This window comes from Lactuca saligna, chromosome 3 (genome assembly GCF_052625555.1).
Source record: "Lactuca saligna cultivar CGN05327 chromosome 3, ASM5262555v1, whole genome shotgun sequence".
In the NCBI taxonomy this organism is placed as follows: Eukaryota; Viridiplantae; Streptophyta; class Magnoliopsida; order Asterales; family Asteraceae; genus Lactuca; species Lactuca saligna.
Genome location: NC_136419.1, coordinates 222,529,888 through 222,674,066, shown reverse-complemented (window position 1 = coordinate 222,674,066; position 144,179 = coordinate 222,529,888).

Genomic DNA, 144,179 nt, shown 5'->3' with positions numbered 1-144,179 from the left:
CCCGCCTCAACCCAACTCCAGTCCAAACTACCATGTGCACATAATATACAATCATATAACAGTTCATAGTCAACAAGCCAATCAAGCAGATCACATAACATATCGTTACCCTAACCAGGATACCGACCTAACCGGTCACTAGCATAGCATCACCTTACATATCAGGAAACTGACCTTCACCAGGTCTCTAACATATACCATCCTAGCTACGAGGATGCAGACATATCAAAGTAATAACATAACAACAAATATCCGAATCTCAATCCGATAAAGGGTAGGCCTTGGTGCCTTAGACCCTGTCGATATAGTGAGGATAACTCACCTCGCGAATGCCGATACTCTGAACAGAAGAAGCGGAATCTCGAATCACCAACTCACCGCAAATCCCGAACTAGTCATCATAACAAAATAATCATTAGGCCAAGCATACATCCACTTATCGGGCCAAGACCAAAGTCCAAATCTCATACAAAGTCCAATATTGGCCCAATATACCAAATTAGGCCCACCTCACCAAATGGGCCTAGATCCAATGTCCATAACAATAATTGGGCCCAAAATACTCTATCCATAAATTCCCAAACTTGGCCCAATAACCAACTACCCACAAATAGCCCAAACTCAAAGGCCCAAAATTAAGATCCAATCAGGGGGAGTACGTTGGGCGTACCCTGCTTGGTACGCGGGGCGTACAACAATGTTCACAAAAAGGAATCGGGGCACTGGCCCACTACCCTGGGTGTAATCAAGGGTTACGCGGGGCGTAACTACGCTACTCATTAAGTCATGATAACTCCTTAATGGCTTACGCTATTAAGCCAAAACTTCAGATCCCTACGCCAAATATGATTAGAATTCATAAAGTCTCAAACTTTATCACTTGGGACGTCCATAAAGATCTTAATCCATTAAGACCTATGTTTCTCACACATGGAACAACTACGACCCTTGGGACTTCATTTTTCTCACTCAAGACCTCTCCAAAGGTCTAAAAGGACAGATAATCTCGGCCAACACAAATCATGAATCAAGGTGAGAACTTTGGGACAAGAAAGATGCTAAAAACTCCACAACACTTAGATCTATGAAAAATAGATGGCAAGCAAGAAGCTTTATACCTCAAACAAGCTCCAAAGGATGGTATCTCTTCAGATCTACAAGCTCCAATCGTTCCTCTTCTTCCTTGACAACTTCTCCTTTCTCCTTCTAACCTTTCTTTTGTCGAAATGAGCTTTCCAAGGTCAAACACACCCAACAATGGAGGATTACGAGTTTTCTAGGGTTTCTGAGGTTGAGGATGAGCTTATGGAGGCTAGGGTATGAACCAACATGTTCCTTATATAGTGGCGTACCTCTAGTACGTTGGGCGTACTCACCCGGCCAACCCGCATCTTTTCTCTCCATTACGATGGGCATACATCCAGCTTACGCTGGGCGTACCCAGCCAGACTTCAAAATACATGCATGCCATGCATGCATGGGACCCTTTTCCACTTATTCCACAAAGAGCTATATACAATAATCATCTTCTAAACACCGCAACTCCTCTACTCTAAACCTGCTCCCAAATAACTTTACGTTCATACGAGGGTGACAAGAAGCCCAATGCTTCTAACAACATACACCAACACGAAAACTTCGCGGATAGAACCCATTTCCCGAAAAAGGACCAGAATTAGCCTTCCTCTTAAATCTCAAAGACTCATAATTAAACACTTTAAGAACCGGGTGTTACAACATGACACTTAATATTGTTGAAGTTTAGCCATGGACACTAACATTAAGAGACCAATCCAAAAATTCCAAAATAACATTAGACTTACCAATGATCAAGCGAATAAAAAGTAAAATAGAGTTCACTCGAATAATCAATTTACAGTTATACTCTCAACCCTTACGTAAACACTTTTATTTAAGTAATACAAATTTACAGTTACTGGTATATATTTCCTTAATCTTCAATGAACTGGGTGTATTTTCAGATAAAATTATAGACTTTTACCTTCATGTCGGTATAATCACAAACACTTGTTGTACAAAACAACTAAAACAAATTATCGAACACTTGGTGTGTAGAAACTGAAGCACTTCATCGTAGACATATTTGAAACAAAACACGTGGTGAAAAGATGAGATTTTCACATACCTATTTATTTCGAGAGCAGAAGAATGGCTTTAGTTAGTACATGAATGTTTCGCTTTGAATTTCTAGACGAATCCACAGAAAAACACTGAAAAGTGGAGAAAGAGAATATGAACAATCGAGTTTAAAAAGATTGAGACCCATAGCTTTCTCCATAATCTTAGTATTTGAAATTTGTTGCGAGATTCCAGTGTTTCCAAAACCAAGTTTGCAAAATTGGAGAAAAAGATGTGTCATTTTGGAATAAGCGCCTTGAATGCATAAATGAGAATTGAAGGGTATAATAGTAAAACCATATTTGACTAAAAACGATTATGGTTGAGACATATGCAAAAGAATGATTCTTTGATTAGGATAGAATATATATATATATATATATATATATATATATATATATATATATATATATATATATATATATATATATATATATATATATATATATGAAAAGAATACACTTGTGTTTTCCAACAAAACATGTTTCCTTAAACTATGCTAATCATTACCTTAATATATACAAAAACATACATTTTTTCGTTTTTATTTTAATTTTTAAAAAGCTATTTTTATCAATAAAAGATTTTAAATATACATAAATTCATGATTTTTTTATTCTCTATAAATAAACATCCATATTTATATAGTTTTAAGATAAAATAAAAAAAAATATATTTTTTCAGCTATAGTTATTAATAAGTGAATAAATATATATTAGATTTTTAGTACAGTATATTCGTTATTCACTTATGAATAAAAAATATGATTAATTCTTTCTACAAATTAAGTATCATTTTTATATAAATATAACATTTAATAAACTCTTTAATGTTTACATCAACTCTCGTCACATATTATATTCACATATGAATAAAACGTGTATTGACTTTCCTCAAAAGTTATATTAATATACAAAGAACACATTTATCATAATTTTGTTACGGTTCAGTTGTTATTCTTATATGAATAAGTAGTTCAAAATTTCAAGACACTTCATCTTTTTTTAACATATTACCTATTTATATATCAATAACAAATGAACTGTAACTAAAATCTTATAAATGTTTTATTAATATATGAATATAATATATGACGATAATTAATATACGTTTTATTCCTATATAAATATAATATGTGACGAAAGATGATGTAAAAAAATATTTTAGGTAAGAAACTTTATAGCATGTTATATTTATGAGTAAATTACACGAATGGTCCCTATGGTTTGGGGTAATTTACGCGTTTGGTCCCTAACTTATTTTTTTAACTCGGAAGGTCCCTATTGTTTGTTTTGTCATGCGCTTGGTCCCTACTATTTGTTTTTGTTACGCGTTTGGTCCCTGCCTTACTTAAAAAGACTATTATTTAAATAGAAAAAATGATGGGGTATGTAAGGTAAGGTGAGATGGATGAGGTTGAGGGTGTGTTTATTTAAATAAATTAAAAAATCAAGGGCAAAATAGTCTTTTTAGGTAAGATATGGACCAAACGCGTAACAAAAACAAACAGTAGGGACCTTCCGAGTTAAAAAAATAAGTTAGGGACCAAACACGTAATTTACCCTAAACCATAGGGACCATTAGTGTAATTTACTCTAGACATTTATGTTTATATAATTTTGAGATAAAATTAAAAAATTATTTTTTTAGAGTTTCACTTATCGTTACTCATAAGTGAATAAAAATGCATCAGTTTTTTATTACAGTACATTCGTTATTCACTTATGAATAAAACATATGTTTAACTTTTTTAATTTTATCTCAAAATTATATCAACATAAATGTCTATTTATGAAGTATAAAAAATTATGAATTTTAGTATAATTAAAATAAATTTTCGAAAAAAATAACATTCTAAAAATAAAGAAAACAAAAAAAACATGTTTTTGAGTATTTTAAGGTGATGCTTAGCATATTTTAAGGAAATATGTTTGGTTGAAAAATACATGTATATCTGTTACCTATTCCGTCAGTTAGGGGTGTCAATTTATGATATGACACGACAAAAATATACGAAATCGGGGCGAAATCAAAATTCAAATTTGTGTTCATGTCAAGATTAAAAAACACGATGTCGTATCATATCGTGTGTGTGTGTGTTCATAAATCAACACGAAATTGACACGATTAAGCATTTGGTTGTCGGGTTTTTCGTATTTGTTGTTTTTATCGTGTTATATATCTTTAAGTATAAATGAAATATGTAACACCCATGTTTCTGGGCTAAAAGCATTAATAAAGTTGTAATAATCTAGGTCAACCTTTGTAACTCATTTTGAAGTAATAAAGACGAATTATGTGAATATTATGTGAATTATATGCTTATTTGCTTAATTATTATGATTTAATTAATTAATAATAAAAATAAGCATTTAAAATAAATATTAGAAAAAGCCGATATCTTTTAAGAAAGTTGTAGTGCCCGAAACAAGGATTCCGAAGATATAAATAACGTCGAAATCAGAGTTATAACGAAGAAGCTATGACCTGTCGAAGTTTCGCGATAAAACCGGCACGGCACCGGGAAACGTAAAAAGTGAATATTGCGATAAAGTGCTTTTTAGCCTTAACAATCTAAACTAAAGTCGTAGTATTCGTTAAACCGAGAAGTTCGATAAAAAGAACGCCAAAATCTGACTTCGTATGAGGAAATTATGATATTTTTAAGTTTTAGCTTAGCAGTAGATAGCTAAATACTCGAATTTAAGATCGAGTGAAATTTAGCTGGCACAACCTAAAAGAGAATAGAAGGTCTCATCAATAGTAGTACAACGGTAAAAAGACTGACGAAAACGGACGTCAGATGAAGAAATTATGAATTTTTAACGGATTTTCCTTTCCCGGCCTGTTAAAAATAATAATATTAAAATTAAAATCAAAATTAGCTGACGAAGTCTAAACGAAAGATGTAGATTATGATTTTAGCTACGCGTGCATATAAAGAACGTCAAAAACGGAGCTCGTATGAGAATGTTATGGATTTTAGAAGTTCGGGGCTCAAAATTCGAAAAATTTCGTATGACCAGTAACCGGACACATTATCAAGGCCGAAGCTGCTGCGTCACCGAAGATGTGGCCGAATCCAGACCAGACGCGTGTCACAATACCCTCGGACTGAAGCCTCGGCCAATCAAAAGCCGCCTCGTGTCCGAATCTCGCAGAGCCACGTCCGAGCTTCGTAGCCCGCCTTCGTGTCTCGCCTCGCTGCTGCCACGCGCCTCGTTCCCTCGCTGCCACCTCCTCCCTTCGTGACCGAGGCTCGCAAGCAGCTACGTGGAAGCTTCTCAATCACGAAGACCTCGGCCTCGCACCCTATAAATAGGAGGGCTGCGAGATCTCCCGACTACTTTGAAAATTTGACATTTTTCACCCCTAAACTTATATATTGACTATTTTGATTTCCCCCGCAGCCCCGATATCATTTTTAAAGCTCGCAATACGTCCCGAAGTGCCCGGAAACCTGGAAAATTTTATGTTTTTGGTTTTGAAGCTCAACCCTCGCAGAGCCGAGTTTCTCAATAAAACTCCCGGTTTTATCATATACGATCATTTGAAGGAATGAATTGTTGTCCGATTATCATCAAATCATGTGAGTGTATAGTCACTTTCATCTTACACATAGATATGAAGTATTTTCTATAAAATACATGTTATGTGTAATTATATTGATTGTTTATTTGAGATGATTGTTGAATACAATGTTTTATACAAGTTATAAACTGTATATGTATTTTACCTACAAATATGTTGGGTAGAACATGGGTAGACAAAATAGTTGATGTGTGTTAAAATGATGAGAGGCCTCGATGTTGTTGTTGTTCCAGTCATCTAGCGGAGTATGGATGACGACCATGGACTCTTCTAGACAGTCCAGTGGAATGCTGGCAGGCTCGGAACCTGTAGGTGTTGTGAACGATGTGATCACTGGTGTACTCCATCCCCCTCATGGTTGCCTTTAGGACATTTATTGTTGAGCAACCCCCTTAGCAGTAGTGTCCATCCCGATGATAAAATCCTTAGACTAGGTCCCTTGTATAGGTGTTTAGGGACGTAAAGTGGGGAGAACGGGAATGGGTAATCAGGGTTACTGTTGGTTGATGAAATTAATAAATTTAATGTTGATCGATGAAATTAATAAATTTATTATTATTTGTGGGTTGAAAACCCTATATGCTCACCAGACTCCCAAGCCTGACCGACTCAGCTTTCTGATTTACAGCTAGTGGACTCAGAGCATAATTATGATGATGATGAGGGAATTTTGGATTATAGGCCATTAGTTGTAAATAACTGTTGTAAGGCTTATAATGTACTGTTTATACTTATGTACTGTATCGAACATGACATCCTGAGTCTTTTAATGAAATACATTTCTAAGGAAATGCTTTTGATAAATCTTTATCATATTATTGTTTTGGGACAAATTCCGCATTTCTTTTATTAAAAGGTTACTCTGATTTTGAAATAAAGTATAAACAAAACCGGTTTTTTCTGGCCGTGAAATTGTGGATGTCACAAAATACACTAATAGTTATGTAATATTATATTTGTCGTGTTGTGTTGTGTTGTCGTGTATCAATTGGTTCGTTTTTGTGTTAATAAAAAAAACACGACATCTTGTCGTGTTGTGTCGTGTTATACAAAACCTTGTCGTGTCGTGCCGTGTCAGATAAAAACACGACACGACTACCTGATTTGACAGCCCTACCGTCGGTAAGTCTAAGTTTTTTGCAGCAAAATAAATGGGTGGCTGAATGTAACGCCTGTGTTTCTGGGCTTGCCATTTTTAGCAACGTAATAGTCTAGGTTAACCTTTGTAACCCGTTTTGAAATAATATAAGTGTATTATTTGAGTATTATGTGTTTTGTGCTTAATTGCTTAATTATGTGGTTTGATTAATTAAGAATAAAAATAACTGTCAAAATTTAAGTTTAAAACAAACTAGATATCTTTAGATAATGTTGTAGTAGTTGAAACAAGGTTTCCGAAGATATAAAGAATGCCGAAATCCGAGTTATAACGAAGAAGTTATGACATGTCGAAGTTTCGCGACAAAACCGGCACCGCTGAATAACGTAAAAAGTGAAATTTACGTTAGAGTGATATTTAGTGTTAGTGATCTAAACGAGAATCGAAGATCTCGTTGTTAGTATCAAAGCGATAAAAAATTAGGCGAGAACGGACGTCAAACGAAGAAGTTATGAATTTATAACGAAATTTTTGTGTCCCGGCCTATTAAAGAATGTCGAAAACAGAGTTCGTATGAAGGAGATATGAATTTTCGAAGTTTATTAAATAATTAATAATTAAATTTAATTATAAAATCTGGCCTTATCCGAAGACGAGTCGTCGGACTCATCCGGAGTACGCCCCACGTACAACAAGAAATGTCGACACTTCGGATGACGCATGTAGTGAAGACTTCGGAGCCATGTACGCCCCGCGTACAGGCGTACGCCCCGCTTACGAGGAGGTTCCTGCCTCCTATAAATAGGATGCGAGGGGTCCGGGCATAGTTGCTCATTTCTCCTCCGTTTCGTGCCGAAGCTCTGCGTTTTTACCCCCGAAGCCCCGGTAATATTCCCGAGTCCCAAAGCAAGTCCCGAGATCCCGAAGATCCTGAGAAGTGCGGTTTCCGAGCCGAAGCTCTGCCCGCGAGAAGTTCGATTTTTTGTAGAGATCTTCCAGATTTGCTGAGGATTACTACTTCTGCAAACCGTAGTGCTGTCCGATCATCTTCTGATCAAGTGAGTGTGTATTTACTTTTTCTAACGCATAATTATAAAGTATTTTATATGAAATACGTGTTATGTGTATAGTTTTGTTGTTATGTACGTGAATGTATATTCACTCTCTTCAATCTCATAGATCTGATTTGTTTTCTATGAAATACGTGTTATGTGGGTATGCCTCATCTGTTATGTGAAATATGTATTGGATGAAAATGTTATACATGTTTTAAACTATGTATAAAAATATATATTTTTATCTACTAATATGTTGGGTAGAACATGGGTAGATAGTTGGTGTGTAATAAATAGATGAGAGGCCTCGATGTTGTTGTTGTCGACCTAGTTATTCAGCCGAGTATGGATAACGACTACAGACTCCTTCTAGACAGTCTCGTGGAACGCTAGCAGGTTCATAACCTGTAGGTGTTGTGAACAATGTGTTCACCGATGTACTCTATCCCCCTTATGGTTGCCTTTAGGATATCTATTGTTGAGGAAACCCCTTAGCAGTAACGTCCGTCTCGATGAAAATCCTAGATTAGGTCCCTTGAGATAGATGTTGTTTTAGGGACGTAAAGTGAGGATAACAGGAATGAGTAATCGGGATAGTGATTGGTTGGTGAAATTAAATATAATTTATTTATTGTGGGTTGAAAAACCTATATGCTCACCAGGCTCCCAAGCCTGACCCACTCAGTTTTATTTGTATTACAGGAAGTGGCGCAAGGGTGTAAGATGGATGAACCATAAAGATTGTTTTGTTTACAAGTCTGTATATGTATATATTTGTTGAATGACCTTTAATGTTATCGTTTATGCTTATTGGTCTGTATCGGAACATGACACCCCGAGTTTTGATTATATAATGAAAAATACATTTCTTTTATGAAATGATTTGGTAAACATTGTTTTATCCTGTTTTGTTTTTGGGAACAAATTCCGCAACTCTTTCAAATCAAAAGGATTTACTCTGAAATTATTTTAGAAGCATAAATGAAAATCGGTGTTTTCTGGCCGTGATTTTGGGGATGTCACAGTTGGTATCAGAGCATTAGTTTAAGCGAACTAGGAATTTGTAGGATTTCTAAACTTAAACTTAGAATGCTAAGTGGAAATTAAGATGTGTGTCTGTTGGATTTTAGATACAAGCACTAGTTTATTTTAGGAAAGTTGCCTAAAATGCTTTTATGTGCTAAATGTTATATGTTGCCATATATGATATTATTTGTTCGGATCTACGGTTTGTTGCCAACCAGATCTGAAGGTTTATGTGTTTAGGATTTTAAGCATATGTATACGATATTAGAACTAGCATGTAATGGTGAGGACAATGAAGATCTAAATTTCACCTTATTCGGTGTATAGATCAAAAATGGTGAGGACAAGAAGCGGCATTGGAAACGCGGATGAAAATAGGAATCAACCGCCAGTGATTGAGCAAATACCTGTTGTAGCAGCAGCACCAGAACAGATCATCATGGCTGGAGTGCAAGCCATGATTCGGGCTATGTTAGCTGAACAAAGGGAGGAGATGCGACAAATGTTGCATAATAATAGGGACGAACCTATCATACCTATTGAGGAACCTGAATTGATTCCTGAGCAATCGAAGGAAGGGAACAATAGTCGCATTATGAGTCAAGTTGGGACTCAAGAAGAATGAAGAAACGATCCGGAAAGGAGAAACAACAAGGATGGGAGAATGTACAAGAACTTCTTGGGCGCCAAGTCTTTCTGGGAGCCCAAAGCCTGTGAGATAATGGATTGGATCCCCAAAATGGAGATGGTATTTGAAAGTTGCGACTGTAGCAACAAACAGAACACCGTCTTTGCAATCAGAAAACTGAAGAATGGAGTATTAAGTTGGTGGAAGTTGTTGGCAGATACTATGCCACAAGGGAAAGCCCTGAAAATGTCATGGGAAGAGTTCTTGGAACAACTAAGGGTGCAATATTGTTCAGAGATAGATCTGATTGATCTGAACAATGAGTTCCAAAACTTGAAGAAGGGGAGGATGAGCGTAGACGACTATGTTATGACATTCACTGTGAAAATGAAATTATTTCCGTACCTAGTGCCAACGGAACTCTCCAAGATTGAGAGGTTTGTTAATGGACTGCCTGCCGACTTTGGTCCGACAGTCAAGATGGCAACTACTCTGAAAACGGTTGTTCGTGCAGCTAAGAATGTGGAGGCCCAGCAGAAGGAAAAGGATCTGGAAAGGATAGAAGTAGGTGAAAAGAGGAAGTTCGATGGAACTTCAGGGTCCAATAAGAAAAACAAGTTCTCAAAGTCTGGTTCGAGGGGAAGTGGAGGCGAAGCGAAATGGTGCGACAAATGTAAAAAGAAGCATCATGGAAAGTTTGAGGTAGTGACCACATGCTACAAGTGTGGAAAGCCAGGTCACTATGCCAATGAATGTACCCTCACTAAGAAAGTTTGTTATGGTTGTGGTGAGGAGGGACACATGTCGAGGGACTGCCCGAAGAAGAAGGAGGCAGCTAGACCCAACATTCTGCCAAAGCCAAAGGCGAGAGCATTCCAGATGACACTGGAAGCTGCTAAAGATGAAGCTGATGTCGCTTCAGGTACCTTTCTCGTTAACAATTTGCCTGCCCAAATTTTATTTGATTCTGGAGCCAACTACTCCTTTATATCGCATGAATTTGGTAGAAAACTAGCATTGCCTGTTGATAGACTAGATAATGCATTATTGGTCGAAGTTGCTAGTGGCAAGTTTGTACCTATTAGCCATCGTATGAAAAACATCTTAATCGACCTTAATGGGAATAAGTTTCACGAAGAATTATTACCTATCGAACTTAATGGTTTCGGTATCGTGTTGGGAATGGATTGGCTTAGTGCCAATGATGCCGATATATTGTGCAAGAAGAAGATAGTTAAAGTGAACCCGCCTGGGAAAGATTCGTTTATGGTGTATGGGGACAAACGCAGAGTGAATTCTGGAATCATTTCCCTAATGAAAGCCAGAAAGTGTTTGACCAAGGGATGTACATCATATTTAGCATTCGTGATTGATGCTAAGAAGGAGAAGAAGGTGATGCAAGGTATTCCTGTGGTGTGTGATTATCCGGAAGTATTTCCCGAAGATCTTCCTGGATTACCACCTGATAGACAAGTAGAGTTCAGAATAGACTTGTTACCAGGAACCACGCCAATAGCAAAAACACCTTAACGATTAGCACGGATGGAGATGAAGGAGCTGATGATGCAACTTCAGGAGTTATTGGACAAAGGTTTCATTAGACCTAGTTTATCACCATGGGGAGCTCCGGTGTTATTCGTGAAGAAGAAAGATGGAAGTATGAGAATGTGCATTGATTGTCGAGAGTTGAATAAGGCAACAATAAAGAATAGATATCCGTTGCCGAGAATTGATGACCTATTCGATCAACTACAAGGTTCGATCTATTTCTCGAAGATCGACCTAAGGTCAGGATATCATCAGCTGAAAGTGAGAGAGCAGGATATAGAGAAGACTGCGTTCAGAACTAGATATGGACACTACGAGTTCTTGGTTATGTCGTTTGGACTAACCAATGCTCCGGCAGCATTCATGGATTTAATGAATAGGGTTTGTAATCTGTTCCTTGATAAATCTGTGATAGTGTTCATAGACGACATTCTTATTTACTCAAAAAGCCAGGAGGAGCATGGCAGACACTTGCGAGAAGTGTTAGAAGTCTTGATGAAGGAGAAGTTGTATGCTAAGTTCTCCAAATGTGATTTTTGGATTCGTGAAGTCCAATTCTGGGGTCACGTGGTCAACCAAGAAGGGATAATGGTTGATCTAGTGAAGATCGAAGCTGTGATGAAGTGGGAACAACCGAAAAGTCCCACGGAGATCCGAAGCTTTTTAGGATTAGCCGGATATTACCGAAGGTTTATCCAAGGCTTTTCTTCGATTGCTACTCCATTGACAGTTTTGACCCACAAAGGAGCTACTTATGCTTGGAGTGATAAGCATAAAGAAGCATTCGAGAAGCTAAAGAAGAAGCTATGTGAGGCACCGATACTTTCTCTACCTGATGGAGTCGAATACTTTGTTGTTTATAGCGATGCGTCTGGGGTTGGATTGGGTTGTGTTTTGACCCAAAGAGAAAAGGTGATAGCATATGCGTCTCGACAACTGAAAGAGCATGAAAAGAACTACCCGACTCATGATTTGGAGTTGGCAGTGGTAGTTTTCGCTCTGAAGATATGGAGGAATTACCTCTATGGCACGAAGTGCAAACTTTTCACTGATCATAAGAATCTCCAATATCTCTTCAATTAGAAAGAGTTAAATATAAGGCAACGACGCTGGCTAGAGTTACTCAAGGACTATGACTGTGAGATACTTTACCATCCCGGTAAAGCTAATGTTGTTGCTGATGCTCTCAGTCGGAAAGTCAATCTTGAAAGGAAAAGGCCAAGAGCGTTGAGAATTGAAGTTGTCTCGACTATTTTAGAAACTATAAAGAAAGCTCAAAGCGAAGCTTCTGAGAAGAATGACCGGAAGGAGGAACGTTTGGGCAAAACGTTAGTGTTTGGAACAAACGGTCATGGACTGAAGGTATTCCAAGATCATATTTGGGTACCTAAGTCAGGGAGAATTAGGGATCTTCTGATGGAAGAAGCTCACGAAACCATGTACTCGGTTCATCCCGGTAGCACTAAAATGTATAAGGATCTGAAACCCTACTACTGGTGGCTGACGATGAAGCTTGACATTGCGAAGTATGTGGCTGAGTGTGTGACTTGTGCAAGAGTCAAGACACAACATTAGAAACCGTACGGGAGTTTAGAACCATTGTCTGTGCCTATGGGTAAGTGGGAAGACATTGATATGGATTTTGTCACTAAACTACCCAGAACAAAGAATGGTCACGACATGATTTGGGTGGTTGTCGATCGATTCACTAAGAGTGCGCATTTCATAGCAGCCAGGGAGAAATGGTCTATGGAAAAGCTTGCGAATTCTTATGTGAAGGAAATTGTGAGACTTCACGGTGTTCCGCTAACGATTGTATCGGATCGTGATAGCCGTTTCACCTCAAGGTTTTGGAAAAGTCTACAAGAGGAAATGGGTAACAAGTTATGTTTATGTACAGCTTACCATCCGCAGACTGATGGTCAGAGTGAAAGAACGATACAAACACTTGAATATATGCTGAGAGCATGTACCTTGGAATTCCTAGGTAATTGGGATGAACATTTACCATTGGTAGAATTTTCCTATAACAATAGTTTTCACTCGAGCATTAAGATGGCACCTTACCAAGCTTTGTATGGACAAAAGTTTCGTACGCTGTCTTGTTGGCTTGAGGCTGGGGAAAAGTAGTTTATGGGACCGGAGTTGGTTCATCAAACTGCTGAAAAGTTGAAAATAATTAGGGAAAGAATGTTAGTGGCTCAGGATCGTCAAAAGAGCTATGCTGACAAAAACCGAAGACCGATGACTTTTGAAGTTGGGGATTCGGTTTTGCTTAAAGTCTCGCCGTGGAAGGGACTTATAAGATTTGGAAAAAGAGGAAAACTAAGTCCAAGGTTTATTGGACCGTTTAGAGGATTGGAAACCAAGGTTACAAGCTCGAACTACCAGAAGAACTGAATGGAATTCATAACACTTTTCATGTGTGTTATTTACGAAAGTTCACGGGGGAAGTTCCCGACATGATTCCACTTTCGGAGTTGAGAATCGATGAGAACAAAAGGTTGATTCAAGAACCAGAGGCAATTGTTGACCGAAAGACTAAGAAGTTGCGACGCAAGATGGTCGAGTTAGTGCTTGTCCGATGGAAACACACGAATGGGCCGAATCTCACCTGGGAGACGGAGAGTGACATGATGGGTCGCTATCCGCATTTGTTTGTTGATGTGTGATTCCGGGGACGGAATCATTCTAAGGTGGAGAGAATTGTAACGCCTGTGTTTCTGGGCTTGCCATTTTTAACAATGTAGTAGTCTAGGTTAACCTTTGTAACCTGTTTTGAAATAATATAAGTGTATTATTTGAGTATTACGTGTTTTGTGCTTAATTGCTTAATTATGTGGTTTGATTAATTAAGAATAAAAATAAGCGTCAAAATTTAAGTTTACAATAAACTTGATATCTTTAGATAATGTTGTCGTAGTTGAAACAAGGTTTCCGAAGATATAAAGATTGCCGAAATCCGAGTTATAACGAAGAAGTTATGACCTGTCGAAGTTTCGCGACAAAACCGACACCGCTGAATAACGTAAAAAGTGAAATTTACGTTAGAGCGATATTTAACGTTAGTGATCTAAACGAGAATCGAAGATCTCGTTGTTAGTATCAAAGCGATAAAAAGTTAGGCGAGAACGGACGTCAAACGAAGAAGTTATGAATTTATAACGACATTTTCTGTCCTGGCCTATTAAAAATAAATAATAAAAATAAAATCAAAATTAGCCGACGGAGTCTAAACGAAAGTTGTAGAGCGTAGTCTCTCCTTCGCGTGGATATAAAGAACGTCAAAAACGGAGTTCGTATGAAGGAGATATGAATTTTCGAAGCTTATTAAATAATTAATAATTAAATTTAATTATAAAATCTTGCTTTATCCGAAGACGAGTCGCCAGACTCATCCGGAGTACGCCCCGCCTACAGCAAGAAATGTTGACACTTCGGATGACGCATGCAATGACGACTTCGGAGCCATGTACGCCCCACGTACAGGCGTACGCCCCGCGTACGAGGAGGTTCCTGCCTCCTATAAATAGGATGTGAGGGGTCCGGGCATAGTTGCTCATTTCTCCTCCGTTTCGTGCCGAAGCTCTGCGTTTTTACCCCCGAAGCCACCCGAAGCCCCGGTAATATTCCCGAGTCCCGAAGCAAGTCCCGAGATCCCGAAGATCCCGAGAAGTGCGGTTTCCGAGCCGAAGCTCTGCCCGCGAGAAGTTCAATTTTTTGTATAGATCTTCCAGATCTGCTGAGGATTACTACTTCTGCAAGCCGTAGTGCTGTCCGATCATCTTCTGATCAAGTGAGTGTGTATTTACTTTTTCTAACGCATAATTATAAAGTATTTTATACGAAATACGTGTTATGTGTATAGTTTTGTTGTTATGTATGTGAATGTATATTCACTCTCTTCAATCTCATAGATCTGATTTGTTTTCTATGAAATACGTGTTATGTGGGTATGCCTCATCTGTTATGTGAAATATGTATTGGATGAAAATGCTATACATGTTTTAAACTATGTATAAAAATATATATTTTATCTACTAATATGTTGGGTAGAACATGGGTAGATAGTTGGTGTGTAATAAACAGATGAGAGGCCTCGATGTTGTTGTTGTCGACCTAGTTATTCAGCGGAGTATGGATAACGACTACAGACTCCTTCTAGACAGTCTCGTGGAACGCTAGCAGGTTCATAACCTGTAGGTGTTGTGAACGATGTGTTCACTGATGTACTCTATCCCCCTTATGGTTGCCTTTAGGATATCTATTGTTGAGGAAACCCCTTAGCAGTAACGTCCGTCTCGATGAAAATCCTAGATTAGGTCCCTTGAGATAGATGTTGTTTTAGGGACGTAAAGTGAGGATAACAGGAATGAGTAATCGGGATAGTGATTGGTTGGTGAAATTAAATATAATTTATTTGTTGTGGGTTGAAAAACCTATATGCTCACCAGGCTCCCAAGCGTGACCCACTCAGTTTTATTTGTATTATAGGAAGTGGCGCAAGGGTGTAAGATGGATGAACCATCAAGATTGTTTCGTTTACAAGTCTGTATATGTATATATTTGTTGAATAACTTGTAATGTTATCGTTTATGCTTATTGGTCTGTATCGGAACATGACACCCCGAGTTTTGATTATATAATGAAAAATACATTTCTTTTATGAAATGTTTTGGTAAACGTTGTTTTATCCAGTTTTGTTTTTGGGAACAAATTCCGCAACTCTTTCAAATCAAAAGGATTTACTCTGAAATTATTTTAGAAGCATAAATGAAAATCGGTCTTTTCTGGTCGTGATTTTGGGGATGTCACACTGAAAATGATTATCTCATTCTTATTATTTTTTTTTCTCAATTGAACTCTCATCTCTCTCTCTCTTTATATATATATATATATATATATATATATATATATATATATATATATATATATATATATATATATAGGGTTACGTTTATGTGAGATAACCTAATTTTGTTAGATAGTGAAACACAATCATAGCCACTCATTTAATAGATAAAAATATATATATATATATTTAAAATACAAAATAATTGAAAATTTTTGAAATTTTTTTTTTCAAATATTATTTTCGAAATTTATATTTTCCAAAAAAAATTAAAAAAAAAACCAAAAAAATAAAAAAAAAAGTTTTTTACATATTCTAGTAGAATTATATATATATCTGACAAACTTAATAGAATATTCTACCATTCTAAAAATCACATTAGAATATTTAGAGTATAACATTGTATTACAATATTTCACTTATTTAAAAAAAAAACGGTAATTTTTTTATTTAGTTTTTTATTTTTTTAGGTAATTAATGTTTCGAAAATAATAATTAAAAAAAAAGAATTATTGGATTTTTCTTTTTAATTCAAAATTTAAAATTATTTTTAAATTTGGTTTCACGGTGTCATATATATATATATATATATATATATATATATATATATATATATATATATATATATATATATATATATATATATATATATATATATATACACTAAAGACAAACATATATGACATGTAATAGCAACTATATACTATTCAATAAACCTAATATTAAGCCTACATAACCTCTTATCTAAAGTCATTGGCTCTAAAAAAGAAAATCCATACATGTCTAACTTGAATTGATCATTCCATTTCCTGCTTGGATGACCTCTTATAAATAAATATTCATTTCCTTAATGTTAAAAAAGGTTTGTCAATCAAATAAACCTTCCTCGCAAAGGCAATGCCATGAAATAATCCGTATTTGATTTTTCCTCACTACTAATAATCCCACATAAAATTGCCATTGTAGCTTAGACAACTCCCTATGCACAATCATATTGATCATGGTCAATGTCCCCTTATTATTTTAAAAATCAATATGCTACCCACTATCTCTTAATCTCCTCACCATCCACTACATTGTTATCCTTATTCTAACTAACTTTACTTATCTTTGTTGATCTTATGCGAACGATTGTAAAGTGTGGAATATGAACAGTTATGATATTTAAGAGTAATATGGTGAATCAAATGATAATATATAGATAAAAAAAATATATAGATAAAAAGAGAGTTAAGATATTACATGTAGCAAAAGTAGTGTCGGAGTGAATCCTCATTCATACTACCTTTCTATACCATGATTAAATAATTAAGGAGGTGCATTGATTTATAGCCTAGCTTCCTTCACTATGGAGTTGCGGAGCTAGAAATTTTGATAAAAGAACATAGACTATGTTGGGTACTACATCACCCTAAACAATTTTTTAGAGTGTTGTAGTACGTGCATCGCCCCATATAGCTTCGTCACTGTTTTTATATGAGAGAAAGCAATATACATCTCATAGTTATATAGCATTTCATGCTCTAATAATTTCTTCCTAATCCATGAACTTGGTTATACACACCTTTCTTGCTTCATGTTTGGCCTTTTTGTATCTATCTTGTAGCATGTCTCTCTCATCGTTCTCAATACACTCTATAAACTATTTAAAGTAAGTTGGTTTAACCTTACTCTTTATATATTTTCATATTATTCTTGCTCCTAAATTATGTAAAACTAGGTTAATATCTTCGTAGAATATATATATATATATATATATATATATATATATATATATATATATATATATATATATATATATATATATATATATATATATATATATATATATATATATAAAGGTTCAGGTTCATTTGAGACCATTCTAATTTTGTGAGACCGTGAGACCAAATCTAAAAATAATTTTAAAATGCAGAATAAATGGAAAAATCCAAAAATTCTTTTTTTAAATATTATTTTTGGAACTTGAATTAACTAAAAAAAATATAAAAATAAATAAAAATAAATAAAAAAAATTCCGTTTTTTTTTTTTGAAAAATACGTGAAATATTCTAAATAGAATATTACACTGACATATTCTAAAAAATAATTTTAAAATGCAAACTAAATGGAAAAATCTAAAAATTCTTCTTTTAAATATTATTTTCGGAACTTGAATTAACTAAAAAAAATTAAAAAAAAAATCTATTTTTTTTTGAAAAATACGTGAAATATTCTAAAAATAATTTTAAAATGCAAAATAAATGAAATAAATCAAAAATTCTTTTTTTAATTATTATTTTCGGAACATGAATTAACTAAAAAAAAATAAAAAAATTTAAAAAAAAATTAAAAAAAAATAAAAAAATGCGTCTCACGGTCTCACAAAATATAGGTGGTCTCAAATAAACTTAACTCTCTCTCTCTCTCTCTATATATATATATATATATATATATATATATATATATATATATATATATATATATATATATATATATATATATATATATATATATATATATATTCTACGAAGATATTAACCTAGTTTTACATAATTTAGGAGCGAGAATAATATGGAAATATATAAAAAGTAAAGTTAAACCAACTTACTTTAACTAGTTTATAGTATATATATAGTAAATTATTTCGGTGTCATGAATTACGAAATACTACTTTTCTTTTATTAGTTTTATATATAATATTTTTAATATACACTAACTACATCATATTAATTGTGTTTATGGGGATACGCATGAAAAAAAATTAATTTAAAAATTCATTTGTTATTAGTTTTTAATTATTATTAAAACTCATTAGTTTAGATAACACTATCATCTCAACATACAACAAAAAACCTTGCTTTTAGCATCGACAAAAGTCGTATTGATTCTAGCTTTCGTCGTTTTTACTTTTAGCGACGACATGTAGTCCCCAAAACGCCATAGCAATTAACTCGTAGCTAATAGTCGTTCGTCGTCGCAAATGTCGTTGTCTCTAATACATATCGTCTCTAATACTCCTGTGTCGTCTCTAATGCCATCATCTCTATTTATATTCCGATGACCGGACAAAGTTTTTCCGACAAAGCTTGTCGGAGTTATGTGTCGTCGCAATTAGTCAACGTCGTCTCTAAAGGTGTCGTTGCTATTATTTTTTTTTTTGAGAAAAAACTTATTTTTAATGATATTATAGTTTATATCATAAAACACAGATTTGATAAAAATAAATAGATAATACATAAAACATCAAACATACAAAATTACATATCTAATAAATCCTACATAAATATCTAATATATAATCCATAAACTATCTAATAAATCCAAAATAACATCGTTCATAACATAAAACAAAAAATACTATGTTTCTTCGTCTTCGTCTTCGTCTTCCCCATCATTGTTTTCCTCGTTGCTGACTTGGTTTTTAAAGGAGCAGATAATGTCTCCAATGGCCGTCACAAATATCGGGTTTTGAAGAAAAGTATTCACATCAACATCCTACAATTAAGTCACAAACACATTAAGTCATTAACAATTCAAAACAGTATCATACCATCAAAGCACCAAATGAATTAATTCGTTAACAATTTAAGTCACAAGTACCTGTGTTGGTTGCGGTGTTTGTGACTGTGACTGCCATTAGGATGAATCATTTATACCCGCAGTTGAAGAAGCTTTAGGCCCAATGCCTCTCACATGCCCCCTTCGTGTACCCAACACCTTCTCAAGTATTGCGATTCAATCAATAGTGTCTAGATCGCCACCAGAGTTGGCTATATAATAAGTCTGTAAAGCAAACTCAGCAACTAAGGCATTCTGTAATTCACAAAGATTGTTAATATACTTTAAAACTAACACAAAAAAAAAAACAACAATCAACTACGAGAATTTGAAGTAATAATAACTTACATATTGGTCTTCAACCAAATGATCAACAAATTCCCCTTTTTTATTCACATGCGTACGATGAAATACTTCAAGTCTATTCAAATTTCGTTTAACATTACAAAATATGTTATATTTGAATAAACACTAAAAAAATGGTCTAACTGAATAAGCATTATTGTAACTTACTTTCTTGAAACAAGCACTACCATAGCTGCACATCCCTCCACGATTCTTCACTACTTGCTTCTTCTGGCATTCTTTGTTTCCAGCGGATTGTTTTTGATGTTTGTCTGTTAAGAAATGGTTAATAGTAGCATTTCAACGCTACCGATCCATACCTGTAGGGGCTACAGCCCTTGCTGCCTCCACATCCCCTGCAAAATCAATCAAACGGTTTTTTGCAATATTTTTGCGGCCTCTATACCGCGCACATATCCGATTGTTCAGTAACACCCAATAAGTTGGAGCCATGGGATGATTTGTAATCGCTCCAAAATCAAACCATGTCTACAAAAAAGAAATAGAGAAGTTAAAAATAAATCAAATTAAACAATATTAAATATATAACTTTATAAATAATTTACCGAAAGATATTGGAACATGCCAACCCTCTCGGCTTCAGAAACATCAGTCCATGTGTCCTTATCAAAACCGATGTCCCGCCACATATAGGTCCCAACTTCTCGAACGAAACATTCATACACATCCCCAATCGGCATGTTAATATTTATGTCGGATATTAGCTTCAAAGGTCGTTCACCATTAGCTTTAAATAGTTTGTGCATTTTTTTTATTTACCACCATGGCTCTTCGTCTCGGAGGCATCACTGCAAAAAAAAAATATTAGTCAATAATTTTTTATATACAAATAATATAAAATACAATGAATTAGAATAAATTTTAATTACCATCGTTCTGGTGATCACCAAAACCTCCACCGAACGGATGTGGTGGCTCGTCACCATCGTCGCCTCCATTGCTCATCACAACAGCATGAGATGGAGCAATGCAATAAAAAAATGACATCCTTAAAAATTATAACACAATATGAATATATATATATATATATATATATATATATATATATATATATATATATATATATATATATATATAAATATGATATGATTACAATAAATACAAACCTTATTTTACTAGTCAAATGTAAAGATTTTTTTAATCATTATCGCCCCTAGACACTTCGGTGTCTGCTGACACATCACTATTATAATCAGAATCTTCCTCATCATGATCAGTCTCGCAATCAGACACATTATTGATGATACTCGTTGGTGTGTCAACGTTAATATCATCTTCAATCGATTGAAAATTTTGAAAGTACTAGCTAAATTCGATTGAGAGAGTGAAATTAGAAGAAACATTACTAAGAACAAGATTGGTTGAATTAGTGTCGACATTTTCAATGAGATCATGGTCGACATCGTTCATCGGTAGATCCCAAATTCTTCCATGATTAACATTTTCAACAACCCACCATTGATTGTATTTTTCGTCACTTCGAGAAGGTTCTTAGATGTAAAATAGTTACTTGGTGTGACAATCGTCAATCTTGAGTCAAGTCAAATCATCAAGTCAAGACCGGTCAACTCGATTAAACCTTGTGTATTAGGGTTTGTGTTATGTTTATACTGTATAACTTGCTATATTAATGGGAAAACATCACTTGAGAAAAGTCTTGTGTTAAAAATTTCCTAAACCCTAATTCTAATCAATGAACTAGAACGATAAAACAATGTTGTATACTCATCGGGAGTGTGTAAGATCCTTAAACAAGGCTTAACAGGGTTCACGAACCATACATTTCGATGCCGGACGCTCACAACTATCCCACATGAAACCTCTCTCAATCGTTTCCACACTATCTCTCTCTCTATATGTCAAACCTCTCCCAAATCTCTCCAAGTATGCGAAATCTCTCTCAAATATCTCTCTGTATTAGAAATCTCTCCAAGAATGTCAAATCTTTCCCAAATCCCTCTAAGTATGTGAAAACTCTCGCAAATATCTCTTTGTATGAGAAATCTCTCCAAGAATGTCAAATCTCTCCCAAATCTCTCCAAGTATGCGAAATCTCTCTCAAATATCTCTCTGTATTAGAAATCTCTCCAAGAATGTCAAATCTCTCCCAAATCCCTCTAAGTATGTGAAAACTCTCGCAAATATCTCTTTGTATGAGAAATCTCTCCAAGAATGTCAAATCTCTCCCAAATCTCTCCAAGTATGCGAAATCTCTCCCGAATCTCTCTCAAATAGTTCCCGTAACTTTTTAGAATCATTCGGGTCATTCCGACGCTTAACCGTGTCAAAAACAGCTTAAAACGGGGTAAAGACGAGAAAAATAGACATTAGGAACCGAAACCAAGAGAGAAGCTTCTTAGGACCCGAAGGTCCTCTTAGGGACTGAGAGCAAGAGGAGCCGAACCGAACCCTCCTGATGCCGAACCGAACCCTCCTGAGCTGAACCGAACCCTCTTGAGCCGAACCCGAAAGTACTGTTCACCACTAACCGAAACCGAACCCTGCTCAAGAGGAACCGAACCGAAGGTACTGTTCACCAACCGAACCGAAGGTACTGTTCACTACTGTTCACTACAGTACGTTCGGTTCTTACATTCTCGCCTCTTATTCCCGAACCGAACCCCACCCTTGCTACTGACCCTTCGGACCGAACCCTCGCCCATCGCTTCTCGCGTCTGACTCGCCCCCTTTCGTTTCCCTCTGTTCGTTTCCGGCTACAGTCCTCAGCGTGGACCGGGTCTCGGCCTAAGGACCGAACCTCGGCCTAGGACCGAGAGGTCTCGCTGGGAACTCATTTTCTCCCGGTTTTCGCGTAGTTTTGCGTTTAAGGCCCGTTTTTAATTATTTTAACGTGGGAATTTCACCCAAAATCATATTTTAACATAATAAACCCTAAATATTCACAATTTAATCATATTTTCATAAAAATCTTTATTTAAATAATGAAAGCAAGTGGGTAAAGTACAAAGAGGTGGAGTGTTGACTTTGCTTTACCTTATAACACAAGCAACCACTCCCACACCCACTCTATGACCAGCCACACCTCCCCACCTTACCTAGGTCACATCAATGTCTTTTCCACTCAATTATCCCTCTTTCCCATGTTTTTGAGTGCTGAATATTCATCCTCTCTCCTCACTTCTCTCATTTGCTCTCATTTCACAAGAAGATCAAACTCTTTCCTCTCTCACTTTCTCTCTCTAGAAATTCGAGATTCAAGGGCTGATCTTGAGTTTTTCCTCCACATTTGGTAAGCATAATCCATTCCCTTTATGATTATCTCAATTATTTCCACTCAAATCATGGATATCTTAGACAAACTCTCTCATAATTGTGTTAGATCTTCGAATCTTCAAGTGATTCTTCAAGTGTTCTTGGGTTGAACACTTATCTTCTTCAACACTTACCTACTGAAATCACTTAAGGTGAGTTCATACCCCTACATTTTCATGTTTTCTCAAGTTTCCAGGGGGGGAATACAAGTTAAAACACTAAGAACATAATTAAATTTTTCTAACAGCCTTCATCAGAAAAGTTCAACTCCATTCACGGACTGTTTTGGGCATCTTAAACATTTTTGTTTTCAAAACTGTACAAGGTGCAAATAGTTCAAGTTTGTATCTTTAAAATGACTACTTGCACATCTCCATACGATGTTTCTACAATTTATGGTGATTTTTACAAAACTGCCTATCATTTCAAACAACAATCCGGACCAGTATGTGATTATGGACATTTTCATCCAAGTTGGAGGTCATTAAAAATCGTGATAAAAATTATGAGTAAACTAGACACATCTTGCGAACTCTCAGAATTTACGGATCTAGTTTTCGACTTCGTATGATTTTTCTATGATTTTTACAAAACTGGGCAGAATTGCTAAAGTTAGCCAACAGCATGTAAATATCATAACACTTTGTAATATGTTGAGCAAAGTGTATAATCATAAGTTCTAATATTTGAATGTGTTTCCTTGTTGGTTTATCATTGTGAACTGAAACTAAGTTATTCATATTAAATATTATTCATTCATTTAGAACACGTATTATGTAACTATAAAAAGTATAGTTGGATAAATTCACAACACTAATACATTTCCATAAAAAGAATTCATACATATTATATACATTTTAGATAAACTATAATATGTATAGTTTATGATACATCAATCAACATACTCGTACAAAAAGGGTACATTCATACAAGAAAAATTTATATCCACACACATTTCACGTAAACTTGTTAACCTATGTTGTGAGACTCTCTCTCCCCGTACGTCCGAGTGCGGGATATAATTCCTGGTAGTTATAATCAAAATCTCCTTGAGGGAGAACGTGATACTTGTATATAGATCTATATTGGGTTTGACACCCCACACCTTGTTGCTAGCTACAGGGGGACCTGCAGGTCTACGGGTGACAAATGTCATTTCATTTTCGCGACGCCTGAGAAGCGTTGTGGCAGGTTCACATAGTCACAGTATGATTATAGCGACTCACCTAGGGAGATAACAATTTATAAAGTTTACGGGGTTTCATAAAACCGAAGTAGGTTTTAGGTTGATAAAGAAATTTACTTCCCATATCATTTTAAACTCACGACATTTCTACTAAGAAATGATGATTTCTTATACATTTTAGTCTTTAGTTATAAGGCTACATTTTTTTCGGAGTCCAAGGAAAATATCGGATTTTTCTGATACAAACGCGACATTTACACGTGATAGACTTCTACTAAGTTTATTAATAAAAGCTTATGAACTCACCAACCTTTGTGTTGACACTTTTCAAACAACTCGTATTCTCAGGAAAACACTAAACAGGTAATCAAGTGCTTTTGAGGATGGGACGTTAAGACGTCAAACTTTTCATATTTTGTCAACATATTGTAATTGATTTTGAAACATGTAATTCATACAAGTGATGTAACTTTTTCAATTATATATATGTTGGTTGTGTTTGCTTAAATTACTATTGAAATTGTGGTTATGATACTGTACATGAAGTCCTCCACCCCCGGACGTTTCCGCCATCCTTGGTTTGGGGGTGTGACAGATTGGTATCAGAGCACGGTTTATAGCGAATTAAGTATTTCAAACCACATAAGATATGCAAACTATAAACACATTTGGGACTAAAGGTCTCCGATTCTTAAAATGCTTTAACGAGTTGTACTTTTAGAAAACAAATAATTTCTTGTTTTAAAGTATACTTACATGCATTCTATACTAGTATGGTGTCATATCTTAGGAGAACATAAATTAAAAGAGGAGGAGTCGAACATTATTAATACGCCTTAGCGTGTATAATCAGTTCTGGGAGGGATATAGCCTGATCAACTATATCCGTCCAAGAAGTAACTTACGCACACTAAGGAATAGTCGTAATGAGCGACAAATCTGAAAACCTAATTGCACTCCATAAAGAACACGCTAAGAACCAAATATAAACATTTAAAAATACTATAGGAGTATTTGTACGTTTCTATATTGCCCGATTATTATTTTCCGATATGTGCTTCTTAACCCCATTTCTCGTGCAGACGACATGGCAGGATTTCACATACCCGGGGACCCCTATTTTCCCAATCAGGGAAACGCGGGATGGATCGATGAGGATCCTGAGGAGGATCCCGAAGAGGATCCCGAGGAGGATCCCGAAGAGGATCCCGAGGAGGATCCCGAAGAGGATCCCGAGGAGGAGCTCGAGGAGGAAGACGAACAAGAAGAAGAAGAGGAAGACGACCAAGAAGAAAATGAAGAAGAAGAGGAAGACGACCAAGAAGAAAATGAAGACGAAGAGGAAGAAGAGGAAGGTGATGAGATAGTCATGTTTGGGAACGAAGCGGAGGAGCCACCAGAAGTATTCAACCCTCCCTACATCGCGAGGGTACCTGCGCACCGTTTTGGATACAACGGACCTGAACCCCCTTGGGTAACAACGATCGAAAGATGGAGCCGACAACAACGCCAGCGGTCACCATATGGCTACCAACGAGGTTACTATGATCTCACTCATGGTGGACCGGCTGACAGAGCACTCCCCGTCACGATACAACGAATAGCAAGAATGGATGATCGTGGTAGGACGACGACCGATCAGGTCTGGGAGTTAAGTGCCATCGTACAGTCTACTACTGATCGCACCAGAGATCTGGAACGAGACTCCTGCCACAGAGACCAACTCATCCAAGACCTTCTCGCGGCTCAAGCAGAAACAAGAGAGTATCGGGAAAGATACATGGCACTCGAAGAGAGAATGGTTGCAGCCGAACGCAAATTGGCGGAACTGCAGAGTGCATCGACATCATCGCAGCCTCCGTCAAAGAAGGGTCGCAGTGATTAGAACTCGTTGCTATTCTCCCGTCTTGGTAGTAGAATTTTATGAGTACGCGTTGGTGCTACTCCTTGTATGTAGGGCGACCCTGCGATTATGTGATTACACTATTCAAAGGGCTTTTGTAATGCCAAAAACTACCTTTTGTAACGATGTAATGTAGACCCTTATGAGGTCAAACTTTTCCCTCTAAACGTTATGTACTAAAAGTTATCAATGAAATTTGGCATGTGTTTTATTTATTGAATGTTTGGCACTATACATCATAACCTGATCACACAAACAGTTTACGAATAATAAAGTTATGATAAAATACAAGAGGGATGAAACCAGTAACACTCGACTCGTTATCACTATTGAAGTCTTACCGACTAGTCATTTTTTTTTATGACAGAACCATGCCACCAAGGAAAAGACCAAGGCCTTCCAACAACCCAGTGCCGCCTCCACCACCACCTCCGCAGTTTGATCCTGCAATGTTCCAGGCTGCAGTAACGGCAGCCGTGGCGGCAGCAATGTCGCAAATGGGGACCAATGGTTCTGGCGGTTCTGGATCAGGAGCTACCAATTCCATTCATGGGGACAGCACGGGGCGTACGAGGGAGTGCTCTTACAAAGACTTTCAATGGAAGCGGGGGCATTATCACACTGGTGCAATGGTTCGAAAGGACCGAGGCAGTTTTTGAAATCTGCGCTTGTCCCGAAGCGAGCAAGGTCAAGTATGCGGCATTCACTTTCACTGGAAAAGCACTTACTTGGTGGAATGGCCGAGTTAAGTCACTTACTCCTGCAGTAGCTAACGTAATCAGCTGGGAGGATTTGAAAGCCCTAATGTTAAAGGAATACTGCCCGAGGGGCAAAATACAAAAACTTGAAGAAGAACTTTGGAACCTCAGAATGACAGGCACTGATCTTGAAACTTATACTGCCCGTTTTAATGACTTAGCACTCCTCTGCCCAACAATGGTCACTCCAGAAGAGAAGAAGGTGGAACGATATCTCTGGGGGCTGTCATCCCAGATTCAAGATAGTGTATTGGCCTCGAAACCCACTACCTTTGAGAGTGCCAAGGAATTGGCACAACAACTCATAGATCACAGGGCTAGTCGTGGTACCGTGATAACCACCACCGACCGAACAAAAGGAGAGAACAACAAAAGGAGGTTCTGGAGCAATAAAAAGAAACAACCAATTCAGGACCCCGCCAAAAAGCAACAAATTGTTGCTGTTCGTGCCGCCACTACTGCTGTCGCTCCAGCGCCGCCGAAATAGTATACGGGAACTCTTCCCAAGTGCAACAAGTGTAACTACCACCATAACGGTGCTTGTCGAGAGTTGCACTGCAATAACTGCAACAAGAAGGGGCACACCGCACGATTCTGTAGAGCGACTACCCAACCCGCCGCACAAGTCACTACGACCGCCAACACTGGAGCAAGCCAAACCTGCTATGGATGTGGTGAAACGGGACACTTCAGGAGGAACTGCCCCAAGGCACGAGCCCCTAATGCTGGGGGTGTAGGGAGAGTCCTAACTTTAGGGCAGGGAGAAGCAGTCAAGGATCCCTCTGTGGTTACTGGTACGTTCCTCCTCAATAACTCTTATGCATGCGTACTTTTCGATAGTGGGGCAGAAAGAAGTTTCATAAGTCACCAATTCAAACATATACTTAAGCAAAATTCTCAACCACTAGAAGATTCTTACATTGTAGAAATGGCAAATGGAAAGGTTGAGCGCGCTAATGATATTTACATAGGGTGTACTCTCACTCTAGACAACCATTTGTTCAAAATTGACCTTATGCCGGTCACCATAAAAAGCTTCGATATAATCATTGGTATGGATTGGTTAAGCCTTCATCGTGCCGACATTCTATGTTACGAAAGGGCCGTCCACCTCAATCTGCCGAATGGCAACGTTCTCACCGTTTATGGCAATAAACCTAGTGCGAACCTACAAATCATCTCTTGTGTTAAAACCCAAAAGTACCTCCGAAAGCAATATCATGCTTTCTTAGCCCACATCGTAGACAAGAAACAGGAGGTGAAGGACATCAAAGAAATTCCAGAAGTATGCAACTTCCCTGATGTTTTCCCAGACGATCTGCCTGGTGTACCACTCACACGACAAGTCGAATTTCAGATCGACTTAATCCCAGGAGCTACCCCCGTCACCAGGGCTCCATATCGCTTAGCACCGGCAGAAATGCAAGAACTATCCAGCCAGCTGAATGAACTATTGAGCAAAGGGTTCATCAGGCCAAGCTTCTCGCCCTGGGGAGCACCAGTCTTATTTGTAAAGAAGAAGGATGGGTCTTTTCGCATGTGCATAGACTATCGAGAACTAAACAAACTCACTATCAAGAACCGTTATCCCCTACCCCGAATAGATGACCTCTTCGACCAGCTCCAAGGAGCCAACTACTTTTCAAAAATCGACCTGAGGTCGGGTTATCATCAACTACGAGTTCAGGAAGAGGATATCCCCAAGACGGCATTCAGAACTTGTTATGGGCACTATGAGTTTGTAGTAATGCCATTCGGGTTAACTAACGCGCCGGCGGTGTTCATGGATTTGATGAATCGAGTGTGTCGACCCTTCTTGGATAAATTCGTCATCGTATTCATCGATGATATCTTGGTCTATTCGAGGAGTGAAGAAGAGCACAGACAACACCTACGACTAGTTCTGGAGATTTTAAGAACCGAGAAGCATTACGCCAAATTCTCAAAGTGTGAATTTTGGCTCCGAGAAGTAGGATTCCTTGGCCACGTAGTAAGCAAAGAAGGAATACATGTGGACCCCTCAAAGATCAAAGCAATCGAAGATTGGTCAACACCTGCAACGCCAACAGAAATCCGACAGTTTTTGGGACTCGCAGGCTACTATCGAAGATTCATACAAAATTTCTCCAAGATCGCTAAGCCTCTCACCACCTTGACTCAGAAAGGTGTGGTGTTCGAATGGGAAGATAAACAAGAAGACGCCTTCCAGACACTAAAGCAAGCCCTATGCAGCGCACCGGTCTTGTCTCTTCCAGAAGGAACCGATGATTTTGTGGTGTATTGCGATGCTTCGAATCAAGGCCTCGGCTGTGTGCTCATGAAAAGAGGAAAAGTTATCGCTTATGCATCAAGGCAGCTGAAGAGACATGAAGTTAATTACACAACCCACGACCTTGATCTGGTAGCGGTGGTGTTCGCCCTGAAGATCTGGAGGCACTATCTCTACGGCACCAAGTGCACCATCTTCACTGATCACAAAAGTCTTCAGCACATTCTCAATCAGAAAGAACTTAACATGCGCCAAAGAAGATGGGTGGAATTACTGAATGACTACGAATGTGAAATTCGTTACCACCCAGGCAAGGCCAATGTAGTAGCCGATGCCTTAAGCAGGAAAGAATACTCGGGTCGCCAAGTAAAATCCCTAGCCATGACCATCCACTCCCAACTAGCCACCCAGATCAAGGATGCCTAATTAGAAGCCTTGAAACCAGAAAACGTGGCAAGCGAAGCACTACGGGGGATGGATAAGAACTTGGAAGTCAAAGGGGATGGAACTCATTATCTCATGAATCGAATCTGGACACCGAAGTTCGGTGGGTACCGAGATGTTGTAATGGACGAGGCCCACAAGACTCGATACTCCATTCACCCTGGTTCAGATAAGATGTATCTAGACCTCAAAAGGTTATTCTGGTGGCCAAACATGAAGGCTGAAATTGCTACTTATGTGAGCAAGTGCCTCACTTGTGCCAAGGTCAAGGTGGAATATCAGAAGCCATCAGGACTACTTCAACAACCGGATATACCCGAGTGGAAGTGGGAGCGAATAACCATGGACTTCATAACCAAACTGCCTAAGACATCAGGTGGGATGGATACCATATGGGTGGTTGTGGACAGATTGACCAAGTCCGCGCACTTCCTGCCAATAAAGGAAACAGACAAGATGGAAAAGTTAACCAGGACGTACATTAAAGAGATCGTTCGACTACATGGTGTACCAACATCCATTATCTCTGATCGAGATAGTAGATTCACCTCGCGTTTCTGGCAGTCCCTACAGAAGTCTCTAGGAACCAGGCTAGACATGAGTACGGCCTACCATCCACAAACTGACGGACAAAGCGAGAGAACCATCCAGACGTTGGAAGACATGCTGAGAGCCTGTGTGATAGATTTTGGTAAGGCATGGGAAACCCATCTACCACTTATCGAATTCTCTTATAATAACAGTTATCACACTAGCATTGGAGTCGCTCCATTCGAAGCTCTCTACGGTCGTAAGTGTAGATCACCACTGTGTTGGGCCGAGGTTGGAGATACTCAGCTAGCCAGAGGGCAAGTCCCTGATAGCACCCTCACTGGGCCTGAAAATCATAAGGGAAACCACAGAAAAGATCATTCAAATTCGGGAAAGACTAAAAGCGTCTCGTGATCGACAAAAGAGTTACGCGGATAAACGACGCAAACCTTTAGAATTCCAGGTCGGAGACCGGGTACTACTTAAAGTTTCCCCCTGGAAGGGGATGATACGTTTCGGTAAACGGGGGAAACTAAACCCAAGGTACATCGGCCCGTTCGAAATCCTTGCTAGGATTGGTCCTGTGGCGTACAAACTCCGACTACCACAAGAACTTAGTAATGTGCACCCTACCTTCCACGTATCCAACTTAAAGAAGTGTCTGTCTGACGAGACACTCGTAATACCACTCGAAGAAATCGAAGTTAATGAAAATCTCCACTTTGTGGAGGAACCCGTCGAGATCATGGATCGAGAGATCAAGAGAACAAAACAAAGTCGCATTCCCATAGTGAAGGTTCGATGGAACGCTAAACGAGGGCCTGAGTTTACCTGGGAACGTGAAGATCAAATGAAGCAAAAGTATCCACATTTTTTCCCAAACCCTTGAAGTTCCCAGCCGAATTTAGATTTCGGGACGAAATTCCCTCTAACGGGGGGATGATGTGACAATCGTCAATCTTGAGTCAAGTCAAATCATCAAGTCAAGACCGGTCAACTCGATTAAACCTTAAAACATCACTTGAGAAAAGTCTTGTGTTAAAAATTTCCTAAACCCTAGTTCTAATCAATGAACTAGAACAATAAAACAATGTTGCATACTCATCGGGAGTGTGTAAGATCCTTAAACAAGGCTTAACAGGGTTCACGAACGATACATTTCGATGCCGGACGCTCACAACTATCCCACATGAAACCTCTCTCAATCGTTTCCACACTATCTCTCTCTATGTCAAACCTCTCCCAAATCTCTCCAAGTATGCGAAATCTCTCTCAAATATCTCTTTGTATTAGAAATCTCTCCAAGAATGTCAAATCTCTCCCAAATCCCTCTAAGTATGTGAAAACTCTCGCAAATATCTCTTTGTATGAGAAATCTCTCCAAGAATGTCAAATCTCTCCAAGTATGCGAAATCTCTCTCAAATATCTCTCTGTATTAGAAATCTCTCCAAGAATGTCAAATCTCTCCCAAATCCCTCTAAGTATGTGAAAACTCTTGCAAATATCTCTTTGTATGAGAAATCTCTCCAAGAATGTCAAATCTCTCCCAAATCTCTCCAAGTATGCGAAATCTCTCCCGAATCTCTCTCAAATAGTTCCCGTAACTTTTTAGAATCATTCGGGTCATTCCGACGCTTAACCGTGTCAAAAACAGCTTAAAACGGGGTAAAAACGAGAAAAATAGACATTAGGAACCGAAACCAAGAGAGAAGCTTCTTAGGACCCGAAGGTCCTCTTAGGGACTGAGAGCAAGAGGAGCCGAACCGAACCTTCCTGATGCCGAACCGAACCCTCCTGAGCCGAACCGAACCCTCCTGAGCCGAACCCGAAAGTACTGTTCACCACTAACCGAAACCGAACCCTGCTCAAGAGGAACCGAACCGAAGGTACTGTTCACCAACCGAACCGAAGGTACTGTTCACTACTGTTCACTACAGTACGTTCGGTTCTTACATTCTCGCCTCTTATTCCCGAACCGAACCCCACCCTTGCTACTGACCCTTCGGACCGAACCCTCGCCCATCGCTTCTCGCGTCTGACTCGCCCCCTTTCGTTTCCCTCTGTTCGTTTCCGGCTACAGTCCTCAGCGTGGACCGGGTCTCGGCCTAAGGACCGAACCTCGGCCTAGGACCGAGAGGTCTCGCTGGGAACTCATTTTCTCCCGGTTTTCGCGTAGTTTTGCGTTTAAGGCCCGTTTTTAATTATTTTAACGTGGGAATTTCACCCAAAATCATATTTTAACATAATAAACCCTAAATATTCACAATTTAATCATATTTTCATAAAAATCTTTATTTAAATAATGAAAGCAAGTGGGTAAAGTACAAAGAGGTGGAGTGTTGACTTTGCTTTACCTTATAACACAAGCAACCACTCCCACACCCACTCTATGACCAGCCACACCTCCCCACCTTACCTAGGTCACATCAATGTCTTTTCCACTCAATTATCCCTCTTTCCCATGTTTTTGAGTGCTGAATATTCATCCTCTCTCCTCACTTCTCTCATTTGCTCTCATTTCACAAGAAGATCAAACTCTTTCCTCTCTCACTTTTCTCTCTCTAGAAATTCGAGATTCAAGGGCTGATCTTGAGTTTTTCCTCCACATTTGGTAAGCATAATCCATTCCCTTTATGATTATCTCAATTATTTCCACTCAAATCATGGATATCTTAGACAAACTCTCTCATAATTGTGTTAGATCTTCGAATCTTCAAGTGATTCTTCAAGTGTTCTTGGGTTGAACACTTATCTTCTTCAACACTTACCTACTGAAATCACTTAAGGTGAGTTCATACCCCTACATTTTCATGTTTTCTCAAGTTTCCAGGGGGGGAATACAAGTTAAAACACTAAGAACATAATTAAATTTTTCTAACAGCCTTCATCAGAAAAGTTCAACTCCATTCACGGACTGTTTTGGGCATCTTAAACATTTTTGTTTTCAAAACTGTACAAGGTGCAAATAGTTCAAGTTTGTATCTTTAAAATGACTACTTGCACATCTCCATACGATGTTTCTACAATTTATGGTGATTTTTACAAAACTGCCTATCATTTCAAACAACAATCCGGACCAGTATGTGATTATGGACATTTTCATCCAAGTTGGAGGTCACTAAAAATCGTGATAAAAATTATGAGTAAACTAGACACATCTTGCGAACTCTCAGAATTTACGGATCTAGTTTTCGACTTCGTATGATTTTTCTATGATTTTTACAAAACTGGGCAGAATTGCTAAAGTTAGCCAACAGCATGTAAATATCATAACACTTTGTAATATGTTGAGCAAAGTGTATAATCATAAGTTCTAATATTTGAATGTGTTTCCTTGTTGGTTTATCATTGTGAACTGAAACTAAGTTATTCATATTAAATATTATTCATTCATTTAGAACACGTATTATGTAACTATAAAAAGTATAGTTGGATAAATTCACAACACTAATACATTTCCATAAAAAGAATTCATACATATTATATACATTTTAGATAAACTATAATATGTATAGTTTATGATACATCAATCAACATACTCGTACAAAAAGGGTACATTCATACAAGAAAAATTTATATCCACACACATTTCACGTAAACTTGTTAACCTATGTTGTGAGACTCTCTCTCCCCGTACGTCCGAGTGCGGGATATAATTCCTGGTAGTTATAATCAAAATCTCCTTGAGGGAGAACGTGATACTTGTATATAGATCTATATTGGGTTTGACACCCCACACCTTGTTGCTAGCTACAGGGGGACCTGCAGGTCTACGGGTGACAAATGTCATTTCATTTTCGCGACGCCTGAGAAGCGTTGTGGCAGGTTCACATAGTCACAGTATGATTATAGCGACTCACCTAGGGAGATAACAATTTATAAAGTTTACGGGGTTTCATAAAACCGAAGTAGGTTTTAGGTTGATAAAGAAATTTACTTCCCATATCATTTTAAACTCACGACATTTCTACTAAGAAATGATGATTTCTTATACATTTTAGTCTTTAGTTATAAGGCTACATTTTTTTCGGAGTCCAAGGAAAATATCGGATTTTTCTGATACAAACGCAACATTTACACGTGATAGACTTCTACTAAGTTTATTAATAAAAGCTTATGAACTCACCAACCTTTGTGTTGACACTTTTCAAACAACTCGTATTCTCAGGAAAACACTAAACAGGTAATCAAGTGCTTTTGAGGATGGGACGTTAAGACGTCAAACTTTTCATATTTTGTCAACATATTGTAATTGATTTTGAAACATGTAATTCATACAAGTGATGTAACTTTTTCAATTATATATATGTTGGTTGTGTTTGCTTAAATTACTATTGAAATTGTGGTTATGATACTGTACATGAAGTCCTCCACCCCCGGACGTTTCCGCCATCCTTGGTTTGGGGGTGTGACAGATTGGTATCAGAGCACGGTTTATAGCGAATTAAGTATTTCAAACCACATAAGATATGCAAACTATAAACACATTTGGGACTAAAGGTCTCCGATTCTTAAAATGCTTTAACGAGTTGTACTTTTAGAAAACAAATAATTTCTTGTTTTAAAGTATACTTACATGCATTCTATACTAGTATGGTGTCATATCTTAGGAGAACATAAATTAAAAGAGGAGGAGTCGAACATTATTAATACGCCTTAGCGTGTATAATCAGTTCTGGGAGGGATATAGCCTGATCAACTATATCCGTCCAAGAAGTAACTTACGCACACTAAGGAATAGTCGTAATGAGCGACAAATCTGAAAACCTAATTGCACTCCATAAAGAACACGCTAAGAACCAAATATAAACATTTAAAAATACTATAGGAGTATTTGTACGTTTCTATATTGCCCGATTATTATTTTCCGATATGTGCTTCTTAACCCCATTTCTCGTGCAGACGACATGGCAGGATTTCACATACCCGGGGACCCCTATTTTCCCAATCAGGGAAACGCGGGATGGATCGATGAGGATCCTGAGGAGGATCCCGAAGAGGATCCCGAGGAGGATCCCGAAGAGGATCCCGAAGAGGATCCCGAGGAGGAGCCCGAGGAGGAAGACGAACAAGAAGAAGAAGAGGAAGACGACCAAGAAGAAAATGAAGAAGAAGAGGAAGACGACCAAGAAGAAAATGAAGACGAAGAGGAAGAAGAGGAAGGTGATGAGATAGTCATGTTTGGGAACGAAGCGGAGGAGCCACCAGAAGTATTCAACCCTCCCTACATCGCGAGGGTACCCGCGCACCGTTTTGGATACAACGGACCTGAACCCCCTTGGGTAACAACGATCGAAAGATTGAGCCGACAACAACGCCAGCGGTCACCATATGGCTACCAACGAGGTTACTATGATCTCACTCATGGTGGACCGGCTGACAGAGCACTCCCCGTCACGATACATCGAATAGCAAGAATGGATGATCGTGGTAGGACGACGACCGATCAGGTCCGGGAGTTAAGTGCCATCGTACAGTCTACTACTGATCGCACCAGAGACCTGGAACGAGTTGATCTTCGTTGCTCAATTCACGTTGAGGGTCGATACTATAATGTTCTATGTTATTAAATTTTTAAAAATATAATTTATTTGATGATTTTAAATAAAGTTTTCATTAAATATTAATATGCAAGCTAATAATAATAAATATTTCCTATGTCTAAAGTTAGCTCGTAACAGCCCTATATAAATATTTATATTTTCATATATATTTTTTCATACAATTCATATAAAAATGTCTATATTTTCACATACATTTTCATACATTTCATATAAATACCTATATTTTCACATACATTTTTCATACATTTCAAATAAATATATATATTTTCATATAATTTTTTCACATAAAAATGCCTAAAACTCATATACATATATTTTTTCACATACATTTTTTCATATACATACACATACATACACATACACATATCTTTCACATAGAAATACATTTATATATACATTTTCATATACATTTTTTCATACATACACATACATATACATTTTTTTTCATAATATATATATATATATATATATATATATATATATATATATATATATATATATATATATATATATATATATATATATATCATACATATTCACACATACATATTTGCATATACATTTTACATATACATTCATAGATTTCATCTAATTTCACATACCAAAAAATATGCAAATTTCACGTAACAAAATATATATATTTCACATATATTATCAACAGAAAAATAAGAATAAAATAAAATAAAATAAAAAGTGGAACCTGCTACTGCCGGTAAACGGAAAGTCGCTGGAAAAGCTAAAGTCGCCGGAAATATCTTCTAGCCGCCGGCAATTGTGAAAGCACCACGGAAGTTACTTAAAATCACATAAAAAAATTAAAACTAAGTTTAAATGTAGGTGAGAAAACAAGAGAAACAGAAAAAGGAAGAGCAAAACGCACCTTATCGGAGTTTTGATCTCGCCGAAGAACTTAGATTTCGCCAGAAACGGCCAGATATTGCCAGAATCTGCTGGAAATTCACGGGAAATGAAAGCCTAGAAGGAGAGGTGGTTTGTGGTGGTGAAGTCCGCCAGAAATTGATGTAATGTCGCAGAAGAATTCGATGGTTTTCGGAGTTTGCGAGGGAGTGGTATGTACCCATCGAAACTAAGTCGTCTGGACGAAGGGGTACTCAAATGGACGATCCCTTTAGCGGCGATGCTTTTTGCGGCGACCCCGAACCAATCGCCGCAAAAAGTTGGACGGAAAAACATGTGGCATTCTCTGGATCCTGGTAGCCGTCTGATCTAAAAACAATTCAATGGTCACAATGGAATGCACGTAGATCGCTATCAATAGTGACGAATCGTCGTCGCTATTGGTGTCGCCGTTATTGCGTCCCACTAGATGAAACCCTAGCCGAGGGATCACTATAGCAGCCTACGGTCAGGATTAAATGGCGTGTGTCACAACAGGATCGCCGATGAAAGACCTTTAGAGACGACAACTTTATTGACAACATAGACCATTAGCGACGACTTTGTCTAGTATCGCCACTAAAGCAGTTGTCACACCCCCGAATCGAATGGCGGAAACGTCCGAGGGCTCTTGTGACTTAAATTGAATACCATCACAATGAATATAAATGAATCATAACATAATTCATCACCATGCATTGAAATATTACAACTGATATTGTTTACATTCAGTACATTGTTTTAGACATTACAAATTCATAACATAAACTACCTGACAGATAATGTAAGCAAAACACCATGACATTACTTGGTACTTATTCTTCACCTTACCTGTTACCTGAGAATACAAGTTATTTTGAAAAACGTCAACATATGAAATGTTGGTGAGTTCATAAGTATTGTTGTGGTAAAATGATTTGGTGTAGTTTGTAAAACCCAAAAAATCCGATATTTTCTGAAAAGAGTACTTGTTTATAAAAAGTGTGAAAATCCGTGAATATATGCTTGTTGATTTTCAAAACATGTATAATTGTTGAACTTTTGTATAAATTACGCAAGTGAAAATGTTGAACTTCCCAGGAAAACCCGATGTTTTCCCAACACATAAAATATAGTGACTTGTCTATTGTTATACCAATGCATCGAATGATTTTGATTACCCGAGTGGCATTGGATTAATTAGGGGTGTGAGCTGTGATAATCACACATTAAAGAAAATGACTAGTTTATAACTGATGGGTTTTGTACATAAGAACATTCTTATGTGCGCATACAAACCCTAATGTTTGGATCTAGGTTTCTCTAATTAAACATGCATTGAATCAAAGACTCATAATGGCTAATTAGGTATAAGAAGAATACAAAACCAGAGTTAGAAGCATACCTTGAAACACTTGTTTGATCTTCATGTTCTTGGAGCTTTAGAGTCACAATTGTCACTCCTCTAATGGCTTACAAACACCAACTAGCAAAGAGAATGATTTGAGAGAGAGGAGAGAGGAGGAAATCGGCCAGGGTATCCTTGCTGTAGAGGAGGTGTCAATTTCCCTATCCCAAGGAGTCTATTTATACTTGTAAGGCTCCTAAGGGTTTTACCATTAAACCCTAATTGGATAATTTAGACTCTAAGTAACCCTAATCCTTACCAAAGATAAGCCATAGACGATTTTAGGCTTATCCTAGCCCTAGAAATTGTCCACCCTCTTTCCAATAAGGATTTACAGCCTAAAGTGTAACTATCAAACAATTGACAGTTTATACCCTCTTATTTAATCAATCTCTTTAAGTCACCAAATTAATACTAATTAATCTATAACTTATATTAATCAAATAACAATATTATTATTCATTATATTATTCTCATAATATATTAATAATATCTATTATCTCATAATAAATCATCGTACCAAGTTGCTATGGTGAAGGCAACCCAAAAGGACCATGCACAATCGGGTCAAACACTTGCCTAATATAGTTGCAGCCTTAGACACTATTCAACAGTCTCCCACTTGGATAAGTCTTAGTAACTATATGCACAAGTACAATCCGATTTGCAATCGTAGCTCTCAAAGACGCTGTCAAACTCTAATCTAATCAATCTTGTCCTTTAGATAAGGAATCGTACAATCCTCTGTTAGATATCATGCTGACAATTCTATGGAATGATTAGTCTAGCATTTGGTTTCTCGATCTCCGATTTATTTGACATAGAACTTAATCGAACACATCAATTCAGTTCTGACCGGGCCCGACACATAAGTCAAATCAAATCATCGAGCGGCCAAGATATCACTTTTTCCTTCTTAGGATAAAAGTTACAGATAAACTTCGACTTATATGCATTTACTTATTCATTAACCAACTATACACAACAATGCGTTTTATAACAATGAGTTACCAATGCGTTTTCGCATCATCAATGTATAATCAATTAACAAATAACCAACCATATATCTACATTTTAAGACTATATGATATTATCATCTTGTGATCACCCTTTTTCTATCTCATTCCATAAGGTGATTCCAGCAAGCGCGGGTTTGTTCCAATGCTCAAAACTAGTTCATAAGCACTCATGAACGTTGCAACAATCTTTTGCTATGTCTAAAACCATTTAGACAATCTACACACCTATTCATGACAATCTTCATTCATATCTACTTCCGACATATGAACGATTGTGGACAATTTGAATAATTCGATTATTCTTAATAAACTCAATTATTCTGGAAGTCCAAAACATGCAAAGTGAAACAATAGTTAAACAATTAACATAAGACAGTAACATTACTTATAAATAAAACTCCTTTATTTAATCATCAAATGTTAATTACATTTATCTATTACACGTTTCTAATACTATCTAATCTATGCTAATATCATCCTTCAGCCCAATACTCCTAGCATGCTGCAAGTGCTTAACCCTGCTCAGTCCCTTCGTAAGCGGATCTGCTGGGTTATCTTCTGATGATATCCTCTTCACTAATAGTTGTCCTTCTTCTACACGATGTCTAATAAAGTGATATTTTCTATCGATATGTCGTGATCTACCACGATCTCTCGGTTCCTTGGTCAAGGCAACCGCTCCTTCATTATCACAGAAAATCTCCATGGGCTCCTTTATGGCAGGCACAACTCCAAGATCACTAATGAAGTTCTTCAGCCTTATTGCCTCTTTCTACTCTTCGCTCGCTGCAATGTACTCTGATTCGCATGTTGAATCAGCTACGGTTTCCTACTTGGAACTTTTCCAAGTCACTGCTCCTTCATTTAGGGTAAAGACCCAGCCCGACTGCAAACAGTGGTTGTCTCTGTTGGTCTGAAAACTGGCGTCACTATACCCTCGCACCTTCAAGTCATCACTCCGTCCGAGGACTAAGAACCATTCCTTCGTCCTCCGAAGGTACTTAAGGATATTCTTCACCGCAATCCAATGAGCTCTGCCAGGATTCCCTTGATATCTACTAACCATGCTCAAAGCAAAGACTACATCAGGGCGAGTACAAGTCATAGCGTACATGATTGAGCCAATTGCGGAAGCGTATGGAACTCGGCTCATTTCAGCTATCTCAGCTTCGGTACTCGGACTTTGAGTGTTACTCTACTTGGCATTACTTTGTATCAGTAATTCTCCCTTCTTCGAGTTTTCTAGACTAAAACGTTTTAGTACCTTCTCTAAGTAAGTGTTTTGAGTAAGTCCTATTAGTCTCTTACTTCTCTCTCTTACTATCCTTATTCCCAAAATATAGGAAGCCTCTCCGAGATCCTTCATAGCGAAGCACTTCCCGAGCCAGGACTTAACCTCCTTTAGAGTCGGGACGTCGTTTCCTATGAGTAATATGTCATCGACATATAGAACGAGGAAGCTTACTACACTCCGACTGGCTTTGACATATACACACGATTCGTCTTTGCTTCGTACAAATCCAAACTCTTTGACTTTCTCATCGAAGCAAAGATTCCATCTGCGAGACGCTTGCTTAAGTCCATAAATGGACTTCTCAAGCTTACACACTCTATTCGGATGCTTTGGATCCACAAACCCCTCTGGCTCAGCCATGTAAACATCCTCAGCCAACTTCCCGTTAAGGAAAGCGGTCTTGACATCCATTTGCCAAATCTCATAATCATGAAATGCGGCAATAGCTAGCATCACTCTAATAGATTTTATCTTCGCAACTGGTGAGAAGGTCTCGTCATAGTCAACTCCGGGAGTTTGAGTAAAGCCCTTCGCAACCAATCGCGCTTTATACGTGTGCACTTTTCCATCCACGTCGGTCTTCTTCTTGAAGATCCATTTGCACCCAACGGTCTTACGTCCGGGCACATTATCAACCAAATTCCAAACTTGGTTATTGTACATGGATTGGATCTTGCTATCCATTGCCTCTTTCCATTTCGCAGACTCCGGGCCTGTCATGGCTTCCTTATAGCTATTAGGTTCATCTAGGTTTACTAGTGTACTATCACTAATATACGTGTCCCCTTTGGTAGTAATATGAAAACCATACAACTGGGTTGAACTCTAACTCCTTCGGAGCGTCTAAGAGGTAATGATATGTCAATCGGTTCAACCGGAATTTCCTCATCGGGTTGAGCGCCAGCGGTAGAGGTTTCTTCATCTATCGACTCTTGAATCTCTTTAAGATCGATTTGCCTCCCACTATCTCCTTGGCCTATGAGTTCTCGTTCTCGGAAAACCCCTCTCCTCGCAACAAAGACAACATTATCCTTCGGTCTATAGAAGAGATATCCAAAGGATTTCTACGGGTAGCCGATGAAAATACATCGCTCACTATGAGGTTCGAGCTTGTCGTGAGTATCTTTACGAAAGCCTCGCGACCCCAAACCTTGATATGTGCTAACGAAGGAGCTTTCCCCGTCCACATCTCGTGAGGTGTTTTGGCAACCTTCTTAGTAGGGACTCGGTTAAGGATGTGGGCAGCAGTCTCTAAGGCATATCCCCAAAAAGAGATAGATAGCGAAGCACGACTCATCATAGAGCGAACCATGTCCAACAAGGTTTGATTATGCCTTTCTGCCACACCATTCAATTGTGGTGTCCTAGGTGGCATCAATTGTGAAACTATTCCACACTCCTTGAGATAATCGTGGAATTCAAGACTTAGGTACTCTCCTCCTCGATCGGATCGAAGCATCTTGATCTTCCTGCCCAATTGATTATCCACTTCATTCTTGAACTATTTGAACTTTTCAAAAGTTTCTGACTTTTGCTTGATTAAGCAAATATACCCATATCTACTATAGTCATCGGTAAAAATCATGTAGAAGCGGTTTCCATCCTTCGTGGTAGATCTAAACGGTCCACACACATCGGTATGTATGAGGTCCAATAGACCCTCACCCCTTTCGCACGTACCAACGAAGGGTGACTTAGTCATCTTTCCAAGTAAACAAGACTCGCATGTATCATCTTCCTTAAGGTTGAATGACACCAACACTCCATCCTTTTGGAGTTGGGCTATGCGTTTCTTGTTGACATGTCCAAGACGACAATGCCATAAGGATGCCTTATCCATACTATTGGAAGAATCCATGCATAAAACATCATTTCCTAAGTTATCAACAATCACAACAGTTTCATGAATTCCATTAGATGGTACAACTTCAAAGTAAAAGGCACCATTCAGATAAGCTAAAATAGAACCATTTTCATTATTAAAAGAAAATCTAAAACCTTGTCTAAACAAACCATGAAATGAAATGATGTTTCTAGCCATTTCTGGCGAATAGCAACAATTGTTCAAATCTAAAGATAAACCATTCCTAAGCACTAAAGAATACACTCCAATCTTGGTCACAGGCGACAATCTTCTGTTCCCCATGATTAGATTTATTCTTCCATGCTCCACGTCTCTATTTCTTCTGAGTCCCTGCACATTAGAACAAATGTGGTAACCACAACCGGTATCAAGAACCCAAGAAATATCATGAGATGAATCGTTAGATTTAATTGTGTATATACCTACGAAAGATGGCTTGATCTTTCCTTCCTTGATGGCTTGCAGGTACTCTGAGTAGCTTCTCTTCCAATGTCCAATTGCCAAGACATGAGCGGCGGGCGGATTGGGAGTTGGTGCAACAGACTTGTCCTTGAAGTTGCTCTCAGCGACCCTCAAGAGACCTTGGAGTTTGCTTAGGGTGACCTCTTCTTTGTTCATGTGATAGGTCACCCTAAATTGATTGTAACTTGTAGGCAAAGAGTGAAGCACCATGTCGATCGCCAAGTCTTCTCCAAAGTCAACATTTAACTTGCGAAGGCGGTCGACATACCTTTGCATCTTTTGCAGGTTCGCAATAAGAGACTCTCCATGACCCATCTTAGTGGAAATCATGTTAGTAAAAATCTCATAACGCTCTTGTCTCACGTTTTGATGGTATCTCTCCAATAAGTCTTGGTGCATTTCGTACGGATACATGTCCTCGTAGGACTTTTGGAATTTGGAGTTCATAGTTGCGATCATGATGCAATGTACCTTCATTGCATCACGCTCGTGAGTTTCAAAAGCGGTCATTTCCGCGGGAGTAGCGATTTCAGGGTTGATTTTCTCGAGCTTCTCATAGAGGACATACTCCTTATCCTCATAGCGAGCAATCATGCGAATGTATCTTATCCATTCGCTAAAGTTCGTTCCATCAAAGGTGACCTTTTGACAAAGGCTCATCAAATTGAATGAACTCGCATCAGCGTTGTTAGCGTTCGACATCTACAAATAGAAAGGAAAAAGATGGATTAGAATGTGAATCCCTAATTATCACCCAATTAGAAAAATTAGGGCTAGGATCCAAAAACAACATTTACACATTAGAAAAGGGATGCCGTAATCTAATATGCAAACAATTTTGAAGGTAAGTGAATGACGATTCACTAATTCTCCACCATGAAAAACATAACTTTAGGTCCTAAATGTATTGAGAATTCCTAGGTTTGGATGAGATTCATTGAACCTTTTCAATGGCATGTTTAAATCTCGATATCCCCTCTTGTTTGTGACTGGGATACTGAGGATCACAAAGCGGGTGTGAATTACCATGTAAATTCACATCGTGCCTTCATTGTAACGATCACCTATTCGATGTGCCGGTAAACCACACACGCTCCATCTAACTATGATAAACAATGAATCACCCTTTGCCACCTTCGCTTAGAACCAATTAGTGTGCCGGTAAACCACACACGCTCCACTAACTTCTTAGCAAGGTGCAAAGTGTAATTTCATGGGATTGCATCAATTCACTTTTCCTAAAGTAACTAAGATTGGGAAATTTTAAGAAAACATGTAGTTACTTTGTATTTTATATTATACTTTTAATGAGAGGATGAGGTTGCCCTATCCTACCCGTTCGGCTAACGACCCTCTACCGATCAAGCAAGCGGTGGGTGTGAGTGTACACCCATTAAGCGCCATTTTAAGATCGGCTTCGTGAATGAGGCCTACTAACGATAAGACTAGCATTTAAGTTATACATATATAGATATTAATCCTGTAATATTATATTAGTATAGGGTTGGATTTTAAACTTGAAAAATTCTAGGGTTTGAAATTTAAATTGTCTAAATTAAACTTTTAATCACAAAACATAAATTTCAAATCTTGAGGGCAAGTTTTTAAACATTTAAAACATAAAGGATCAAATAACAAATAATTCAAATTAACAATTAATCACATAATTATCCATATTTGATTTATTTATGATTTCTTGAAAAACAATTTATCAATTTAATCAAAATAATTAATAATTATCATATAAGGAAATTAAATATTTTATTAATTGATAAATATCTTCAATTCGATCAAATATATATATATATATATATATATATATATATATATATATATATATATATATATATATATATATATATCATGAAATCGGATTTGGGTTGATCTAATATGATAAAGATAAGTTTCCATAAGATAAATATGAAAAAATCCCGATTTTGGCTCTTCCTGACGCTCGGACTCGCCGAGTACCCAAACTGGACTCGCCGAGTCAGGCCAACTTGCCGAACCCACTATGGGACTCGCTGAGTCCATGACTCAGAAACACAAAAATCGAATTTTTCGGTTGACATTCAAACAATCAAGCATCAATTTAGTAGAAACCAACCAGGCTCTGATACCACTGATGGGTTTTGTACATAAGAAGATTCCTATGTGCGCATCCAAACCCTAATGCTTGGATCTAGGTTTCTCTAATTAAACATGCATTGAATCCAAGACTCCTAATGGCTAATTAGGTATAACAACAATACAAAACCAAAGTTAGAAGCACACCTTGAAACACTTGTTTGATCTTGTTGTTTTTGGAGATTTAGAGTCACAATTGTCACTCCTCTAATGGCTTACAAACACCAACTAGCAAAGAGAATGATTTGAGAGAGAGGAGAGAGGAGGAAATCGGCCAGGGTATCTATAACAACCCGAAGTTTTCCATCGTCGAAAACTTGTTCTACCCGTGAGATTTCGCCGTTAGTCGATTCGTTTCGTCCTCGGTTTGGGTTAAATTAATTAAATTTATATGTTTATTATAATTGAATGAGTGTCCAAACCTCTTGGATCTCATGAAATTAACCCAAAAGTATTCATTTCAAAAAGTTAGAAACATTCCCGCCGGGTGACGAAAACTTAATCGGGTGCGACCTAAAGCCCCGTTTAAAGTCGGTATCGGGTAGAATTCCACCGTGTCCAAGTTTTGGGAACTATATAAACGTGTTAAACCTTTCATTTGAATCTTTTTCCTTCTCTCTCTACTCTCTCTCTAACCTCTCTCCTAAAATCCAAGATTAAGGGTCCAAAACTCAATTTTAAGGCCTCAAATCCCTAAGGTACCTTCCTAACCTTAATCTAAAGCATTTTTGGCTTCCAAATTCGAGATTTAAACATGAAATGGGACACAATATATGAGTTTACGGCCCAGGAGGCTACCTAGGCCGTAAACACCAAGTTTGAAGGGTTTTGAGCCCTTAAACCCCTCCTTGACAATTTTGGGACCTAGATATGGCTAAATGACTTCAAGATATGGACTTAAAAAATTTAAAACATGGATTTTTAGAGGTCTGAAGGAGTTTACAGCCAAGGCATGTGCTTGGGCCGTAAACTCATATAAATAGGGTTTTCTTGACCTTAAACCCTTCCAAACCACAAACAAGGCTTAGATATGAATTATAGAATATTGGTATTAGCATTTGGACACTTGAAACATATATTTTAAGGGGTTTGTGTGAGTTTATGGCCAAGGCATATGCTTGGGCCGTAAACTACTTACAAATGGGTATAAATTCAATTCTAAGGTGTTAGAAAGCCATCCAACACCACCAAAAGCCTTGGAATAAATCAAAGGACCAACCAAAAATAGTTTTAAGGCTTTAAACATAAGAAAATCTCATATATGAGAGTTTACGGCCATAGAACATACCCCATGGCCGTAAACTCCAAAAACTCTTTCAAATCTTCAAACAAATGCATATAAGGCCTTGGAACAATTTTACCAATCACATGTGATTTGTTTTAGCATCATTAAACAACATTTTCATGAGAATTAAGGAGTTTACGGCTAGGTGCCTATGCTAGGCCGTAAACTCCCATAAATTAATCATTTTGATGATTTAAATCCATTCCAAGCATTTAAATCCAAAACTAGAAAATTCCCTTAAGTGAATTGAAGCCATTTTTGCCCTTAACTCACCCCACCATGAGTTTACGGCCGTAAACTCATGGGTAGAGGGTCTTGTGGCCGTAAACTCCTTAAGGAGTGTTCCTTTGATGTCCCAACTCATTATCCTAACTATATGTGTCCCTAAACGCCACCCGGGTCCCTCCAAACACTTGTATCGGGGTGTTTTCGCGACTTGAAACAATTGTCCTTATCAAATAACCAATCTAAGTCCTAATTAGATACAAATGTGTATCTTTACATTATACTTAGGAACCTCGTGTGTTTACAAGCCCCGGACCAAGACTTAGCATCCGAATTCGCCACATTTCTCGTCCGGTGAGTTCATACCCCTACCCTTTTTCAACTGTTTTCACTGTTTTCAGGGGGGAATACAAGCAAAAGTACAAGGAAATCTTGTACTCAAACTTATTGTTTTCAGTCTAATCGTTTTCATTCTGTATGTTCTAATATCAATAATTGCGTTTATCAAATAGTTCGAATTACGAATTTAGTTTTCAAACTAATCATAGATTTCTCGATAAAATGTTCTAATCTAAACTATGTTTCATAATCTACGAATAACTTATACTAATTTCCAATTATAACTAATTACGAATACAAAAACGAATACGAAGCTATAACTAGGAATAGAACGAATACGAAACTATAATCAGGAACAGAACCAATAACGAAACTACAACTAGAAACAGAACGAATAACACATCTATAACAGGGAAACATAATGGATAACGAAAATATAATTAGGAATAGAACGAATACGAATACGACTACGTATACGAATACTACTGCGAATACGAATACGAATGCGAATAGTAATAGGAGTAGGAATAGGGAAACGAATACGACTGCGAATACGAATACGACTGCAAATAGTATTAGGAGTAGGAATAGGGAACGAATACGACTGCGAATACGAATACGACTGCGAATACGAATACGACTGTGAATACGAATACAAATACGAATACGAATAGTAATAGGAGCAGGAATAGGGAAACGAATACAATAACGAATACGAATACGAACACGAATAAGTATAAGAATATGTTTAAGAATAAGAACACGAATATGAAGATATGTATCTAAGTATATTCCGAGATTATACCATTAGATTATCAGAATACCTAGTTAATACAATAGGTACGAAAGGAAATAAATCAGTATATCGAAGTTCAATAACTAAAAAATTACTTTTAGGAAAGTACGAGACTTTCCCGGGGAAAACAAAACATTATCTAATCACGTTTACATCTTTTACATATTTAACATCGTTCACATTAGAAACCAACATGCAGGAAAGCATGGGGCTTTACTGGGTAACACTTATATAACTAGAAAGAGTAACAAACTGAATAACATTTTCATCTTTTACAATTGATAATATACAATAAGGAAAGTATGGGACTTTCCTGGGATCATAGTTAAACATAACCAGAATCGTGTAACCTAACAATCAACCAACCTTCTCTCTTAAGAAAATATGGGATTTTCTTGGATAACAACTTTTCGGTAAACTAAAGGAAACTCGTACATTTTCACAAAGCATACATCTTATGAACTCACCAGCTTTATGCTGATTTTCAAACTGCTTGTATTCTCAGGTCAACATTAGACAGGTACCTAGCGAATCTTTTGGAGAAGACGGAGCATACAGAAGACTCGTCTCTACTTTTGTTCATATGATATATATGTTGGGTTATGAGCATTCTAACACTCCTAAGTGTACATGCAACCCTAAATACCTTGGATCTATGTTTTCTCTATTATACATGCAAATATGAACATCCAAGGTATTATCCTAATCTAGCATACAAAACTATCAATATAACAAGATAGAATACATACCTCTTTGATGTAGAATGTCTTCATGAAGCTTGAGTGCCTAGTGCCCCAAGTGTGACACCTCAAATGGTTCACACAACACCAAATACACTTGGAATAACTTGAGAGAATTCTACACTTCATAAAATCGGCTAGCCCTCTCTAGAATAATACTAGTGGCCGATTTTGATCAAGAATAAGATGTTTATATAGTGTTACAATTAGGGTAAACCCTAATTGTCATGACTTTCCATTTCCTTGGATCCATGGGTTCAAATACACCATGGAGCATCCATGGAGCATCATATGGGTGTTGGCCCAACTAGATAATCCATGGAGCATTAGCCCACTATACAAGTATGGATGATTTACACAATCAACCCATATATTTAATTATTCTTCTTTTGATCACATAATTAATCCTAGATTAATTCTTGATCAATACTAATTAAATAATCTCATTATTCTTATTATTAATATACTAGAACTTATAATATATTAATAACCATAAGTGTCTTATTTCTCTCATTATAGTCTATCCAAGTGCATGATGCCATGCAACCCAAATGGACCATGCCGGGTCGGGTCAAGTCTTACCAATTATAGTTATGGACTTAGACATTAATCCAAAAATATATGTATAACATTTGTAACACTTTACTTTTGAACAAATGTAAACTTTGTTATGTAATGTAATGGTTGTTTACCTTGTTTACTATGTACATTGGATTTCATACTCAACTTGGAGTCAACCCCGGAGACGTTTCTGCCTTTGGTTTTCGGGGTGTGACAGATTGGTATTAGAGCCCTTGTTTATAGTGAATGGAGTGTACCAAAGCTTACATGGTATAAAACTATAAACATGAAAGGGCCTCAGTGCTCTGAATTAAAAGTATCTTCAAAAACTATAAGTATTTTCGAAAGTATACAAGTATACCGAATCGTCGAAATCCGTAACTACAAGTAGAACAAAACATAAGTAAATGGGTGTTGTACACTACGGTTAAACTTGGGCAGTTATGTAGTCGTGTCTAATATCAATATAGCCTGACCAACTATATTCAATCGAGACACGGCCAACATGTGCTTGGGAGTGACTATGGTACGCAGGATGCCTAAAACTTACCCAATATCCCAAACAACGAATCGTCGCTGCAACGAATCATGAAATACTATGGGAGTATTTCTCAAACCAAATCCGTTATAAAATTTTTCATCCCAGCGTTGCTCCTTAATCATTTCTTTAGCGATAATTTATCTGTTTGATAACTCCTTCCTGCTTTATCGCTTAATAGAATTCTATGCATGCCATAAAGAGATATCCTTTGTATCATATCTCTTGATTCAATTCAGAGGGCTTATCATCCTCTCTTCCTGATCTTATTAGATCAAGATGCCTCTAAGAAAGAGACCCAGCTCACAGAACAACAACAATCCTCCTCAAACACCACCTTCTCTTCAAATAGACCTGGCAACCCTTCAGTCAGTTTTAACTGCAGCAGTTTCAGCAGCCATGTTGCAAACGAACCCCGGTAGTTCGGGAGGTGGTCCCCAACCTCAAAACCAGGAGAATAGCCAGGGACACCGAAAGGAGTGTTCCTATAAAGACTTTATGCACGCGAAACCTACATTCTTCGATGGCATAGGAGGTGTCATTGCTCTAACTCGATGGTTAGAAAGGATCGAATCTATCTTCGAGATCTGTGCTTGTTCAGAATCCGACAAGGTGAAGTTTTCCGCATGCACCTGTTGGATTAATGTCTAAGTCCATAACTATAATTGGTAAGACTTGACCCGACCCGGCATGGTCCATTTGGGTTGCATGGCATCATGCACTTGGATAGACTATAATGAGAGAAATAAGACACTTATGGTTATTAATATATTATAAGTTCTAGTATATTAATAATAAGAATAATGAGATTATTTAATTAGTATTGATCAAGAATTAATCTAGGATTAATTGAGTGATCAAAAGAAGACTAATTAAATATATGGGTTGATTGTGTAAATCATCCATACTTGTATAGTGGGCTAATGCTCCATGGATTATCTAGTTGGGCCAAAACCCATATGATGCTCTATGGATGCTCCATGGTGTATTTGAACCCATGGATCCAAGGAAATGGAAAGTCATGACAATTAGGGTTTACCCTAATTGTATAACTATATAAGCATCTTATTCTTGAGGAAAATCGGCCACTAGAGAGACTAGTATTATTCTAGAGAGGGCTAGCCGATTTTATGAAGTGTTGAATTCTCTCAAGTTATTCCAAGTGTATTTCGTGTTGTGTGAACCATTTGAGCTGTCACACTTGGGGCACTAGGCACTCAAGCTTCATGAAGACATTCTTCATAAAAGAGGTATGTATTCTATCTTGTTATATTGATAGTTTTGTATGCTAGATTAGGATAATACCTTGGATGTTCATATTTGCATGTATAATAGAGAAAAGATAGATCCAAGGTATTTAGTGTTGCATGTACACTTAGGAGTGTTAGAATGCTCATAACCCAACAGTGGTATCAGAGACTAGGCTTGTTTTCTTGTTATACCTGCAATAGAAGCTGAAAAATCGAAATTGGTGCTGTCAGCCCAGCAGACTCGCCGAGTCCATGAAGGGACTCGACGAGTCCAAGGCAAAATGCATCCAACTCGCCGAGTTGTGTTCATGCACTCGACGAGTTGGACCCCAGACAGCATATTTTCGAGTTTTTTGGCTAGAAATGGACTAGGAACATTACCCTAAGTTGTTTTTGAACCTATAAACTTTTTTTTGTTGTGGTAATGTTCATGCTAATCCAATTTCAAAGATACTTGTCAATAGATTCATGTTTTGTATTAGTTTAAAGGTTAGACTAATTACATGAAAAAGTTTGATTTGAATTATCTTGTTCTTATGAGTTTCTTAGATTAATAGAAAAGTTGAATGAAATAGTTGTTTTCAATCCATTTTAATCTAAGAGTTGAGTATAAAATGTGTTTGTGTAACTTGTCCTCAAGTTACATGAAGAGTCACATTAAAGACTCATAAAACTCATAAAATTGGCAAAGGTTACAAAAAAAATGAAGAGTCTAGTTCTAATTAATTGGAGTTATGACTTCATAATTTGTCCTCAAGTTATGGAGGACCAAGAGTCTCTTTATTAAATAAATAAGTAAAAAAAAAAATAATGTAACCTTAATTAATTCCATAAGTTATAAAATAAAGAAAAGTTAATTCTTTTATTAGTTTAAAGTCTTCCATAATTTGTCCTCAAGTTATGGAACTTGAAGAGTTTTTGGATTAAAACTACTTTAAACACATAAGTTATGGAATTAATTAGTTTTGAATAGTTTCAAAACTTGCCCTCAAGTTTTGGAATTTGAAAAGTTTTCACTTATGAATACTTTAATTCCTAGTTAGCCCTTAGAATTTTAAAAGTTAAAATTCAACCCTTATACTTTATAATATTATAAGTTAATAATATATATATGTATAAGAGTAAAGTCGGTCTTACCGCTAGTACGCCTCATTCACGAAGCCGGTCTATAAGGTGGGTATAAGGTTGTTGCCTATAAAATGGCAACTTAATGGGTGTCCACTCTCACCCACCGCTTGCTTGACTGGCGGAGGGTCGTTAGCCGAACGGGTTTGACAGGACTATAATTCTCCCTTCATTAAAAGTATTAATGATAAATACTAAGTAACTAAAATCTTAATAATTCCCAATCTTAGTTACTTAGGAAAATGTGAATAAGGTGCTAATCCATGAAATTACACTTTACACTTTGTCTAAGTCGTTAGTGGAGCGTGTGTGGTTAACCGGCACACTAACTTGGACTTAACAAGGTAGGTAAAGGGTGACTTAATATTTATCATAGTATCGATGGAGCGTGTGTGGTTAACGGACACATCGATTGAGGGGTAATTTATTAAGGGTACCAAGTAATTTGCATGGTTACTTCACACCTTGTTTTGTGATCCTCAGCATCCCAGTCACAAAACCTGAAGGGCACACTCGAGATTGAAACATGCCATTGAACAGTTCAATGAATCTCAAAAGATCTAGGAGTTTCAAAAACCAATTAAAACCCAATAATACATTTCGTTTATCTTGGTGGAAATTGGTGAATCGTCATTCACCTACCTTCAAATTGTTTTATAGCTTGGATTACGGCATACCTCTTCTAAGTTATAAAATAGTCTGTTGGGTCCTAGCCTTAATATTTCATATTGGGTGTCATATTAAGGACTTTAAGATCAACTATCTTGAATATCTCCCAAAACATGTCTGGTTTAGACATTTATGATCTTCCCAAATCTCTTGAAACAAGCTTTCCTAAATGAAGATGATGTCCCATGGAAATCATACTTCTTTAACCTCCTCCAATTATTCTCCCTACCCCACAAGTTCTTGAAAAGTTTAAGGTCACTCAAGCCCTATTGGCAAGGCAAGGTCTAGGTGTAGTCACATCTTGGAGATGTAGTCACATATTGACAAGCCGGGAAAGTTGGGTGTCAAAGTCTTGAGAAAGTTGGTGGTTCAACTACTCTCTAAGTCACATAGTGAGTTCTTTTGGAACACCTATGAAACAGACTATGATAATACCCTTAATGATCTTATCTATTTGTTAAGATCAACTTCCTGAAACTTTATGGACATTGACAATGGTGACACTGGAAATACGGAAAAAAACATTGTCTTCCCAAGGAAAGGGATTGACCATAGTCAACTAGGTTGACCAAATGGTAAAGAGAAAAGGTTAAGTCTGTAATAGTCCCGTGTACCATTATCAAAGGGTCCATATGTTTATATTGCCAAAGGAAGGGTCATTAGTTGCGAAGCTGCCAAATTTACCTAAGGATGTTAAAGTCAATAAGTTTGACTCTACTTCAGGTAAAGTCCACTACTCTAACTCTGTTAAGTTTCTATTCTGAGACTCCTGATACATGATGTGACTGGGTCACATGGTAATGTTTTAAGAATCAAAGAAAAAGTAAAGGAACTTAAAGAAAGAATATGCTGAATCTGATCGCATAGATGGATTTCTATCGCGTAGTTTTAAGATCGGATTCTTGAGCTACTTCTTAGGAGTTATGAGGTATTGCTTAGGAATAGATAACAACAAGTTTTCATATGGAATTGTAAGGATAAGTTTTTCCGCATAGTTTTAAAAATAAAAGAAAATTTTTGATTTTATTTATTTTAAGATATCCTTACAATGGCATTTGAGGAAAAATTGTTGCTTATATGATTCCATTAATAGCAAGAGTGGAAATATGAAATTGATTCCTTCATTTGTGGTAATGTCTAAATTTACCAAATAAGGAAAGATTCTCATCACCAAGTCTCAATTGGACCGGAACTTGGAATCATGCAAGTTGTATAGCATGATGAATGAGAACTTTCAAGTATTGGAAAAATTAAGACTAATTACTTGTTCACATGGATGTGTGAGTCAAGTAATGGACTAAGGGATCGAGTACATAGTCATGTGCACTGATTAAGTCCACCACAAAAGATGTAAGGCTATTCGTCATAGTTTACTAAAGCTCAGTAAATATGATTATACTTACAAGCTTAAGTGTAACTCTAAGACATTGGAAAAGGTTTCAATGCATAGCAGAGTGGATAAGAAGAATCAAATTAGGCAGAAGGATAAAAGTTTCTCAAATCTGAAAAGATGGGAGAGTACTTTAGTATCAGCTTTGTGATCATCTCAATGATTAAGAAACCATATCAAAATTAGTTCTCTAAGGAAGTCTTAGTGCATTCTTATGACTAAGAAGAAGGGATCTTGAAATTGTTGAAATGGTTAAATCAAGAAGATGAGTCATACTTCGTTCCAATACAAGCCTTAGAGTCATACTCCAAGATTGTAATATGAGTGACATGTCTTAAAGAAGGTTTAAGAACACTTATCAAATGTAAGAGTAAAAGTTTTCTACTCTTGTACATTTGAAATTGGTAAGTTGTGATGTTTTGGATAAAACAAAGACCAACTTAGGCCAATTGTGTGAAGTGTTTATCTTGGTTAGAATCCACACTATCTCTTGGATGTTTGACAAGGGAGTCTTATAGGCCAAGAGGACAGTGGGAGTCTTAAAGGTCTTGAAAGTCTCAAGAACTAATCAAGAATAAAACCTTAAGTTCTTCACTAGCACACGACTTGAGGTTTATAACCTATCGTGTTGACATATTCTGTGCCCATTTCAATCAAAGTTGGCTTTGCATATGAGTTCTTAGAATTCTCAATTGGTTGCACAACAACTTGGAAGCAATGGCAGACCCTTGAGCTGCCAGGTGGCAAGAAATTAAGATTGAGTTCAATCCATAAGGTTTGGATTTGTCATTATCCTTGTCTTGTGACTATGGTTTTGACAATTCACATGGATAAGAACTCATACACCATTAAATCTAAGTGTCATAAGGTTTCTCTCCGATTCATGAAAATGATGGCGAGGAAACACTTTCACTAAGCAGATTTTAGTTAGATAGCAATTGTGATATTTGCATTCTCAAAGTCGTTAGTGGAGCGTGTGTGGTTTACCGACACACTAACCTGGACTTGTGAGAAGTGGCAAAAAGGTCTAACCATTATGATTACGACATCCCTCTTCATAATTGTTTAGACACACAAGTGCGCTATCTAAGGGAAGGTGTATGATTTTGATAAAGTTTTATCAAAACAATCCAATATCAGAAATCTAAACTTTGGTAAGAAAGTCAATAAAGTATTGATTTCTAGAAGTCCAGCTGATTTCTGAGTACATGTCAAAGCTAGTGGGAGCATAAGTGTTATGCTAATAATTATCATGTTAGTGGGAGCATGATAATTATGATATAGATTGCAAGTTAGCAATGTTAATTATAGAAAACAAAAGGTTTCAATTGGGAAAAAGTTGTTTTGCTATAATTAAGGGAGAGGAAATTATACTTCATCTCAAATCTATAAGCTTAGATCATGAGGTTTTAATCATTTAGTCAAGGATATATATGAATTTCATGTTGGAATGGCTCAACATAAGGAAATTCTGTATATGGGTCCGTTATTTGCGTTCTAAAATTCGATTATGATTACGGCATCCCTTTTCATAATCTGAATTATGAGAACTTGGCAAATAGAAATGGAAATGTTATAGAAAAAGACTGGTTTAGTCTTTATGTGAGACATCATGAATCGTGTCCCATATGCTTCAGATATAGGTTCGATTACATGTGATATATTCATCCTTTCTAAAAGTTTCCAAATGCCTGGGGCATTAAGAAGGGAAAAGGTTTAGAACTGGATATGACTAAAAGGATTAAACAATTGTCGAGGAGAATCTAAGGTTTACCAAAGATTGGTTGCTCAAGGACAGTTGGAAGTATAGTGATAATTTTGGAAGGACCATATTGACATAATCTGTAAGGAGGCAACTCTTGTTCAGAAGTGATAGTCAAAATGAATATGGAAATGTTTCAAAGTTAGAATTTTCAATCTGTGTAAGATTAAGGAAACTTAATGCAAGAAGGATGTTTCTAAGGAGTTGATCTCCTTTGGAATGGTCTATAATGGTTGTTTTCAAGTCCTTATGACTTTGTGCATAATCATTACAAGAGGATCAATGCATATAAGTGTAGAATCTAATAGATTTCAGTAAATGACATGAATTTGGAATTCTTGTATTTACAATAAGGATTTGGGAGTGTGAAAAGAGAATCATTGAAGTTATGTTCAATTGATCTAGTTCACAAAGTAAAGATCATAGACAAACATAGTGTGCATACTTGGTGTATGGCATGACTAGTGTTTAGAAAAACATAGTGTACATGCTTGGAGCATGGGACAACTATTGTTTTAAATTCAAGAATAAAGTTGATAGCTGAAATAGTATACAATGAATAATGTGTAATCATATGGTGATAAATAAAAAGTGTTTTATTTATATTCATAAGTTCTGAGACCATATTGGATTCAATTATTCTTGTGTTTCACTTTGCATGTTTTGACTTCCCGAATAAACTAGGTTATTCTTCCGGAATGACTAAGTTATTCAAATCATCCACAGTCGGTCATATGTTGGAAGTAGATATGAATTAAGACTGTCATGGGTTGTCTTGTAGAGGTCTAAGTTGTTGGACAAAGGGCTACAACACTCATGAGTGCTCATAAGTTCTGAGTATTGGATTAAACCCGCGCTCATTGGAATCACTTCATGGATTTTATCATGAGTGATCATGAGACGATAATATCTTATATTCTTCAAACCTAGAGATATGAGTTGTTACTATGAGTTGGTTGTACATTGATTGCACGAAACTGCATTTGGTAACTCGGTGCTATAAAACGTGTCTTTGTGTATGATTCAACAAGTAGTAGAACAAGCCATATGAGTCGAAGTTTATCCATTCCTTTTACCTTCGGGATAAAAGCGATATCTGTGGGCCCCTCGATGATTTGATGATGACAAATGGAAGTGCTCGGCCGGGCCAGGACTGATTTGATTTGTTCAATTAGTTAGTCGTCATAAATCGGAAATCGGGAAACAACTAATGGACAGATAGAATGATTATAATCCATGTCTCAGTCCATATGATATCTAGAATGGAGGAATATATGATCCCTTATCTAATGGACAAGTCATTAACAAAGGTCAGAGTTCATCTACAAGGTCAGAGTTCGACAGAAGCTTTTGAGAGCTACGATTGCCAGTTGGTTTCTGAAGTCATACTCAATAATAGTTTTAGACTTATCCAAGTGGGAGACTGTTGGATTAATGTCTAAGTCCATAACTATAATTGGTTAGACTTGACCCGACCCGGCATGGTCCATTTGGGTTGCATGGCATCATGCACTTGGATAGACTATAATGAGAGAAATAAGACACTTATGGTTATTAATATATTATAAGTTCTAGTATATTAATAATAAGAATAATGAGATTATTTAATTAGTATTGATCAAGAATTAATCTAGGATTAATTGAGTGATCAAAAGAAGACTAATTAAATATATGGGTTGATTGTGTAAATCATCCATACTTGTATAGTGGGCTAATGCTCCATGGATTATCTAGTTGGGCCAAAACCCATATGATGCTCCATGGATGCTCCATGGTGTATTTGAACCCATGGATCCAAGGAAATGGAAAGTCATGACAATTAGGGTTTACCCTAATTGTATAACTATATAAGCATCTTATTCTTGAGGAAAATTGGCCACTAGAGAGACTAGTATTATTCTAGAGAGGGCTAGCCGATTTTATCAAGTGTAGAATTCTCTCAAGTTATTCTAAGTGTATTTGGTGTTGTGTGAACCATTTGAGGTGTCACACTTGGGGCACTAGGCACTCAAGCTTCATGAAGACATTCTACATCAAAGAGGTATGTATTCTATCTTGTTATATTGATAGTTTTGTATGCTAGATTAGGATAATACCTTGGATGTTCGTATTTGCATGTATAATAGAGAAAACATAGATCCAAGGTATTTAGGGTTGCATGTACACTTAGGAGTGTTAGAATGCTCATAACCCAACAGCACCCTCACCAATAAAGCCTTGACTTGGTGGAACAGCCGAGTCAAATCTCTAACTCTACCTGTAGCCAATGCTATGGGTTGGGAAGTTATGAAGGAACTTCTACACGCAGAGTATTGCCCTCGGGGTGAAATCCAGAAGTTGGAGCATGAACGTTGGAATCTGAAGATGAAAGGTTCCGATATCGCCGCCTACACATCTAGGTTTGACGACTTAGCGCTTCTTTGTCAAGGGATGGTTACCTTTGAAAGTAAGAAGATTGAGAGGTTTATCTGGGGATTAACCCAGCCAACCAAAGGGAACGTCTTAGCTGCGAGGCCGGATACATACGATAGCGCTAAATGTCTAGCGCAAATCTTGATTGACCATAGTGAGGACGTAAAGGAAGCAGCCACTACTCCTGAGCCGATGGAAAGAAGTGGTGAGAAAAGGAAGTACTGGGAGGCGGGGGATAAATATCAGCCTTCCTAGGAATTCTCGAAGAGACAACAAATAGTGATAGTCCATGCAGCCACTACCCCTGCTGTTGTACCCGTCATCGGTTCCTCAGCTCAAGCACCTATTACCAGATATGCTAGTGTTCTCCCGTGGTGTAACCAGTGCAGTTACCACCACTATATCCCCGGTCCCTGTCGTATAAAACTTTGCAAAAATTGTGGCCAAGAGGGTCACCTTGCGCGGAATTGTAGAACACCAGCAAATCAAGCTCCCGAAGCGGGCATCAGTCAGGTCTGTTATGGTTGCGGAAGGGTCGGGCATTATAAGAGAAACTGCCCCAATACAACAACAGCTGGCAACTCTGGAAGAGTCTTAGCTATAGGACAAGGTGAAACAGCCACCGACAGGTATATTCCATTTCGACAACCATTTTACTTGCAGTTCTTTTTCAACTCTAATCTAGAAAGATAAACTGTTATCTATTCATTCAAATCTCTCCATAAACGTAGAACTTTTCGAAATCCTCATTAGGATTGATCCCGTAGCCTACAAACTTCGATTAACCTCGAAACTTAGAAACATTCTTATCGTACTTCACATCTCGATCTTTTAGAAATATCTACTCAACGAAACCAAGACACGTCCTGAAAGTGAGGGTTCGCTGGAACGTCAAGCGGAGACCCGATTCCACTTGGAAGCGTAAAAACCTGAAACAGTAGGCTCATCCTCGATTCTCATTTCAACTTGCAAATTGAGTTCGAATCTTTGAATTTCGGGATGAAATTCCCTCTAACGGGGGGATAATGTAACAACCCGAAGTTTTCCATCGTCGAAAACTTGTTCTACCCGTGAGATTTCGCCGTTAGTCGATTCGTTTCATTCTCGCTTTGGGTTAAATTAATTAAATTTATATGTTTATTATAATTGAATGAGTATCCAAACCTCTTGGAACTCATGAAATTAACCCAAAAGTATTCATTTCAAAAAGTTAGAAACATTCCCGCCGGGTGACGAAAACTTAATCAGGTGCGACCTAAAGCCCCGTTTAATGCTGGTATCGGGTAGAATTCCACTGTGTCCAAGTTTTGGGAACTATATAAACGTGTTAAACCTTTCATTTGAAGCTTTTTCTTTCTCTCTCTACTCTCTCTCTAACCTCCCTCCTAAAATCCAAGATTAAGGGTCCAAAACTCAATTTTAAGGCCTCAAATCCCTAAGGTACCTTCCTAACCTTAATCTAAAGCATTTTTGGCTTCCAAATTCGAGATTTAAACATGAAATGGGACACAATATATGAGTTTACGGCCCAGGAGGCTGCCTAGGCCGTAAACACCAAGTTTGAAGGGTTTTAAGCCCTTAAACCCCTCCTTGACAATTTTGGGACCTAGATATGGCTAAATGACTTCAAGATATGGACTTAAAACATTTAAAACATGGATTTTGAGAGGTTTGAAGGAGTTTACAGACAAGGCATGTGCTTGGGTCGTAAACTCATATAAATAGGGGTTTCTTGACCTTAAACCCTTCCAAACCACAAATAAGGCTTAGATATGAATTATAGAATATTGGTATTAGCATTTGGACACTTGAAACATAATTTTTGAGGGGTTTGTGTGAGTTTACGGCCAAGGCATATGCTTGGGCCGTAAACTCCTTAAAAATGGGTATAAATTCAATTCTAAGGTGTTAGAAAGCCATCCAACACCACCAAAAGCCTTGGAATAAATCAAAGGACCAACCAAAAATAGTTTTAAGTCTTTAAACATAACAAAATCTCATATATGAGAGTTTACGGCCATAGAACATATCCTATGGCTGTAAAATCCAAAAACTCTTTCAAATCTTCAAACAAATGCATATAAGGCCTTGGAACAATTTTACCAATCACATGTGATTTGTTTTAGCATCATTAAACAACATTTTCATGAGAATTAAGGAGTTTACGGCCAGGAGCCTATGCTAGGCTGTAAACTCCCATAAATTAATCATTTTGATGATTTAAATCCATTCCAAGCATTTAAATCCAAAACTAGAAAATTCCCTTAAGTGAATTGAAGCCATTTTTGCCCTTAACTCACCCCACCATGAGTTTACGGCCGTAAACTCATGGGTAGAGGGTCTTGTGGCCGTAAACTCCTTAAGGAGTGTTCCTTTGATGTCCCAACTCGTTATCCTAACTATATGTGTCCCTAAACGCCACCCGGGTCCCTCCAAACACTTGTATCGGGGTGTTTTCGCGACTTGAAACAATTGTCCTTATCAAATAACCAATCTAAGTCCTAATTAGATACAAATGTGTATCTTTACATTATACTTAGGAACCTCGTGTGTTTACAAGCCCCGGACCAAGACTTAGCATCCGAATTCGCCACATTTCTCGTCCGGTGAGTTCATACCCCTACCCTTTTTCAACTGTTTTCACTGTTTTCAGGGGGGGAATACAAGCAAAAGTACAAGGAAATCTTGTACTCAAACTTATTGTTTTCAGTCTAATCGTTTTCATTCTGTATGTTCTAATATCAATAATTGCGTTTATCAAATAGTTCGAATTACGAATTTAGTTTTCAAACTAATCATAGATTTCTCGATAAAATGTTCTAATCTAAACTATGTTTCATAATCTACGAATAACTTCTACTAATTTCCAATTATAACTAATTACGAATACAAAAACGAATACGAAGCTATAACTAGGAATAGAACGAATACGAAACTATAATCAGGAACAGAACCAATAACGAAACTACAACTAGAAACAGAACGAATAACACATCTATAACAGGGAAACATAATGGATAACGAAAATATAATTAGGAACAGAACGAATACGAATACGACTGCGAATACGAATATGACTGCGAATAGTAATAGGAGTAGGAATAGAGAAACGAATACGACTGTGAATACGAATACGACTGCGAATATGAATACGACTGCGAATAGTAATAGGAGTAGGAATAGGGAACGAATACGACTGCGAATACGAATACAACTACGAATACAAATACGAATACGAATAGTAATAGGAGCAGGAATAGGGAAACGAATACAATAACGAATACGAATACGAACACGAATAAGTATAAGAATATGTTTAAGAATAAGAACATGAATATGAAGATATGTATCTAAGTATATTCCGAGATTATACCATTAGATTATCAGAATACCTAGTTAATACAATAGGTACGAAAGGAAATAAATCAGTATATCGAAGTTCAATAACTAAAAAATTACTTTTAGGAAAGTACGGGACTTTCCTGGGGAAAACAAAACATTACCTAATCACGTTTACATCTTTTACATCTTTAACATCATTCACATTAGAAACCAACATGCAGGAAAGCTTGGGGCTTTCCTGGGTAACACTTATATAACTAGAAAGAGTAACAAACTGAATAACATTTCATCTTTTACAATTGATAATATATAATAAGGAATGTATGGGACTTTCCTGGGATCATAGTTAAACATTAACATAATCGTGTAACCTAACAATCAACCAGCCTTCTCTCTTAAGAAAATATGGGATTTTCTTGGATAACAACTTTTCGGTAAACTAAAGGAAACTCGTACATTTTCACAAAGCAAACATCTTATGAACTCACCAGCTTTATGCTGATTTTCAAACTGCTTGTATTCTCAGGTCAACATTAGACAGGTACCTAGCGAATCTTTTGGAGAAGACGGAGCGTACCGAAGACTCGTCTCTACTTTTGTTCATATGATATATATGTATAACATTTGTAAAACTTTACTTTTGAACAAATGTAAACTTTGTTATGTAATGTAATGGTTGTTTACCTTGTTTACTATGTACATTGGATTTGATACTCAACTTGGAGTCAACCCCGGAGACGTTTCCGCCTTTGGTTTTCGGGGTGTGATAGTATCCTTGCTGTAGAGGAGGTGTCGATTTCCCTATCCCAAGGGGTCTATTTATACTTGTAAGGCTCCTAAGGGTTTTACCCTTAAACCCTAATTGGATAACTTAGACTCTAAGTAATCCTATTCCTTACCAAAGATAAGCCATGGATGATTTTAGGCTTATCCTAGCCCTAGAAATCGTCCACCCTCTTTCCAATAAGGATTTACAGTCTAAAGTGTAACTATCAAACAATTGATAGTTTATACCCTCTTATTTAATCAATCTCTTTAAGTCACCAAATTAATACTAATTAATCTATGACTTATATTAATCAAATAACAATATTATTATTCATTATATTATTCTCATAATATATTAATAATATCTATTCTCTCATAATAAATCATCCTACCAAGTTGCTATGGTGAAGGCAACCCAAAAGGACCATGCACAATCGGGTCAAACACTTGCCTAATATAGTTGCAGCCTTAGACACTATTCCAACAATAACTACAGTTTACGAACGATCCTTAAAGGCATCGTCCGTTGCTACTCAATTAATCTACCCACCATGATTACTCTTGTTTATCGTCCTGAATTTGTTTACTTTGACTTCTCATAAGCCCAACAACCGAGGAGATAGGAGAGTATGAATCCCCTTTATTTCCATGAGTTATTCAAGGCTATCGGGAATGCGAAAGACTCTTGGCCCCACTTGCATTTGACTTCTCGACCTCACTAGCAGTACTAATGGGCCACTAGGGCCCAATAGCACATTAGAGCCATTGAAAGTCCTTTTACATGGAATTGGGTCATAGAAGGCCGAATATCACATAAGCATATTGCCTTTAGGCCCAAAGATCATGTTAATGGGCTTGCAAGGCCCAACAAGCATGATTTGAAACTTCTAAGCCCAATTTTGTAAGTTAGTTCATCATAGTTATCGTGTGTTTATTGAAATGCTTTGGTTTATCGATTGTGTTTTGTTATTGATTCGAGACCGAATCAATTCGTTTTGTAATGATATTTGTTGTTGAGAATGTATTTGTTTTTTCGTTTCGTTGGTAGTCATGGATCGTGTATTTTGTATTAATGACTTAATTTGTTCGAAAATGGAGTTTGGTCATTTTCATTACTCTCATTATATAAAAATAACACTTTTGGTCCTTTTATATAAAAGAATTTCATTTTTAGTCCTTAAAATACTTTTCTTGACACTTTTGTATAATTTATTTGATGAAAACACGATTTTAGCCCAAGGTTTACTTAGTTGATAGCTTCAGCCCCTCTAAAATAGTGATTCTTGGTTAAGGACCCATTTTTCACAACTTTTACAGTTTTGGCCTAAAGTCTAAAAAGTTTGCATTTTTGGTCCTTTTTGATAATGAAAAGCATTTTTGACCCTTATAAACATTCTATTATGCTAATTACCCCTGTTTGACAGAAAGTTACATTTCCAGCCCCTCAAACTTGTAAATTTCGCATTTTGAGGCTTATTGGGCCGAGAAGCCCATAATTAGCCCATTAGATTAAAAATTTACATTTTAAGTCCATTGAAATTTCTGATATTCAGAAAAATATTTATAGAAACTGTTTTGACCCCTATTAACCTTGAAGAACCCGTGACTTGTTGATTTGTACCCCTAGTTTTGTATTTTTGACAACTTAAGCCCAAAAAATGGGTTTTATGTTAGATTTTGTTCATCATGTTCTTATAAGCTATTATTCTTGACTTGTTTAGTGTAAGATAGCTTAGATTATGTTTGTTTCCTTTCTCATGTAATAGATCTCGGGTTTACACCCTTTTTTGATAACATATTCATCACAAAACACATGATATCACACACATTCATGCATCAAATCACACATAGCATACATATACACACAGATCTACACATTTTCTTGTATTCTCCCCCATAAAACTCATAAAAACCGAAAAGAAAGGTGTATGAAACTCACCTTTGCTTGTTGTTTTCGATTTGAAGAAGAAAAGAGAAGAGTTTGTTGCTACTTTCGGCCCTAGCAAGTTCCTTGGATGGATCTCGAATTTAGTGGGTTCTAAGATGCAAGATCATGAATTTGAATGGATTAATAGGTGATTTTTGATGAAAAGAAGTGATTTAGATCATAGATTTAAGCATGATCTTAACTTAGATGGTGAATTTATGGGGTAATCTCCTTGAAAAGCTTCCTAATCTCGAAAATTTGGTGAAGAAAAGAGAGAGTTTCTTTGAGAGAATTTTGAGTGAAGTGTGTGTGTGCGTGTGTGTGTGTGTTTGGGTTCGGCCGAGAGCAAGGGAGAGAGAGGAAGAAAATAGAGAGTGATGAGATGGTGCATAGAGATATGGGTTATATGCATGGAAAACCTCCATGTTAAAATGAGGTGGCAAGCATAAGTCAACTCCTCTTCTTGGGTTGGGCTTGGGCCGAGAATGGAGAGGGAAGAAAGAATATTTGGGCCTTAAATGCTTAAGTCTATTTTATGGTTATGTTGAGTGATTTTTGGCCCAAATAAATATAAATATGATTTTTATGACCTATTAGGGCTAAATTAGGTTAGTTATGGCCCAATAAGATCCATTTAAATATTTTATTTCATTCTAGGCCTAATATGGCCCAAAATATTAAAATAAATGAAAGTGGGTCCAATTAGAGCTCATTCAAGAGTGCTAACCCCAAGATAGTCCAATTGGAAGTTTATTGGTCCATTGGGCCCAATAAGGAAATCCTAGTCCAAAATGGACTTAAACAAGGATTTCTAGGGTTTCCAATTATTTGTTGACTATTTACAGTGCTTGTATGAAGTGTTTGATAGGAATTTTGTTGTTATTGAATATGAATCTTACATGTTTTCACATTGTTGGCTCACATTTGTTATCATTGTTCAATGTTTATAAGGCATCAAAATTCCTAGTTGTGACAGCAGTAGTCGACGTTAAAGCTGTCGTTCCTAAAGGTGTTATTTCTTGTAGTGACAGTTTTTACATGCAAGTTTATGAAAGTTTATGTAAATAAAACTAAGTATATGTTTTGAACATATATCTTTTTAAAAAATATTTAGACAGAACTGCAAAATTGGTCCCTATGGTATTCAAAAAACTTTGGATAAGGTCCAAAAAGTTTCCAACTTGCATGGATGGTCCAAAATCAAGGTTATTCTTTGGTTTTGGTCATGAAAATATTGAATTGTCCATTTTACCCTTATTATTTCTTTTTTCCATTTTTTTTATTGAGTTTAGTATTTAAAAAAATTATAAAAAAAAATAAAAAATTAAAATTATCACCCTACCACTGTCCACAATTCCACCCACCATATCCCCTTCTTCCCCCCCCCCTCTCTCTCTCTCTCTCTCCCTCTCTCTATCTCTCTCTCTCTCTTCTTCTTCTTCTTATTCTTCTTCACCTGTAAATTAAAAAAAAGAGCAAACCATAATGTCACACCCCAAAACCGGAACGACGGAAATGTTCGGGGGTGGAGGACGTCATGTTTAGTATCACAAGACATGCATCATAGTAAGAAAAGTAATGAACAACCATTTCATTAGAAAGAAAGTGTTTACAATGTGTGTGTTCACAAAACATAGAATACATAAGCAAATAACAAAACAAGACTTGGAGCTATACTGCTCCATCTTCTGAATTCCTAGCACGAGTACCTGTCTAATAGTTTCCAGAGAATACAATTTATTTGAAATACTTTATCAACAATTAAGCTGGTGAGTTCATAAGATTTTAGTGATGTAAGTAAGTTGTAGAAAGTTGTTGTAAATTGTAGTTGAAAAATGTAGTGATTTATAAGTTATGCAAGTTGTAAGTTATGCTTGGAAAAGTTCGCCTGTTCCTCCAGAAAATCCTATATTTCCTATTTTGATGAAAGATAAGTAATAATGACTCTACAATACTTTATATGAGTACTAAATGGATACAAGTTATATAAAAATCAGAGTAAACAAACAATCAATTGTGTGTATCTGCCCTAAGCCCACAACCAAACAAGGAACAGGGAATGAGGCGGATGACACACATCTCATTGGTTGTTAGATCCTTGCTGTATATAACCCTAGTGTATTCCCTTGGTACTCACGGAGTTAACTGTAATAGTTCCTTTTTAATTTATGAAAAGATCCTTTAAGAAAAACCTTATTTCTTATAATAATATAGTAACCACAGTGGTTTTTTCTATAATCACTTAGTTTATACTAACTATATATAATCTAATATCGAACAGATAGTTAATTGTGTGAATCTTCCCTAAGCCTACAACCAAACAAGGAACAGTGAATGAGATGGAAGGCACACATTCAACTACGAATTGGATATTAATTATATATGGCCTTTGATGTATAAACTAAGGTATTATAGAGTTAACTACCTAAGGTCCTTTAAACTGATGGTTTAATAAAATTGATTAAACCCTTTATTGGTAAGTTTCTAGTTATGTATATCCAAAGTTCTGATTTGAAAAGTATGTTTTGTACTAGAAAGCTATGCATTGAATTAGTGTCCTATGACCTGACCCAAACCTGGTACCCCTTATGATACCTTCATGTATACGGAACACATATATAACTAATATTGAATGGATAATAGGCTGGGCGAATCCACTTTAAGCCCACAACCAAACAAGGAACAGGAAATGAAGCAGAAAGCACACATCCTATTACCTATCAGATATTAATAGTATATATCTTTTTGATGTATACATTAAGGAATCATAAGGTTATAATTTTGGTCCCTTTCTACTAAATGTACTAGACCTGACTGTTCTGTTTTTCGTTTTGAAAAGATGTAAGTTTTTCCCTAGTTTATAACTATCTTGACTCGAAAATAATATGCATTAACTTTCAAGTGGAAGTGTCACTTGATGAAAGTAATGGGAAAATATAAGTACTCAGTTGTCTTACAAATGACATACTGATCGTACTAATTACCTTAAAACATATTTGTTTTATTAAGGTCATAATGTGATGGCTAGTTCCCTTACTATACGCTCTCCCTGTCAAAAGATTCTGGGAACCAAACATGACTTGACGAACCGGTGGTTGCATCGTGTACATCGACATTAAAGTTATATGATCATGTATACCCAACATAATTATCACCTTTTGTTTAGAACAATGCATTAGTAATTCATTGGTATAGTTAGATCTTGTAGTTATCCCATGCTATAGCACCTTATTATGTTTGTTCTATTATAGTATGTTCTTTCTGTTATTATGTATTGTATCTTCCTCCCTGTTTTTCTTTATTGTGTGTTCTCTTATGTTATCGTGTATTGTATCTTCCTCCCTGTTTCTCTTTATTGTGTGTTCTCTTATGTTATCGTGTATTGTATCTAGTATGAACTGACTCTCTAAACTATAACCATTATAGTTTACTAGTGTTTAACTTGAACTGTTGTTGAAAAGACTCGTTTTACTACTAAGTTATGCTTGTACTTTAAAATGGAGTTTTGGTTAAACTAAAAAGTAACATAACTTTAAAAGAGCTTTTGAAATGTTTTGATTACTTATAAAAGACTTAATTAATCCATTAACAGATGTTTAACAAACAATTACACAATTCTAAATTGTGTTCAACTTGTACTCCCCCCCTCCCCCCCTAAAAGCATTTAAAACAGTTTAAAAGATTCATTATAGGGTATGAACTCACCTGATGTGGGTGATTCAAACGGGTATGCGTGTAAGGATGAGAAGCTCCACGAATGATGTCCCAAGACTTAACAAGTCCTAAATGACACATATTGACATAAATATAGGGTTTAGAGGTAACCAAAGGCATAGAAACACCTCACGGAACTAGTAAACACTTGGAATGAAGTGTTGAATCACATATGATTGGACTAAGGAAAGTGTGGAATGACTTGTCACACCCCCAAACCGGAACGACGGAAACGTTCGGGGGAGGATGACTTCATGTGGTAACGCAACAAATGAATACATAGTAAAGAAAGCAATACAACCATCATATATATAATTGAAAGTTTACATTGTCTAAAAGTGTACATGTTCAAAATCAATTACAATATGATGTCCAAAATATGAAATTAAACTGGCGCCGCAGCATCCCTTCTCCAAAATGTAACAACCCAAAATTTCCGCTTCTTTTTAAAAGTAACTTTTTCATAAATCAACTCGCGCAACCGATCGTCGTTCCGATTTCCGATTTCTCTGTTTAATTAAGTCATTAATTAGTACACATTTAAAATGACTTAATGGGTGTCTTAATACATTTAGAAATCAATTTAACACCCAACCTTAGTGATCGGAATAATTCTAGAATTTACCGTATCGAGTTACGGTAACTTAATCGGGTACGACCAAAAACCCCGTCTAACGCTGGTATCGGGTAGAATTCCACCGTGTCCAAAACTTAAACACTATATAAACGTGTTTAAGACTTCATTTGAAGCCTTTTGGCAAGTTTCTCACTAAACTCTTACAACCTCTCTCCTCAAGCTAGAATTAAGGTCCAAATCACAAGTTTAAGGCTTCAAATCTTTAAGGTAACCTCCCTAACATGTTATTCAACACCTTTAACCTTCAAATTGATGAAATAATTGAGTTTTAGGTCCAAGAACATGAGTTTACGGCCAAGGAACAAGCTTGGGCCGTAAACTCCATTTAATGGGGTCTTAAGCCCTTAAACTCCTTCCTAAACTCAATTGGACTTTAGATATGGCTATGGGACTTCAGGATACGGACTTAGAACATTTAAAACTATGATTTTGAGCCATTTAAAGGAGTTTACGGCCAAGGCATAAGCTTAGGCCGTAAACTCAAGTAAAAAGGGGTTTTTCATGCCCTAAAACCCTTCCAAATCACTCCTATGGCTTAGATATGAATTGTAGGACCTTGGTTTTAGCATTTGGACACTTGAAACATGAATTTTGTGGGACTTATGTGGGTTTACGGCCAAGGATAGTGCTTGGGCCATAAACTCCCCAAAATGTGACATAAACCCAATTCTAAAGTGTTAGAGAGCCATCCAACACCACCAAAAGACTTGGAATAAATCAAGGGACCAACCAAAAATGCTTTAAGGGTCTAAAACACATCATTTGTGGGAGTTATAAGGGTTTACGGCCAAGGCTTGTTCTTGGGCCGTAAACTCCAAAACTTTTGGTGTTAGAATGCAAACTAAACACCCCTAAAGCCTTTAGATGAATTTTAGAAGCCCTTTTATGCAAGTTTTAGACCTTGAAACACTTTGTATGACCCTACATTAGAGTTTACGGCCATGAGGAGGGTCTCATGGGCCGTAAACTCCATAACACCCCTCAATTGTCACATAAAAATCATACTAGGTCTTGGAATAATCTTATGAATCGCATGTGATTTGTTTTAACAACATTTGACACCCATTTCATGAAGATTAAGGAGTTTACGGCCAGGAGCCTATACTGGGCCGTAAACTCCCATAAAATAAGCATTTTGATGATTTGAATTCAGTCCAAGTGTTCCAAGACAATTTAGAAAAATCCATTCTAGCAACCTCTAAGTCTATTTGAGCCCTTAAACCCTCAAAACCACACCAACATGAGTTTACGGCCGTAAACTCATGTGTGAGTGTGTTTCATGGTTGTAAAATCATTTAAATGTTTACTTATGGAGAGTAAACTCATGTCCCAAGTCCCTAGTGCCATTACAAGTCCGAAGATGTCACCCGGGTCACTCCAAACGCTCGTTTTGAGGTGTTTAACCTCATTGGAGTGTAATGTTCCATATGATTAGTGAATGTATCTCTAATTGTATATATATGGAAATTATATCATTTTACATAGGGTCATCGCGAGTAATCAAACCCCGATCCGACGTCTAGCATTCAAAACCGACACGTTTCCGAGTCCGGTGAGTTCATACCCCTACCCTTTTTCACTGTTTTCACTGTTTTCAGGGGGGGAACACAAGCAAAGTACAAGGGAATTCTTTTACTCATAACATGTTTTCAAATGTGTGTTTCATATTCTTATGCTTTTATAACTGATAACTACAACTGATAACAGATCGAACATACAGATTACGTAACATATATTTGTGAAATAAGTCTTTAAACTAGTATGTTTTACATGTATTTCACAAATGGTTTTCCACATTTATCAGTTAAAAGCATGACATTAAAACATTTGAATATAATACCTGTACACTGTTTTGTCCTCGGTAACACTCCACGCACATACGCGAGTGGAGGACTTTCATATTATTACTTGTAAATTTGTTATTCCGGTACGATTGGAGACACGTCCTCGGAGAACACTCCACCTGGATTACGCGAGTGGAGGACTACACCCATAACCAGAATCTCTGGTATTTAGAGAGCGTGACTTGAGTGTATAGATCTATACGGGGCTGACTACCCCACACCTGGCTGCTAGCTACAGCCGAACCGAAATGGTTCAAGGGTGACGAGAGTCATAAGTATGTGGACGACTTATTGCCACTTGTGGACTACTTATTGCCACAGGTTTCAGTCTATTGTATGGTTATGGAACTCACAATTAGGATAACAGAGATTTACTTACAGTAATAATGGATTTCTTTATACATCGTTTACATCTTTTACATCTTTTACTTAATGTAACTAACATTCAGGAAGGTACGGGACCTTCCTGGGGGAAAACATGGAATCTAATCACAATTACATCTTTTACATCTTTCACATCGTTTACATAAGATACATACATGCAGGAAAGCATGGGGCTTTCCTGGGTAACACTTACATAACTAGAAAGAGTCACAGAATGGATAACAGTACATCTTTTACAATTAGTAACATACAATAAGGAAAGTATGGGACTTTCCTGGTAACACCTGATAAGTAAACAGAACAGTTTAACCAGTCAGATAACCAACTATACATTTTCAGATGAGTAAACATGTTTTCAGTATACAAACTTACTATACTTTACATTTGTGAAACAATAACCAACTTTTAAGAAAATACGGGATTTTCTTGGTGTACATAATATTTCAGAAACAGAAAGGAAACCGAAGCATTTTCACAAACAAAAACCGCTTATGAACTCACCAGCTTTATGCTGATTTTCAAACCGCTTGTGTTCTCAGGTCAGCGTTAGAACAGGTACCCGAAGATCCTTTTGCATGAAGACGGTGTACATGAAGACCCGTTACATTTTGTCTATATATACTATGTATCACAACTGTACAAACCTTACTTTTGAAACAACTGTAAAACTGTTATTATGTAATGTAATGCTTGTTTTACTTTGCTTACTATGTACATTGGATTTGATACTCAACACGGTAGTCAACCCCGGAAATGTATTCCGCCTTCGGTTTTTGGGGTGTGACAGATTGGTATCAGAGCCCTTGTTTATAGTGAATAAAGTATACCAAACCTTACATGGTATAAAACTATAAACACTAAAGGGCCTAAGTGCTCTGAATTAAAAGTATCTTCAAAATATAAGTATTTTCAAAAGTATACAAGTATACCAAACCGTCGCCATCCGTAACCACAAGTAGAACAGAACATAAGTAAATGGGTGTTGTGTACTACGGTTAAACCTGGGCAGTTATGTAGCCGTGTCTAGGGTCAATATGGCCTGGCCAACTATATTCATTCGAGACACGACCAACATGTGCTTGGGAGTGACTGTGGTATGTGGCATGCCTAAAACTTACCCTAATATCCCGAACATCGAATCATTGTCGTAAACAATTCATGAAATACTATGGGAGTATTTCTCGATTCCAATCATCTGTAGTAATCCTCATTCGAGTAGTTCTCTGTGATCACTCTTAGTGATAAATTATCTATTCGATAACTCATTCCTGCTTTATCGCTTACTCGAATCATATAACTGTCATATCTATCGATTCAATGTAGAGGACTTACCATCCTCTCTTTCATGATCTTATTAGATCAAGATGCCTCCCCGAAAAAGACCTAGCTCAAAGAACAACGACAATCCTTCTTCGCCGCCACCTCCTCCTCAGTTTGACTTAGCATCAGTCCAGACTATGATGACAGCTGCAATGGTAGCAGCTATGTCACAAATGAACCCTAGTGGTTCAGGTGGTGGTACTCAATCTCAAAACCCTGAGGGTAGCCAGGGACATCAAAGGGGGGGTTCCTACAAGGATTTTATGAATGCGAAACCAACATCTTTTAATGGCACTGGAGGTGTCATTTCCTTATCTCGATGGTTCGAGAAAATCGAGTCCATCTTTGAAATCTGTGCTTGTGCGGAATCCGATAAAGTCAAATTTGCAGCCTGTACCTTCGCGGATAAAGCTTTGACTTGGTGGAATGGCCGAGTCAAATCTCTGACCTTACCTGTAGCCAATGCCATGGGCTGGGAAGCCATGAAGGAACTTCTCATTGCTGAGTATTGCCCCCGTGGTGAAATGCAGAAATTAGAGCACGAGCTCTGGAACCTGAAGATGAAAGGTTCCGACATTGCTGCATATACTTCCCGATTTGATGATCTCGCTCTTCTCTGCCCGGGGTTAGTCACTCCTGAAAACAAAAAGATCGAAAGGTTCGTTTGGGGATTATCTCAACCAATAAAGAGTCATGTTTTGGCTGCTCGTCCGGATACCTATGATAGTGCCAAGACCTTAGCACAAATTCTGATTGATCACAATGACGATGTCAAGGAAATCACTACCACTTCTGAGCCGACTCAAAGGAGTGGTGAAAAGAGGAAATTATGGAAAAAGAAGAAAGGTCAATCTTCTCAAGGATCATCTAAGAAACAACAAACGGTAGCAGTCCATGCTGCTACTGCTACTCCTGTTGCTGTTGTTTCTGCTATGGGATCCACAGCCTCAACTCCTACCAGTAAATATGCTAGTAACCTTCCTCTGTGTGACAAGTGTAAATACCACCATCATCCTGGTCCCTGTCGAGAATTGTCTTGCACCAACTGTGGTAAGAAAGGGCACACAGTTCGGTACTGCAGAACCCCTACTCAATCAGCTAACCAATCATCAGGAGCGGATGTTAGTCAAGCCTGCTACAACTGTGGTGAAGTCGGGCACTTTAAAAGGGATTGTCCCAAGAAGTCAACTGCTGGTAACACTGGAAGGGTCCTAACCATGGGACGGGAGGAAGCAGTTGCTGATCCCACTGTTGTTTCGAGTATGTTCCTTCTCGACAACTCATATGCTAGTATTCTTTTCGATTCGGGTGCTGAAAGGAGTTTTGTTAGTCATGCATTCAAACATAATCTAAAACCAAATCCTCAACCACTAACTGAAACGTTTACTGTCGAGATGGCTAATGGTGAGAATGAAAGCGCTAACGACGTATTCATAGGTTGTACGCTTACCCTAAATGATCACTCATTTCCTATAGACCTCATGCCCGTTTCCATTAAGAGCTTTGATGTTATCGTTGGCATGGATTGGTTGAGTCCCAATCATGCTGACATTCTTTGTTACGAAAAAGCTATCCGTCTCAATCTTCCTTCGAATCAAACTCTCATAATCTATGGCGATAAACCCAGTTCCAACCTTCATATCATTTCTTACATCAAAGCTCGAAAGCTCCTTCGAAAGGAGTGTGTTGCATTCTTAGCTCATGTGATCAACGAGAAACAAGAAGTTAGAGACCTCGCGAACATTCCCGAAGTCTGTAACTTTCCCGATGTGTTTCCCGAAGAACTTCCAGGAATTCCTCCTGAACGTCAGGTCGAGTTCCGTATTGACCTAATTCCTGGAGCTACTCCCGTAGCAAAATCCCCGTATCGCTTAGCTCCCGCAGAAATGCAGGAGTTATCCAGTCAACTCAATGAGTTGCTCAGTAAAGGATTCATTAGGCCGAGTTCCTCACCCTGGGGAGCTCCGATTCTGTTTGTCAAAAAGAAAGATGGATCCTTTTGAATGTGTATCGACTATCGTGAACTGAACAAGTTAACCGTTAAGAACCGATATCCTCTTCCAAGAATAGACGACCTCTTCGATCAACTCCAGGGAGCCAGCTACTTTTCTAAGATAGACCTTCGGTCAGGGTACCATCAGTTACGAGTCCAGGAGGATGATGTTCCCAAGACAGCTTTTAGGACTCGGTATGGACACTACGAATTCGTAGTGATGCCCTTCGGTCTAACCAATGCACCATCTGTGTTCATGGATCTGATGAACCGGGTGTGCCTTCCTTTCTTAGACAAATTCGTTATCATATTCATTGATGACATCCTCGTATACTCCCGAAACGAAGAAGACCACAAACAACACTTGAGACTAGTGTTGGAAACTCTTAGATCCGAAAAGCTTTACGCAAAATTTTCCAAATGTGAATTCTGGTTACGGAAGGTAACTTTCCTCGGTCACGTAGTAAGCGAGGAGGGTATTCATGTAGATCCTTCCAAGATTAAAGCGATAGAGAGTTGGTCGGCACCGAAAACGCCCACGGAAATTCGCCAATTCTTGGGTCTAGCCGGCTACTATCGACGATTCATTCAGAACTTTTCCAAAATCGCCAAACCTTTAACCACTCTAACACAGAAAGGTGTACCCTTTTGTTGGAGTGATAAACAAGAGACTGCATTCCAAACGTTGAAGAGAGCCTTATGCAGCGCGCCTGTTCTGTCTCTGCCTGAAGGGACAGAGGACTTCGTTGTCTACTGCGATGCATCTAATCAAGGATTAGGCTGTGTGCTTATGCAAAGAGGAAAGGTGATTACCTATGCCTCTAGACAGCTGAAAACACACGAAGTCAACTATACCACACACGACTTGGAGCTAGGAGCAGTAGTCTTCGCATTGAAGATTTGGAGACATTATCTCTACGGAACTAAGTGCACAATCTTCACTGATCACAAGAATCTACAGCACATCTTTAATCAAAAAGACTTAAACATGAGGCAACGGCGATGGGTAGAATTACTCAGTGACTATGAGTGTGAAATCCGTTACCACCCCGGCAAGGCCAATGTGGTAGCTGATGCCCTTAGCCGAAAGGATAGTACAAGCCACAAAGTGAAGAACCAGACGATGACCATCCATTCCAACTTACCTACGCAAATCCGAGAAGCTCAGTATGCAGCCCTCAAACCTGAAAACGTGTCAGATGAAACCTTGAGAGGAATGGAAAAGAAACTTGAGATATGAGGTGACGGAGTTCACTGTTTCATGAATCGAATCTGGATTCCCAAATCCGGTGGATTCAGGGAAATAGTCATGGAGGAAGCACATAGAACCAAATACTCTGTTCACCCAGGTTCGGACAAGATGTATCTGGATCTCAAGAAACAATACTGGTGGCCAAACATGAAAGCTGAGATAGCTACATTCGTGGGCAAGTGTCTGACTTGCGCCAAAGTAAAAGTCGAACATCAGAAACCTTCAGGTCTGCTCCAACAACCCGAGATTCCCGAGTGGAAATGGGAGATGATTACTATGGACTTCATCACCAAACTACCCAAGTGTTCTAGTGGGTACGACACCATTTGGGTAATTGTCGATCGTTTGACAAAATCCGCTCACTTCATCCCAATCAAAGGATCATACAAGATGGAGAGACTCGCGTGAATCTACATCCAGGAGGTAGTACGTCTTCACGGTGTACCAGTATCCATTATCTCTGATCGAGATAGTAGGTTTACCTCCAGATTCTGGCAATCTCTTCAGAAAGCCCTTGGAACCAAACTAGATATGAGCACAGCGTATCATCCTCAGACCGATGGACAGAGTGAGAGAACAATCCAAACCCTGGAGGACATGCTTCGGGCATGTGTAATTGACTTTGGAAAGTCGTGGGATACACACCTATCCTTGATCGAGTTCTCATACAACAACAGTTACCACACCAGTATTAGGGCTGCTCCATTCGAAGACCTATACGGTCGTAAGTGCAGATCTCCTCTGTGCTGGGCCGAGGTGGGGGATACACAGTTAGCCAGGAATCGAGTCCCCGATAGTGCTCTCACTGGTCCTGAAATCATCCGCGAAACCACCGAAAAGATCATTCAAATCCGTAACCGACTGAAAGCCTCACGTGATCGTCAAAAGAGTTACGCTGATAATCGTCGGAAACCACTAGAATTCCAGGTTGGAGATCGTGTCCTGTTGAAAGTCTCGCCTTGGAAAGGCATTGTACGCTTTGGCAAGCGTGGGAAACTTAATCCGAGGTACATTGGACCCTTTGAGATCCTCTCCAGGATTGGTCCAGTTGCTTATAAACCCTAACAATTCCCTTAGACGAGATCGAGATCAATGAAAACCTCAACTTTGTGGAGGAACCGATCGAAATCATGGATCGAGAAGTCAAACGTACAAAACAAAGTCGCATCCCGTTAGTGAAGTTTCGCTGGAATGCCAAGCGGGGACCGGAATTCACTTGGGAACGGGAAGACTCAATGAAACAGAAGTATCCACAACTCTTTTCTTATCCATGATTTGTATCTTGTCTTATGTTCTAAACTTGAATTTCGGGACGAAATTCCCTTTAACAGGGGGATAATGTAACAACCCGAAATTTCCGCTTCTTTTTAAAAGTAACTTTTTCATAAATCAACTCGCACAACCGATCGTCGTTCCGATTTCCGATTTCTCTGTTTAATTAAGTCATTAATTAGTACACATTTAAAATGACTTAATGGGTGTCTTAATACATTTAGAAATCAATTTAACACCCAACCTTAGTGATCGGAATAATTCTAGAATTTACCGTATCGAGTTACGGTAACTTAATCGGGTACGACCAAAAACCCCGTCTAACGCCGGTATCGGGTAGAATTTCACCGTGTCCAAAACTTAAACACTATATAAACGTGTTTAAGACTTCATTTGAAGCCTTTTGGCAAGTTTCTCACTAAACTCTTACAACCTCTCTCCTCAAGCTAGAATTAAGGTCCAAATCACAAGTTTAAGGCTTCAAATCTTTAAGGTAACCTCCCTAACATGTTATTCAACACCTTTAACCTTCAAATTGATGAAATAATTGAGTTTTAGGTCCAAGAACATGAGTTTACGGCCAAGGAACAAGCTTGGGCCGTAAACTCCATTTAATGGGGTTTTAAGCCCTTAAACTCCTTCCTAAACTCAATTGGACTTTAGATATGGCTATGGGACTTCAAGATACGGACTTAGAACATTTACAACTATGATTTTGAGCCATTTAAAGGAGTTTACGGCCAAGGCATAAGCTTAGGCCGTAAACTCAAGTAAAAGGGGTTTTTCATGCCCTAAAACCCTTCCAAATCACTCCTATGGCTTAGATATGAATTGTAGGACCTTGGTTTTAGCATTTGGACACTTGAAACATGAATTTTGTGGGACTTATGTGGGTTTACGGCCAAGGATAGTGCTTGGGCCGTAAACTCCCCAAAATGTGACATAAACCCAATTCTAAAGTGTTAGAAAGCCATCCAACACCACCAAAAGACTTGGAATAAATCAAGGGACCAACCAAAAATGCTTTAAGGGTCTAAAACACATCATTTGTGGGACTTATAAGGGTTTACGGCCAAGGCTTGTTCTTGGGCCGTAAACTCCAAAACTTTTGGTGTTAGAATGCAAACTAAACACCCCTAAAGCCTTTAGATGAATTTTAGAAGCCCTTCTATGCAAGTTTTAGACCTTGAAACACTTTGTATGACCCTACATTAGAGTTTACGGCCATGAGGAGGGTCTCATGGGCCGTAAACTCCATAACACCCCTCAATTGTCACATAAAAATCATACTAGGTCTTGGAATAATCTTATGAATCGCATGTGATTTGTTTTAACAACATTTGACACCCATTTCATGAAGATTAAGGAGTTTACGGCCAGGAGCCTATACTGGGCCGTAAACTCCCATAAAATAAGCATTTTGATGATTTGAATTCAGTCCAAGTGTTCCAAGACAATTTAGAAAAATCCATTCTAGCAACCTCTAAGTCCATTTGAGCCCTTAAACCCTCAAAACCACACCAACATGAGTTTACGGCCGTAAACTCATGTGTGAGTGTGTTTCATGGTTGCAAACTCATTTAAATGTTTACTTATGGAGAGTAAACTCATGTCCCAAGTCCCTAGTGCCATTACAAGTCCGAAGATGTCACCCGGGTCACTCCAAACGCTCGTTTTGAGGTGTTTAACCTCATTGGAGTGTAATGTTCCATATGATTAGTGAATGTATCTCTAATTGTATATATATGGAAATTATATCATTTTACATAGGGTCATCGCGAGTAATCAAACCCCGATCCGACGTCTAGCATTCAAAACCGACACGTTTCCGAGTCCGGTGAGTTCATACCCCTACCATTTTTCACTGTTTTCACTGTTTTCAGGGGGGGGGGGGAACACAAGCAAAGTACAAGGGAATTCTTGTACTCATAACATGTTTTCAAATGTGTGTTTCATATTCTTATGCTTTTATAACTGATAACTACAACTGATAATAGATCGAACATACAGATTACGTAACATATATTTGTGAAATAAGTCTTTAAACTAGTATGTTTTACATGTATTTCACGAATGGTTTTCCACATTTATCAGTTAAAAGCATGACATTAAAACATTTGAATATAATACCTGTACACTGTTTTGTCCTCGGTAACACTCCACGCACATACGCGAGTGGAGGACTTTCATATTATTACTAGTAAATTTGTTATTCCGGTACGATTGGAGACACGTCCTCGGAGAACACTCCACCTGGATTACACGAGTGGAGGACTACACCCATAACCAGAATCTCTGGTATTTAGAGAGCGTGACTTGAGTGTATAGATCTATACGGGGTTGACTACCCCACACCTGGCTGCTAGCTACAGCCGAACCGAAATGGTTCAAGGGTGACGAAAGTCATAAGTATGTGGATGACTTATTGCCACTTGTGGACTACTTATTGCCACAGGTTTCAGTCTATTGTATGGTTATGGAACTCACAATTAGGATAACAGAGATTTACTTACAGTAATAATGGATTTCTTTATACATCGTTTACATCTTTTACATCTTTTACTTACTGTAACTAACATTCAGGAAGGTACGGGACCTTCCTGGGGGAAAACATGGAATCTAATCACAATTACATCTTTTACATCTTTCACATCGTTTACATAAGATACATACATGCAGGAAAGCATGGGGCTTTCCTGGGTAACACTTACATAACTAGAAAGAGTCACAGAATGGATAACAGTACATCTTTTACAATTAGTAACATACAATAAGGAAAGTATGGGACTTTCCTGGTAACACCTGATAAGTAAACAGAACAGTTTAACCAGTCAGATAACCAACTATACATTTTCAGATGAGTAAACATGTTTTCAGTATACAAACTTACTATACTTTACATTTGTGAAACAATAACCAACTTTTAAGAAAATACGGGATTTTCTTGGTGTACATAATATTTCAGAAACAGAAAGGAAACCGAAGCATTTTCACAAACAAAAACCGCTTATGAACTCACCAGCTTTATGCTGATTTTCAAACCGCTTGTGTTCTCAGGTCAGCGTTAGAACAGGTACCCGAAGATCCTTTTGCATGAAGACGGTGTACATGAAGACCCGTTACATTTTGTCTATATATACTATGTATCACAACTGTACAAACCTTACTTTTGAAACAACTGTAAAACTGTTATTATGTAATGTAATGCTTGTTTTACTTTGCTTACTATGTACATTGGATTTGATACTCAACACGGTAGTCAACCCCGGAAATGTATTCCGCCTTCGGTTTTCGGGGTGTGACACAAAATCCATTTGTTACCTATAATTACTGAATCGTTGGGACATACAAGTAGTTTTGAAAGAGTAGATCAACATTTAAGCTGGTGAGTTTCATAAGTATTTAATGACAATGTTTGTATGAAATGAAATGTTTTTTTTTCCTTGTTTGCTTGTTCCTAGAAAATCCTATATTTTCTACTAGTATAAATGTAGCCTTCTTTTAAGACCAATGTTTGTTTCTAGTAAATGTATGTACGTATAAAATTTCCAATACGTATGAATAACCCCGTAACTCATTGTGTTTTTAATACTCATGTGAGTTTTATAGCCATGCTATTGACTAGAAATGCCTATACACAACGTTCTTCGGGCGTTGGAATGTTCTGACGTTTGTCACCCCAAATGGTGGACTGTAGCTAACAGTCAGGGCGCGGGTTGTCAAGCCCGTATAGATCTATACACAAACACCATGCTCCCCCTCCAAGGGATTCTGGTATATAATACAGGACTTGAAATGTGTACTCGATCGTACGTGAAGTTAATGTCTCACAAAACTTAGTATAAAACAGATTTACGTGTGAAAACGTTCGTTCGTTATTGTATATGTAAGTAGTTTCTTGAAATAGTATTTCCATATATGTAAAAGTTCGAAGTATTCTCGTGAAACTATACCTATTATAGTTTCCGAAAAGTGTGTTTCGTTTGTATAATAAACCCTTAGTAAAAATGTTCACTTGTTATGAAAAGTGTAGTTTTTGTAGTGCCAAACCGACACACAGAATTGTAGTATAAGCAACGTATCTGATTCATATAAATACATAAATCGTTTCTCATTTCAAAAGATAAAATATTATTGCAATAAAGTTTTCATATGAAAGTTTCCCTTTGATAGTTTCAAATCACATAAGATTCCTTTGATAAAACACGTAAAGTGAAAGTTTATATAACACACGATAATAATCAAGTGTTTTACTTGTATTCTCCCTCTTAAAAGCATGTAAAAGTACTCATAAAACATTTAAAAGTGTGAATTATAGGGGTATGAACTCACTTGTAAGATCGGAGGTTGCGGGATGAAAACTGGACATAATTTTGTCTTGAGAAAGTGGATTTCCTCGGGATTCTCCGGGGCACAAACAACCTTCGGGATTCGAGCAAAGTGATCGGGGCTTCGGGGTAGCACGGGCACGGAAAACGAGGCAAGATCGTAAGAGAAGTTACAGAAATGGGGTGTATTTCCCGGAACGCTCGCATCTCTATTTATAGGGGTCTGAGAGACCTCGGTACGTGGGGCGTACGAGCGTACGCGGGGCGTACTCGTGCGTCATGCGTGACCGAGTCCTCGACTACCTCGACTTCGGATGGGACGGGTCGGGGTAGTCTCGCATAGGGGCGACGTGGACGAACCGAGACCAAAACCTCGCGTACGCGGGGCGTATGCTTGTACGCGGCGCGTAACTCGGATGAATCCGGTGACTCACCCTTCGGATAATACCGAATTTTTGAATTAAATTTATATATTAATTATTTAGCAAACTTCAAAAATAATATCTTCTTCATACGAACTCCGTTTTCGACGTTCTTTATATCTCTGCGAAGGTGAGACCATACTCTACAACTTTCGTTTAGATTCTGTCGGCAAATTCTGAAATTATTTTTATTATTTATTTTTAAAAGGTCGCGGTAAGAAAATTTCTTTAGAAATTCATAACTTCTTTATCTGACCTCGGTTTTTGCCAGACTTTTTACCGCTGAAATACCATTGTTGAGACCTTCGATTCTCGTTTAGGTCATTTCGGTCAAAAGTCGCTCGATCTCTGATTCGAGTTTTTTGCCGTCTGCCGTTAAGCCGAAGTTCAAAAATTCCTAACTTTCTTATATAAAGTCGGATTTGGGCGTTCTTTTTACGTACGATCACGGTTTAATGACTTCTAACATAATACGTAATTTAATTAGTGATTTTTGGATATTTTATTTTCGAAGTGAATTTTATTACAACTAACGTGTTTACAATACTTGACTTTTTAGGTCGTTTACATGTAGTTGAAAGATCGGGTTGTCATATCATCCCCCCGTTAGAGGGAATTTCATCCCGAAATTTAAAGCAAGAAAGATACAAGTGAATCATAGAAAAAGATGTTGGTACTTTTGTTTCATCTGATCTTCGCGTTCCCATGTGAATTCAGGTCCTCGCTTGGCGTTCCAGTGGACTTTCACGATGGGTATGCGACTTTGTTTCGTTTGTTTGACCTCTCGGTCCATGATTTCTACCGGTTCTTCCACGAAGTTGAGGCTTTCGTTGATCTCGATCTCGTCGAGTGGGATAACAAGAGTCTCATCGGACAAACACTTTTTCCAATTCAATACGTGGAAGGTTGGGTGTATGTTACTATGTTCACGTGGTAGATTAAGTTTGTAAGCTATACGGCCAATTCTAGCGAGAATCTCGAAAGGCCCTATGTGTTGGATTAGTGTCTAAGTCCATAAATATTTTGGTATGTACTTGATCCGATTATGAGCATGGTCCTTTTGGGTTGCCTTCACCATAGAAATATGTAGGATGAATTAAGGAGAGAAAGGTCTAAATATGATTTATTAATATATTATGAGGATAATATATTAAAGGAGAAATCATGTTGTTTAATTAATATTAGTCAAGAATTAATTAAGAATTAATTTTGTAGCTAAAAGAGATTAATTAAATTTAGGGGACTGGACTGCAATTATTGGATAATTGAGTTATTGGGCTAAGGAATGCTAAAGGAATAAGGGGTGAATGAAATTATGATGGGAGCCCATCATATTTTCGTCCATGGCCTTATCCAGAAGGTTCCATGGGCTGCTTAGAGTTTAAGCTGTCCATTAGGGTTTTGACTGAAACCCTAGCAGCCCACACAAGTATATAAAGGACCCCTTAGGCCCAAAAAACGTGGACAACTGATTCTCTAGGGTTTCTAGTCATTTTTGGGCAGCCTCCTTTCTTCTCCTCTTCATCCAAGTTGCATATGGTGTTTGTGACTCCATTAGAGGTGCAACACTTGAGGCACTAAGCTTTTGAATCCAATCCAAGCAAGGAATTGATTGTTATTGCTATATAACAATAAAAGGTAATTCTATAAACCCTAATTTAGTTTATAATATGTTAGATCTAAGTTTGTTAGTCTTGGATTCAAAGCATGTACAATAGAGAAACCTAGATCCAAGCATTAGGGTTTGTATGAGCACATAGGATTGTTCTTATGCCTAAAACCCATCAGTGGTATCAGAGACTTGATTGGTTTCAGTTGTATGTGATGCTTAACTAATTTGTTTGCTGAAAAATGAGTTTTTTTTGTCTCTGCCCGACTCAACTCGGCGAGTTGGCCCTACTCGACGAGTCTAGGTCTGACTCAGCGAGTCAGTGCGTCAGGCAGAGGGTATTTCGGGATTTAGTTGCTCTTTTGACTTGGATTTGATGCTTAAATTGTTTTATGAAGTTAAAATCCGAATTTTATCTTAATTATATGTTTATCCTTGCCAAAACAATAGATAATTTCAAATCTTTTAAATATTGGTTGTTTATGTGATAAATATGGTTTATTTAAAAGTTATTTGGTAATTATCTAATGACTAAAATAAGATTAGGTCAAATATAGATAATTATGAAATTAATTGTTTAATTTGAATTATTTGTTGTTTGATCCCTAATGTTTTGAAACGTTTCAAAACTTGCCCTCAAGTTTTGGAATTTAAAAGTTGACTAAAAGTTTAATTTTGAAATGTTAAATTCTAAAACCCTAGTAATTTGAAAAGTTCAAATCACACCCTTATGGTTTTATTAATTAATTAAAGTGTATAATTAAAAGTGATTTAATAGGCCCATAAAGTTTTGGTTTACATTTAATTAAATTAAAAGTATAATTTTACTAAATTAAACCACATAGTATTTTAAAAGTGTAAAATACACCCTATACTATATATAACATTAAAAGTCTAATATTGTATATGTATGAGTAAACAGTCAGTCTTACCTTTAGTAGGACTCATTCACGAAGCTGGTCTATAAGGGGTGTTTAAGGAAATTGCCTATAAAATGGTGATTGAATGGGTATCCACTCTTACCCACCGCACTCTTGACTGGTGGAGGGTCGTTAGCCGAACGGGTAGGATAGGACAGAAACCTTCCATTATAAGTATAATGAAGTACAAAGTAACTAAATGCTTATACAAATTTCCAAATCATAGTTACTTTAGGCAAAATGTGAAATTGTATGCTAACCCATGGAATTACACTTCGTACCCTTATCAAACATTAGTGGAGCGTGTGTGGTTAACCGACAAACTAATTTGGGGATGACATTGGTGGCGAAGGGTGGCTCGATGCTTATCATAGATCAATGGAGCATGTGTGGCTAACCGGCACATTGATTAGGTAATAGTAGCATTGGGTGCACCACGTGATTTGTATGGTTATTCACACCTTGTTTGTGATCCTCGGCATCCCAGTCACAAATAGTAGGGCATAATAGAGATTACACATGCCATTGAAAAGTTCAATGAATCTCAAAAGATCTAGGAGTTTCAATTCATTTAAAACTTAAACTTCCTTTTCGTTTTTCATGGTCGAAATTGGTAAATCGTCATTTACCTACCTTCAAATATTCTGCAAGTAGATTACGGCATCCCTCTTCTAGGTTGTAGAGTATTGTGTTGGATCCTAGCTTGATGTTTCATTTGGGTGTTACATCAAGAATTCTAATCAACTTAACTTAAATTTTTCTCCTGTTTTGTAGATGTCTGAATCTTACAATGGTCTTTCTAAATCCTTTGGAACAAGCTTTCCAAACGAAGATGACGTTCCGAGATACGATCATGGAAATGAGAGTCATGCTTCACTTCCTCCACCTCCTCTAATTGTTCTCCCTATCCCACAAGTTCAAAGTCTTGAAAAGTTCAAGCTCATTCAAGCCCTTTTGGAAATTAAATACGAAGATGGGAAACCTATGTGTGCACACGTCTTAGAGATGAAGTCACACATTGATAGGTTAAGCATGTTGGGTGTCGAAATTTCAAGTGAGTTGGCTGTTGACTGGGTTCTTCAGTCACTTGCTGAATCATATAGTGAGTTCATTAGAGAGTACTATATGATCGACCACGACGTGACGCTTATTGATCTCACCTATTTGCTTATAGCTGCTGAATCAACAATGATTTGGCATGCTGCTCAAGCAAATTTGTCTGGTGAATCAAGCTCCCAAATTTCAATGGACACTGGCAACATCGGAAGTCCAGAAAGAACTAAGTTTGTGATTGTCCGATGTGTTGTGTCAAAGGACTCCATTTGGTTTTATTGCCAAGAGAAGGGGCATTGGAGACGAAGTTGCCCTATTTACCTGAGAGATTTAAGAGATGGGAGAGTCAAGATGTATGGCTCTGCTTCAGGTAAAATCCATTAACTAACTCTTTGAAGTTCCTATTCTAGATTCTTAATACATGATGTGATAAGATTACATTTTGATGTTTTGTAGGATCAAAGAAAGGAGAGGAAGCTTAAGGGAAGAAGTGAGCTGAATCTGATCGTGAATAAATGGATTTTGATCGCATTACTTGAAGATTGGATTCTTGAGCTACTACTTGGAGTTAGAATAGATTGTTAAGAAATATGTAATAACATAGTTTTTCAATTGAATTGCATTGTAAGGACAAAAAAAAATTTCTGCAATAAAATGAATTTTGACTTTATCTTATTTATTTATCCTTGCAATGGCATGTATGAGAAATTGATGTTTAAAGGTTTCTATTATTAGCAATAATGGATTTGATTCTTAATTGTATTATTTGCGGAAATATCAAAAGTTTACCAAATAGGGAGAGTTTCTCATCGCCCAAGTTTCAAGTGGACAGAAACTTGGAATCATTCAATGTGTATTGTATGATGAATGAAATTTTTTCACATTTGGGAAACATAGACTAATTCTTTGACAAAGTGTCAATTGAAGGACTAGGAGATCAAGTACACTAGGTTGTGCATTGATCAAGTCCACCACAAGAGTAACAAAGTTATTCGCCATGATTTACTAAAGTCTAGTAAATATGATTGTACTTATAAGATTAAGTGTAATTCTGAGTTGATTGAAAGAGTTTCAATGAATAGTAGAACGAATAAAGAAGAATCAAGTAGGCAGAAAGATAAAAGTTTCTCCTTTCTAAGAAGAAGGGAGAGTACCTTTTATTGTGTTTTATGATAAGTCTTAAAGATTAAGAACCATGTCTCACTAGATTCTCTAAGTGAGTCTTAGTGCAATTGCATGTCTAAGAAGAGGAATCAAGTATGGTAGAAATGGTTAAATCAATAAGTCAATCATACTTCGTTCCAATATCAAGTCTTAGAGTCAAGATTGTGACATTGAGTGAAAAGTTTTGAGTAGGTTTATAACACTAATCAAATGTGGAACTTGGAAAAGTTTTCTTATTCTTACACATTTGAAATTAGTAAGTTGTGCTGTCTTGGGTAAGACAAAGACCAACTAGGAGCAATTATGTGAAGTGTTTTGTCTTGATAAGAACTACACTAACTCTTGAGTATTTGCTTTGTCAAGAAGTGTTTCTTGACAAGAGAATCTTATATGTCAAGGAGTCAGTGGGAGTTTAAATGGGCTTGAAAGGTTTTAAGAACAAATCGAGAATAAACCTTATCGATCATCACTAGCACACGACTTGAGGTTGACAACCTATCATGCTGACATTATTTTGATTTTGTGCCATTCCATATGAATTAATTATGTATGTGAGTTCTATGAGTTCTCATTTGAATGCATACTAAAGCCTTAGTCGATGGAAAGTACATTGATATGTAAGGACAAGTTACTAAACTACTTGGAAGACATGGTGGGCATTCGTGTTACCATAGGGCAAGAAATCAAGATTAAGAAAGTTCAGTCCATATGAGTTTGGATTTGTCGCAAACCTTGGTTTTGGCAAATTCACATGGATAGGAACTCATACACCGTAAAATCTAAGTGTCATAAGATTCCCTCCTTCATGAAAATGACTGTGAGGAAATGCTTTCACTAAGAGAGATTTTAAGAAGATAGCGATTATGAAAATTGTATTCTTAAATTCGATTACGGTTACGACATCCCTTTCCATAGTTCGAATTGTGAGATTTGGCAATTACTTTGAACATTTGGAACTTAGTAACATAATTTCTAAATTGTTTAAGCACACATATGAGCTATCTAAGGAAAAGGTGTATAAGTTTAAGAAGCTTAGATAAAGGCTTATCGAAGCATCTGGTATTAAAAATATGAATTTCAGATATTCAATAGGCATTGTTTTTCTGGAAGCTCATTTGTTTTCTGAATACATGTCAAAGCTAGTGGGAGCATAAGTGTTATGATTTTATGACAATAATCATCATGATAGTGGGAGCATAAGTGTTATGATTATTATAGCGAGTATTGCAAGTTAGCAATATTAATTATAGAAAAACAAAGATTTAAATTTGCAAAGTTGCATGGGTTGAAAAATTGGTTTTTCTATAATTAAGGGAGAGAATATTATACTTCATTTCAAAATCTAAAGCTTAGATTGAGAAATTTTAATATTTGCAGTCAAAGGATACATTGTGTGTTCTTAAAATTCGATTATGATTACGGCATCCCTCTTCATAGTTCGAATTGTGAGAACATGACACATAAAATATTATGGAAAAAGATTGGTAAAGTATCATATCTTTATGTAAGACATTATGCATCGTGTTCCATACGCTTCAGGTATAGGATCGTTGCAAATGCTATAATATTTACCATTCTAAAACTTTTTCCAAATGTCTAGCGCATTAAGAGGGAAAAAGGATTAGTATTGGTTTTGACTAAAATAATTAAACAACTATCAAAGGACGATCCAAGGTTCGCTGAGGATTGATTGCTTATGAGTAGTTGGGAGTATGGTATTGGATGGACCATATCGACATTATTATGAATAGATGAGATTCTATTAAGAATGAGTTGTCATATGGAAAATATGGAAATGTTTCCATATTGGGAGTTGGATATTGAGAATCTATGTCTAGATTAGAAACTTTATGCAAGAAGGATGTTCAAAGGAATGTACTTTGAATATGAGACTTCACGTCTATGGAATTGTCTTGTAACAATTTCTAAGAAAGTACTTTGTGATTTCATTAGCCAAGTCTTGGTGACTTTTGTGCTATGACTTTACGAAAGGATCGTTGCGTAAAATGTTAGAATCTAGCATATTCTAGTAGTGGCAAGAACCTTGTGTTCTTACACTAATAATTAGGATTAAGGAATTGTGAAATGAGCATCATTGGAAAAGTTTTCAGGTGATCTATTTCACAAAGCATGGACCATAGGAAACAAAGTGTGCATGTTTAGAGCATGGGACAACTGTTGTTGTAATTCAAGTAATAAGTTGATTATCCGAAACATTAAATGATAAATAATGAGTAATCAATATGGTGGATAAATAGAAGTGTTTTATTTACTCACAAGTTTGGGGCCATATAGGATTAAGTATTATTGTTATGTTTCAGTTTGCATGTTTTGACTTCCAGAATAACTAGGTTATTCAAACATCCACAGTCGGTCATACGTTGCGAGTAGGTATGAATAAAGACTGTCATGAATCTGTCTATAGATTGTCTGAAGTGTTTAGACATGACACAAGTTTGCTGCAGAATTCATCAATGCTTTGATAAGATTAGAGTATTGGATTAAACCCACGCTCACTTGGATCACTTCATGGTTTTATCACGAATGATTAGTGAGACGATAATATTGTATATTCTTGAAACTGAGACATGTGAGTTGTCATTTGTTGGTTGGTTGCACATTGATGATAAGTAAATGCACCAGTAACTTGGTGTTATAAAACTTATTGTTGTGTATGATTCGATCAGTAAATGCAAGCGAGCATTTGAGTCGAAGTTTATCCATTCCTTTTACCCAAAGTGGGATAAAAGCGATATCTATGGGCCTCTCAATGATTTAGTAATGACACCTAAGCGCTTGGCCAAGCCGAGACTAAGTTGATGTGTTCAATTGTAGTCTGTTATCTGTTGTCATAAATCGGAAGTCGGGAAACAGTATAGAGAGAATGATTGAAATTCATGTCTTTTGTCTATACGATATCTTGAGAATGGAGGAATATATAATCCCTTATCTAGAGGACACGCTATCTAATAAGATCAAAGTTGACAGCGACTTTTGAAATCTACGATTGCTGATCAGGTTCTGAAGTCATACGGAAAATAGTTATTAGACTTATCCAAGTGGGAGACTGTTGGATTAGTGTCTAAGTCCATAAATATTTTGGTATGTACTTGACCCGATTATGAGCATGGTCCTTTTGGGTTGCCTGCACCATAGAAATATGTAGGATGAATTAAGGAGAGAAAGGTTTAAATATGATTTATTAATATATTATGAGGATAATATATTAAAGGAGAAATCATATTGTTTAATTAATATTAGTCAAGAATTAATTTTGTGGCTAAAAGAGATTAATTAAATTTAGGGGGCTGGACTGCAATCACTGGATAATTGAGTTATTGGGCAAAGGAATGCTAAAGGAATAAGGGGTGAACGAAATTATGATGGGAGCCCATCATATTTTCGTCCATGGCCTTATCCAGAAGGTTCCATGGGCTGCTTAGAGTTTAAGCTGTCCATTAGGGTTTTAACTGAAACCCTAGCAGCCCACACAAGTATATAAAGGACCCCTTAGGCCCCAAAAACGTGGACAGCTGATTCTCTAGGGTTTCTAGTCGTTTTTGGGCAGCCTCCTTTCTTCTCCTTTTCATCCAAGTTGCATATGGTGTTTGTGACTCCATTAGAGGTGCAACACTTGAGGCACTAAGATTTTGAAGCCAATCCAAGCAAGGAATTGATTGTTATTGCTATATAACAATAAAAGGTAATTCTATAGATGCTTTCAACCGTTCACGAATCTGAACAATCTTCTCTGTCGTTTCCCGTATGATTTCCGGACCGGTGAGAGTGCTTTCAATATCTCGCCCTTTATCTAATTGTGTGTCACCAACATCGGTCCAGCACAGAGGGGATATGCACTTGCGGCCATAGAGGGCTTCGAATAGAGCAGCCTTTATGCTCGTATGATAACTATTGTTGTATGAAAATTTAACAAGAGGTAAGTGGATATCCCATGCCTTTCCAAAGTCAATCACATAGGCTCTCAGCATATCCTCCAAAGTTTGTATCGTTCTCTCACTTTGCTCGTCTGTTTGTGGGTGGTAGGTTGTACTCATGTCTAATCTAGTCCCTAGGGAACTTTGTAGTGACTGCTAGAACCTTGATGTAAATCTACTATCTCTATCCGAGATAATGGACATTGGAACCCCATGCAATCGTACTATTTCCTTTATGTAAGTTCTTGTAAGCCTTTCCATCTTGTCAATCTCCTTGATTGGTAGAAAATGCGCGGATTTGGTTAATCTGTCAACGATGACCCATATGGTATCAAGTCCACCCGTTGTCTTGGGCAACATGGTTATGAAATCCATAGTGATCCGTTCCCATTTCCATTCCGGTATCTCTGGTTGTTGTAGTAATCCTGTAGGTTTCTGGTACTCCACCTTAACCTTAGCGCAAGTAAGAAATTTACTTACAAAGGTAGCAATCTCTGCTTTCATGTTAGGCCACCAGTACAGTTTCTTAAGATCCAAATACATTTTAGCTTAACCTGGGTGAACTGAATACCTCATGTTGTGTGCTTCAGTCATGACCACATCCCTGAAACCACCATGTCTTGGTGTCCAAATACGGTCCATGAGATAATAGGCTCCGCCACCCTTGATTTCTAGATTCTTTTCCATTCCTCTCAGGGATTCACCCGTCACATGTTCGGGTTGTAAAGCTTCCAGTTGAGCCTCTTTAATTTGCGTGGATAAGTGGGAATGGATGGTCATATTCAGAGATTTTACTTTCTGACCAGTGTATTCTTTTCAACTGAGGGCGTCAGCTACTACATCGGCATTACCCGAATGATAACGAATCTCGCATTCGTAATCATTGAGTAACTCGACCCATTGTCGTTGTCACATGTTGATCTCCTTCTGATTGAAAATGTGTTGAAGGCTCTTGTGGTCGGTGTAAATAGTACTCTTCGTTCCGTAAAGGTAGTGCCTCCAGATCTTTAACGCAAATACCACTGCTCCCAACTCGAGATTGTGTGTCGTATAGTTTACTTCATGTGTCTTAAGCTGACGGGAGGCATAAGCAATAACCTTCCCTTGTTGCATAAGAACACAACCAAGCCCTTGATCCGATGCATCGCAATACACTACAAAATCTTCTATCCCTTTGGGGAGGGATAGTATTGGTGCGGTGCATAACGCTTGTTTCAGAGTTTGGAACGCCTTTTCTTGTTTTGCTTCCCAGTCGAAGACCACACCTTTCTGGGTTAATGTAGTAAGAGGTTTCGCGATGCTAGAGAAGTTCTTTATGAATCTGCGGTAGTAGCCAGCTAGACCTAGAAATTGACGAATCTCAGTAGGTGTCTTTGGTGCCGACCTATTCTTAATGGCCTTAATTTTGGAGGGGTCCACGTGTATCCCTTTTTCGCTAACAATGTGGCCCAAAAATTCGACTCTTCGAATCCAAAATTCACATTTAGAGAACTTCGCATAGAGTTTCTCTGGTCGTAGTGTTTCTAAGACCTTCCGTAGGTGTTGACTATGTTCTTCCTTACTTCGGGAGTAGATAAGTATATCATCGATGAATACGATGACGAATTGATCCAAGTAAGGACGGCACACTCTATTCAATAGATCCATGAATACTGCTGGTGCGTTGGTTAATCCGAACGGCATCACTACAAATTCGTAGTGTCCATAATGGGTTCGGAAGGCTGTCTAGGGAACGTCTTCTTCTAGCACTCGTAATTAGTGATATCCGGATCGTAGATCTATCTTTGAAAAGTAGCTCACTCCTTGAAGTTGATCGAATAGGTCGTCAATGCGGGGTAGAGGGTAACGATTCTTGACAGTGAGTTTGTTCAGCTCTTGGTAGTCGATGCACGTCCGGAACGATCCGTCTTTCTTCTTTACAAACAAGACCGGTGCTCCCCAAGGTGAGAAACTTGGTCTGATGAATCCTTTTTGGTGAAGTTTGTTAAGCTGACTGGAAAGTTCTTGCATCTCTGCTGGTGCCAGACGATAAGGCGATTTTGCTACAGGGGTAGCCCCTGGAATTAAGTCGATTCTGAACTCGACTTGGCGTTGTGGTGGTAATCCCGGTAGTTCTTCTGGGAAGATATCGGGGAAATCCCGTACCTCTGGGATGTTGTTTATATCCTTTACCTCCCGACTTGTATCGACGATGTGTGCAAGAAATGCCTGATAATTCTTCCGCAAACACTTTCGAGCTTGGATGCACAAAATGATGCGAAGGTTTGTACTTGATTTGTCGCCGTAGATCACTAATGTTTCATGGTTAGGGAGATTTAGACGAACGGTTTTTTCAAAGCACATGATGTCGGCGCGAAGAGGACTTAACAAATCCATGCCAACTATAATGTCGAAACTTTTTATTTGGACTGGCATAAGGTTGATTAGGAAAGAGTGACCATCTAAAGTTAATGTACAACCTATGTATATGCAATTAGTGTTTTCCATTTTCCCATTTGCCATTTCTACAGTAAATGATTCTTCTAACATGCTAGGGTTACGTTTAAGTAAGTGAATAATGTTTTGGCTCACAAAGCTTCTCTCTGCTCCGCTATCGAATAGGATGCATGCATATGGATTATCGAGAAGAAACGTACCAACAACTATTGTAGGATCAGCTACGGCTTCCTCGTGACCAATAGCTAATACTCGTCCTACTCCGCCTGTATTTGCTGCCTTTGGGCAGTTTCTTTTGTAGTGGCCCACCTCGCCACAACCGTAGCATGCTTGCCCTACACCAACACCGGGAACTTGAGTGATCGGTTTTGTGGGGGCCTTGAAGAAACGGACAGTGTGTCCCTTTCTGTTGCAGTTGGAGCGCTGCATTTCACGGCATGGTCCGTGGTGGTGGTAATTTAACTTGGTGTACTTTGGGAGGCTGCCTACATCAGGCTTTGTTGGGTAGAGATTTGTAGGATCGGTAGTAGGTACCGTCGCAACATTTACGGCGACCAATTGTTGTTTCTTCGAGGAATCTTGGGAAGATCCACCCTTCCCCTTATTCCACCCTCTCTTCTTGTTGTTGTTGTTGATATTGTTGTTTCCCTTTTGTGGTTCTGGTGCATAAGTTGTTGAGTGTTGATGATTTCCGTAATCAATAAGCGATTGTGCCAGCTCCTTGGCACTTTCAAAAGTGTCAGGTTTGGAAGCTAACACGTTTGACTGAATTTGGGGCGACAGTCCCCAAATGTATCACTCTATTTTCTTGCTCTCGGGAGCAATCATATTAGGGAAAAGGATTGCCAGCTTGCAGAATCTATTGGTGTAAGTTGCTATATCGGTACCAATCATTCCCAGAGTCCAGAGTTCGTGCTCGAGTTTTTGAATCTCTCCTCGTGGACAGTACTCTCTCATCAAGTTTGCCACTATCAGGGTAAGTACCTTAACGTGGCCATTCCACCAAGTTAAAGCCCTATCAGTAGATGTGTAAGTTGCAAACTTGACCTTGCTGTGCTTGGGGCAGGAGCAGATTTCAAATACTTATTCCGTTCTTTCAATCCACTGCCTTAAAACCATCATACCACCCGTTCCATTAAACATCTGAGGCTTAGCATTCGTATAGTCTTTATAGGTGCACTCCCGGGGTTATCCATGACTATCGCCATGGTTGGAAGGATGTATGCCAATTCCTGAACCCGTAGTTACAGGGGTATTGATCTGTGACATGGCAGATACCACAGCTATAGTGACTACTGCCTGGAACATGACAGCATCAAATTAAGGAGGTGGAGGTGGTGGTGGTATCGGTGTTTCGTTTTTAGGGTTATGCCTGGGATTCCTGCGTGGCGGCATCTTTAACTATACGTTTAAAAGATGATGATACGGATAAGAATAAATGAATAATGAATATGTCTGATGAACTAAATTGCTATAGTTCAACAACAGATGATAGTATGAGTCTCACAGATAGAAGAGTGAAGGTTATTCGTAAATCCGAATATATGAACAAGCGTATGGTTTTTCCATAATATTTTAAAGATTTAACGCGATACTCAACGTAGTAGTAATAGCGTGCAAATTATATTAATATGATAGATGATACAACGATCACAAAAACTTGACCCTTAAAAGGGTCTCTGATTACAAGAATTTAAAGGAAGTAAAAACTTTCAGCCGAAGTCCTATCTTATAACAAAATTTGAGGTTTTCGCAAGTACTACTTGCAACGTGTGTTGCGTTTGGAGCTCGACTCTGCATCCGATTGCTTCGACTCCATAAGACGCCTATCAAAGGCGGCTTGTTGTTCCCTCAATTCTGCGAGGGCTGCATTCGTTTGTGCTGGGAATGCTTCGGCGCGGAGGTGGATGTCATTCTGTAACATATCTAGGCAGCGGATATCGGGCGTGTGGACTTGTACTTCCAGGTTGACCTCTCGGATTCAGTTTGCTTGAACCCCCGATTGGTAGGACTGGTTGGCCAGTTTACCTACCATCGCCGGAAGTGCTCGGTCGGCTGAACCTCCGTCCCTAATGTCGTAGAAGTCTCGATACATACCGTAGGGAGAGCGTATCCCTTGTTGTTGGCTCCAGTGGATGAGGTGACTTCCCCAAACGGGTGTCGGTCCTTGGAAGTTCCTCCTAATGGCTGGAGGGTTGATTATCTTGTTGGATTAATGTCTAAGTCCATAACTATAATTGGTAAGACTTGACCCGACCCGGCATGGTCCATTTGGGTTGCATACCATCATGCACTTGGATAGACTAAATGAGAGAAATAAAACACTTATGTTTATTAATATATTATAAGTTCTAGTATATTAATAATAAGAATAATGAGATTATTTAATTAGTATTGATCAAGAATTAATCTAATATTAATTGAGTGATCAAAAGAAGACTAATTAAATATATGGGTTGATTGTGTAAATCATCCATACTTGTATAGTGGGCTAATGTTCCATGGATTATCTAGTTGGGCCAAAACCCATATGATGCTCCATGGTGTATTTGAACCCATGGATCCAAGGAAATGGAAAGTCATGACAATTAGAGTTTACCCTAATTGTATAACTATATAAGCATCTTATTCTTGAGGAAAATCGGCCACTAGTGAGAGTAAGATAGGGCTAGCCGATTTTCATGAAGTGTAGAATTCTCTCTAAGTTATTCTAAGTGTTTTGATGATTGTGAACCATTTGAGGTGTCACACTTGGGGCACTAGGCACTCAAGCTTCATGAAGGCAAGCACCATCAAAGAGGTATGTATTCTATCTTGTTATATTGATAGTTTTGTATGCTAGTTTAGGATAATACCTTGGATATTCATATTGGCATGTATAATAGAGAAAACATAGATCCAAGGTATTTAGGGTTGCATGTACACTTAGGAGTGTTAGAATGCTCATAACCCAACAGTGGTATCAGAGCCTAGGCTTGTTTTCTTGTTATACTTGCAATAGAAGCTGAAAAATCGAGTTTTGAAGCTGTCTACCCAGCAGACTCGCCGAGTCCATGAAGGGACTCGACGAGTCCAAGGCAAAATGCATCCAACTCACCGAGTTGTGTTCATGCACTCGACGAGTTGGACCCCATACAACATATTTTCGAGGTTTTTGGCTAGAAATGGACTAGGAACATTACCCTAAGTTGTTTTTGAACTTATAAACTTGTTTTTAATGTGGTAATGTTCATGCTAATCCATTTTCAAAGATACTTGTCAATAGATTCATGTTTTGTATTAGTTTAAAGGTTAGACTAATTACATGAAAAAGTTTGATTTGAATTATCTTGTTCTTATGAGTTGCTTAGATTGATAGAAAAGTTAATTGAAATAGTTGTTTTCAATCCATTTTAATCTAAGAGTTGAGTATAAAATGTGTTTGTGTAACTTATCCTCAAGTTACATGAAGAGTCACATTAAAGACTCATAAAACTCATAAAGTTGGCAAAGGTTACAAAAATGAAGAGTCTAGTTCTAATTAATTGGAGTTATGACTCCATAATTTGTCCTCAAGTTATGGAGGACCAAGAGTCTCTTCATTAAATAAAAAAAAATAATAATAAAAAAATAATAATAATTAAAAAAAAAATAATGTTACCTTAATTAATTCCATAAGTTATAAAAATAAAGAAAAGTTAATTCTTTTATTAGTTTAAAGTCTTCCATAAGTTATGGAACTTGAAGAGTTTTTTGGATTAAAACTATTTTAAACACATAAGTTATGGAATTAATTAGTTTTGAATAGCTTCAAAACTTGCCCTCAAGTTTTGGAATTTGTAAAGTTTTCTCTTATGAATACTTTATTTCCAAGTTAGCCCTTAGAATTTTAAAAGTTAAAATTCAACCCTTATACTTTATAATATTATAAGTTAATAATATATATATGTATAAGAGTAAAGTCGGTCTTACCGCTAGTACGCCTCATTCACGAAGCCGGTCTATAAGGTGGGTATAAGGTTGTTGCCTATAAAATGGCAACTTAATGGGTGTCCACTCTCACCCACCGCTTGCTTGACTGGTGGAGGGTCGTTAGCCGAACGGGTTTGACATGACTATAATTCTCCCTTCATTAAAAGTATTAATGATAAATACTAAGTAACTAAACTCTAAATAATACCCAATCTTAGTTACTTAGGAAAATGTGAATAAGGTGCTAATCCATGAAATTACACTTTGCACTTTGTTTAAGTCGGTTAGTGGAGCGTGTGTGGTTAACCGGCACACTAACTCGTATTTAACAAGGTAGGCAAAGGGTAACTTAATGTTTATCATAGTATCGATGGAGCGTGTGTGGTTAACCGACACATCGATTGAGGGGTAAACACTTAAGGGTACCAAGTAATTTGCATGGTTACTTCACACCTTGTTTTATGATCCTCGGCATCCCAGTCACAAAACCTGAAGGGCACACTCGAGATTGAAACATGCCATTGAACAGTTCAATGAATCTCAAAAGATCTAGGAGTTTCAAAACCAATTAAAACCTAATAATACATTTCGTTTATCTTGGTGGAAATTGGTGAATCTTCATTCACCTACCTTCAAATTGTTTTATAGCTTGGATTACGGCATACCTCTTCTAAGTTATAAAATAGGTTGTTGGGTTCTAGCCTTAATATTTCATATTGGGTGTCATATTAAGGACTTTAGATCAACTATCTTGAATATCTCCCAAAAGATGTCTGGTTTAGACATTTATTATCTTCCAAAATCTCTTGAAACAAGCATTCCTAATGAAGATGATATCCCATGGATATCATACTTCTTTCTCCTCCTCCAATTATTCTCCCTAACCCACAAGTTCTTGAAAAGTTTAAGATCACTCAAGCCCTAATGGCAAGGCAAGGTCTAGGTGTGATCACATCTTGGAGATGTAGTCACATATTGACAAGCCGGGAGAGTTGGGTGTCAAAGTCTTGAGAAAGTTAGTGGCTCAACTACTTTCTAAGTCATATAGTGAGTTCTTTTGGAACACCTATGAAACAGACTATGACAAGACCCTTAATGATCTTATCTATTTGCTAAGATCAACTTCCTGAAACTTTATGGACATTGACAATGGTGACACTGGAAATATAGAAAAAAAAAAAACATTCTCTTCCCAAGGAAAGGGATTGACCATAGTCAACTAGGTTGACCAAATGGTAAAGAGAAAAAGGCTAAGTCTGTAATAGTCATGTGTACCATTATCAAAGGGTCCATATGTTTATATTGCCAAATTAAGGGTCATTATTTGCGAAGCTGCCAAATTTACCTAAGGATGTTAAAGTCAATAAGATTGACTCTACTTCAGGTAAAGTCCACTAATCTAACTCTGTTAAGTTTCTATTCTGAGATTCCTGATACATGATGTGACTGGGTCACATGGTAATGTTTTAAGAATCAAAGAAAAGTAAAGGAACTTAAAGAAAGAATATGCTGAATCTGATGGCATAGATGGATTTCTATCGCGTAGTTTGAAAATTGGATTCTTGAGCTACTTCTTAGGAGTTATGAGATATTGCTAAGGAATAGATAACAACAAGTTTTCATATGGATTGTAAGGATAAGTTTTTCCGCATAGTTTTAAAATAAAAGAAAATTTTGATTTTATTTATTTTAAAAATATCCTTACAATGGCATTTGAGGAAAAATTGTTGCTTATATGATTCCATTAATAGCAAGAGTGGAAATATGAATTTGATTCCGTCATTTGTGCTAATGTCTAAATTTACCAAATAAGGAAAGATTCTCATCATGCAAAGTCTCAATTGGACCGGGACTTGGAATCATGCAAGTTCTATAGCATGATGAATAAGAACTTTCAAGTATTGGAAAAATTAAGACTGTTTACTTGTTCACATGGATGTGTGAGTCAAGTAATGGACTAAGGGATCGAGTACATAGTCATGTGCACTGATTAAGTCCACCACAAAAGATTGATAAGACTATTCGTCATAGTTTACTAAAGCTCAGTAAATATGATTATACTTATAAGCTTAAGTGTAACTCTGAGACATTGGAAAAGGTTCCAATGTAAGGCAGAGTGAATAAGAAGAATCAAATTAGGCAGAAGGATAAAAGTTTCTCAAATCTAAAAACATGGGAGAGTACTTTAGTATCAGCTTTGTGATCATCTCAATGATTAAGAAACCATATCAAAATTAGTTCTCTAAGGAAGTCTTAGTGCATTCTTATGACTAAGAAGAAGGGATCTTGAATTGTTGAAATGGTTAAATCAAGAAGATGAGTTATACTTCGTTCCAATACAAGTCTTAGAGTCATACTCCAAGATTGTAATTTGAGTGACATGTCTTTAAGAAGGTTTAAAACACGTGTCAAATGTAAGAGTAAAAGTGTCCTACTCTTGTTCATTTGAAGTTGGTAAGTTGTGATGTTCTGGATAAAACAAAGACCAACTAAGGCCAATTGTGTGAAGTGTTTGTCTTGATTAGAATCCACACTATCTCTTGAATGTTTGACAAGGAAGTCTTATATGTCAAGAGGACAGTGGGAGTCTTAAAGGTCTTGAAAGTCTCAAGAACTAATCAAGAATGAAACCTGAAGTTCCCCACTAGCGCACAACTTGAGGTTTATAACCTATCGTGTTGACATATTCTGTGCCCATTCCAGTTAAAGTTGGCTTTGCATATGAGTTCTTAGAGTTCTCAAGGTGTTGCACAACAACTTGGAAGCAATGGCAGGCCCTTGAGCTGCCAGGTGGCAAGAAATTAAGATTGAGTTCAATCCATAAGGTTTGGATTTGTCATTATCCTTGTCTTGTGACTATGGTTTTGACAATTCACATGGATAAGAACTCATACACCATTAAATCTAAGTGTCATAAGGTTTCTCTCCGATTCATGAAAATGATGGTGAGGAAACACTTTCACTAAGTAGATTTTAGTTAGATAGCAATTGTGATATTTGCATTCTCAAAGTCGTTAGTGGAGCGTGTGTGGTTTATCGGCACACTAACCTGGACTTATGAGAAGTGGCAAAAAGGTCTAACCATTATGATTACGGCATCCCTCTTCATAATTGTTTAGACACACAAGTGTGCTATCTAAGGGAAGGTGTATGATTTTTGATAAAGTTCTATCAAACAATCTAGTATCAGAAATCTGAACTTTGGTAAGAAAGTCAATAAAGTATTGATTTCTAGAAGTCCAGCTGATTTCTGAGTACATGTCAAAGCTAGTTATGCTAATAATCATCATGTTAGTGGGAGCATGATAATTAAGATAAGTATTGCAAGTTAGCAATGTTAATTATAGAAAACAAAAGGTTTCAATTGGGAAAAAGTTGTTTTGCTATAACTAAGGGAGAGGAAATTATACTTCATCCCAAATCTATAAGCTTAGATCGTGAGGTTTTAATCATTTAGTCAAGGAAATATATATGATTTTCATGTTGGAATGGCTCAACATAAGGAAATTCTGTATATGGGTCCATTATTTGCGTTCTTAAATTCGATTATGATTACGGCATCCCTTTTCATAATCTGAATTATGAGAACTTGGCAAATAGAAATGGAAATGTTATAGCAAAAGACTGGTTTAGTCTTTATGTGAGACATCATGAATCATGTCCCATATGCTTCGGATATAGGATCGATTGCATGTGCTATATTCATCATTTCTAAAAGTTTTCAAATGCCTAGGGCATTAAGAAGGGAAAAGGTTTAGAACTGGATATGACTAAAAGGATTAAACAATTGTCGAGGACAATCTAAGGTTTACCAAAGATTGGTTGCTCAAGGACAATTAGAAGTATAGTGATAATTCTGGAAGGACTGTATTGACATAATCTGTAAGGAGGCAACTCTTGTTCAGAAGTGATAGTCAAATTGAATCTGGAAATGTTTCAAAGTCATAAATTTCAATCTGTGTAAGATTAAGGAAACTTAATGCAAGAAGATGTTTCCAAGGAATTGATCTCCTTTGGAATACTCTGTAATGATTGTTGCCAAGTCTTTCTGACTTTGTGCATAATCATTACAAGAGGATCAATGCATATAAGTTTAGAATCTAACAGATTTCAGTAAATGACATGAATTTGGAATTCTTGTATTTACAGTACGGATTTGAGAGTGTGAAAAGAGAATCATTGAAGTTATGTTCAATTGATCTAGTTCACAAAGTAAAGATCATAGACAAACATAGTATGCATACTTGGTGTATGGCATGACTAGTGTTTAGAAAACATAGTGTACATGCTTGGAGTATGGGACAACTATTGTTTTAAATTCAAGAATAATGTTGATAGCTGAAACAGTATACAATGAATAATGTGTAATCATATGGTGATAAATAAAAGGTGTTTATTTATATTCATAAGTTCTGAGGCCATATTGGATTCAATTATTCTTGTGTTTCATTTTGCATGTTTTGACTTCCAGAATAAACTAGGTTATTCTTCCGGAATGACTAAGTTATTCAAACCATCCACAGTCAGTCATATGTTGGAAGTAGATATGAATCAAGACTGTCATGGGTTGGCTTGTAAAGGTCTAAGGTGTTGGACAAATAGCTACAACACTCATGAGTACTCATAAGTTCTGAGTATTGGATTCAACCCGCGCTCATTAGAATCACTTCATGGATTTTATCACGAGTGATCATGAGATGATAATATCTTATATTCTTCAAACCTAGAGATATGAGTTGTTACTATGAGTTGGTTGTACATTGATTGCACGAAACTGCATTTGGTAACTCGGTGCTATAAAACGTGTCTTTGTGTATGATTCAACAAGTAGTAGAACAAGCCATATGAGTCAAAGTTTATCCATTCCTTTTACCTTCGGGATAAAAGCGATATCTGTGGGCCTCTCGATGATTTGATGATGGCAAATGGAAGTGCTCGGCCGGGCCAAGACTGATTTGATTTGTTCAATTAGTCAGTCGTCATAAATCGGAAATCGGGAAACAAAAAATGGATAGAGAGAATGATTATAATCCATGTCTCAGTTCATATGATATCTAGAATGGAGGAATATATGATCCCTTATCTAATGGACAAGTCATTGACAAGATCAGAGTTCATCTACAAGGTCAGAGTTCGACAGAAACTTTTGAGAGCTACGATTGCCAGTTGGTTCCTGAAGTCATACGCAATAATAGTTTTAGACTTATCCAAGTGGGAGACTGTTGGATTAATGTCTAAGTCCATAACTATAATTGGTAAGACTTGACCCGACCCGGCATGGTCCATTTGGGTTGCATACCATCATGCACTTGGATAGACTAAATGAGAGAAATAAAACACTTATGGTTATTAATATATTATAAGTTCTAGTATATTAATAATAAGAATAATGAGATTATTTAATTAGTATTGATCAAGAATTAATCTAGCATTAATTGAGTGATCAAAAGAAGACTAATTAAATATATGGGTTGATTGTGTAAATCATCCATACTTGTATAGTGGGCTAATGCTCCATGGATTATCTAGTTGGGCCAAAACCCATATGATGCTCCATGGATGCTCCATGGTGTATTTGAATCCATGGATCCAAGGAAATGGAAAGTCATGACAATTAGAGTTTACCCTAATTTTATAACTATATAAGCATCTTATTCTTGAGGAAAATCGGCCACTAGTGAGAGTAAGATAGGGCTAGCCGATTTTCATGAAGTGTAGAATTCTCTCTAAGTTATTCTAAGTGTTTTGATGATTGTGAACCATTTGAGGTGTCACACTTGGGGCACTAGGCACTCAAGCTTCATGAAGACAAGCACCATCAAAGAGGTATGTATTCTATCTTGTTATATTGATAGTTTTGTATGCTAGTTTAGGATAATACCTTGGATATTCATATTTGCATGTATAATAGAGAAAACATAGATCCAAGGTATTTAGGGTTGCATGTACACTTAGGAGTGTTAGAATGCTCATAACCCAACATATCTCTGGTTCCGAGTCTGTACCAGAGTCGTCACCTCCATCCAACTGGATAGGCTCATCGTCCTCTTCCGGATCCTCCTCTATCCATCCTCCGTTGCCTTGGTTTGGGTAGTAGGGGTCTCCATACAGGTGAATCCAGCCATTTGACTATACGAGAATACGGTTATAGGATTTGAACAAAACTTGAGATATGTAATACTAATTAATCTATTGTATGCACCAAATACTCCTATAGTATTTAAATTGTACGATAGATACTAGTGTCTATTTTGTTAAGTTTTGACTTGTTGCTCACTACGATCATTCCTCGATATACGTTAGTCTAATTTTGGATAAACATAGTTGATCAGGCTATATTCGTCCCAAATTTGATTACATATCTCGAGAATTAATCGTAGTGCCCAACTTGTCTTAATACTTTTGTATAGTTCTTATCATAAAAATGTGTTGTTGTATGCATGTATTTTGGATTTTCATAACCTAAAATAATCTATTTATATGAAATAAGGATTTTAGGTACGAAAACACTTTGAGTCCCTAAGAATTTATAGTTTGTATATCTTATGAGGTTCGATATACTTAGTTCACTATAAACATTTCTCTGATACCAATCTGTCACACCCCCAAACCGGAACGGCGGAAACGTTCGGTGGAGGATGACTTCATGTGGTAACGTAACAAATGAATACATAGTAAAGAAAGCAATACAACCATCATATATATGTTGAAAGTTTACATTGTTTAAAAGTGTACATGTTCAAAATCAATTACAATATGATGTCCAAAATATGAAATTAAACTGGCGCCGCAGCGTCCCTTCAACAAAATCCGTTTGTTACCTGTAATTACTGAATCCCTGGGACATACAAGTAGTTTTGAAAGAGTAGATCAGCATTTAAGCTGGTGAGTTTCATAAGTATTTAATGACAATGTTTGTATGAAATGAAATGTGTTTGTTCCTTGTTTGCTTGTTCCTAGAAAATCCTATATTTTCTACTAGTATAAATGTAGCCTTCTTTTAAGAACAATGTTTGTTTCTAGTAAATGTATGTACGTATAAAATTTCCAATACATCTGAAAACCCCGTAAATCATTGTGTTTTTAATACTCCATGTGAGTTTTATAACCATGCTATTGACTAGAAATGCCTATACACAACGTTCTTCAGGCGTTGGAATGTTCTGACGTTTGTCACCCCAAATGGTGGACTGTAGCTAACAGTCAGGGCACGGGTTGTCATGCCCGTATAGATCTATACACAACCACCATGCTCCCCCTCCAAGGGATTCTGGTATATAATACAGGACTTGAAATGTGTACTCGATCGTACGTGAAGTTAATGTCTCAGAGAACTTAGTATAAAATAGATTTACGTGTGAAAATGTTCGTTCCTTATTCTATATGTAAGTAGTTTCTTGAAATAGTATTTCCATGTATGTAAAAGTTCGTAGTACTCTTGTGAAACTATACCTATTATAGTTTCCGAACAGTGTGTTTCGTTTGTATAATAAACCCTTAGTAAAAATGTTCACTTGTTATGAAAAGTGTAGTTTTTGTAGTGCCAAAAGCGACACACAGAATTGTAGTATAAGCAACGTATCTGATTCATGTAAATACATAAATCGTTTCTCATTTCAAAATATAAAATATTATCACGATAAAGTTTGCATATGAAAGTTTCCCTTTGATAGTTTCAAATCACATAAGATTCCATTGATAAAACGCGTAAAGTGAAAGTTTATATAACACACAATAATAATCGAGTGTTTTACTTGTATTCCCCCCCCCCCTTAAAAGCATGTAAAAGTAATCATAAAACATTTAAAAGTGTGAATTATAGAGGTATGAACTCACTTGTAAGATCGGAGGTTGCGGGATGAAAACCGGACATAATTTCGTCTTGAGAAAGTGGATTTCCTCGGGATTCTCGGGGGCACAAACGACCTTCAGGACTCGAGTAAAGTGATCGGGGCTTTGGGGTTGCACGGGCACGGAAAACGAGGCAAGATCGTAAGAGAAATGAGAGAAATGGGGTGTTTTTCCCAGAACCCTCACATCTCTATTTATAGGGGTCTGAGAGACCTTGGTACGCGGGGCATACTCGTGCGTCATGCGTGACCGAGTCCTCGACTGCCTCGGGGTAGTCTCGCATAGGGGTGACGTGGATGAACCGAGACCAAAACCTCGTGTACGTGGGGCGTACACCTGTACGCGGCGCGTAACTCGGATGAATCCGGTGACTCACCCTTCGGATAATACCGAATTTTTCAATTAAATTTATATATTAATTATTTAGCAAACTTCAAAAATTCATATTTTCTTCATACGAACTCCGTTTTCGACGTTCTTTATATCCCCTCGAAGGTGAGACCATACTCTAAAACTTTCGTTTAGATTCCATCGGCAAATTCTGAAATTATTTTTATTATTTATTTTCAAAAGGTCGCGGTAAGAAAATTTCTTTAGAAATTCATAACTTCTTTATCTGACGTTGGTTTTTGCCAGACTTTTTACCGCTGAAATACCATTGTTGAGACCTTCGATTCTTGTTTAGGTCATTTCGGTCAAAAGTCGCTCGATATGTGATTCGAGTTTTTAGCCGTCTGCCGTTAAGCCGAACTTGAAAAATTCCTAACTTTCTTATACGAAGTCGGATTTGGGTGTTTTTTTACGTACGATCATGGTTTAATGACTTCTAACATAATAGGCAATTTAATTAGTGATTTTTGGATATTTTATTTTCGAAGTGAATTTTATTACAACTATCGTGGTTACAATACTTGACTTTTTAGGTCGTTTACATGTAGTTGAAATATCGGGTTGTCATATGACTCTAACATGAGTTTACTACCACGGGTTTATGGCCAATGGGAGTTTACAACCGTAAACTCATGGTCAAACATGCATAAGTGTGGGTTTGAAGGCTAGGGAAGCTTGAGGGACTTTTTCTCTACACAAGGATGAGAAAGACCCACTCATTGGAGAGTGTTGAGGTGTTTACAGCCCAAGGGAGTTTACTCCTGGCTGTAAACTCTCTAAATGGTCATATTTAGGGTCTTAAAGGTAAGGAGTCTCAAGGGTTCAAGTTTCCTATGGTTACACAAGAGCATGGATGTGTTTAAGGTCCCAAACTTGACCATACTTGGAGTTTACAGCCAAGGGTGTTTACTATTGGGCCGTAAACTCTATAAATGATGATTTTGGTGATGCTTTAAAGGCTCTAAGAATGAGTCCTAACTATATATCAAGTGTAGGGAAGAGCATTTACGATATTGTCACACCCCAAAACCAAGAACGATGGAAACGTTCTGGGGCGGAGGACGTCATGTACAGTATCACAACAATAAAAAGTAGTAAACAAGCAACAACATTATCCATTGCATTAATAATATAGTTTTAATACAAGTGTGTTCTGTCAAAATATAATAGACACTAAAGTATAAACAACATGAAAGATGAGTCTTGAACGAGCTCCATCTTCTCTAAACCTTGCATCTGTACCTGTCTATGGTTGACCTGAGGATACAAGTTACTTTGAAAGAGAGTATCAGCTTTAAAGCTGGTGAGATCATGTCACACCCCCAAACCAGAACGGCGGAAACGTTCGGGGGCGAAGGACGTCATATTCAGTATCATAACAGTTCATAGAAAGGAAAGTACACACCACCATATATATTAAAGTTTCCAAGATGTTTACATAATTGTATTCATTACATGTTCAAAAGATAAATACATAAACATCATTCAAAAGAAGTAATTAACGCCAGCGCGTTAATCCCAAAAGTTGATTCCCAACCTGCTTAGCGGTTCCCTGAGAATACAAGTTATTTCAAAGAAAAAGTGTCAACAATTAAGTTGGTGAATTCATAAGTAGTTTAGAAAAATTTGATGCCATTCCAAAATGGGTGTATGTTTTCCAGAAAACGAAGCATTTCAAATGTAAAGAGTTGTGATTTGTTGTGTTGAAAGTGAATGCATTAGATCCAGAAAATCCCATATTTTCCCTAATGGTTGAAATACGAGTTGTTGTGTTTTCCAAGAAAACCCTTATAAAAGTATGAAATGCATATAAATATTCGTGTTATAAGTTGTAAATGATTGCACCGGGAAAATCCCTTATTTTCCTATTAGTTGTTTGGTTTGTATGCAGGAAAAACCCTTATTTTCCTCACACAAAATGGCAGTCTCTAAGACCGAAAATTGCAAGAAACCGACGTTTCTCGTAAGTTGTGTCATAGTTTTATATATAATAAAACTACGCGAAGATCGAACCGGTTGGATGAAGAATAGTTTTAATAGCTACTCGTTCATCAAAACTGAATATCATAATAATTGTATATCCGATGAGTTTTATAACCATACTAAACATAATATGCCTGTAACGACGTTCTTCAGGCGTCGCAGTGCTATGACAACTGTCACCCCAAAAGACGGACTGTAGCTAACAGTCAGGGTGCGGGATCATGACTTCCCGTATAGATCTATACACATTTGACACGTTCACGTCGCGGGAGATTCTGGTTATAGACAGGACTTACTGCAGTACTTTCTAATAAAGAAAAGTAACGTTTGAAGATGTACGCGTCTCATGGATTCTCAATTAAGTCTATATTAAAGTGATAGTTTTGTATGCAAAGTTTATCCTTTTTCAAAACGTTTGATAAAGCAAAATCATAAGTTTTTAGAATGTATAAAACGATTTAACAATGAAAGATCATTATATGTTTCGTATAAGTCTAATTCACACAAAGTATGACAAGAGTTTTCCATAATAGTAATGAGTTCCAAGAGGTTTATTTGATAATATAAGTGAAGTGAAACTTTATAAAATACACGATAATAACCGTATGTTTACTTGTATCCCCCCCCCCCTAAAAGAGTGTAAAAGTATTTAAAAATGTATTTAAAGTGTGTTAGAAAGGGGTATGAACTCACCTGAAAGCTTGAAGATAGCAAGATGGAAAACCGGGCAGAGTTTCGTTTCGGGAAAGCGGATCTCTCGAGATTCTCGGGAAATCTCGGGAGTCTCGGGAGTGTAAAACTTTCTTCCCACCTTGGATATGAAAACTGGGCCTTTGGGATGATTCCGAGGGTTGAAACGCAGAGCTTCGACGCGAGAAAGGAAGGAAATTAGCAATTTTGGCCGGCACCCTCGCATGCTATTTATAGGGGTCTGAGGGGGTTGCGTTACGCGGGGCGTACTCTAAGTACGCGCTGCGTACTCATGCGTCATGCATGAGCGCATCCTCGGTCGAAACATTGGAGCGACGTGGACGAACCGGAGCCTAGCATCCGAGTACGCTGGGCGTACGACGGTACGCTGGGCGTACGAGGGATCGGACCGGTGACTCCTCCTTCGGATAATACCGGGATTTAATTTAATTTATATTTAAATTAATTAACAAACTTCAAAAATTCATATCTTTCTCATACGAACTCCGTTTTCGACGTTCTTTATATCCACGCGAAGGTGAGACTACGATCTACAACTTTCGTTTAGACTCCGTCGGCTAGTTTTGACTTTATTTTTAATATTATATTTTTAATAGGTCGGGACAGGAAAAGTCCGTTAAAGTTCCATAACTTCTTCATCCGACGTCCGTTTTCGTCAGACTTTTTACCGTTGCGCTAGAATTTTTGATCCCTTTGATTCTCATTTAGGTTGTTTTGGCCAAAAGTCTCTCGATCTCTATTTCGAGTTTTTATCTGTCTACTGCTATATCTGTAACTTTAGAAAAATCACAACTTCCTCATACGAAGTCAGATTCGGACGTTCTTTTTATGTACGGTTATGGTTTGACGATATCTATGACTTTCATTTAGACACCTAAGGTCAAAAAGTGTTTTGTTGAAACTTTGCGTTTTTACGTAACTTCGTATTGCCGGTTTTTGTCGGGAAACTCAGAATGGTCATAACTTCTTCGTTATAACTCGGATTTTAGTGTTCTTTATATGTATGAAAACCTTGTTACAATATCTACCACTTAGTATACTTAATTACGGTTTTATAAAATTTTAAATTTTGACCTGAATTTTGCTGTTGTTACAGATCATAAGTATTTTAGTGTCTAAATTTGTATGTAAGTATTGTATGTATATGAACTGTAAGTATTGAAAATGTATATGAACTGTAAGTATTGAAAATGTTTTGTAAAACAACTATAAATGTTTGAAAAACCCTAGAAATCCCTATGATTCCTACTAGTATATAAGGCTGTCTTCTACCAAGACCTAACAGCTCTGAGTGTAGCCTTCTATCAAGACTTAACTGTTCTAAATGTTCGTTTCTTGTAAAAGCGTGTAATTTTCCCAAGTATAACTATCATTAACTAAATATAGTTTTTACATTCAATGTTTAAGTGAAAAGAATCACTAGATATATGTAAAAGGAAAATTAATGTAGTACTGTAATGTAGTGCTATAAGAACTACTGTTGTACTAACTACCTTAAACCAGATTTATATTAAGGAATCATGTGATTAATTGTACCATACTATCGACTAGTTAACAACGACAAATGTAGGTCGTAAAAAGGTATCACGTTTGGCACCCGCAGACCTACAGGTCCGGCTGTAGCTAGCAGCAAGGTGTAGGATAGTTAATCCAATATAGATCTATACACAAATTCACACTCTCCCTCCAAGAGACTCTGGATACAACTAGAGCCATGACATTTAAGGTATGCTCCGATACAGTGGATCCCAATTTTTGTTAACGTATTCATGTATATGTAATGTACTGTAATGTTCTACGAGTGCTAGCTGGAATGTGTGTTCTCTCTCTATCTAGCATAAATAGTAATGTACTGTGTGTACTAGCTGTTATGTATGTTCTCTCTATCTAACAAGTATTGACTCATGAATGAACTGACTCATTATATGATACCACATTCTAGTAATAGTTCTAGTATTTTACTAAACTACTCCTATGGTAGCTTACTAGTAATTTACCTATTATCTATGAACATGGATGTATACCCTTGCTACCCAAGGGCATTGGATGAACTGGAAGGACCTTTATTACTATATATGTACATATGATATATAACTAATATTTAAACGACCTTTGGACGGATACCCGATATCCCACCAGACCACATATTAAGCGCAAAAACGAAATAGGGTGGATAGCCTTCCTAAGTCTTTTAAACATTTCTTATATAACTATACATATATAGGCATGCAATTTATAATACAAAAGCATAAAATGAGTTTCGTAAAACCTTTGAACATAATTATCATCTAAGAAACGATCAACTTGATGTCAATCTATAAAACGGTTTAAAAGCTTGGGTTTGATAAAACAGTTTAAGTATAAAGGAACATTTTTTTGAAACACAATTATAAATGAGTTTGAAATGAAACATACAGAGTAAAATGTACAGTTTAATAAGGAGTTTTAAAGATATAAAGTGTTTATGAAAAACACTTGAAGGAAAACTGTTTGGTAAAACGGCTAATGAGTAGCCAATCATTTGAATGCTACTTACTAATCACATGTGATTGATATAGTAACTAACATGATTCTACTTGTATCCCCCCCCATAAAACATTTAAAAACAGTTAAAACATTGATTAAGGGGTATGAGCTCACCTGTTGTGGGTGATACGGATGAACTGAAGAGGTAGGACTACTAGGTGTCAAGTGAAGACTTTAGACACACACAATGGTCCTAATTACATATGAAGACATATGTGTATAAACAATTAGTGATTATATCACTAATTAAACATGTATAAACATCCTAATGCAAGGAAAACCCTTTGGTCAAGTGCTAGGAGGCTAATGGGTTGCAATAAAGGAGTGCAAGACCTCATACGGAAGTTTATGGTCAAGAGACCATGTGTGTTGGAGTTTACGGCCCAGGGGAGTAAACTCCTGGCCGTAAACTCTCCATTGGGGCTCTAAATGAAGCTCAAAGCTATTACAACTTAAGTGGTGAAGTGCTTCTAGGCTTAAACAAGTGTTTGGGCTTCCTTTTAACTCCTTTGAGGAGTTCACAGCCCATGGACCAAATCCCATGGATATTACGGTTGTAATCTCCCTTGGGAGGGTGTTTGTGGTGTTTTCAAGTCACTAATTAACTAGGAACCAAACTATGCTAGTTTACAAGGCTTTAGAAGAGTTTATAGCACCATTTGGCACTATTGTTTGGAGTTCACTGCATTGGAACTTCTTGGGCTGTGAACACCTTACTATTGGTGTTCTAATGGTGTTTGCTAGTCCTAAACTCATTAGGGTACATGTCTAAATTCAAGCCTAAACCTTAGGAAGTGTTTGTGGCATCAAAACACCCCTAAGTTGAGTTTTCAGCCCATGTACCATTTGGTCATGTGTTTGCAGCCGTGAAAACCTATGGGTGTTGGTATTTGGATTGTTTGGGTCCTAGACACATCATGGTAATGTGCTATGCTAGTCTCTTGGTTCAATGATGGCATTTAGGGCATTTTTGCACCTAAAAATGGAGTTCACGGCCCAAGAACTTCCTTGGCCGTGAACTCACTTTCAACCCTTGATTCTTAATGTTTTGGATGTCTAAACCAGTTATGAGTCGTCTCAACGTTCATTTCCAAGGTTTGGAGAGTCATTGGGCACACTTTGGCCCTGATAAAAGAGTTTACTCTCCAACTGTTCTTGGGCGGTAAACTCTCAAATCTTGGGGTTTTGATCTGATTTTGATGTTAATAGGCACAATCTAAGCTATATATTACAACTATATAGAAGTACTCACGATTTGGGATGAAAACCCGAAGATCCGTGAGAGAGAATTTGGCTTTTCTCTAGTTGGAATTGTAACTAATGACTGAATATGGTTCAGATTTCTATATATAGTCCTAGGATTTTTGGCATAAAATATTTTATTCCCGTAATTGAACCCTAATATCCTAGAGTTTTGGAATAATAGTGTTGCATAAAACCCTAGTGCATCCACTCTCCTTATATCTCCTTAAGGGTAAAACCTGGAATACTCAAACTTATACCCAAAGGTCTGGAGATTCCCTGTAACTATTCTACTTCTATTGGCTGGATATGACTTGTACAGAATGGAAATTTCGAGTTGTCACAGATATAGAGGCTTGAAATGGTCAATATTGGCCAAGAACACTAGTGTGTGTTCTTGGTGTTCTTGGTGAAACTTGAAGATCTAGAAAATGGAATGATTTCATGGATGGAATCATGTATTGACACTAGATAATGAGATGTATCAACTGTTGGATTAGGTGTCTAAGCCCATAACTATTATTAGTATGTATTCGACCCGAGAGTAGTCTGGTCTAATTGGGCTGCATATCATCAAGACAATTTGTTAGGATGGACTTTTGAGAGAAGGTTATTTATGGTTTATTAATAAGTTATAAGTTATAATATATTAATATGAAATAATATGTTTTAATTAGTATTGATGAAGAATTAATTTGGAATTAATTTAGTGGTCAAAAGAGACTAATTAAATATATGGGGGCTAGTTATGATAATTAGTTATACTTATATGTGTTGGGCTTATGATCCATGGTGGACCAAGTTTATGTATGGATACATAAAGAGTTGGGCCACATGAACCATATATCATAAAACCCATGGGTATGGATTTGGGTTATATCCATGACCCTGGAAATCCCACATATAAATAGATACTGCATTGCCAAAAATCGCCACTTGTATCTTCTTGGAGTTCATGGTATCTTTTGTGTGCATGGAATTATCCCTCAAGTTCATCCTTTGTCCATGGTGTGTTATGATTCCATTTGAGGCTTCCACACTATTGGGGCTAAGCTTTTTAAGGCCAAATACACCAAGACTTCAAGCTCAATCAAAAGGTATGTTATGCTACCTAGTATCTTATATGGTTTTTGTTAAATGCATGCTAGTTTTAGGATTAATACCTTGGAAACCCTTAGCATGTATAATTAGTGAAAACATAGATCCAAGGTATTTAGGGTTGTATGTGCACCAAAGGTTGCTATAGTATACCAAAACCCTACAGCGATATCAGAGAAATGGGTTGTTTTCAATTATACTTGATGCAAGTGGCTGGAAAAACTAAAAAAAATCGATTTTTTTGCTGTCCAGATAGCAGACTCGACGAGTCCAGTGATGGACTCGAAGAGGCCATGAACAAATTCATCCAACTTGTCACACCCCCGAACCAGACGACGGAAACGTCCGAGGGCTCTTGTGACTTAAATTGAATACCATCATAATGAATATACATGAAGGATAACATAAATCATCACCATGCATTGAAATAATACAACCGATATTGTTTACATCTAGTACAAAGTTTTAGTCATTACAACATCATAACAAAATTGTTTGGTGGATATCATAAGAAAACACCCTAACATTACTTGGTACTTATTCTTCAGTTTACCTGCCATCTGAGAATACAAGTCATTTTTGAAAAACGTCAACATATGAAATGTTGGTCAGTTCATAAGCAATGTTGTGATAAAATGATTTAGAGTAGTTTGTAAAACCCAGAAAATCCGATATTTTCTGAAAAGATTATTATAAAAAAAAATAAGTGTGAAGATCCGTAAATATATGATCGTTGATTGTTCAAAACATGTATAATTTTTGAACTTTTGTATAGATCGCGCAAGTGAAAATGTTGAACTTCCTAGGGAAACCCGATGTTTTCCCAATACATAAAATACAAGGACTTCTCTATTGTTATACTGATACGTCGTATGATTTTGATTACCTGGGTGGCGTTGGGTTAATTAGGGTTTGTAAGTTGTTATAATCACACATTAAAGAAAATGACTAGTTTATAACTACAGATTACGAACGATCCTTAAAGGCATCGGCTGTTACAACTCACTTAATCCACCCACCATGATTAGTCTTGTTTAACGCCCCGAATCTATTTACTTTGATTTCTCATAATCCCAACTACTGAGGAGAAAGGAGAGTACGAAGTCCCGTTATTTACATGAGTTATTTAAGGCTATCGGGAATGCGAAAGACACATTGGCCCAACTCACATTTGACTTCTCGACCTTACTAGCAGTACTAATGGGCCAAGAGGGCCCGACTGCACATTAGAGCTAGCGAAAGTCCTTTTACATGAGATCGGGACATGAGAGGCTCAATAACAGATGAACACATTCCCTTTGGGCCCAAAGATCATGTTAATGGGCTAGCAAGGCCCAAGAAGCATGATTTGAAACTTTCAAGACCAAAGTTTGTAAGTTAGCTTATCATAGTTATCGCGTGTCTAACGAATGGCTTTGGCTTGAAGATTTTGTTTTATTATTGATTCGAGACCGAATCAATTCGTTCTGTAACGATATTTGTTATAGGGAGTGTAATTGTTTTTCGTTTTGTTGATAGCCGTGGATCTTGTATTTTGTATTAATGAATTTGATTTGTTTGAAAATGGGATTTGACCTTTTCACCACCTTTCTTTCATAAAATAACGATTTTGGTCATCTCATATAAAAGAATTTCATTTTTAGTCCTTAAAACCCTTTTCTTGACGCTTTTGTATTATTTATTTGAAGAAAACATGATTTTAACCCAAAACTTATTTTGATGATAGCTTCAGCCCCTTCAAAATAATGTTTCACGGTTAGGAACTCATTTTCACAACTCTTACAGTTTTGACCCAAAATCTAAAAAATTTACATTTTTGGTCCCTTTTGATAGTGAAAAGCATTTTTGACCATTATAAACATTTTGTTATGCTAATTAACCCCTGTTTTATAGAAAGTTAGATTTTCAGCCCCTCAAACTTATCATTTTCGCATTTTGAGGCTTATTGGGCTGAGAAGCCCATAATTAGCCCATTAGGCTAAAAATTTTAATTTTAAGTCCCTTAAAATTCCTAATGTTCAAAAAAATATTTATAGAAACTGTTTTGACCCTTTTAACCTTCAAGAAACCATGACTTGTTGATTTTTACCCAAAGTTTGTATTTTTGACAATTTAAGCCCAAAAATGAGTTTTATGTTAGAATTTGTTCATCATGACCTTAGAAGCTATTATTCTTGACTTTTTTTAGTGTATGATAGCTTAAGTTATGTTTGTTTCCTTTCTCATGTATTAGATTGTGACAACCCGAAGTTTACTCCATCACTGTAACCCATTTCCGCCCATAAAATTCGTCTTTTTCGAAATTTTCCGTTTAAGTTATAAATTAAGTCATTATTTTGGAGACTTATATTATGACTTAATGGGTGTCTAAACATGAGTAGAACTCATTTTATCACTCCATATTAGTAATCGGAAATATTTTAGTTTCGACCATATCGGGTTACGACATCTTAATCGGGTGCGACCAAAAGCCCCGTTTAACGTCGGTATCGGGTAGAATTCCACCGTGTCCAAAACTTAGACACTATTTAAAGTGTCTAAGATTTCATTTGAAGCTTTTAATCTCTCTTACTACTCTCACTCTCTAACATCTCTCCTCAAACCAAATCTAGGGTCCAAAAACATCAAATTTAGGCTTCAAATCTTCAAGGTAACTTCCCTAACTTGTTATTCAACCTCTTTAGCATTCAAATCCGAGTTTAAACATTGATTTAGGACCATCTTCATGAGTTTAAGGACCTGGAGCATGCTTGGGCCGTAAACTCAAGTAAATTGGGTCTTTGAGCCTTAAAACCCCTCCAAACCAACTTTAGGACTTAGATATGACTTTATGGCTTACCAATTTCGACTTAGAACACCCTAAACATGATTTCTGAGGAGTAAACATGAGTTTACTGCCTAATAACGTACTTGGGCCATAAACTCATCATTCTTGAAGAGTAAACTCAAAAACAAGTGTTTAAAAGCCATTTAAGCACACTATTAGCCTTGGAATAAATCCTAGAACCAACCACAATCGATTTGAGGACCTTAAACATAATAAAAACCCTCCATTCGAGTGTTTACAGCCATGAACCCCCAAGAATAGGTTCCAGGGCCGTAAACTCGCATAAGCTAGTCAAATGGTGCCCAAAATTCATCCTAAGGCTTGTAAAAATTGTCTAAATCACATGTGATTGTCCTAGCCACAAAAACACACAAGGATTGTGTGTGTGGGGGGAGTTTACGGCCACAAACTCCTAGTTTACTGCCGTAAACTCCATTAAGTGGTCCATTTGTGGGTTAAATTCATTCCTATGCCTTAGATTTGATCCTAGCTAAATTCCCCAAGTAATATTTGACCATTTAGCACCTTAAACCCCATCATCCATGAGTTCACGGCCGTGAACTCATTTGGGCATGGTCTTAGGTCTGTAAACTCCCTAAGGAGTTTACTCTTGAAGTCCCAAATCATTATCCAAGCCATACACGTCCGTAGATGTCACCCGGGTCACTCCATACACTTGATTTGAATTGTTTTCGCTCATTGGAGTATTTTATCATATCTAATTAGTGTTTTGAAAGTCTAATTAGATACCTTTGGATATTATTTCATATGACATAGTTACCTCACGTGTAATTAAGCCCCGAACCAACGCTTATTATTCAAATCGTCACATTTTCTCGCCTGGTGAGTTCATACCCCTACCCTTTTTCAATGTTTTTCACTGTTTTCACAGGGGAATACAAGCAAAGTAGAAGTAATACTTGTACTCAAAACATATTTTATATATGTTGTGTTTCATATTACATATGTTTTTAACACTGAAAAATCATAGCAGATAACCGTTTGAACTTGCAGATTTCATTATCATAGTATTTGTGAAAAGCATTATAAATTGTCGTATTTTATATTTTTACAAATGGTTTTCCTCATAATAATAGTTAAAAACATAACCTTTAAACTTTGAACAGGAAACTTAATATGTTGTTTTGTCCTCGGTAACACCCCACAGTGATACGCGAGTGGAGGATAGTAGATAGAACTTTCGTATTGTCCTTAATAAAACATCCCTAGACACGAGTGTGAAGGACATGTATCATTGAAACTTAGTCAGGTCCTAGTTAGTACTTCCCCTAGATACGAGAGTAAAGCACCAATAGTACAAAATTTCTGTATCGATAATTTCAGTTTTGAATTCATGAATCTTAAGATTGGAGACACGTCCGTTGCAACACTTCCTAGGCACGAAAGTGGAGGACCGCCCCCGTAACCAGAATCTCCGAAAAAGGGAGACTGTGACTTTATTGTATAGATATATACGGGACTGACTATCCCGCACCTGGCTGCTAGCTACAGCCGAACCAAAAGGTTCAAGGGTGACAAAATTCATAGGAGATATTGGCCCCAGCTCGAGTCAAATCTAGTCTGTAGTATGGTTATGGAACTCGCAATCAAGATTATGAAAACTTTATACTTAGTTATTAGTTTTATATACGTCGTAAAACTAATGTACACTTAAAGGTAACCAAACTTTCAGGAAACTTCGCACACACACAAACTTTAATTATGGTAGATTCTTGTATGTTACTTTCAGGTTCGATAACATTTCACAAACACTTTAGGAAAATATAGGATTTTCCTGGGATAACAAGTGAACATAATCAGAACCGTACAATATAACAGTTAACCAAACATTACTTTTAAGAAAATATGGGATTTTCTTGGGTCGTAACATTTTCAGAAACTAAAAGGAAACTCGTACATATTGAGAAACTAAAAGCAAACTCGTACATTTTCAGAAAAAATAAATTGCTTATGAACTCACCAGCTTTATGCTGATTTTCAAACTGCTTGTATTCTCAGGTCCGCATTAGACAGGTACCCGATGATCCTTTTTGCTGAAGACGGAGTGCATCGAAGACACGTCTGCTTTTGTTTATATATACATATGTATAACACTGTACAACTTTACTTTTGAAAAAATGTAAATCTCAATATGTAATGTAATGTAATGGTTTTTTACTTTGCTTACTATGTACATTGGTTGCGATATTCATGACGTCCTCCGCCCCGGAAAGTTTCCGCCTTCGGTTTCCGGGTGTGCTAGATTGGTATCAGAGCCCTTGTTTATAGTGAATGAAGTATACCAAACCTGACATGAAATAAGACAATAAACATTAAAGGGGCCTAAGTACTCTGAACTAAGAGTATACTTCAAAATATAAGTATTTTCAAAAAGTATACAAGTATACCTAAAAGTCAAGATCCATAACTACAAGTAGAACAAAACATAAGTAAATGGATGTTGTATGCCACAGTTAAACGTGGGCAGTTATGTAGTCGTGTCTAGGATCAGTATAGCCTGGCCAACTATATTCATTCGAGACACAACCCACATGTGCTTGGTAGTGACTGTGGTGTTCAGCATGCCTAAAACTTACCCTAATATCCCAAACATCGAACCATGGTCGTAGCGCATCATGAAATACTATGGGAGTATTTATCGAGCCAATCCTTTGTAGAAATCCTCATTCAAGCATTGTTCCCTGATCATTCCTTTAGGGATAATCTATCTATTTTGATAACTCTTTCCTGCTTTATCGCTTATTCGGAATATATATCTGTCATATCTCTTGATTCAATTCAGAGGACTTACCATCCTCTCTTTCATGATCTTATTAGATCAAGATTCCTCCAAGAAAGAGGCCTAGTTCAAAGACCAATGACCATCCGCCACTCCCTCCTCCTCAAATTGATCTCGTAATGCTTCAAACAACCATTACTGCGACAGTGACAGCCGCCATGCCACAAAGGAACCCCAGTAGTTCAGGAGGTGGTTCCCAACCCTAAATACTAGAAGATAGTCAGGGACACCGAAGAGGGGGTTCCTATAAAAGCTTCATGAACACAAAACCCACATCCTTTGATAGTACTGGAGGTGTTAATTCCCTCACCCGATGGTTCGAGAAAATCGAATCAATCTTTGAAATTTGTGCCTGTTGAAAATCTAATAAGGTGAAGTTCGCCGCCTACAGCTTCATCGACAAAGCTCTAACTTGGTGGAACGGCCGAGTCAAATCCCTAACTTTACCCGTAGCCAATGCCATGGGTTGGGAGGCCATGAAGGAACTTCCGCTGCCTGAATACTACCCTCTGGGTGAAATGCAGAAATTAGAGCACGGACTCTGGAACTTGAAGATGAAGGGTTCCGATATTGCCACTTACACTTCCAGGTTTGATGACTTGGCACTACTCTGTCCGGGAATGGTTACCTCAGAGAATAAGAAGATAAAGAGATTCATCTGGGGGTTGACCTAGCCAACGAAAGGAAACGTCACAGCTGCGAGGCAAGACACATACGACAGCGCCAAATGTTTAACACGAATCTTAATAGACCATAGTGATGAATTTGAAGAAGCAGCTACCACTCCTGAACTGACAGAGAGGAGTGGCAAGAAAAAAAAATTTGGGAAGAAGAAGGGAAGGCAGATATCGTAGGAGTCTTCGAAGAAGCAGCAAACGGTGGCAGTTCACGCTGCTATTACCCCTGCAACTGTCTCTGTTGTTGGATCCTCAGCTCGAAAACCTACCAGTAGGTATGCTGGAACCCTCCCTAGTTGTGACAAGTGCAACTATCATCACCTCACTTCTAGCCCATGTATAGAAGTGTTTTGAAACAGTTGTGGCATAAAGGGTCACACTGCAAAGAATTGCAAGACACCAACTCAATCAATCAATCAGACTTCCGGAGCGGGCATTAGTTAGGCCTGCTATGGTTACAGAGAAGTCAAGCATTTCAAGCGAAACTGCCCCATGGCATCAACGGTTGGCAACACCGGAAGAGTTCTAGCAATAGGACGAGAGGAGACAGCCATTGATCCCACCGTCGCCAAAGGTATACTCCTCCTCAACAACTCTTACGCTTCCAATCCTTTTCGATTCAAGTGCTAAAAGAAAATCTGTTAACTATTCATTCAAACATCTTCTTAATCTTAGCCCTTCACTAGTAAATGAAACATTCACCATCGAGACGACTAACAGTAGGAAAGAGAACTTTATCGATACATCCATAAGGTGTACCTTTGCTCTGAACGATCACTCTTCATCCATTGATCCTATGTTAGTTTCCATAAATACTTTTGGCGTTATCTGTGACACGTACTGATCGAGTCCCAATCGTGCTAATACCCTTGTATTGAAAAAGCCATCGATTCCAATCTCCTCTCTGGTCAGACCCTCATGATCTACGACGATAGATTTGGTTCCGACCTTCGTATCATTTCATGCATCAAAACTCAAGAGTTTTCCCCGAAAGGAGTGTCATGCATTCCTAGGCCATGTGATCCGCGGGGAAAAGGAAGTTAGAAACTTCAAGAATGTCCCCAAAGTCTGTGATTGTCCTGATGTATTCCTATAGAGCTTCCAAGAAATTCTTTCCAAACCTCATATTGAATTTCGCACCAATCAAATTCCTGGAACTATTTCAGTAGTCAAAACGACCATCAAAACCGATATCCTTTTTCCACGAATAGATAACCTTTTTGATCCACTTCAGAGAACCAGCCACTTCTCAAAGAGAAACCTTAAGTCAAGGTACCAACAGCTACAAATCCATGAGAGTGATGTTCCGTAGACAGTATGCCAGACTCAATATGATCACTATAAGTTCGTGGTGATGTCCATCGGTCAAATCAATTTCCTTGGTCATGTAGTAGACAATGAAGACATATGTGTGGAAACCTCCTCAGATCAAAGCAATACAGAATCAGTCGGCACCGAAGATACCCTCAGAAACCCGTCAATTCTTGGGTCTCGCTGACTACTATTGCAGGTTCATCCAGAATTTTTCCGAAATCACCAAAACCTTAACCCTTCTGACATCGCAAGATGTACCCTCTTGTATGAGGTCTTACTTTGGAAAGTCATGGTACACCTTCGAAAGCACAGTGAACGTAACCTGTGGTACATTTTTTAGATTAGTGTCTAAGTCCATAACTATTTTGGTATGTACTTGACCCGATGGTGCATGGTCCTTTTGGGTTGCCTTCACCAAAGCAACTTGATAGGATGAATTATGGAGATTAAGGATTAAATATGATTTATTAATGTATTATGAGAATAATATATTAAAGGAGAAATCATATTGTTTAATTAATATTAGTCAATAATTAGTTAGTAATTAGTTTTTGTGACTAAAAGAGATTAATTAAACTTAAGGGACTGGAACTGTAATTATAAGATAATTGCAATTTGGGCCAAGGATTGCCTTATATTAAGGGATGAATGAATTCTAATGGGAAACCCATAAGGAAATCGTCCATGGGCTTAATTAAAGGAGTCTATGGGTTGCTTAGGGCTTAAGCATTCAAATTAGGGTTTCCTTCTTAGATAACCCTAATAGCCCAACTATATAAAGACCCCTTAAGGCTCAAAAACGTGGCTAAGCTTCTTGTAAGGGTTTACACACGTTTTTGGCAGCCTCCAACTTCTCTCCTCTTCATCCTCTTGCTTATGGTGTTTGTGAACCATTAGAGGAGTGACACTTGTGATTCTAAGCCTTCCAAAGTCAATTCAAGGAGGAATTGGGATTGTTATTGCTACATAACAATCAAGGTATGATCTTAAACCTAATTACATATTAATATGATTACTTGTATGCTAGAATTAGGGTTTATAGTCTTGGATTCAAAGCATGTACAATAGAGAAACCTAGATCCAAGCAGTAAGGTTTGTATGAGCACATAGGATGTCTTATGACCAAAACCCATCAGTGGTATCAGAGCCTAGCTTGGTTTCAATTGTATTGATGGTTTGTATAACTGGAAAATTCGATTTTTTGGATTCTGGAGGCTGGACTCGCCGAGTCCATGGCTGAACTCGCCGAGTCCATGCAAACTCGACGAGTCAACTCGTCAGATAATGCTTATCTCGGGATTTCTTGCTGTTTTTGCATATGGATAGGTACCTTATCATGTTAGATCAATATTAATCCGATTATATGATACATTCGAGTATATTTTTGATCTAAATGAAGATATTTATCAATTAATAAGATAATTCTTTCCTTATAAGATAATTGATTAATTATTTTGAGTAAATTGACAAATTGTTTTGCAAGAAATCATTAAATAAATCAAATATGGATAATTATGTGATTAAATGTTAATTTAAAATTATTTGTTATTTGATCCTTGTTGTTATGAAATGTTTCATATTTTCCCCTTTAGGTTTTATAGTTTAAATTTGAACCCAAAAGTTTTGATGTTTTGAAATTTAAATAGTTAAAACCCTAATGTTTTGAAAAAGGTTTCAAAAATCGGGTTACGACATCTTAATCGGGTGCGACCAAAAGCCCCGTTTAACGTCGGTATCGGGTAGAATTCCAACGTGTCCAAAACTTACACACTATTTAATGTGATCTAAGCTTCCATTTGAAGCTTTTACTCTCTCTCACTACTCTCTCTCTAACCTCTCTCCTCAAACCAAATCTAGGGTCCAAAAACATCAAATTTAGGCTTCAAATCTTCAAGGTAACATCCCTAACTTGTTATTCAACCTCTTTAGCCTTCAAATCAGAGTTTAAACATTGATTTAGGACCATCTTCATGAGTTTACGGCCCTGGAGCATGCTTGGGCCGTAAACTCAAGTAAATTGGGTTTTTGAGCCTTAAAACCCCTCCAAACCAACTTTAGGACATAGATATGACTTTATGGCTTACCAATTTGGACTTAGAACACCGTAAACACAATTTTTGAGGAGTAAACATGAGTTTACTGCCCAAGAACATACGTGGGCCATAAACTCATCATTCTTGAAGAGTAAACTCAAAAACAAGTGTTTAAAATCCATTTAAACACACCATTAGCCTTGGAATAAATCCTAGAACCAACCACAATCAATTTGAGCAGCTTATGTTGGATAAGGTGTCTAAGTCCATAACTTATTTGGTACATACTTGACCCAACCCGACATGGTCCATTTGGGTTGCATTTCATCCAAACTCTTTATGGATAATTTTATGAGAGTTATACACATATGTTTATTAATATATTATAAGTTATAATATATTAATACGAAGTCATGTTATTTAATTAGTCTTAGTCTTAAATTAATTATGAATTAATTTAGAGATTAAAAGCAAGACTAATTAGATTGTGGGCTATTGGTTTTATATGGTGTGGGCTAACACTCATTTGTTAATGGGTTAGGCTTGTATGGAAGTCCATAGATGATCCATGGAGCTTTTAACCGATGGATCCTTGGGAAAGGAAAGGTCATGGGTTATTAGGGTTTCACCCTAATCATGTACACTATATAAGCATGCTTATGTTGCATGAAATAGCCACTAGTGTCAGTAGAGTGTGTGTGTTTGTGTGTGGCCGATTTTATAGTGTGTATACACTCTCTCAAAGTTTTCCAAGAGTTTGTGGTGATTTGTGATTCCATTTGAGGCATTCACACTATTGGTGCTTGGCCCTCAAACTCCTTATGAATCTAACTCATCATTAAAAGGTATGTAATCTCATCCAATTCTTTTATATTTAAAAGTACCCCATGCCACGTTAGATAGGTTATGAACTTTGGAAAAATTATTATTTTGCATGTATTTAGACAAACATAGATCCAAGGTTTATTAGGGTTGCATGCACACTTAGGAAGTGTTAGATTTCTCAAAACCCAGCAGTGGTATCAGAGCGTAGGCTTGCTTGTTTGATACATGATGCAAAATAGTGAAAAAAGTCAAAATTTTTGCTGTTTGCATGATGGACTCACCGAGTCCAAAGCAGAATTCATCCTACTCGGTGAGTAGGTTCGTGCACTCGGCGAGTAGAAGGTTCAGAATGCAGATTTTCGACTTTTGTTGCTGGAAATGGACTAGAAACTTTACCCTAAACTATTTTGATGTTTTAAAACTTATTTTAGTTGGTGTAATGGTTGTTATAATCCATTTACAATAGCATATATTAAAATTTCATGCTTTGTATGTGTTCATATAATTATTGAAACTTTGATAATCATGTTCATGTTCTTATGAATTTAGAAGATGATAGGAATTATTTGTTGAATTGTTTAGGATTAATTCTTGATCATTTACGTGTTTTAATGGAGTCCATAATTTGTCCTCAAGTTATGGATATCCAAAGGTCACTTTTCTTTAACACACATTAAAAACACATAAGTTACATAAAATGAAGAGTCTTCATTTTATGAACCATTAATTCATAAGTTATGAAATGAAAAGTTTTGAAGAGTTATAAAACTTGCCCTCAAGTTTTGGAATTTGGAAAAGTTTCACACACTTTAATAAACATTAATTCCAACACTTAGAATTTTAAAGGATAAAATTCAACACTTATACTATTTATAACATTAATGGTTAATTTTATATATATATATATATATATATATATATATATATATATATATATATATATACATATACATATATATATATATATATATATATATATATATATATATATATATATATATATATATATATATATATATATATATATATATATATATATATGTTTAAGAACAAGTCGTTTTACCGTTAGTAGGCGCCATTCACGAAGCCGGTCTATAAGGTCGGTATAAGGTTGTTGCCTATAAAATGTCGACTTAATGGGTGTCCACTCTCACCCACCGCTTGCTTGATCGGTGGAGGGTCGTTAGCCGAACCGGTAGGACAATGACTTTAAATTCTCATTAAAAGTATAATGATTATTATAAAGTAACTAAATATTTTTTTATTTAATTCCCAATCTTAGTTACTTTTGGAAAAATGTGAATTTGGTGCTAGCCCATGGAATTCACACATTGTACCTTACCAAGTCGTTGGTGGAGCGTGTGTGGTTAACCGGCACACTAACTTGGAATAGTAAGGATCACGAAGGGTGACTTAATGTTTGTCATAGATCAATGGAACGTGTGTTGTTAACCAGCACATTGATTAGGTGATAATATTAAGGGTACCAAGTGAATTGGTATGGTTATTCACACCTTGTTTTGTGATCCTTGGCATCCCAGTCACAAAATTTGAGAGGGCACACTCGAGATTAAAACATGCCATTGAAAAGTTCAATGAATCTCAAAAGATCTAGCAATTTCAAATCCAATTAAAACCTAATAAATTATTTCGTTTTTCATGGTGGAAATTGGTGAATCGTCATTCGCCTACCTTCAAATAATTTATAGCTTGGATTATGGCATCCCTCTTCTAAATTATAAAATATTGTGTTGAGTCCTAGCCTTAATATTTCATATTGGGTGTTATATTAAGGACTTTGAATCAACTAACTTGATTTTCTCCCATTATATATGTCTGGTTTAGACAACTATGATCTTCCCAGATCTCTTGAAGATGGAGTCCCTCAACATCATGCTTCACTTCCTCCACCTCCTCTAATTATTCTCCCTCACCCACAAGTTCTTGAAAAGTTTAAAGTCACTCAATCCCTATTGGCAAGCATAGTCTATGTGTGCTCACATTTTGGAGATAAAGTCACAGATTGACAAGCCGGGAGAGTTGGGTGTCAAAGTCTCGTGAAAGTTGGATGTTCAATCACTTTCTTAGTAACATAGTGAGAGTCATTGGGACTACTATGAGACAGACTATGACATGACCCTTAATGGTCTTATCTATTTGCTTGGTGTTGTGGAATCAGCAATGATTTGGAACACCACTAAAGCAAATTTGATTAACAGAACAACTTCCCAAGTCTTAAATGGACATTGACCATGGTAGCATTGGATATCTAGAAAAAGATTTCTCTTCCCAATGGAAAGGGATCGGTTATAGTCAACTCGGTTGACCAAATAGTAAAGAGAAAGGATAAGTCTGAGATAGTCTCATGTGCCATTACCAAAGGGTCTATATGTTTTATTGCCAAAGGGAGGGACACTGATTGCGAAGCTGCCATATTTACCTGAAAGATCATAAGCTTGATCAAGTCAAAATGTTTGACACTACTTCAGTTAAAGTCCACTGACTAACTCGATTAAGTTTCTATTTGGAGATTCTTATTAGATAATGTAAATGGGTCACATGTTGATGTTTTTTAAGAATCAAAGAAAAGATAGGAAGCTTAAAGTAAGTATATGTTGATTCTGATTGCGAAGGTGGGTTTCGATCGCATGGTTCGGTAATCAGAATTTTGAGCTGTTGCTTAAGAGTTATAATATATTGCTTATGAATAGATAACAACAAGGTTTTCCTGTGGATTGTAAGGATAAGTTTTTCCGCAAAGTTTTCAAATAAAAGAAAAAAAGAGTTTTAATTTTATTTATTCTAAAAATATTCTTACAATGGCATCTGAGGAAAATTGTTGCTTATATGATTCCAGTAATAGCAATATTGGAAAGTGGATTTGATTCTTTCATTTGTGGTAATGTCTAAATTTGCCAAATGAAGAAAGTTTTTCATCACCCAAGTTTCAATTGGACAGAAACTTGGAATCAAAGAAGTTGTATTGTATGATGAATGAGAATTTTCATCTTTGAAAATTAAGACTAATTCTTTGATCACATGTATATGTGAGTCAATTGAAGAACTAAGGAATTAGGTACACTGGGTGTGCGCTGGTCAAGGTCCACCACAAAGATTGATTTGTCATGATTTATTAAAGATTAGTAAATATGATTATACTTATAAGGTTAAGTATAATTCTGTAACATTGGAAAGTTTACAATGTATGACAAAACAAATGAGAAGAATCAAATTAGGCAGAAAGATAAAAGTTTCTCAATTCTAAAAGGATGGGAGAGTACTTTAGTATCATAGTACATGATCATCTTAATGATTATGAAACCATATCACAAATTCATACTCTAAGTACGTCTTAGTGCATTGTTATGGCCATTAAGAGAGGTCATGAATTGTTGGATTGGTTAAAATCAAGAAGATGAGTCATACTTCGTTCCAAAACAATTCTTAGAGATATACTCCAAGATTGTAACCTTGAGTGACATAAAGGAAGTTTTATTAACACTAGTCAAATGTAAGAGTAAAATGTTTTCTACTCTTGTACATTTGAGATTGGTAAGGTGTGATGTCTTGGATGAGACAAAGACCAACTAAGACCAATTGTGTAAAGTGTTAGTCTTGATAAGAATCCGCACTATCCCTTGAATATTTTTTTTTGTCAAGGAATGGTTCTTGATTGGGGAAACTTATATGTCAAGGGGACAGTGAGAGCCTTAAAGATCCTGAAAGAGTTTCAAGATTTAATCAAGAGTAAAACCTGTAATTTATCACTAGCACAAGACTTAAGGTTTGTAACCTGTCGTTTTGACATAATTCTTATTTTTGTACCGACTTCAAATAAATTGAATTTGCATGTGAGTTATCAGAGTTCAACTTGGAAGCATTGGTGGGCCTTGTGCTACCAAGGTGACAATAAACTAAGATTGAACAAGTTTAATCCATGTAAGGCTGAATTTGTCACTAACCTTATCTTGTGATTATGGTTTTGACAAATTCACATGGATAGGAACTCATACACTATAAAATCTAAGTGTCATAAGGTTTCTCTCCGATTCATGAAAATGATGGTGAGGAAAGGCTTTCATTAAGTATATTTTACGTAGATATCAATTGTGTTATTTGCATTTTCAAAAGTCGTTAGTGGAGCGCGTGCAGTTCACCGACACACTAACATGGACTTGTGAGAAATGGCAATGGTCTAAGCAATTATGACTATGATTACGGAAAGGTTTATGAATCTAAATTTTAGAAGTCCAACCAATTTCTGAATACATGTCAAAGGTAGTGGGAGCATAAGTGTTATGCTAATAATCACCATGTTAGTGCGAGCATGATAATTATGATTAGTATTGCAAGCTAAGAATGTTAATTATAGAAAAACAAAAGTTTCAATTCGTGAAGTTGTAGGGGTTGAAAAAGTCGTTTTGCTATAATTAAGGGAGAGAAAATTATACTTCATTTTAATTCTAGAAGCTTAGATTGAAATTTTAATCGTCTTTAGTCAAGGACATATATATATATATATATATATATATATATATATATATATATATATATATATATATATATATATATATATATATATATATATGAATTTTATGTCTGAATGGTTCGACTTATGGAAATTCTATATATATTGCGTTTTCAAAAGACAATTAAAATTTTAATCTAAGCTTCTAGATATATGTAAGGCTGTAAGGCTGAACAGTCACTAGTGTGTGTGTTTGTGTGTGGCCGATTTTATAAGTGTGTATACACTCTCTCAAAGTTTTCCGAGAGTTTGTGGTGATTTGTGATTCCATTTGAGGCATTCACACTATTGGTGCTTGGCCCTCAAACTCCTTAGGAATCAAACTCATCATCAAAAGGTATGTAATCTCATCTAATTCTTTTATGTTTAAAAAGTACCCCATGCCATGTTAGATAGGTTATGAACCTTGAAAAAATTATTATTTTGCATGTATTTAGACAAACATAGATCCAAGTGTCTTATTAATGCTAAGCAATATCCCATAACTCCTAAGAAGTGGCTCAAGAATCCGTTTTTCAAACTACGCGATAGAAATCCATCTATGCGATCAGATTCAACATATTCTTTCTTTAAGTTCCTTTACTTTTCTTTGATTCTTAAAACATTACCATGTGACCCAGTCACATCATGTATCAGGAATCTCAGAATAGAAACTTAACAGAGTTAGATTAGTGGACTTTACCTGAAGTAGAGTCAACCTTATTGACTTTAGCATCCTTAGGTAAATTTGGCAGCTTCGCAACTAATAACCCTTTCTTTGGCAATAGAAACATATGGACCCTTTGATAATGGTACACGGGACTACTACAGACTTAGCCTTTTCTTTTTACCATCTGGTCAACCGAATTGACTATGGCCGATCCCTTTCCATTAGGAAGAGAATGCTTTTCTGAATTTCCTGTGTCACCATTGTCAATGTCCATAAAGTTTTAGGAAGTTGATCTTAGCAAATAGATAAGATCATTAAGGGTCTTGTCATAGTCTGTTTCATAGGTGCTCCAAAGGAACTCACTATATGACTTAGAAAGTGATTGAACCACCAACTTTCTCAAGACTTTGACACCTAACTCTCCCGGCTTGTCAATATGTGACTACATCTCCAAGATGTGACCACACCAAGACCTTTACTTGCCAATAGGGCTCGAGTGACCTTAAACTTTTCAAGAACTTGTGGGGTAGGGAGAATAATTGGAGGAGCTGAAAGAAGTATGATTTCCAAGGGACATCATCTTCATTTAGGAAAGTTTGTTTCAAGAGATTTGGGAAGATCATAAATGTCTAAACTAGACATCTTTTGGGAGATATTCAAGATAGTTGATTTTAAAGTCCTTAATATGACACCCAATATGAAATATTAAGGCTAGGACCCAACAAACTATTTTATAACTTAGAAGAGGTATGCCGTAATCCAAGCTATAAAACAATTTGAAGGTAGGTGAATGACGATTCACCAATTTCCACCAAGATAAACAAAATGTATTATTAGGTTTTAATTGGTTTTGAAACTCCTAGATCTTTTGAGATTCATTGAATTGTTAAATGGCATGTTTCAATCTCGAGTGTGCCCTTCAGGTTTTGTGACTGGGATGCCGAGGATCACAAAACAAGGTGTGAAGTAACCATGCAAATTACTTGGTACCCTTAATAAATTACCCCTCAATCGATGTGCCGGTTAACCACACACGCTCCATCGATACTATGATAAATATTAAGTCACCCTTTACCTACCTTGCTAAGTCCAAGTTAGTGTGCCGGTTAACCACACACGCTCCACTAACGACTTAGACAAAGTGTAAAGTGTAATTTCATAGATTAGCACCTTATTCACATTTTCCTAAGTAACTAAGATTGGGAATTATTAAGAGGTTAGTTACTTAGTATTTATCATTAATACTTTTAATGAAGGGAGAATTATAGTCCTGTCAAACCCGTTCGGCTAACGACCCTCCACCGGTCAAGAAAGCGGTGGGTGAGAGTGGACACCCATTAAGTTGCCATTTTATAGGCAACAACCTTATACCCACCTTATAGATCGGCTTCGTGAATGAGGCGTACTAGCGGTAAGGATGACTTTACTCTTATATATATATATATATATATATATATATATATATATATATTATTAACTTATAATATTATAAAGTATAAGGGTTGAATTTTGACTTTTAAAATTCTAAGGGCTAACTTGGAATTAAAGTATTCATAAGAGAAAACTTTACAAATTCCAAAACTTGAGGGCAAGTTTTGAAACTATTCAAAACTAATTAATTCCATAACTTATGTGTTTAAAGTAGTTTTAATCCAAAAACTCTTCAAGTTCCAAAACTTATGGAAGACTTTAATCTAATAAAAGAATTAACTTTTCTTTATATTTATAACTTATGGAATTAATTAAGGTTACACTTTTACTCTTTAATGAAGTGACTCTTGAACTTCCATAACTTGAGGACAAGTTATGGAGTCATAAAAAAAAATATTCAATGACATAAGACTCTTCATTTTGTAACCATTGCCAACTTTTATGAGTTTTATGAGACTTAAATGTGACTTTTCATATAACTTGAGGACAAGTTACAAAAACACATTTTTAGAATCAACTCTTAGATTAATTTGGATTGAAAACAACTTTTTCACTCAACTTTTCTATTAATCTAAGCAACTCATAAGAACAAGATAATTCAAATCAAACTTTTTCACGTAATTAGTCTAAACTTTAAACTAATACAAAACATGAATCTATTGACAATTATCTTTGAAAATGGATTAGCATGAACATTACCACATCAAAAAACAAGTTTATAAGTTCAAAAACATCTTAGGGTAATGTTCCTAGTCCAATTCCAGCCAAAAACCTCGAAGATATGCTGTCTGGGGTCCAACTCGTCGAGTGCATGAACACAACTCGGCGAGTTGGATGCATTTTGCCTTGGACTCGTCGAGTCCCTTCATGGACTCGGCGAGTCTGCTGGGTAGACAGCAACAAAACTCGATTTTTCAGCTTCTATTGCAAGTATAACAAGAAAACAAGCCTAGGCTCTGATACCACTATTGGATTATCAGCATTCTAACACTCCTAAGTGTACATGCAACCCTAAATACCTTGGATCTATGTTTTCCCTATTATACATGCAAATATGAACATCCAAGGTATTATCCTAAACTAGCATACAAAACTATCAATATAACAAGATAGAATACATACCTCTTTGATGGTGCTTGTCTTCATGAAGCTTGAGTGCCTAGTGCCCCAAGTGTGACACCTCAAATGGTTCACAATCATCAAAACACTTAGAATAACTTAGAGAGAATTCTACACTTCATGAAATCGGCTAGCCCTTTCTTAGTCTCACTAGTCTCCGATTTTCCTCAAGAATAAGATGCTTATATAGTTATACAATTAGGGTAAACCCTAATTGTCATGACTTTCCATTTCCTTGGATCCATGGGTTCAAATACACCATGGAGCATCATATGGGTTGTGGCCCAACTAGATAATCCATGGAGCATTAGCCCACTATACAAGTATGGATGATTTACACAATCAACCCACATATTTAATTATTCTTCTTTTGATCACTCAATTAATGCTAGATTAATTCTTGATCAATACTAATTAAATAATCTCATTATTCTTATTATTAATATACTAGAACTTATAATATATTAATAACCATAAGTGTCTTATTTCTCTCATTTAGTCTATCTAAGTGCATGATGGTATGCAACCCGAATGGACCATGTCGGGTCGGGTCAAGTCTTACCAATTACAGTTATGGACTTAGACATTAATCCAACATTTTCATGGTGGATATTCGTGAATCGTCATTCGCCTACCTTCAAATATTTTATAGCATGGATTACGGCATCCCTCTTCCAAATTATAAAATATTGAGTTGGGTTCTAGCCTTAATATTTCATATTGGGTGTTATATTAAGGACTTTGAGTCAACTAACTTGATTTTCTCCCGATATAGATGTCTGGTTCAGACAACTATGATCTTCCCAAATCACTTGAAGATGGTGTCACTCAACATCATGCTTTACTTCCTCCACCTCTTCCAATTATTCTCCCTCACCCACAAGTTCTTCAAAAGTTTAAAGTCACTCAATCCCTATTGGCAAGCATAGTCTATGTGTACTCACATCTTGGAGATAAAGTCACATATTGACAAGCCGGGAGAGTTGGGTGTCAAAGTCTCGTGAAAGTTGGATGTTCAATCACTTTCTTAGTAACATAGTGCGTCTCTTTGGGACTACTATGAGACAGACTATGACATGACCCTTAATGATGTTATCTATTTGCTTGGTGTTGTGGAATCTGGAATGATTTGGAACACCAATAAGCAAATTTTATTAAAAGAACAACTTCCCAAGTCTTAAATGGACATTGACAATGGTAGCATTGGATATATAGAAAATGATTTCTCTTCCCAATGGAAAGGGATCGGCCATAGTCAACTCGGTTGACCAAATCGTAAAGAGAAAGGCTAAGTCAGAGATAGTCTCATGTGCCATTACCAAAGGGTCCATGTGTTTTGTTGCCAAAGGAAGTAGCACTTATTGCGAAGCTGCCATATTTACCTGAAAGATCATAAGATTGATCAAGTCAAAAAGTTTGACTCTACTTCAGTTAAAGTCCACTGACTAACTCTATTAAGTTTCTATTTGGAGATTCTTATTACATAATGTGAGTGGGTCACATGTTGATGTTGTTAAGAATCAAAGAAAAGATAGGAAGCTTAAAGTAAGTATATGTTGATTCCGATTGCAAAGGTGGGTTTTGATCACATGGTTCGGTAATCAAAATTTTGTGTTGTTGCTTAAGAGTTATAATATATTGCTTATGAATAGATAACAACAAGGTTTTCATGTGGATTGTAAGGATAAGTTTTTCCGCAAAGTTTTAAAATAAAAGAAAAAAAAGGTTTTAATTTTATTGATTTTAAAAAATATCTTTACAATGGCATCTGTGGAAAATTGTTGCTTATATGTTTCCAGTAATAGCAATATTGAAAAGTGGATTTGATTCTTTCATTTGTGGTAGTTTCTGAATTTACCAAATGGAGAAAGTTTTTCATCACCCAAGTTTGAATTGGATAGAAACTTGGAATCATACAAGTTGTATTGTATCATGAATGAGAATTTTCATCTTTGGAAATTAAGACTAATTCTTTGATCACATGTATATGTGAGTCAATTGAAGGACTAAGGAATTACGTACACTGGGTGTGCGCTGGTCAAAGTCCACCACAAAGATTTTTATGTCAGGATTTACTAAAGATTAGTAAATATGATTATACTTATAAGGTTAAGTATAATTCTGTAACATTGGAAAGGTTACAATGTATGACAAAACAAATGAGAAGAATCAAATTAGGCAGAAAGATAAAAGTTTCTCAAATCTGAAAGGATGGGAGAGTACTTTAGTATCATATTTCATGATCATCTTAATGATTATGAAACCATATCACAAATTCATACTCTAAGGACGTCTTAGTGCATTGTTATGGCTAAGAAGAGAGCTCATGAATTGTTGGATTGGTTAAAATCAAGAAGATGAGTCATACTTCGTTCCAAAACAATTCTTAGAGTCATACACAAGATTGTAACACTGAGTGACATAAAGTAAGGTTTAAAACACTTATCAAAAGTAGTGTAAAATGTTTCTACTCTGGTACATTTGAGATTGGTAAGTTGTGATGTGTTAGTCTTGATAAGAATCCGCACTATCCCTTGAATATTTGTTTTGTCAAGGAATGGTTCTTGACTAGGGAAACTTATATGTCAAGGGGACAGTGGGAGCCTTAAAGATCCTGAAAGAGTTTCAAGATTTAATCAAGAATAAGACATTTAATTTATCACTAGCACACGACTTAAGGTTTGCAACCTATCGTGTTGACATAATCCTTATTTCTGTACCTACTTCAAATAAGTTGAATTTGCATGTGAGTTATCAGAGCTCAACTTGGAAGCATTGGTGGAACTTGTTGTGACAACTGCCAATTCAGGTCATTCTTGGACTCATGCATCTTTATAATAACCATTCATGCACAACATGCCATGACCTAGTAGTATAAATTAGGTCAAAAATCTTGCATAAACTAGGATCCAACTAAGGTCTAGGACTAATATACTTGATACTTACAATTCTAGTAAGTTGCTTAGCTACAATAGGAAATGCCAATACTATAATTAGAATAAAGCTTCAAGCTTTGTTATAATTGAAATAGGCTATAAAACTCTAAAAATAAATTAAAACATTCTAATATACTTCAACATGTTGTTGAATATCAAACAATATTCCAAAAACCCTAAAGAGCCAAAAATCCAAAGTTATAAATTATAAAGCTTAAAAACTTTATAAAATTTGGCTATAAACTTCCTAATATCAAATTTTATTAATCAAATTATGGATTATACCAATGAACTAGAAATATAAATTACAAGTATTAATCATAAATTATTTGTTGAAAACAAGATTTTTAAATAAATCAAATTGCTTAATAAACATTTTATAAAAATGAATGTTTTTATATAAAATATAGGAGGGAAGTTTATAAAGTTTAAAATTTAGGAGAGAGGAGGCCAAAATGCATGCAAAAACCGGCCATCACCTCTCCCCATGCCCTCTCTCTTCCCCAAAACACAATCATTAAGCTTAAACCCTTACTCCACCTCTTCCCTCTTCACTCTCTCACTTCACTCTCTTCTTCCCTCTCTCTAAACTCACGAAAATCCTCTAATTTCTCTGCAAAATTTCGAGATTGTGAAGCCCTTGAAGTGTTCTTACTTCTCTCAAGGTCAAAACCAAGGTAAACAACAACATCTTCTTCCATAGTTTCATGGTTAAACCTCTTTTTCTTCTTAGTCTTCTCTACTTTTCGGATTCTATGCCTTTCCATGGCTAGAAATCTTTATTCTCCCCTTGTGGTTTGTAGATTCTCACCATAACACAATGCATGTGTTAGAGATGGTGAAAATCCGGGATCAAACCCATGCAAGGAGTGGAAAAGATGCACATATGATCATGTGACATCAAAACCTAATATTTCATGTTCTTCTCCATTTCTTTTGTGTTCATGCATGAACAAAAGCATTTCAACCATTTCTAGTACATCTTGGATGCTCATTCATTCTATGCATGTGTTAGAAATCGGGCCTTACCAAAGACATGCATGATGTTCTTGTTGAAATACCCTAATAATGCTCACATGCAAACATGCAATCTGCCAGATTACTTTGTTCGACTTTGAACAGTCATAACTCAGTCATTTCTTAACCAAATCATGATATTCTTTTTGTATTGGTTAGTTCCACGAGTTAACTTTCAAACCCAACTGGTCTCACTGTAAAATATTAAATATCCGATTTTTAGCAGATTTTACAAAAAGGTTGTGCATACAGCTCTTTTTCTGTGATCACTATTTTTATCTTGCTTAAACAATGGCCTTAAACCCAACCATAAATCTGAGGAAAAATACCTTAGAAACTTAACATATCTAGTGAATTATGGTTGAAATTTCGTGGCTTAAAACCTCACTGAATGGGCTACACAAATTCATGAACTTCAGCCACATTTACACTTCATGCATTATTGCATGCAACTTCTCTTAAATTGTTTGGAATCATTACCCTCATTTCTCTTCTGAATACATTTTCTTACATTTTTCCTTTTGAAAGCCCTTGCATGCATGAGATAATCTGGAAATTTTCAAGAGCTTTTGTTATTTCTTTGATTTATTAGAATTCTTGCTAAAACCAAGGGCATAAATCATATAAAATACTTCCAGAGGTCAATAAATCCTAAATAAATTCATGGATGATCCTTATGGGGAATAATGACCCCTCACTAAATTTCAACAATTTTGGTTACTGTTTCATATGATTTCTAATTTTCTTTTATTTAGGACATGATAAATTACAAAACCACTTTATAAGATGTGAAAATTGTATCTAACAATTTTCGCATACCTTACCTATGATGGGTGACTCCATAAAATAATTTCAAGATTTTCCATCATGTTTTACTATTTTTCCCAATTTTTGGTAATTATAATGGTCTAAAAATGGGAGAAATAGTTCTGATTATCCAAAATTCATGAACATTTACCAGGATATAATATTATAGAGTAGGAGGTTACATAAAAATTTTGAATATTTTTCTCTACTGTAAACTATTTTTCTCTTATTTTCTAAAGTTAATTGCACTAAAATACACTTAAATATACATAAATACCCAAAACCAGTTTATACATTATGAAAACCACTTTTGATATTTTTCCCAGGATGTTTATACTGTAAATGATGTTATAAAAATTTATGGTGATTTATTTTAACTGTTTAATATTATTTCTTTAATTAATGACTATTTAAAGGAATAAAGCAAGGAAAAATAGAAATACCCACTGAAAAATATCTTTTATATTTTTCCCAGCCTATTTATGTATAATAACAATTAAATAAAAAGGTTGGGTAATTTTAGAAATTGTTTTCTATTTATTTCAATTTTTATTGAAATAAATGCTCAAAAATCATAAAATATAATTAAACAGCTTGGAAATCCATTTTTATAATTTTCCCAGCTTAGTATTGTGTAATAACAGTTAAATAAAAAGTTTGAGAATTTTTATCCCTCGAATGCTATTTTCGTGAATTTATGTTGTAATAAGGACTTAAAAATTTGGAAAGTTTATATTCCAAGGTTGTAATTAATCGTCCGATATATACAATTTCATTACTTCAGAAAAAGTGTAACTAATTGATATAAAATCCAATACTAAAACATAAATTGGCATTTCCCTATATGTAGAGTTTAGTATATTAGCATTAGATATCGACATGGAAACTCACTAGTGCGTGTGTTTGATGTCGTAGGATCCCGGTAGTAAGACGTTGGTGCATCCCGAAGTACTGCTTGTGTCTACACAAAACATCGTGAGTATTCACGCACTCCCCTATTTTCGGTTTTTATGTTTTGGGGTGGAAAAGCGTGTCCAGAAAAACTACTGTTTGCATGTTGTATTTAAATTGAATTGTATCAAACATGATTGCTATTGTATTGCTATGTTTCTTTATGTATGTCTATGCAACACGGAACATGAGAACTTATCGTACTAAGGCCCTTCCCTTATCTCTAACCATTAACTCTTTGAGCCAATGGTCGTTATGGATAGCGCTATTAGGAATTGACAACTCCTCACTCGCCCGAATCGCTGGAGTGCATGATACCATATTCATCTATGGAACGATAAGCATAGATCTCGATAGGGCTTCAGTCATAGGTTTGGTTGAGACTCATTGTTTGCTCATACACATACTAAATCATTTCTCGTTATAGCAATAAACTTTTATTCATTAATAGCAATCAACTTGTTTATCATTGAAGCAATGTACTTGTATTTACGAAAAGCCTTATTGTACGCTCGATTTTTATAAACTTGTGATACTCACCAACTATTTTCATAGTTGACGCTCGTTTTACATGCTTTTTCGGGAAGTAATTAGTAAGTGGATGTAAAGATTCATCATCATAGAGCATGCTGCATCGTGTTGAAGCTATTATGAAGCTATATTTTGAACAATGTTATTTTGAAAAACTTGTATTTTGTTTCTTTTGAAGCTATGGGTTGTAAACTTTTAAATACTGCTATGGTGATGTATCTTTATCTTTTGCATTGAAACCGTTATCGCTGTCATACCTTGCGTTTCCGCTTTAGCGGGGTGTGACACTTGTGCTACCAAGGTGACAAGAAACTAAGATTGAACAAGCTTAATCCATGTAAGGCTGAATTTGTCACTAAATACGCAGCGGAAGCATGGCTGTTGGGTTTTGATCAGTCTAACACTTCCTAAGTGTGCATGAAACCCTAATAAACCTTGGATCTATGTTTGTCTAAATACATGCAAAATAATAATTTTCCAAGGTTCATAACCTATCTAACATGGCATGGGGTACTTTTAAACATAAAAGAGTTAGAAGAGATTACATACCTTCTTGATGAGTTTGATTCTTAAGGAGTTTGAGGGCCAAGCACCAATAGTGTGAATGCCTCAAATGGAATCACAAATCACCACAAACTCTTTGAAAACTTTGAGAGAGTGTATACACACTAAAATTTTCGGCCACACACAAACACACACACTAGTGGCTATTTCATGCAACATAAGCATGCTTATATAGTGTACATGATTAGGGTGAAACCCTAATAACCCATGACCTTTCCTTTTCCAAGGATCCATGGGTTAAAAGCTCGATGGATCATCCATGGACTTCCATACAAGCCTAGCCCATTAACAAATGGGTGTTAGCCCACACCATATAAAACCAATAGCCCACAATCTAATTAGTCTTCCTTTTAATCTCTAAATTAATTTATAATTAATTTAAGACTAAGACTAATTAAATAACATGAATTCACATTAATATATTATAACTTATAATATATTAATAATAATATGTGTATAACTCTCATAAAATTATCCATAAATAGTTTGGATGAAATGCAACCCAAATGGACCATGCCGGTCGGGTCAAGTATATACCAAATAAGTTATGGACTTAGACACCTTATCCAACAGACTCCCACTTGGATAAGTCTAATAACTGTATTTGCCTATTACTTCAGGAACCAACCAGCAATCGTAGCTCTCGAAAACTCTGTTGAACTATGAAGCGCCATTTTAAGATAAGTGATCATACAATCCTCTGTTCTCATGATATCAGCCGGACAAACACATGGAACTATGTCTTGCTTATTGTATGGCAGTTGTTTCTCGATTTCCGATTTGTTTGAAAAAGAACTCAACTGAACACATCAATTTAGTTCTGACCGGTCCCGGTACATGGGTCAACACAAAATCATCGAGGGGCCCAGATATCGCTTCTCTTTCTAGAAGGAACAAATAAACTTCGACTCATATACTTGTTCTACTACTTGTTGAATTGTACACAAAGGCACATCTTATAACATCAAGTTACTGATGCGTTTACGTGCAATCAATGCACAACCAACTCATAGGTAACAACTCATATCTCTAGGTTTGAAGATTTATATGATATTACCGTCTCACGATCACTCGAGATAAATTCCATGAAGTGATACAAGTGAGCGTGGGTTTATTCCAATACTTATAACTTATGAGTACTCATGAACGTTGTAGCAACCATTGCCATGTCTAAACACCTTTAGCCATCTACAACCCAATTCATGACAATCTTGATTCATACCTACTTCCGACGTATGACCGATTGTGGAGGTTTGAATAAATTAATTATTCTGGAAGTCAAAACATGCAAAGCTGAAACAATTGTAAATAATTGACAATGATAGCAACTCCTTACTCATAAATAAATCACAATTTTATTCATCATCAAATGTCGATTACATTTTACAAGTTTCAGAGAATCCATCTAATCTGTAAAACTAATATCGTCTCTCAGCCCGATGCGCCTCGCATGTTGAAAATGCTTAGCCCTCGTCATTCCCTTTGTAAGGGGATCCGCAGGGTTCTCATCTGATGATATCCTCTTTGCCACGAGGAGTACTTCTTTTATCTTGTGTCTTATGAAGTGATATTTTCTTTCAATGTGTCAGGATCTCCGATGATCTCTCGGTTCTTTAGCTAAAGAAACCGCACTATTGTTGTCACAGAAAATTTCCATAGGCTCCTTAATAGCTGGCACAACTCCAAGGTCTCCGATGAAGTTCTTCATCCATATCGCCTCCTTCGCTGCTTCACTCGCTGCTATATACTCTGATTCACAAGTCGAATCAGCCAACTTCTCCTACTTGGAACTCTTCCAAGAGATTGCCCCTCCATTTAAGGTAAAGACCCAGCCCGACCGAGAGCGAAAATTATACCTATCATTCTGAAAACTAGCATCACTATACCCTAATACTCTCAAGTCATCACTCCCACCAAGGGTAAGGATCCAATCCTTAGTCCTCCACAGGTACTTGAGAATGTTATTTACCGCAGTCGAATGAGCTTTACCAGGGTTCCCCTGATACCTGCTGACCATGCTCAAAGCAAAGGCCACATCAGGGCGGGTACAAGTCATAACATAGATGATCGAGCCAACAGTGGAAGCATACGGTAATTGGCTCATCTCAACTATCTCTGCCTCTATACTCGGACTCTGAGTCTTACTCAGCTTGGTGTTGCTTTGGATCGGTAAATCTCCTTTCTTGGAATTCTACATGTTGAACCTTTTCAACACCTTATCCAAGTAGGTACTTTGACTAAGTCCAATTAGTCTTTTACTCCTTTCTCTTAATATCCTTATCCCTAGGATATAGGCAGCTTCCCCTAGGTCCTTCATAGCAAAGCACTTCCTAAGCAAGGACTTAACCTCCTGCAAGGTTGGGATGTCATTTCCTATAAGTAGTATGTCATCCACATACAGTACCAAGAAGCTAACTGTACTCCCACTAGCTCTGACATACACGCAAGACTCATCTTCACTTCTCGAGAAGCCAAACTCTTTGACCTTCTCATCGAAGCAAAGATTCCAGCTACGAGATGCTTGTTTTAATCCATAAATGGATTTCTCTAGCTTGCATACTCTATTATGGTACTCTGCACTGACAATGCCCTCTGGATGATTCATGTACACATCCTCAACCAACTTTCCATTAATAAAAGCGATTTTGACATCCATTTGCCATATTTCATAATCATGAAATGCACCAATGGCTAGCATAACCCTAATAGACTTAATCTTTGCTACCGAAGAGAAGGTTTCATCATAATCAATACCCTGAGTCTGAGTAAAACCCTTCGCAACCAGTCGAGCCTTATAAGTGTGCACTTTTCCTTCCATGTCGGTCTTCTTCTTGAAGATCCATTTGCACCCGACTGTTTTACGTCATGGTACATTGTCAACCAAGTTCCAAACTTGATTGTCATACATGGACTGTATCTCGCTGTCCATAGCCTCCTTCCATTTAGCAGACTCTGGGCCTGCCATGGCTTCCTTAACACTGCTAGGTTCATCCAAATTTACCAGTGTACTATCACTGATAAATGTATCACCTTCCGTAGTAATATGAAAACCATAATTAAATGTAGGTGTGTTCCTAACCCGTGTGGAACACCTCGGAGGTACAGACTCGTCAGCTGGATCAACAGGAGTTTCCTCCTCAGGTTGATTGCTAGTGTCTGAGGTTCCTTCACCAATTGATTCTTGAATTTCTTCAAGATCAATTTGCCTCCCAATGTCTCCTTGGCTTATAAATTCTCTCTCACGAAAGACCCCTCTTCGTGCTACAAAGACCACATTCTCACTGGGTCTGTAGAAGAGGTAACCGAAGGATTTCTGTGGGTAGCAGCCAATGAAAATACACCTTTCACTTTAGGGTTCAAGCTTATCATGAGTTTCACGCCTCACGAAAGCTTCGCAACCCCAAATTTTGATGTGATCCAAATTGGGAAGCTTCCCAGTCCACATCTCATGAGGTGTTTTGGTAACCTTCTTTGTAGGGACTAGATTGAGGATATGAGCGACAGTCTCAAAGGCATACCCCCATAAAGAGATTGGTAGCGAAGCTTGACTCATCATGGAACGAACCATGTCTAACAAGGTTCAATTACGCCTCTCAGCTACACCATTTAGTTGTGGTGTCCTGGAAGGAGTCAATTGTGAGACAATCCCACACTCCTTAAGATAGTCAATGAACTCGGTACTAAGATACTTACCACCTCGATCGGATCGAAGCATCTTAATGTTCCTGCCCAATTGATTTTCTACTTCCTGTTTGAATTCCTTAAACCTTTCAAAGGTTTCTGACTTAAGTTTGATTACGTAGACATATCCATATCTACTAAAATCATCAATAAAAGTCACATAATACTGATTAGCATCCCTTGTGGCGGTTTTGAATTGTCCACATACATCAGTATGTATTAGGTCAAACAAACCCTCACCCCTTTCACAAGTTCCAGAGAAGGGTGATTTTGTCATCTTTCCAAGTAGACAAGATTCACAACTATCATCCGATTTAAGGTCGAATGATTCCAAGACTCCACTCTTTTTGAGTTGGCCTATGCATTTCTTATTTACATGTCCAAGACGACAATGCCACAATGATGCTTTATCTAGGCTAGTAGAAGAATCAACATACAACACATTATTTCCTAAGTTGTCTACAATCGACACAGTTTCATACACACCATCACAAGGTCATGCTTTAAAATAAAACACATTTTTAAAGAAAGCATTAATACCACCACATTCATTATCAAACGAAAAGGTAAAACCTTGTTTGTACAAAGCATAAAAGGAAATCATATTTCTCTCCATTTCAAACGAGTACACACATTTATTCAAATCTAATTTTAACCCATTATTCAGCAACAAAGTATAAACTCCAATCTTGGAAACAGGTGAAGCCATCCTATTCCCCATCATCAAGTTTATCTTCCTGTGCTCCGCATCCTCACTTCTTCTTAGGCCCTGCAAATCAAAACATATCTGAATACCACATCCTGTATCAAGCACCCAAGAGTTAGAATATGGTGAGTTATTAGACAATATTGTGTAAATAACTGCGTGGGTGGGTTTCACTTTCCCATGCTTCAGATCCTGCAAGTATTTTGAGCAGTTTCGCTTCCAGTGCCCCTTGTCCTGGCAATAGTAGCAATCAGCATCCTTGGGAATGGCAGAAGGAGTGGCAGAACCTCTCTTGGTCCTTGATGAGGAGCCTTCGAGAGACTTTCCATTGGTTCCCTTCAAAGGGTGCTTCCTCTTTTTCCCTTTGCCTTGCCCGATAGCCAAAACAGGGGTAGATGTTGGGGTAGGAGTAGTAGAGGTAACAACCGACTTGCCCTTAAGACCAGTTTTAGCGGTCTTCAAGAGTCCTTGAAGCTTGCTAAGGGTAACTTCCTCCTTGTTCATATGATATGTCATACGAAAATGGTCATAACAAGAAGGTAAGGATTGCAAAATGATGTAAATTGCCAACTCCTCAGGGAAGTTTACATTCAGCTTCAGCAAACGGTCCACATACCTTTGCATCTTTTGCATGTGGGCCATGACGGATTCACCATCCTTCATGCGGGTTGTTATTATGGAGGAGATTATTTCATACTGCTCTTGACGAGCACTCTGATGGTACCTTTCCATCAGGTCTTGGTGCATCGCAAAAGGGTAGAAGTCCTCATAGGACTTTTGGAGCTCGACTGTCATCGTGGCCATCATGATGCGTGCCACCTTAGTAGCATCTCTCTCATGTGTCCTGAATTCAGCGATCTCCTCAGGAGTAGCAGTAGACTCATCAAGCTCTTTTAACTCCTTATCGAGGACATATTCCTTGTCCTCATAATGAGTCACCATCCTGATGTTCCTTATCCAGTCCATGAAGTTGGAACCATCAAAGATGACTCTCCCACAAAGATTCATGAGAGAGAAAGAACCAGTTGGGTTAGAGCCCGAAGCATTAGTGTTGGAAGACATCTGAAAGAAGAAAGTAAGTTTAGATTAGATATATAGAATCCTTAATAAGACACCCAAATGTAATATTAAGGCTAGGATCCAATCACAATATATTATACTTAGAAAAGGGATGTCGTAATCTAAGTAATAATATATTTGAAAGGTAGGTGAATGACCATTCACGAATTTCCACCACGAAAATGAAATGATTTATTAGGTTTTAATTGGATTTGAAATTCCTAGATTCTTTTGAGATTCATTGAGTCGATGAGTCCATCATGCAGACAGCAAAGATTTCGACTTTTTTCACTATTTTGCATCAAGTATCAAACAAGCAAGCCTAGGCTCTAATACCACTGTTGGGTTTTGAGCAATCTAACATTTCCTAAGTGTGCATGCAACCCTAATAAATCTTGGATCTATGTTTGTCTAAATACATGCAAAATAATATTTTTCCAAGGTTCATAACCTATCTAACATGGCATGGGGTACTTTTACACATAAAAGAGTTAGAAGACATTACATACCTTCTTGATGAGTTTGATTCTTAAGGAGTTTGAGGGCCAAGCACCAATAGTGTGAATGCTTCAAATGGAATCACAAATCACCACATACTCTTGGAAAACTTTGAGAGAGTGTATACACACTACAATTTTCAGCCACACACAAACACACACACACACACTAGTGGCTATTTCATGCAACATAAGCATGCTTATATAGTGTACATGATTAGGGTGAAACCCTAATAACCCATGAACTTTCCTTTTCCAAGGATCCATGGGTTAAAAGCTCCATGGATCATCCATGGACTTCCATACAAGCCTAGCCCATTAACAAATGGGTGTTAGCCCACACCATATAAAACCAATAGCCCACAATCTAATTAGTCTTCCTTTTAATCTCTAAATTAATTCATAATTAATTTAAGGCTAAGACTAATTAAATAACATGACTTCACATTAATATATTATAACTTATAATATATTAATAATAATATGTGTATAACTCTCATAAAATTATCCATAAATAGTTTGGATGAAATGCAACCCAAATGGACCATGCCGGTCGGGTCACGTATATACCAAATAAGTTATGGACTTAGACACCCTTAGCAAGATGAGAACCCAACAGTGGTATTAGAGCCTAGGCTTGCTTGTTTGATACTTGATGCAAAACAGTGAAAAAATTCGAAATCTTTGTTGTCTGCATGATGGACTCGCCGAGTCCATGGGGGGACTTGACGAGTCCAAGGCAAAGTTCAACCTACTCGGCGAGTAGATTCGTGCACTCGGCGAGTAGAACGTTCAGAATGCAGATTTTCAACTTTTGCTGCTAGAAATGGACTAGAAACTTTACCCCAAACTATTTTGATGTTTTAAAACATATTTTGGTTAGTGTAATCGTTGTTCTAATCCATTTACAATAGCATATATCAAAATTTCATGCTTTGTATGTGTTCATATAATTTTGAAACTTTGATAATCATCTTCATGTTCTTATGAATTTAGAAGAAGATAGGAATTATTTGCTGAATTGTTTAGGATTAATTCTTGATCATTTATGTGTTTTAATGGAGTTCATAATTTGTCCTCAAGTTATGGATATCCAAAGGTCACATTTCTTTAACACACATTAAAAACACACAATTTACATAAAATGAAGAGTCTTCATTTTATGAACCTTTAATTCATAATTTATGAAATGAAAAGTTTGAAGAGTTACAAAACTTGTCCTCAAGTTTTTGAATTTGGAA